Source organism: Oncorhynchus nerka, linkage group LG8 (assembly GCF_034236695.1).
Source record: "Oncorhynchus nerka isolate Pitt River linkage group LG8, Oner_Uvic_2.0, whole genome shotgun sequence".
NCBI lineage: Eukaryota > Metazoa > Chordata > Actinopteri > Salmoniformes > Salmonidae > Oncorhynchus > Oncorhynchus nerka.
In genome coordinates this window covers 49,872,015-49,976,293 of record NC_088403.1, presented here as the reverse complement: position 1 = coordinate 49,976,293, position 104,279 = coordinate 49,872,015, and the positions used below count along the sequence as shown (strand labels likewise).

The following is a 104,279-nucleotide window of genomic DNA, read 5'->3' as shown; positions in this document are numbered from 1 at the left end:
CTACCTAGCCATTTGATTAGCACTCGCCCTCAAAACACAATTTCAGCAGCAGAATTAAATCTGAGAAATACTTACTTCTGATTGCGTCTCGCTTAGAACCAACAAACAAAAATAAACCCACAAACAAAAATATCATCAGGAGTGACGATATGCGTTTGACGGACAATTTCGCCAGCCAATAGAGCCAATGAAAAGCTAGTTTGAACACATTTTATTGGTCCAGGGGTTGTGAAATGTTCATACAGATGTAAAGGGGAACCAATAGTATTGATTCATGTACTACATTTTTTTTGTTACAAGTGCTGTGTTTTAATATTCATACTTAAAAAAAAATCAAATCACAGGAAGTACATGTGGGAACACAAGTATATATAAATAATATACAAAGGACAATTGGGCTAGGGCGTACAATATCACATTACACAAGGACCTTAAGTGACAAACATACACTTATAACTATAACAGCTTTTTTGTTACTAGAGTATTTCATTGTCTTAAAATATAGTTCAATTTGTTTTTGTAAGGTAAGAAAATGTGGTGTTTGTTTGTAAATTTACATTTGTGAATATGACATTTGGCCAAAAGAATAATGAAATTAATTACATAAAATTGTTTCAGCTTTTTTCTATCGTAGGTAAATAATCCAAGCAGTACATCTCTCCACAATAGTGCAAAATCTTCATAAATGTGTTCAATTATAAATCTACTAATGTCTTGCCATAGTTTCCTTACATGAATACAATGCCAAAAAAGATGCAACACTGTTTCTGGGTGGTCATTACAAAAGGTACAATTTGAGTTTGTGTTTTCCTTAAACTTCTTCACAAAGTGGTTGTCAGGATAATATTTATGAAGAATTTTAAAGGAAAATTCCTTAATTTTGTTAATAAGTGTGGCAACATCCAAACTCTTTTCAAAAAGATATTATCAATCAAACCATTCCAATAAGGCATTACATAAGGTATAGATACAACCTCCTACTGAAACAAGGTTCGTATTGCTCTGTTGTTGAATGGACCAAAAGAGAAACAAATCTTCCCTACCGATGAGTCAACAGGGTTAATGGAAGGTATGCTCTGAGGGTCAGGTCTTGACACGTCCCTGAATAACAAAGCAACACCTGAGGGAATGGCATCTGAAACAATTGCAAAATCTTTAGGTGTTACAGGGACCTGTGGTGGCCCTTTTCTGCTTTACCAAATGAGAAGAGTTACAAACGTCACACACCAGTTAGAGTTACACTTAAACTACATCTTTTTAAAAATAGTTTTGAAATAGCCTTTTTCACTTTCAATGATGCGCCATTTCTAATGAACCATGGAAAAGTACAAAGATATTTTATAGCCAAGATACACCCCTCTCAACTTACATGATGAACCACAGATCTTAGGAACAGTTCACAAAGGTTAAGATTTGTATGAAAGATATCTATAAAACATAGCAGACAGTTACTGATGTGTCAATAGTTCTCATTGTAAAGAACAGTGTCTGGCCCCCTCCTACTCCAAACTGGAACCCGTCTCACCCTGGTACGGTATAGCACAAAAACATTACCTTTACTATCTGGAATGCTCTTTAGGCTTTATTACCCAAAGACATCCTAAATCTCCTCTGTCAGTGCTATCTCATAGAGGCCCATCCTCAGTCGAACACACACACAATACTCTATTCTGTCGAATGTAACAACTATTATAATGTAATACAAAGATTATAATATCTTACAAGCATTATAACATAATCTTGCAATTTTCCACGACAGACCTTATAAAGTGATAAGAATTCCTTCTAACCAAGTTTTAAAAAACTCTTAATTTACACGTTGGCTCACCAATAGGATAATATTTCGGAACCAATATTCTAAAAACAAATAAGTATTTTTATACAATATATCACGATTAGTCCATATATAATATCTGTGTGGAGAAAAATGATGCTTGTAAATTAAGGACCATGACAAGAAAACCTGCTGATGAAAAGCAGAAAGCTTCACTGGAACTTGTCAATATTTTAATTGCAAACCAACATGAAGTTAAGGCCACCAAAAGTACAGAAGACATGATGAGGAATAAAATTCCACATAAAAGTGGGTCTTCTTATGAATTGGTTTATCTAATTGATCTTAAAAGTATTATTTAAGGTAGTAATGTCCAGAAAATTCAGCCCACCATTCTCATAAGTGTTCATTACAACAGTTTTCCTCATGTAATGGGTACGAATTCTCCACAGAATCCAGAGTCCAGCATCACTACTTTGGACGGTTCTGACTTAGAATATGTGGACAACTACAAATACCTAGGTGTCTGGTTAGACTGTAAACTCTTCTTCCAGACTCACATTAAGCATCTCCAATCCAAAATTAAATCTAGAATCGGCTTCCTATTTTGTAACAAAGCATCCTTCACTCATGCTGGCCCTCGCTTCATATTTGTCGCCAAACCCACTGGCTCCAGGTCATCTATCAGTCGTTGCTATGTAAAGCCCCACTTTATCTCAGCTCACTGGTCACCAGAGCAGCACGCACCTGGAGCAAGCTCTCCAACAGGTATATTTCACTGATCACCCCCAAAGCCAATTGCTCATTCGGCTGCCTTTCCTTCCAGTTCTCTGCTGCCAATGACTGGAACGAACTGCAAAAATCACTGAAGCTGGAGACTCATATCTCCCTCACTATCTTTAAGCACCAACTGTCAGAGCAGCTCACAGATCACTGCACCTGTACATAGCCAATCTGTAAATAGCCCATCCAACTACCTCAGACTTTCTCTATTGTATTATTGACTGTATGTTTGTTTATTCCATGTGAAACTCTGTGTTGTTGTTTGTTGCACTGCTTTGCTTTATGTTGGCCTGGTCGCAGTTGTAGATGAGAACTTGTTCTCAACTAGCCTACCTGGTTAAATAAAGGTGGTGAAATAAAAAGAATAATTTTAAAAAATGAATGTTTTACATTTTTTACAGCTAAGTCCCCTCGTGTTCCCTGATTAAGAGGTGATGACTAATCCACTCCACTACCATTGTCAACTTTCTCCTGACATGAACTGAAGCCTCATCTCGTGTGCCTGCTCATCCACTGGCACATTGCAAGTTTCCCCTCCAAGCACTGTGAGTACTCCTATCAAATTTTTCTCATTACTGTATGTAGAGTCAATCACATACACAAACACAATCACATTATTACACATCAATGATTTTACTCCTTGCTTGGACTAACTCATTCTTAGCTCTTTTGTCAAACTGTGTAGTGTGTTGTGTTATAGTAATTTGTCTTCCCAGTCAAATCCTGTCCTGCAGTGGTCAAGTCTCTGAACACCTGAATTCACGTCTCATACTCTCATTCAATCACTGCTGTGATCCCTTTCCAACACTGTGCAAGTAGCCCTCTCATTCCTATTCCTCATAATATTATACTATAAATGTCTTTATTAAATGCTTTAGGTTAAAATAATTAGTCTTTGATGAGTTTTGAAATATACTTAGTCATTTCTGTGCGTTCCGCGCCTATACCGTCGGTCTGCCATCCTCCTCAATTTTTCAAGTCACCAGCCTTCACTGGTTCCAATTCATCCCAGAGGTGCTTGATGGGGTTGAGCTCAGGGCTCTGTGCAGGCCAGTCAAGTTCTTCAACACCGATCTTGGCAAACCATTTCTGTATGGACCTCTTTTCTGTATGCCAGAGTGGATTGCAGAGGTCTTAAAAAAGAAGGGTCAACACTGCAAATATTGATTCTTTGCATCAACTTCATGTAATTGTCAATAAAAGTCTTTGACATTTATGAAATGCTTGTAATTATACTTCAGCATTCCATAGTAACATCTGACAAAAATATCTATAGACAATGAAGCAGCAAACTTTGTGGAAATTAATATTTGTGTCATTCTTAAAACTTTTGGCCACGACTATATGTACAAAGGTATGTGGACACGCCTTCAAATTAACACTAATGGCTTTATTATTCTTATTATTGATGACAGCATGCCAAAGGCCAATTTCATGGTTGCTAATCTGCTTCTATCTCTTTTTTTATTTTCAGAATTATGAAAATGCTACGATGCTGTCCTGCAAGGCTTGGCGAAGACCAACAACGGAGAGGAGGGCTGGCATCGAACATGTTTGGTGACTCTTGTCACTACCCACGTCACCATTTGGAAGTTCATCAAGTTATTGCAATGACAGCAGCAAAGTGGTGCAAGGAGAATGGAGCAGCTACTTACTGGCGTTTCCCTGCGATGAAATGTAGATTACAACCCTTTCAATGACTCCAAAATCCTCATGAGACCAGAACATAAAGCACATTCTTGGAAGATTTGTTTCTTATTTTTTACCCCCTTTTCTCCCCAATTTCATGGTATCCAATCATTAGCAATTAACATCTTGTCTCATCGCTACAACTCGGGAGAGACGAAGGTCGAAAGTCATGCGTCCTCTGAAACACAACCCAACCAAGTCGCACTGCTTCTTTAACACAGCGCGCATCCAACCCGGAAGCCAGCAGCACCAATGTGTCGGAGGAAACACCATGCACCTGGCGACCTGGTTAGCACGCACTGCGCCCGGCCCGCCACAGGAGTCGCTGGTGCGCGATGAGACAAGGATATCCCTACCTATATCCCTATAGGTTGAAACGTGGCATTAAATAAACAGTGGAAGCCACCAACAGTGAGTGAGTATCTACTTCTCTTTCATGACAGCTGGAGCTAGAATTATTTTGGGGGAGAAAGACTGGTGTGAATGCTTAGTTAATTTCGTTCAACTACTATTCTTCAGACTGGCTTAACCTATGTATGGTGTTGTGGATCAAATAGGGCCTGTGTGTGTGTCTGATAGATGTTGTACTTTCCTCCTTGTATGTGTGTGTGGGGGGGGGGATAGAATAGCAGCGTTCTGTCTGACTGAGCCGGCCAGTGGTTCTGACGCCACTTCGATTAAGACAATAGCAGTACGCTTGCCCTACGGAGAGTAATTTACGTTCAATGGAGGCAAGATCTGAATCACACTAGTCTAGGTTGTTCATTATGCATTCCCATTCAGTGATCCCGGCCATCAATGGTTTACATTTCGCCTATCTTACTGTCCCTCATAACAATGGGGGCCAGGCTGAGATCTTCACAGTATTCATCTTTCACTAGTGTGAAAGATGAAAAGGCGGGAGAGATGAAGGACAAGATTACTGCCTTCGTGGTGGAAGGAGCTTTGGAGGAATGACACAGTAAATAGTTAGATGGGTGGGGCATACAGTTAGCGAGGGATGGGATAGATGGTTAAGAGATAAGGAGATGAACGTGTTATACTGACCTTTTCAAGTGGAAAATCTGGTTATTACATTTTCACAAATCCTCTGTTCTTTCTTCCAACCTTGCCCGCCATCCCTCAGCCCCCTCTACCCCTGTCCTCATCTTCTTCTCCTCCTTCTAACCCTTCCCAGTGGTCCCCCAGAGAAGATGATGGGCATCAAGGCGTCCAACATGGCGGAGGTGTTCTTTGATAGCTTGCTCGTGCCCGCCGACTGCGTTCTTGGCGAGGTGCGTGGCGGCTTCAAGGTGGCTATGAATCCTGAACAATGGACGCTTCGGGCATGTCCACTGCCCTCTTCAGCACCATGAAGGGAGTCATCACCAAGGCTGTAAGTTATCAGTAATAATGAGTATTTCCTTGAGTTCAACCACCCACCAACCCACCCCTGATTTTACACTTGTACTCACTAGGTTGACCACTAGTTTCAACACATTGGACTAGTGTAGAGCAAATAATATGAACATGTGACTCCCCCACCTTTCTTTTAGGTCTTATGGTTTAAGATTGGAACCCACCCATGTGGGTCTGGGCATTTACCTTATTTTACTATTTTAGTATTGATACAGGAACCGGTTTTGATTTTTACTTTACCTTCTATGACGGCATTGTTTGTTTTGTTAAATGTGATATGCAATTCTGGAGCGTGTAATGTCCAACGTTACGGTTTACTTGAGTTGTCTTTCTCCCTCTCCTCCTGCTGAATGCTGCTTCGCACACCAAGCCATGTCACTCAAGGAGAGAGCAGTTGCTCAACCACGGAGTTAAGAGTGCTTTCTTGCCATTCATTCTGCTCTCTCCATGGTCAAATGCAGAAAGATGTTTGTGAGAACGATGCTGCTTTCTACAAGCATTCTATAATTACACTTTTAGTTTGTGTAATGTACTGTCTGCAAACTACTGTCAGCTAGTTTTTATTTTCTTAGCAAGTTCTAGCTAAAATAAATTGTGTTAGCCGCAAATGCTAATCGCTAGATAACTGGCTAGCTAGCTTGCTAAATGTACTAAGTCAGAGCAAACTTAGCTAGCTAATAGAATACCACAGTATAAGTCATAATAACCATACAACTTCGCAATCAAACAAGGAAATGGTTCCAGTCATTTTTCCCCCATTCATTTTTCCCATAGATGTTATAAATACTTAAAATAAGGGCTGTTTTTCATGGAGGCTTATCCTGGCGTGACATTTCGGTAGAACAAGGTGACTTTTAATCAACATATTCGCCTGTATTTATCCACCCAAAATTAAATGCTATTTAGCTGCTAATGTCACTGTCATAAAGAACTACAAATGCCATGATGATCTTGACAAGACTGTCAAATCGAGGCAAAGGTACGAATCTCTGGATTAGCTATCTAATGTTAGCAACATTTGTAATTAACATTTGAACTGTCTTGTGCAGGTTTTAAATTGACACAATAATTGTTAGCAAAGGTGTCAGCTAGAGATGACGTGCAGGAGCACACAGGGATGTGTAGTCTTCATGATGTCTACTTTGATGCTAATTAGTATTTTCAAATCTGAGAGTAAATGGAGTTGAATATATTGATAAAAGTCACCTTTTACATGGTTATCAAAATGTCACACCAGGGTAAGTTTTCTCAAAACACAGCCCTTATTTGAATGAAAGGTGGAAAAACGATTAGAACCATTTCCCTGTTTCACTGCTAGGTTTTATGGGTACTATGACGTCTCCATTGTGGGGCTCTATACAGCCTGGTACCAGTGCTGGTGTAGGCCTACATAAGAATGTAATAGGTGAATCATGAATATGTTAGCTAGTTAGCTACAAGTGGTAAGAAAACATGTGATGTAACATCAGATTAGCGTCCCCTGGAAACACTGACCAACACTTTGCTTCCTACCCTGTCAAGAATTCCTCCCTGGTTTATTAATTTATTGTCATGTCAAACAATGTATTAAAGGGGCTGCCCACCATATTCCAACTATAGAATTAGATGAATCATTTTGTTTCCATGATTCCAACACTTCACCAATTATTTAGGCATAGATTTTTGGACCGTATTATGCAGCTCTGTGGGGCACAGTCTGGAAATTATAACAAAAATGCAGAAATGGATGAAAATGCTGAAAATTATTTTTGTTTGAAGTTGGATTGAACAATATAAAACATTCAGAATGGAGAATGACCGATTGAAATAACTTTTAATTTCTGTTTCCACTCTAGGGTCATTATCTACTCATAAAGCATATTATTGTATTAAAACATAAAATACCTGTCAAACTGTCAAAAATGTGAAAAATATTGTGACATGATATTTTGTCAATTGGTAGAATTTGACTTAGCATCCATTCAGCAGAAATGCTTTCTCTTTCATTTCCTCTCAGTCTCTCACTTTGTTGGTAAGCTAACACATATTTGAGTATCTTCTCTTCAGTCTGCTGCCTCCATCCAGTCTTTTGTCACTCTTGTTTCCTTTGTAGTGGGTGGGATGGAATTTCCCCACCATACATTGTACAGGTTGGCACTGGTTTCTACAGTGCCATATCCTGTGGAAGCTTTAGGGTGCAGCGTGATTACATTTATGTATTCATTATTTCATTATTTACAGATTATTTATTTGCAGGAGCTGTGAAAATGTGGCGAAAAACAGCAGATAATCATGTTACTAACGAACAGTACACAGTACAACTGCAAAAATGATATGCAATCAAGCAAACACCCTAGTTACCATAAACAAAGACGTTGTAGTGAAAGTGTATTCTGTGGTGGGTCTTTTTCAGTAATTTGGTTGTTTTGCTACTTCTAGCCCCCGTTCTAGATGGGAATCGTGGTTGTTTGTCTGTTTGAGAGGCAATCCTTCAGCTCACAGCCCATGGGTGGTGGTTGCAGCTCACCCCAACACAAAGCACTTGGTTAAGGTCTCGAGTCTGCCTTTGCTTCCTCTGTTGCTAAATGCACTGATGAAATGCCCCCAATAAAAAAAAAATATACAAATTGTGTGCAGTCAAAATGACTGCTTTAGCGGTTCTAGGGTTAACCACACATATAACATATGAGTGAGCTCAGAATTGGCAAGACATCGCACCTTCATGAAGCCCATGCCTCCCATGAACTGAATTCACTCATCAGTAACTGTCCACACTACTTACTGTTAAATAGAGAGAGAAAGTGTCAACATGCACACACACCACAGGATCATTCATTTCTAAAGAAGGCTTTCCAGTAAATTGTCCCCCTAAATGTTAACTCTGACACAGCCATTTCCGCTTCCCCTGTTGACAGCTAGACTTCCACATAATAAGGAAGATCACAGACAAACACAGAGAAACAAGATGGCAGACATTGTTGTCCAATGGATAGGGTTGAATATGTACAGGGGCAGAAGATCTTACGGATGGCAGTGTCAATCTGGACTGCATGGACCACAACAGTGTTAGTTGCTAGCCAATGAAAATGTAGAGGGTGTGTGTGTTGCGTGTGCGGTGAACTGTCCTCTGTGACAGTACATCATGGCCATGTGGGCCACCTTTTCCTGGATTGCTCTATAGATGTGGATCTTGTTGTCAAACTGCATCCTGTTGACAGCATGGTCCGCCTGAGGGAGACAGGTCCTATTGAGCGTGAGAGGGATCTGACTAAAGAAAAAAGTCTGCTAAAAGTCCTCACGGTATATTCATGTATTCTTAACCCACAGTAACAGAGTAGTTCTCCTTGCCACCATTGTGCTTTGACTTCTACCTATTGGGGTTTCCAAAAGAAATACCCCAAAATCTATAAAAGGTTGAATTGAGTGACACAAATACTATTGTTCATTGTCACAAATTGAAGAAGCTTATACTTAGTCTCACTTTGTCAGAGAAAGAGGACTGTGAACAATAAGAAACATCACATCTTGAGACACAGGCTTGAATACTGGGTTTTGGTTACATGTTTTGGGGATTGCCATTATTCACGTCATGTCACCCTCTGTCCTTTTCTTTCTCTAAAGAAGACTATACAGTATAACACACGGTTAGTGATAGAATCTTAATATCACACAGAAATGGAGTTAGAACTAGTTTTAGGAGGAAATGTCATTTAAAAAAATTGCTTTCCCCCAGTTTCCCCTCCACCTTGACAGTAGGGTCTGTTCTGCTCCTTCTGACAGTTGAAAGTGCTGTGTCCAGCTAATAATCACCCCGATAATTGCCCTGAAACTGACCCTAAACTATACCGAAACTAATTTCACACATAACAACAGAATAAATCAATTAAGTAAAGGATGATGGGGTGAGTTGATGAGCGATGCCTAATTTACTGTATGCAACAACCAACTGTGAATGAAGAACAGGGCTGGACATTCTATTGTATTGATTCACTAATTATAATCATCAAATGTTATGTACCCAATATCAGTCCACCGATTCAAAGCAGTCTTATCAGTCTACTCTGGTCTACTTGGAGTATGCTACACAGTGAGAGCGTGCGTAAATATACATGCTTAACGGCTTTCAATATCTGGACAAATATCCGCAGCAGCTGAGCGATTGTAGGAGAATGTAGTGATGATGTGTAGTCTTATGTTGGCAAGGGGAGAAATGTCACCGTAGACAATGTATTCACTTCACTGTCAATGGCAATGCTTGCAAAGAAAACAAGTCTGGCTTGCACCATGAACAAGTGAGATGGGAGCTTCCTCTCTCTGCGCAAAATAAGTCACCTGCACAGCAGTTGCAACCTTGCTGAAGAAAAACAAGGCGACTGGGTCACAATAATGAGAGAACCGGAGACTATTTACGCACTACCAAACAAAGATGTGTCAAGCAAGTGAAAGTTACAACACGTGTCAACTGTTAGAAGGGATAACAGCTAAATGAAACCCAACTGATGCCATTTCGTGAAGACGCAAACAAGCACCAGCTCACAATAATTGACTATTTTTGACTGCTGTCATATGGACACTTATATTAATTATAATGCCATTGTTGCTTTTGTGCTGAGTTTGACTATTTATCAAGGCCACTTGGCGCTTATAATGATGTTTAGGCTGCTGATGTTTTTCATAATTTGACAATGTGTTTTGACCATGGTAGGGGGTATTTTTGTTATAAAAATAAGCTGTTACGTGTTCCAACACATGCTTTCTTTTTCAGGCACTCCACAAATAAAATAAATTGAAGTTTAGATTTTTATTTTTATTATTTGTTTATTTTTAATATATATATATTTATTATTATTTTCGCATTATTATTATTTTGTAAATGTAGCCTACAGTAACATAAACGAGTGGCGCAGCGGTATAAGGCACTGCATCTCAGTGCTTGAGGCATCACTACAGACACTCTGGTTCGAATCCAAGCTGTATCACAACCCGCCATGATTGGGAGTCCCATAGGGCAGCATGCAATTGGCCCAGCATGGTCTGGATTTGGCCAGTGTAGGCCATCATTGTAAATAATAACTTGTTATTAATTTACTTGCCTAGTTAAATAAATTCAAACCGTATCCTAATGTTAACCAATGCCTTCATAAACGCAACCACATTATTTCTGTGGCAATCCAGATTGAATTTACGAGCAGAACCGAAATCGTAAAATGTTTATGTAGTCATTTGTTATGCTAACAAGCTAGCAAGAGGTAGCATAGAAATAGCATCAACTTCAGGTAGACAGGTGAAGCTCTAGTACACTCAACTGAAACGATACTGTTTGTTTACAGTATACTAAAATGAACTAATAGTATATAATATGTATACGAATTAAATATGTAGTATACAGTATGTTAGTATGGGTATTCAAACACAGCTCTAGGGTTGCTACCCAAGCCGGCTGGTCATTCGCTCTATTAGTTCGGTTGCCAGAGAGGAGACCCAGTTGTCCAGTCTTTTTGTTCTGTATCTATGGACGCAACCCAGTGGCTGGCAACGTTCTTATCCCTTGCTTGCTAGCTAGCCAACTATGGCTAACTTACAGTCACTTCAAACCGTGCAGACAGAATAACAACAGTAGCTTCATTTGTTTAAGCTGTTTTCAAGTGACATTTATTTGTATACATCCATAACAATGAGCTAATTAGGCACGATATCTCCTGGCATAGAAAATGTGCTCTCTCGTTATGAGGCTGTTGTTCAGAGGAGCTAGCCAACAATGTCAAAGATTTAGCCTGGTGATAACTTGTGGAATAGACACAGTCTGGAATGCATTTTTAACACATCAGCCTCCGGGATTAGACCCACCCAAATTAACAGCAGCGCACACCTCAGAAACCTTGTCATGTTGAAACAAGGCACTGCTGTTAGGCGTCATGGAAACATGGCTGAAAATGACATACAAGTTCCTAGGAAAAAGTTGTGAAAGATTGTTGAAGATGATACAGCAGCAAGAGACGAGCCTTGCCGTGCTAAAATGTAGGTCACAGACTGTTTGTAAAGGTATGTATTTAAAACCTCTTGGCCCCAGCTCATAGAATAAAAGGTACAACCCAAATTATACCAAGCAAGATGTTTGCCCCATCTTGATCAGGTCGTTATTGTAAGAGAGAATGTGTTCTCAATTGCTAACCTGGTTAAATAAAAATGTAATAAATAACAGATCATTAATCTGCTCACCATCCCTGGTCCAGGAAAGCCCCTGGGTGTGCAGGCTTTTGTTCCAGCCCAGCACTAATACACAATCTTCAACTAAGCCTAATCGATAAAGTGTATTATTGATGGACTGGAAACAAAAGCCTGCAAGCCAGGTAGCTCCCTTGTACCGGAGCTTGTGACAACTGCTGTAGGTCATCATCTCTTAGTTATTGTACTGCACTGTACTATTGACCACTAATCAGGAATACAGCAGCTCAGTTTAGTATTAGTAGAATATAAAACTGGGTGGTTCGACCCTGAATGCTGATTGGCTGACAGCCATGGTATATCAGACCATATGACTAAACATGTCTTTTTTTTCTGCTCTAATTATGCTGGTAAACAGTTTCTAATAACATCGTACATCTGGCCAGTGTGAACACGAAGCCAAAAGACACTACAGTATGTACCACTCAGTCTATTTTCAGAGCATCGATAGTTCCTCTTCTGCTTCCTCTCAGCTCACTGTGTCTTCTCAGAGTGATACTGTCAGCGACAAAAACATACTCACTGCAAGCGGAGGCTCTGTTGCATCATATTGTTGGTTCTACATCCAACTGGCCAAACCGTTCACTGTTCATGGGATAGTTCCGAAAATAAATAAAGATGTCTAGGTTGTTAAATTGAGCTTCATGCAGTAAGAATATTAGTAGTAGCTTAGCTTAGATTCAACCTCCTTCTCAACTTGAAATGTTGACATGTTTTGTTGTTTTGCGTGTGTGCATGTGTGTGTGTGTGTGTGTGTGTTTGCTTGACCACAGAATCTTCCGGATCTTCAAGGGAACTAGTGGCATCCTCGAGCAATTCATGGCTCTCAACAGTTTCCGGCTAACAGAGAGTCAAAGGTTACTAAGTAGAATACCAGGAAACAAAGATTTAATAAAACATATTTGTCCGAATGTAAAGTCCCCTACTGTACTGTGAGCTGTATGGACTGTATCATGTGCAATAACCTGCGTTGATATTATTTGCTGTTCTCTTCCTTTCTGACTTGAACTCTGTGTACATACCATTATAGCATTACTCTTAAGATGTGAATCTAGCTATACAAATTGAACACGAATTGTGTGTTTGTGTGTGTAAAGAATGGTGATAACCAGCTAAAACGCCGACAGAAGACTCTGGCTGGAGAACTCACCAAGCAGGCCAAGAGATTGGTCTTTCTCTCTCACTCACACACACACATATTACAAACATCATGCATTGTTCCTCCATCCTTCTCTCTAAGTGTCGGAAGGCAGATTGGGGCACAGGGCTGACACTACAGGGAACCCATAACAGAGAACTGGTGAGTATATTAGTGTGTTGGTGCCTGACTGTACGTGTTCCTCAGTTTGCTGTTGATATTTTTGTGTTCTGTGGACGATTCAAGCCAGTGAGCAGTTGGGAAGTGAACCTTGTTGAAGTGCCACTCCTCAAACACGGCAGGAGGATCCTAGTTGAGTGACTAAGAGCGCTGTCCACGTGACTGGATAGGTGCTGCTAGGACAGTGGCTTGGATGGTGATACTGTGGTATGTAAGCCACTGCAGTGGTGAACATGGTTGTTGTGTGATTGTGTCAATCAGAAGGGTGTTTGATTGTATGACTCTGTTTGTCGTTGGTACAGATGCGCAGTTTGTGCTGAAGAGACTTGCTGCCAGTGCCATTGACCTGTACGCCATGGTGGTCGTCCCGTCTCAGTATAAATTAGTACACTGCTACACACATACGCAATATCTGTCTCTGTACCTCACACGTTCGTCATCACACTGCGTGTTTGTTTGGTGGACTTCGGTTTAACCCAACCCCTCATATTCAGAGTTGCTGGGTTAAATGTGGAAGACACATTTTGATTGAATGCATTCAGTTGTGCAACTGACTAGGTTATCCCCTTTCCTTCTTTCCTCTCCCAGGGTGTCATCTTCCCTCTGCCCAGCATGAGAAGATGTTGTGTGAGAACTGGTATTTTGAGATGTGTAGGTGCAATATTCTGTCTGATTATAGATAAAGACAAGTACTCCTCTTGCCTTCTCTGTTTCTCATCGTGCTCATTTAACATTCTCCTCTTCTTCTTTCCACTCTCTCTCTCCTTTCTCTCCTCCCTTCGTCAGGCCCGTGAGAGGATTATGCAGAACATCAAGACTCTGCGCACCCGCAATGCCGAGCAGATCTTCAAGAACCTGGGGGCCATCTCTACAGTCGTGGAGGAAAACGGAGGAGCGGTCTCCCCTCTGGCTCTGGGCTTCTAAATGCCCCCTCTCATCCCTGTTCTTAGCTCTCCCTCCTCTCTTTATTGCCTCTCCCTCCCTACTCTTTCCATCTCCCCTTTCCACTCTTCCACTCTTTAACTACAGCCACACTCTGTTTCTCTTACATTCCGACCTCCACCTCTGACCTTCTTCTCAAACTTTCACATCTGCTCTATGCATTTTATATCTGTTATATCATCCTCCATATAGTGCCAAGGGACTGAATATCCATCCTGAGAAATGTATACTTGTTTTTATCATTTTGGCCAACGCATTGACAGTACTTTCAATGTGTCTCGAATCTGTAATCCAATTCTGGAACTTGAGGTTGGAGCTCCTAAATGCACCATGAATGTTAAAGCTCATATGTACGTGATGTCAACACGATCGTTCTATGATACATATATGATTGTTTAGCCTAGTGTAACACTGCAAGCAAGATGATCTGTTTATCTAATGCACTGTCCGCATCGCCAGTAAGCTGAATGTGTTAACTTACGTTTATAGAATTATTTAAGTCAATGAGACAGAGACTTTAAGCATTCCTCCCATAGCCGTTCTATGGATAATTTAAAATGAAGGCTATTTTGTTTAGATACATTGATGTATTGAAAGCTGGGCTTCTATGTGTATCTTCATGCCTTCTTGTGTGATTAGTTAGTCCTGCTTAGTTTCAGTCCATATTAATTCATACGGTGCATGCAACAACTTAACCCGTTAGGTTATAAAGTCTTTGCTTTGGAAACAAATCGCAAAATGCTGTGCAGTACCTCTTTGTGACTTGATTTCGAGAAAGAACTACACGTTAGCTAGAAATTCAAATGACTTTCATAGTTTCTTAAACAGGAAATGTTTTCTGTAGAGTTAATGTGCTGGTAATGTCATTCCTTCACATCTACCATTACTATGACGAAAGTGCAGCTGTTTCCTCAGCTAAAATTAATATTAGCTCAATAAACTGTAATAGGGTCTAATCTAATCAAATCAAAGTTTATTTGTCACATGCGCCGAATACAACAGGTATTACAGTGAAATGCTTACTTACAGGCTCTAACCAATGGTGCGAAAGAAAAAGTGTGCATGTGTGTGTGTGTGTGTGTGTGTGTGTGTGTGTGTGTGTGTGTGTGTGTGTGTGTGTGTGTGTGTGTGTGTGTGTGTGTGTGTGTGTGTGTGTGTGTGTGTGTGTGTGTGTGAGAGAGAGAGAGAGAGAGTAGCAGCAGCGTAAAACAAGGGTTGGGCGAGGGCACACAATGCAAAAAGTCTGGGTAACCATTTGGTTACCTGTTCAGGAGTCTTATGGCTTGGGGGTAAAAACTGTTGAGAAGCCTTTTTGTCCTAGACTTGGCACTCCAGTACCGCTTGCCATGCAGTAGTAGAGAGAACAGTCTAAGACTGGGGTGGCTGGGGTCTTTGACAATTTTTAGGGCCTTCCTCTGACACCGCCTGGTGTAGAGGTCCTGGATGGCAGGCAGCTTTGCCCCAGTGATGTACTGGGCCGTACGCACTACCCCCTGAAGTGCCTTGCGGTCGGAGGCCGAGCAATTGCTGTACCAGGCAGTGATGCAACCGGTCAGGATGCTCTCGACGTTGCAGCTGTAGAACCTTTTGAGGATCTCAGGACCCATGCCAAATCTTTTTAGTTTCCTGAGGGGGAATAGGCTTTGTCGTGCCTTCTTCACGACTGTCTTGGTGTGTTTGGACCAATCTAGTTTGTTGTTGATGTGGACACCAAGGAATTTGAAGCTCTCAACCTGCTCCACTACAGCCCCGTCGATGAGAATGGGGACGTGCTCGGTGCTCCTTTTCCTGTAGTCCACAATCATCTCCTTAGTCTTGGTTATGTTGAGGGATAGGTTGTTATTCTGGCACCACCCGGCCAGGTCTCTGACCTCCTCCCTATAGGCTGTCTCGTCGTTGTCCGTGATCAGGTCCCCTGCATTAAAGTCTCCGACCACTAGGAGCGCCGCCTCCGGATGAGTGGTTTCCTGTTTGCTTATTTCCTTATACAGCTGACTGAGTGCAGTCTTAGTGCCAGCATCTGTCTGTGGTGGTAAATAAACAGCCACGAAAAGTATAGCTGAGAACTCTCTAGACAAGTAGTGTGGCCTGCAGTTTATCACAATATACTCTACTTCAGGCGAGCAAAATCTAGAGACTTCCTTAGAATTGGTGCACCAGCTGTTGTTTACAAATATGGACAGACCACCCCCCCCTCGTCTTACCGGAGTGTGCTGTTCTATCCTGCCGGTGCAGCTTGTATCCCGCTAGCTGTGAATATCCATGTCGTCATTCAGCCACGATTCCGTGAAGCATAGGATATTACAGTTGTTGATGTCCCGTCGGTAGGATATTCGTGATCATACCTCGTCTAGTGTATTGTCCAATGATTGCACGTTGCCGAGTAATATTGACAGTAACAGCAGCTTTCCTAGTTGTCTTCTGCATCGAGATATTATGGACATTTTGCTACATAGTTTCTGATGCCCTCACAGGATTCTTACATGGCCCTTATTTGCCCCGTTCTACCCCCAGAATGTCTGCTAGCCTTACAGTGCCCATTTCAATTCTGTTTTTAAATATTTTGATTGCAAGGAACAACAATATTTAGTATTGTTATCAGGTGCGTACTGCATACATATTAAGTGAAGATAATAGTTTAAACTGACTCATTGGAGAATTGTCAGGTCTTTTTGAAACCACACATACACATTTGGCCAGTGCCTGTTCTCATAGCAGTCGCATAATGGTAGACGCCTCTGTAATGTTCAAGGTTTGGAAGGAAATCTCTGTCTCCTGTCTGTCTGCACCAGAATGTAGCATTGGAACATTTCTGCAAATTGAGCTGTCCTGCTTATTTTCTCTACACTTGGCCAGTGCACTGCACCAGGGGGCTTAGAGGAGATATTGTGATGTGTTGACAAAATAAATACAATGTCTAACTGAAGTATAGTCACTTGAACTGCCCCTTTAAAAGTTGTTTGTTTGATAAATGTTACCCTGTTATTTATTATACGTTTCCCCACATGTGAAACGGAAAAGAGGGCGGCCATGAAACACCTGGAGGCGAGAGCTAGAAGAAGACAACAAAAGATCCAGCGTGGGGTGGAACAAATTGGAGAAGGCTGCCCAGAACAGAGTGCAGAACAGAGTGAGATTCATCTATACCTTACGCCACCTGGTGGTACCCCAAGTATTCATAACAGTATACTTCTGTTAGTTTGAGAGAAAGGCCAAGAACACTAACACTTAAACTAAACAAAAAAACATGTTGAGACAAGTCTTCATTAAAAGCACTTTATAGTCCAGGATTAAAACCTTGTGTAATGTGGGTCTGAGCAGGTAAACCCCTCCAGTCCACTCATCTGAACCTTAATCTTAGTTTCACCTCATCAACATCCTCGTTTACCGAACCTAACCAGGCAATTACAGGAATGAGTTGTGGTGTGTGAAGACTGATAATGTGTCGATGTCAAACATTGTCCCCTGCTTCATCCTCTGTGAATGTGCACTACGAATCACCAATTTGTAAGTCGCTCTGGATAAGAGCGTCTGCTAAATGACTTAAATGTAAAATGTAAATGAATCATAGTTTGGTTGTGTTTTTGCATGTAGGCTATCTGCTGCGCCAGTAATGAGGAACTCTTGCGGTTTGCCGTTGAGAATTTCCCCTTGTACACGAGCTCAACCACAGAGCTGCTACTGTTCCAGATCACATGCTGTTCACAGTATTAACTCTTGTATTACTGAAAATCTGTCACGGGTCCATATGGTGGGGGTGGGCAATAATGTTCAATCTGGCTTTCTGCTTGAATTCATTGGAGTCTTTTCATTTCAAGTAGTACGTATTGTCTTGACTTTATCTCACAAAAAAAAGTCATTGCTGCTTCAATTATCATGAAAGGAATCAACTTTTGCATAGTAGGCTAAATTGCACAATGCTCATGCAGTCAATTCTGGGGGATTTGTACTAGCCGAGTAGGCGCAGGGGAGCCACACCCACCCAACGAGATTGAGCAAAAATGCTCTTTACTTGTCTGGTTTCCAAACGGGACATTATTTGTGTTTTTACCTAAACTTGCAAACACCATAAGATAAAATTCATAGCAAACACTGGTTTAGTCAGATTTGATGAAATATAAAAACAGATTCACTGGAATGACATTCACTCACGGGGTGGGTTGCCAAAAATAACTAACTGAAAGCCACACCCCCAATAAAGCCACGAATATGACTGCATTGAGGCATAATGTCACTGTGCTTCTATGGCTATATATACACCATGTCACGGTTTATTTCATTTGTTCATTTAGCACACCAGACAGCTCATAATCCAGTGCCTTTATCACAATCAACACACCTATTTTTTTCGTTGTTGCTTCAATTAGCTATAAAATTTCTCTAAGCCTCATGGCAAAATGTGTAGAATAGAATGAAATGAGCTATAAAACTATACATTTTCCTCTATTGTAGGAAAAATATATACACTACCGTTCACTTAGAAATGTCCTTAGAAATGTCCTTGTATTTGAAAGAAAAGCAAATTTTTTGTCCATTAAAATAACATCAAATTCATCAGAAATAAAGTGTAGACATTGTTAATGTTGTAAATGACTATTGTAGCTGGAAATGGCTGATTTGTTATGGAATATCTACATAGGCGTACAGAGGCCCATTATCAGCAACCATCACTCCTGTGTTCCAATGGCACGTTGTGTTAGCTAACTATGTTGTGTTAGCTAGCTACACAACACTGTGTACTACTTCCTTCACAGAACAGTGCAAACTGTCTCTAACAAGAATAGAAAGAGGAGTGGGAGGCCCCGGTGCACAACTGAGCAAGAGGACAAGCACATTAGAGTGTCTAGTTTGAGAAACAGATCCACAAGTCCTCAACTGGCAGCTTCATTAAACAGTAACCGCAAAACACCAGTCTCAACGTCAACAGTGAAGAGGCGACTCCGGGATGCTGGCCTTCTGGGCAGAGTTCAGTGTCTGTGTTCTTTTGCCGATCTTAATCTTTTCTTCTTATTGGCCAGTCTGAGATATGGCTTTTTCTTTGCAACTCTGCCTAGGCCAGCATCCCGGAGTCACCACTTAGCTGTTGACGTCGAGACTGGTGTTTTGCGGGTTATTTTAATGGACACATTTTTTTGCTTTTCTTTCAAAAGCAAGGACATTTCTAAGTGACCCCAAACTTTTGAACGGTAGTGTATATTTTTGGCCCACCCATACATCTGGCTGTGCCACTGTTTTGTACGGTATATTTTCAGTCCAATTAGTCAAAACCTCGTTGGACTCTTCTCTGACACTGTACATAATACAGGTCTGGGGCCGTTATGTTCATAGTGATACCCATTCATATAAAGTCACTACATCCTGGGTAGAACAGAAGCACTTTCACAGCTTTGTGCAGATGCTGGATATTCAAGTACTGTATGAATGAATCAGCAAAAGAGGGTGAATCCACACTGTATGGATATACAATATGCTTCCAAATGTGTTGTGATGTCTAGTTGCTACACCCTCCATTCCACCAGCGTCTCCATGGCATTTGGGTGGCAGTATCAGTCTGGTACAAAACGTATTTAGCCCAGCCTATGGAGCACTGGAGACATACTGATGGGTCTGTTACAGGGGTAGTTGAGTTAGTAGTGAGGGCTCCCTCTTCCCTTATACTGGTGTCTGTGGAGGCTCCAGTGAGATGAGTGTCTGGGATGTCAATGTTCTTTCTCTGTGGAAAATAAGCCAAACATGCATCTGAGTAAAACAAGATGTCTCCGAAGCCATGTGATGTTTGTCAGAGACATTATTGTTTCTTTTTTTTTCAACTACGGTAAGAATAGCTTTGTCTGTAGTCTCACATCCCACATTTTCCAAAACTGAAGTAAAAAAAGGGGAAGCAGGAAACACAGCAAATGATAGCTATCAACTTTCTTAACTTTGTCAGAGAATATACAGTATAAAATAATACGTTTTTTAAAATAATCAGTACTGTTTCTGGTTGGTCTACACAAGTGATTATTTAGTCATGCCTAATGTCTTTCAGTATTCATCCATTCATCATTCTCCAAGCCACTGGGCTCGACAAATGAGTGTGCATAAAGTGAGTAACACATTTAGGCATTTATCTTAACCACAAATATTGTAACACATACCGTGGCTGTGGATGCAGACGAGGCGTCGTGGCACGCACGGTCCACTCGAGAACGCTTTTCAGGTGGCGGGAACAACAAGGGAACCGGCGATGCACCTGCTCCAAGAGTTCCTCTTTACGCAAACCGTAGACGATTGGTGCTATGCACTGCGCCAAACTAAAGAAGGCAAAGCTCACCACCGCTGACAGTTCTTTGGTCCCCGACTGAAGGTGTTCTTGTTTCTGGATAACTATTAGCACAAAGTTGGGGAGGATGTACACGGCGAGTTGAGTAAAGTGCAGGGCGATGGTCTTGCATCCGACACTATTGCGTCGATTTATCACCCCCAACCTTCTCCCCTCAAACAGTATCCTTACATAACTGTACAGAATCAATATCGTACACACAGATATCAGCAAGATTTTTTTCAGTTCACCTTTCTTCAGCTGTTCCCGTCCACATTCCCCATTTGGACCAGTTGCGTCCAGCTCCGTCTTGGGGAGCAGAGTGAGGGGAATAACCAGCGCGAGCCCCCACGTCAGTAGTCCAACTAACCAGGGCCAATGCCAGACAGAACTGTACTTCATAGGGTGACAGACAGCAAAATAACGGTCCAGCGCCATAGCAGTGAGAGTCAGGAGTATATTGGACGCGCTGGTGATTAGGACAGTTACCATGGCCACACAGATGGATGCCACCAGCCTGGCGCCGAGGTAAATCTGGAGGTAGAAAACAGAGCACATCCCAAAGTACACCAGAGCTGACATCAACAGGTGAAAAACTAACACAAAGCGCGCATGGCCCCGAAGTCGCTCCTCGCGCACTATAGTCCAGTTAATGACGATGTTGAAGAACGCCAATATTATGAAGGAGACGGTCGACGCACAAACCCGTACATAGGTGTAGTCCTTTGCGCCCGTTTCTCCAGTCCCGTTTGGTATTGACATTATCCCTCTTCTGATACTGGATTTGGGGTATTGGATTTTTTCATCGTGGCCTCTTTCTTCTCATAGTTTCCAACACGTGTAAAAATTGAGTGATCATCTCATCAATCTGAGTACTTCCAAGACATTCAATGCAATGGTCTAGTCTGAGTGAGAGAATTATCTCTCTTACTCACCCCCACCCCCACCACCACCACCCTCCTCTTTCTCTGTCTGGCTGTTTGTCAATCACAAAGCGAGTGTGCACAGTGCCTAATGCCCACATTTCAATATAGTATTTTTCCCATCTTCAACTGGAAACTATGCTTTTGGGTATCTAAATAACCAAAACTCATGCTAAACAATAAAAATGTATCCACCAACATGTGCTGCTCTGATACAGGATATGACTTTTACTCTGAGGGGCATAGGCCCTTTATGTTACCACATACATAATTTACTTTATCAATAAACATAACAAATATTCCAATACAATAAATTCGATAGTCACTTTTAAATTCAATTCAAATTAGGACTAACAGCGGAAGAACATGTGTGACGTTAAGTGACGTGCAAGGCTCTTTTAAGCACGATCCTAAAACAGTTGAGACGTTGCCATCTAGTGCAGTTTTAGCAGAATTACGACCACATACTATACAGTGCATTGGGAAAGTATTCAGACCCCTTGACTTAATACACATTTTGTTACCTTATAGCTGTATTCTAAAATTGATATCCCATAATGACAAAGCAAAACAGTATTCATTAGAAATTGTTGCTAATTTATTGAAAATCAAAAAATGAAATATCAATATTTCATTTCATTACAGTACAACGGTTTGATTTGTTGATCGTAGCTACCTACATAGCTAGCTACATAGCCGTCTCTGTATCAAAGATAATTGTGTAGTCTAGAGCGATTTTCTAGGTTAGCTAGCCAGCTATTGTCGTTCTTTTAACGCAACGTAACGTAATCAACACTGCTAGCTAGCCAGCTAGCCCCCGAATCAACAACGCAGCCACTGCCAGCTAGCCTACAAAGTCAACAACGCAGCCACTGCCAGCTAGCCTACTTCAGCAGTACTGTATCATTTTAATCATTTTAGTCAATAAGATTCTTGCTACGTAAGCTCAACTTTCTGAACATTCGAGACGTGTAGTCCACTTGTCATTCCAATCTCCTTTGCATTAGCGTAGCCTCAACTGTAGCCTGTCAACTATGTGTCTGTCTATCCCTGTTCTCTCCTCTCTGCACAGACCATACAAACGCTCCACACCGCGTGGCCGCGGCCACCCTAATCTGGTGGTCCCAGCGCGCACGACCCACGTGGAGTTCCAGGTCTCCGGTAGCCTCTGGAACTGCCGATCTGCGGCCAACAAGGCAGAGTTCATCTCAGCCTATGCCTCCCTCCAGTCCCTCGACTTCTTGGCACTGACGGAAACATGGATCACCACAGATAACACTGCTACTCCTACTGCTCTCTCTTCGTCCGCCCACGTGTTCTCGCACACCCCGAGAGCTTCTGGTCAGCGGGGTGGTGGCACCGGGATCCTCATCTCTCCCAAGTGGTCATTCTCTCTTTCTCCCCTTACCCATCTGTCTATCGCCTCCTTTGAATTCCATGCTGTCACAGTTACCAGCCCTTTCAAGCTTAACATCCTTATCATTTATCGCCCTCCAGGTTCCCTCGGAGAGTTCATCAATGAGCTTGATGCCTTGATAAGCTCCTTTCCTGAGGACGGCTCACCTCTCACAGTTCTGGGCGACTTTAACCTCCCCACGTCTACCTTTGACTCATTCCTCTCTGCCTCCTTCTTTCCACTCCTCTCCTCTTTTGACCTCTCCCTCTCACCTTCCCCCCCCCTACTCACAAGGCAGGCAATACGCTCGACCTCATCTTTACTAGATGCTGTTCTTCCACTAACCTCATTAAAACTCCCCTCCAAGTCTCCGACCACTACCTTGTATCCTTTTCCCTCTCGCTCTCATCCAACACTTCCCACACTGCCCCTACTCGGATGGTATCGCGCCGTCCCAACCTTCGCTCTCTCTCCCCGCTACTCTCTCCTCTTCCATCCTATCATCTCTTCCCTCTGCTCAAACCTTCTCCAACCTATCTCCTGATTCTGCCTCCTCAACCCTCCTCTCCTCCCTTTCTGCATCCTTTGACTCTCTATGTCCCCTATCCTCCAGGCCGGCTCGGTCCTCCCTCCCGCTCCGTGGCTCGACGACTCATTGCGAGCTCACAGAACAGGGCTCCGGGCAGCCGAGCGGAAATGGAGGAAAACTCGCCTCCCTGCGGACCTGGCATCCTTTCACTCCCTCCTCTCTACATTTTCCTCTTCTGTCTCTGCTGCTAAAGCCACTTTCTACCACTCTAAATTCCAAGCATCTGCCTCTAACCCTAGGAAGCTCTTTGCCACCTTCTCCTCCCTCCTGAATCCTCCTCCCCCTCCCCACCCTCCTCCCTCTCTGCAGATGACTTTGTCAACCATTTTGAAAAGAAGGTCGACGACATCCGATCCTCGTTTGCTAAGTCAAACGACACCGCTGGTTCTGCTCACACTCCCTACCCTGTGCTCTGACCTCTTTCTCCCCTCTCTCTCCAGATGAAATCTCGCGTCTTGTGACGGCCGGCCGCCCAACAACCTGCCCGCTTGACCCTATCCCTCCTCTCTTCTCCAGACCATTTCCGGAGACCTTCTCCCTTACCTCACCTCGCTCATCAACTCATCCCTGACCGCTGGCTATGTCCCTTCCGTCTTCAAGAGAGCGAGAGTTGCACCCCTTCTGAAAAAACCTACACTCGATCCCTCCGATGTCAACAACTACAGACCAGTATCCCTTCTTTCTTTTCTCTCCAAAACTCTTGAACGTGCCGTCCTTGGCCAGCTCTCCCGCTATCTCTCTCAGAATGACCTTCTTGATCCAAATCAGTCAGGTTTCAAGACTAGTCATTCAACTGAGACTGCTCTTCTCTGTATCACGGAGGCGCTCCGCACTGCTAAAGCTAACTCTCTCTCCTCTGCTCTCATCCTTCTAGACCTATCGGCTGCCTTCGATACTGTGAACCATCAGATCCTCCTCTCCACCCTCTCCGAGTTGGGCATCTCCGGCGCGCCCACGCTTGGATTGCGTCCTACCTGACAGGTCGCTCCTACCAGGTGGCGTGGCGAGAATCCGTCTCCTCACCACGTGCTCTCACCACTGGTGTCCCCAGGGCTCTGTTCTAGGCCCTCTCCTATTCTCGCTATACACCAAGTCACTTGGCTCTGTCATAACCTCACATGGTCTCTCCTATCATTGCTATGCAGACGACACACAATTAATCTTCTCCTTTCCCCTTCTGATGACCAGGTGGCGAATCGCATCTCTGCATGTCTGGCAGACATATCAGTGTGGATGACGGATCACCACCTCAAGCTGAACCTCGGCAAGACGGAGCTGCTCTTCCTCCCGGGAAGGACTGCCCGTTCCATGATCTCGCCATCACGGTTGACAACTCCACTGTGTCCTCCTCCCAGAGCGCTAAGAACCTTGGCGTGATCCTGGACAACACCCTGTCGTTCTCAACTAACATCAAGGCGGTGGCCCGTTCCTGTAGGTTCATGCTCTACAACATCCGCAGAGTACGACCCTGCCTCACACAGGAAGCGGCGCAGGTCCTAATCCAGGCACTTGTCATCTCCCGTCTGGATTACTGCAACTCGCTGTTGGCTGGGCTCCTGCCTGTGCCATTAAACCCCTACAACTCATCCAGAACGCCGCAGCCCGTCTGGTGTTCAACCTTCCCAAGTTCTCTCACGTCACCCCGCTCCTCCGCTCTCTCCACTGGCTTCCAGTTGAAGCTCGCATCCGCTACAAGACCATGGTGCTTGCCTACGGAGCTGTGAGGGGAACGGCACCTCAGTACCTCCAGGCTCTGATCAGGCCCTACACCCAAACAAGGGCACTGCGTTCATCCACCTCTGGCCTGCTCGCCTCCCTACCACTGAGGAAGTACAGTTCCCGCTCAGCCCAGTCAAAACTGTTCGCTGCTCTGGCCCCCCAATGGTGGAACAAACTCCCTCACGACGCCAGGACAGCGGAGTCAATCACCACCTTAGGAATAGGAATACCTAGGATAGGATAAAGTAATCCTTCTCACCCCCCCCCCCCTTAAAAAATTTAGATGCACTATTGTAAAGTGGCTGTTCCACTGGATGTCATAAGGTGAATGCACCAATTTGTAAGTCGCTCTGGATAAGAGCGTCTGCTAAATGACTTAAATGTAAATGTAAATCACATTTACGTAAGTATTCAGACCCTTTACTCAGTACATTGTTGAAGCACCTTTGGCAGCGATTACAGCCTTAAGTCTTCTTGGCTATGGCACTACTAGCTTGGTACACCTGTATTTGGGAAGTTTCTCCCATTTTCCCCTGCAGATCCCGTCAAGCTCTGTCAGGATGGATGGAGAGCGTCAGCGGCACAGCTGTTTATGGTCTCTCCAGAGATGTTCAATCGAATTCAAGTCAGGGCTCTGGCTGGGCCACTCAAGGACATTCAGAGACTTGTCCCAAAGCCACCCCTGCATTATCTTGGCTGTTGTCCTGTTGGAAGTCCTGAGCGCTCTGGAACAGGTTTTCATCAAGGATCTCTCTGTGCTTTTCTCTGTTCATCTTTCCCTCTATTGTGATTAGTGTTTACAGTCCCTGCCGCTGAAAAACATCCCCACACGCATGATGCTGCCACCACCATGCTTCACCATAGGGATGGTTTCCTTCAGATCTGACGCTTGGCATTCAGGCGAAATAATTCAATCTTGGTGTCATCAGACCAGAGAATCTTGTTTCTCATGGTCTGAGAGTCCTTTAGGTGCCCTTTGGCAAACTCCAAGCAGAGTTTAGGTGTCTTATACTGAGGAAATGCTTCCGTGATACAAACGGAGGAAGATGTGTGCTTTAGGATCACGGACGCCTCTGAGCGGTTGGGTAGGCTGTTTGGAGTGTTTAACGCATAAAAAAATACTATGAAGCCCCCCCCACTTCTAAAACCGAAGTTGCCGCACAGGAAGTACACGTTTTTTTTTTTTTTTACCTCAAATTGGTGACGTTAGTATTGAAGTTTATAGTCTTCACAATCTCACAAAATCGAAGGCTTGAAACATATCAATATCTTTGGTGCTTGCAGTGTTTATGTCATATGCGCCGGTAGTGGGACTTCATGGATTTGATTATTAAGTTATGCCCCTTAACGATAAAAACGGAAAAAAACACAGAATTTGGTATTCAGACCATTTTCTATGAGACTCAGGTGCATCCTGTTTTCATTGATCACCCTTGAGAGGTTTCTACAACTTGATTGGAGTCCACCTGTGGTAAATTACATTGATTGGACATGATTTGGAAAGGTACAAACCTGCTACATAAGGTCCCACAGTTGACGCTGCATGTCAGAGCAAAAACCAAGCCATGAGGTCGAATGAATTGTCCATAGAGCTCCGAGACAGGATTGTGTCGAGGCACATATGTGGGGAAGGGTACCAAAAAATATGTCTGCAGCATTGAAGGTTCCCAAAAACACAATAGACTCCATAATTCTTAAATTGAATGCACTCTACATTGATAAATGGCTACGACAAGTTGTCATCTATCGACATATATGTAGTATATAATTGAGATTTGTCTGTTAGAAGAGCGCAAACGGCCCCAGTTCCATTGATTGATATACCATTTTGATGTGATTGATTAATTTGAGCACGCTATTGATTAATCAATTCCAGTCTTGAGTGACCATTTGGTAAATATTGGTGCGTGTGTATATTATAAGGTACTAATTTAGAAAAATACAAGTAATCTGAACACAAGTGTGACGTGTGTGTAGCGAGTAACTTTTATGTATTGGTCTTCAAAATATCATGACTTATTGCAGGATATTGATTATGAATTTGGATACCTGAAAGCGGTATTTTGACACTCAACCAACAATAAAAAAATAAAAACAGGAAGCAGCAACACTATCATTTTTAATGTATGTTTTATGACTATAAATTGTACTTTTACCATCAGTTTTCAACATGATTTTACTTTATCAGGTCAAATGAACCCAACAACTTGCTTTGATTTATTGATTTTGAAAATATTACTGAAATCGTGAAAATATTTTTGTCCTGACAATAAAGAGGAGGACCCTAACAATTATAATATGAGTATGTATTATATCAAAATAATATCGTCCTGATATACATCAAAATGTCACTGGACCCACAATAATTAAAGTACTCCTAAAGGTTTTTTGCTACAATATGGTGGATTTAGGCAGAGACAAAAGTGTAACCTATGCCAACTTTTATAATAGGAACCGATTTTACAGCTTTCCGCATTGACCTTATAGATGTGCTCATCGGTTCTTTGGAATAGCCTGCTCCACACAGTTGTTCACTCTGCTGCAACCAGTGTCCACCCTTTCTCTACTCAGGCTGCAGTTGAATACTAAGAAAGGTAAGACTACAAATTCCGTAAATGTATATTCATGTATTAAAGAGTACGTTCTTTCACATTGCATGACTTATTTAACGTCTTTTTGTTTAAATCGAATGAGATGAGTTTATATTTTTTCCCACTAGAAACCGGAACTATTGGATTAGAGATGGATATAAACTTTAATAGTTATTTAGAAAATACGTGTTCTTGGTTGGTTGCATTTTATTTACAAAACTTTCAAGATTCGACAAGATAAGCGATATAAATGAGTAGCACGTTTTGTTTTTCAATCGTTTTTATTTTTCGTATGAATGTATTATTCAATATGAATGTTCGACATTATTTGATACTTTTATTTTATTTATTTCACCTTTATTTAACCAGGTAGGCAAGTTGAGAACAAGTTCTCATTTACAATTGCGACCACATGATACAGGCACATGCTGTTTGCAGCAACAACAAAACATTTTTGGAAATGTTACAACATGTATTTTAAATAAATACATTACTATAAACATTATTTAACTTAGAAATGATTATTGTTCAAGATAGTAGTTTACCATTTAACATGCAAATGTATAATATCTAACTACATCCTTTCATGCATTTAAAAGCCCTTATCAGCCCAGTACATCTCTCTCCCCACTAAATGTAAGCTCTTCTCTTCCTCCCCTCCCTTCCTTCCTTCCTTCCTTTCTCCCTCCCTCCCGTCTTACTTCCCTCTCTCTCTCTCTCTCTCTCTCTCTCGCGCGTGCTCTCTCTCTCGCTCTCCTTTCCTCACTCCCTACCTCCTTGGGTGTGTTGTGGTGTAGCCATGGCTGTCCAGCAGCAAATCACCACTGTAACCACCACCCAGAGCTCAGGGCAATGGAGCACAGGACTGTTTGACTGCTGCTCTGACATGGGCACATGTAAGTCATATCGAGTCACTTCCATAATATGCTCATCTCCACACCCAGATCTAGGTGTATGTTTTATTTTGTAATGTATATTTCTATTATTATTTTTTCTTTGATTAATTCAGAGTAGGCATACATATTCATTATACAGTTCAATTGAAAAAAGAAAACTGCAGGCCTACCAGTGGAGGGGTCTGAGCTGTGTTTTCCTGTGCGAATCTAACATTTACTGGAAGGGAAATGGGGGTGGTTGGAGGGTCAAGGAGAACCCGATTGGAGAATTACAAACACAAAGCCAGAGCTAAGTGGGTGACGTCATCAGGAACCATGGAGACCAAGGGGGGCTGCGCTCCAGGAATGTCAATGAATGTTCAGTGTTACAGGGAGGGACAGAGTTTGTTTCATGTAGACATTTTACATGAACATCACCGCCCGCCCGCTCATTAAATGCGATACGGCAGCAGATTGACGAGGGCTGTCATGTTAACAAACATATCCTAAAAACAGGACAGGTAAAAGTGGAATGGACAATCACAACTGTTGTCCAGGAGTTTCACGCCATTGTCATGATAAGTGGTTTCAAGTTTGTACCATTTTTGACAAGCTGATCATAGCAAAACATAAAAATCTTCTGCATTGCAAATAGGCTCCTGCTAAAGTTGTGTAGCTGATATTCACAGCTTAAATGACCAAATTGATTAGTCACTGGAATCAGGACTAATAAAGCCAACGCAATGGCAGGTTTTACAAACTGTGGGCCTACGTGACCACAAGCTGATGTCTTAGGGACATGTTTTTTTTGTCCTGTCTGGATGTCGTTTTTGGGGTCTTACAAACGGTAGACTTACCACATAGATGGGAATTCATACAATTCAATTTCAGGCTACATCTCAGTAAGCACGGACTGACATCAACCAACGCCTTGTGGACGTCTTTTTCTTATGCAGTTCTGGACCGGCCTTGATTTCCACATCCATGGACATTGGTTTTTGGTCCGGTCTGGACCAAATCTGAACCAATCATAGACGTCTATGTTTTGTTCAGATTTTGTCCGGTCTGGACCAGCCTTGATTTGGCCTAAACATAGATGTCTATAAATTACTTATTTTCAACTTTCATACAGAACCCAATAATTAGCCTGATTTCTCAACATCCAGAAAATACATATTTTCAATGTCATGGAAAGTTTTTATTTTAACCATACGGAAAATACCATTTCACCTTTCATTCAGATCCTGAATTGGACCTAACTTCAAGGTCTGGAAAATACAGTTAAAGTCAGAAGTTTACATACACCTTAGCCAACTTTTAAACTCAGTTTTTCACAATTCCTGACATTTAATCCTAATAAAAATGCCCTGTCTTAGGTCAGTTAGGATCACCACTTTACTTTAAGAATGTGAAATGTCAGAATAATAGTAGAGAGAATGATTTATTTCAGCTTTAATTTTTTTCATCACATTCCCAGTGGTCAGAAGTTTACATACACTCAATTAGTATTTGGTAGCATTGCTTTTAAATTGTTTAACTTGGTTCAAACGTTTCGGGTAGCCTTCCACAAGCTTCCCACAATAAGTTGGGTGAATTTTGGCCCATTCCTCCTGACAGAGCTGTTGTAACTGAGTCAGATTTGTAGGCCTCCTTGCTCGTACACGCTTTTTCAGTTCTGCTCACAAATTTTCTAGAGGATTGAGGTCAGGGCTTTGCAGGGGTGGGACCAAGTCATTGTTTTACAAGTCACAAGTAAGTCTCAAGTCTTAGCACTCAAGTTCCAAGTCAAGACCGTCAAGTATCAAGTCAAGTCTCAAGTCTTTAACTTTGAGTTTCGAGTCCTAAACAAGTCATAATGGGCTCTTCACCAAATGTAATACCATTTCATTTTTTAAACAAGAGTAATAGTTAGTATATTACATTTACGCAAATCATGAATGCCTTTAAAAATATCCATATATTTATTATTTTCCAAATAAACTTTATATTTCCATGGAAATACATGGGTAGCCATGACAAAGAACCCCCCCAATAGTGATCGACTATCGAGGATCGCTATGGGGTGCAATCGAGCGATGTAGGCTTGTACACAATCGCCCAACCACAATCGCCCAACGTTGTTTTAGGAACATCAGGCAGGATTTAGGCTTCCAACTGCCTAGCCAGCTGTAGCTCAATCTTGGGTGCAATGATCACGTTCCCGCACTGACTGACTGTGTGGAGGCTCATTGATTTAACATTACGCTAGCTTACATGATACACGAGTAAAGTAATAAAATATATAGCTGTCGGCTATATTAGCCATGACTTACCGTTCTTTGTGCAGCTTCAAATGTCAAACAACGTTGGAAATTGTTGTGCCTCCGTCTGTAATTTTCTTCCCGCATGTTTTGCAAGTTGCAACCTGTTTTTTTGTTGATACAGAGTCGTCTTATAACCAAAAATAATAATTTTGGGTATCATCTTTCCAAGGGCTCCATCTCTAAATTCACCCGCCAACATTCCTCTGCACTGCCACACACAACTTTTTCTCAGCTGGCACAATTTGATTGGCTGATGTCCGATTCAAACTGTAATCAGTTAAATGAAGAGCTGCACACTTTTTTAAATAGCATTATTTTTAATATTTGGGCTTGGGGAGGGTATCAAGTCAGGTCAAATCATACGGCTCAAGTCCAAGTCAAGTCACGAGTCATTGGTGTTAAAGTCAAGTTGAGTTGCAAGTCATCATATTTGTGACTTGAGTCTGACTCGAGTCCAAGTCATGTGACTCGAGTCCACACCTCTGGGGCTTTGTGATGGCCACTCCTATACCTTGACTTTGTTGTCCTTATGCTATTTTGCCACAACATTGGAAGTAAGCTTGGGGTCATTGTCCATTTGGAAGACCCATTTGCAACCAAGCTTTAACTTCCTGACTGATGTCTTGAGATGTTGCTTCAATATATCCACATAATTTCCCCTCCTCATGAAGCCATCTATTTTGTGAAATGCTCAAGTCACTCCTGCAGCAAAGCACCCCCACAACATGATGCTGCCACCCCCGTGCTTCACGGTTGTGATGGTGTTCTTCGGGTTGCAAGCCTCCCCCTTTTTCCTCCAAACATAACGATGGTCATTATGGCCAAACATTTCTATTTTTGTTACATCAGACGGCTCCAAAAAGTACAATCTTTGTCCCCAAGTGCAGTTACAAACCGTAGTCTGGCTTTTTTATGGCGGTTTTGGAGCCGTGGTTTCTTCCTTGCTGAGCGGCCTTTCAGGTTATGTCGATTATAGGACTCATTTTACTGTGGATATAGATAGTTTTGTACCTGTTTCCTCAAGCATCTTCACAAGGTCCTTTGCTGTGGTTCTGGGATTGATTTGCACTTTTCACACCAGAGTACGTTAATCTCTAGGAGACAGAACGTGTCTCCTTCCTGAGCGGTATGATGGCTGTTTATACTTGCGTACTATTGGTTGTACAGATGAACGTGGTACCTTCAGGCGTTTGTAAATTGCTCCCAAGGATGAACCAGACTTCTGGAGGTCAACAATTTGTTTTCTGAAGTCTTGGCAAAAAAAAATATTTTCCCATGAGGCACTGAGTTTGAAGGTGGGCCTTGAAATCCATCCACAGGTACACCTCCAATTGACTCAAATGATGTCAATTAGCCTATCAGAAGCTTATAAAGCCATTACATAATTTTCTGGAATTTTCCAAGCTGTTTAAAGTTACAGTCAATTTAGTGTATGTAAACTTCTGATCCACTGGAATTGTGATACAGTGAATTATAAGTGAAATAATCTGTCTGTAATCAATTATTGGAAAAATGACTTGTGTCATGCACAAAGTAGATTGTCTTACCGACTTGCCAAAAACTATAGTTTGTTAACAAGAAATGTGTGGAGTGGTTGATGACTCCAACCTAAGCTAATGTAATCTTCCGACTTCAACTGTATGTATTTTTGACGTCTTTTCAACATAATTTTGCTTACTGGGTCTATTCTAGTTTTGCTTGGGGCGCATATATTGGTATCACCTATTGCGGCCCTGATGAACAGCGACAGTGAACAGGAGAGAACTGAAATCATTTGATGCCATCCCTGCCTTACAATTATTGTATATTCATTAGTCGGTTGCAACAGTGTAAAGTACTAAAGTAAAAATCTTTACTCCATACAATTTCCTTGACACCAAAAAGTACGTTTTGAATGCATAGGAGGACAGGAAAATTGCCCAATTTCACACACTTATCAAGAGAACATCCCTGGTCATCCCTACTGCCTCTGATCTGGTGGACTAACCTAACACACGTGCTTAGTTTGTAAATTATGTCTGAGTGTGGAGTGTGCCCTTGGCTATCCTGAAAGAAATATAAAATAAGAAAATGGTGCCGTCAGGTTTGCTTAATATAAGGAATTTGAAATAATTTCTACTTTTTCTTTTACATTTGATACTTAAGTATATTTGAGCAATTACATCTAAACTCAGCAAAAGAAGAAACGTCCTGTCACTGTCAACTGCGTTTATTTTCAGCAAACTTAACATGTGTAAATATTGGTATGAACATAACAAGATTCATCAACTGAGACATAAACTGAACAAGTTCCACAGACATGTGACTAACAAAAATTGAATAATGTGTCCCTGAACAAAGGGGGGGTCAAAATCAAAAGTAAGTCAGTATCTGGTGTGGCCACCAGCTGCATTAAGTACTGCAGTGCATCTCCTCCTCATGCACTGCACCAGACTTGCCAGTTCTTGCTGTGAGATGTTACCCCACTCTTCCACCAAGGCACCTGCATGTTCCCGGACATTTCTGGGGGGAATGGCCCTAGCCCTCACCCTCCACTCCAACAGGTCCCAGATGTGCTCAATGGGATTGAGATTCGAGCTCTTCGCTGGCCACGGCAGAACACTGACATGACAGGAAATCATGCACAGAATGAGCAGTATGTCTGGTGGCATTGTCATGCTGGAGGGTCATGTCAGGATGAGCCTGCAGGAAGGGTACCACATGAGGGAGGAGGATGTCTTCCCTGTAACGCACAGCATTGAGATTGCCTACAATGACAGCAAGCTTAGTCTGATGATGCTGTGACACACCTCTCCAGACCATGACCATGAAGATCCTCCTCCAAATCTATCCCGCTCCAGAGTACAGTCCTCGGTGTAACGCTCATTCCTTCAACGATAAACTTGAATCCGACCACCACCCCTGGTGAGACAAAACTGCGACTCGTCAGTGAAGAGCACTTTTTGCCAGTCCTGTCTGGTCCAGCGATGGTGGGTTTGTGCCCATAGGTGACATTGTTGCCAGTGATGTCTGGTGAGGACCTGCCTTACAACAGGCCTACAAGCCCTCAGTCCAGCCTCTCTCAGCCTATTGCGGACAGTCTGAGCACTGATGGAGGGATTGTGCATTCCTGGTGTAACTCAGGCAGTTGTCATTGCCATCCTGTACCTGTCCCGCAGGTGTGATGTTCGGATTTACAGATCCTGTGCAGGTGTTGTTATATGTGGTCTGCCACTATGAGGATGATCAGCTGTCCATCCTGTCTCCCTGTAGCGCTGTCTTAGGCGTCTCACAATACAGACATTGCAATGTATTGCCATGGCCACATCTGCAGTCCTCATGCCTCCTTGCAGCATGCCTAAGGCACATTCACGCAGATGAGCAGGGACCCTGGGCATCTTTCTTCTGGTGTTTTTCAGAGTCATTACAAAGGCCTCTTTAGTGTCCTAAATTTTCATAACTGTGACCTTAATTGCCTACCATTTGTAAGCTGTTAACGACCGTTCCACAGGTGCATGTTCATTAATTGCGTATGGTTCATTGAACAAGCATGAGAAACAGTGTTTAAACCCTTTACAATGAAGATCTGTGAAGTTATTTGTATTTTTACGAATTATCTTTGAAAGACAGGGTCCTGAAAAAGTGATGTTTCTTTTTTTGCTGAGTTTACTTTTGATAATTAAGTATATTTAAAACCAAATACTTTTAGACTTTTACTGAAGTAGTTTATTTTACTGGGTGACTCACTTTTACTTGAGTCATTTTCTATTAAGGAATCTTTACTTTACAAGTATGAAAATGTGGTACTTTTTCCACCACTGGTCGGTTGATGGTTGATGGTTTTCCGTTATTGATCTGTAGTTGTTGAGAGCTCTCTAGAGAGCTGGAGAGCGAAGAAGAGAGGGAGAGTTGAGATCTGACTCACTCTGTCTCAACCATACCCAGCACTTAGTGGTGGGACTGAGGGAAAGAGGGAGAGGCTGAGTGGGAGGAAGTGGGAGAAACGAGAGAAGAAATTATGATGAGGTAATATATACAGTTGAAGTCAGAAGTTTACATACACCTTAGCCAAATACATTTAAACTCAGTTTTTCACAATTCCTGACATTTAATCCTAGTAACAATTCCCTGTTTTAGGTTAAAAAGGATATCCACGTTATTTTAAGAATGTGAAATGTCAGAATAATAGTAGAGAGAATGATTTATTTCAGCTTTTATGTCTTTCATCACATTCCCAGTGGGTCAGAAGTTTACATATACTCAATTAGTATTTGGTAGCATTGCTTTTAAATTGCTTAATTTTGGTCAAACGTTTCGGGTAGCCTTCCACAAGCTTCCCACAATAAGTTGTGTGAATTTTGGCTCATTCCTCCTGACAGAGCTGTTGTAACTGAGTCAGGTTTGTAGGCCTCGTTGCTCGCACACACTTTTTCAGATCTGCCCTCAATATTTCTATAGGGTTGAGGTCAGGGCTTTGTGATGGCTACTCCAATAACTTGACTTTGTTGCCATTTTGCCACAACTTTGGAAGTACAGTGGGGCAAAAAAAGTATTTAGTCAGCCACCAATTGTGCAAGTTCTCACACTTAAAAAGATGAGAGAGGCCTGTAATTTTCATCATAGGTACACTTCAACTATGACAGACAAAATGAGAAAAAAAATCCAGAAAATCACATTGTAGGATTTTTAATAAATGTATTTGCAAATTATGGTGGAAAATAAGTATTGACTAAATACTTTTTTGCCCCACTGTATGCTTGGGGTCATTGTCCATTTGGAAGACCCATTTGTGACCAAGCTTTAACTTCCTGACTGATGTCTTGAGATGTTTTTTTATTAATTAAAAAAAAATTATTTTCACCTTTATTTAACCAGGTAGGCTAGTTGAGAACAAGTTCTCTTTTGCAACTGCGACCTGGCCAAGATAAAGCATAGCAGTGTGAACAGACAACACAGAGTTACACATGGAGTAAACAATTAACAAGTCAATAACACAGTAGAAAAAAAAATGGGCAGTCTATATACAATGTGTGCAAAAGGCATGAGGAGGTAGGCGAATAATACAATTTTGCAGATTAACACTGGGGTGATAAATGATCAGATGGTCATGTACAGGTAGAGATATTGGTGTGCAAAAGAGCAGAAAAGTAAATAAAAAAATAAAAAAAAACAGTATAAAAACAGTATGGGAATGAGGTAGGTGAAAATGGGTGGGCTATTTACCAATAGACTATGTACAGCTGCAGCGATCGGTTAGCTGCTCGGATAGCTGATGTTTGAAGTTGGTGAGGGAGATAAAAGTCTCCAACTTCAGCGATTTTTGCAGTTCGTTCCAGTCACAGGCAGCAGAGTACTGGAACGAAAGGCGGCCAAATGAGGTGTTGGCTTTAGGGATGATCAGTGAGATACACCTGCTGGAGCGTGTGCTACGGATGGGTGTTGCCATCGTGACCAGTGAACTGAGATAAGGCGGAGCTTTACCTAGCATGGACTTGTAGATGACCTGGAGCCAGTGGGTCTGGCGACGAATATGTAGCGAGGGCCAGCCGACTAGAGCATACAAGTCGCAGTGGTGGGTGGTATAAGGTGCTTTGGTGACAAAACAGATGGCACTATGATAGACTGCATCCAGTTTGCTGAGTAGAGTGTTGGAAGCCATTTTGTAGATGACATCGCCGAAATCGAGGATCGGTAGGATAGTCAGTTTTACTAGGGTAAGCTTGGCGGCGTGAGTGAAGGAGGCTTAGTTGCGGAATAGAAAGCCGACTCTTGATTTGATTTTCGATTGGAGATGTTTGATGTGAGTCTGGAAGGAGAGTTTGCAGTCTAGCCAGACACCTAGGTACTTATAGATGTCCACATATTCAAGGTCGGAACCATCCAGGGTGGTGATGCTAGTCGGGCATGCGGGTGCAGGCAGCGATCGGTTGAAAAGCATGCATTTGGTTTTACTCGCGTTTAAGAGCAGTTGGAGGCCACGGAAGGAGTGCTGTATGGCATTGAAGCTCGTTTGGAGGTTAGATAGCACAGTGTCCAATGACGGGCCGAAAGTATATAGAATGGTGTCGTCTGCGTAGAGGTGGATCAGGGAATCGCCCGCAGCAAGAGCAACATCATTGATATATACAGAGAAAAGAGTCGGCCTGAGAATTGAACCCTGTGGCACCCCCATAGAGACTGCCAGAGGACCGGACAGCATGCCCTCCGATTTGACACACTGAACTCTGTCTGCAAAGTAATTGGTGAACCAGGCAAGGCAGTCATCCGAGAAACCGAGGCTATTGAGTCTGCCGATCAGAATGTTGCTTCAATATATCCACAGAATTTTCCTGCCTCACGATGCCATCTATTTTGTGAAGTGCACCAATCCCTCTTGCAGCAAAGCACCTCCACAACATGATGCTGCCACCCCCGTGCTTCACGGTTGGGATGGAGTACTTCGGCTTGCAAGCCTCTCCCGTTTTCCTCCAAACATAACAATGGTCATTATGGCCAAACAGTTCTATTTTTGTTTCATCAGACCAGAGGACATTTCTCCAAAAAGTTCAATCTTTGTCCCCATGTTCAGTTGAAAACCGTAGTCTGGCTTTTTTATGGCGGTTTTGGAGCAGTGGCTTCTTCCTTGCTGAGCGGCCTTTCAGGTTATGCGAATACAGGACTCATTTTACTGTGGATATAGATAATTTTGTACCGGTTTCCTACAGCGTCTTCACAAGGTCCTTTGCTGTTGTTCTGAGATTGATTTGCACTTTTCGCACCAAAGTACATTAATCTCTAAGGGACAGAACGAGTCTCCATCCTGATCGGTATGACGGCTGCGTTGTCCCATGGTGTTTATACTTGTGTACTATTGTTTGTACAGATAAACGTGGTACCTTCAGGCGTTTGGAAATTGCTCCCATGGATGAACCAGACTTGTGGAGGTCAAAAAAAAAAATTCTGAGGTCTTGGCTGATTTCTTTTGAAGGTGGACCTTGAAATACATCCACAGGTACACCTCCAATTGACTCAAATGATGTCAATTAGCCAATCAGAAGCTTCTAAAGCCATGACATCATTTTCTGGAATTTTCCAAGCTGTTCAAAGGCACAGTCAACTTAGTGTATGTAAACTTCTGTCCCACTGGAATTGTGATACAGCGAGTTATAAGTGAAATAATCTGTCTGTAAACAATTGTTGGAAAAATTACTTGTGTCATGCACAAAGTAGATGTCCTAACCGACTTGCCAAAACTATAGTTTGTTAACAAGAAATTTCTGGAGTGGATGAAAACAAGTTTTATTGACTTCAACCTAAGTGTATGTAAACTTCCGACTCCAACTGTATGTGTTGAAAATGAGTTTATTTACATACATTTTTGTATTGTTTTACCTCTATTTTCACTCTGAAAAAAAGTTTGTTATGTCACATTGTAATCTACTGCATATGAATCATCAAGTATTACGTACTTATTACATAATATTACATATTACATGATGACCTTGAATTGTGCCCCCCCCCACCTCCAGGTTGCTGTGCCACTTGGTGCTTCCCCTGTTTTCAGTGTCAGACGGCCTCCCACTACGGCTGGTGTGCCTGTATGCCCCTGCTGGACCCATGTGCCTTTATGGCTGTCTCCTGCTGCATGCGCTCCTCCATGAGAGAACGCTATGGCATCCAGGTACAGCCCAAGCCCTGGGAGATGGCAGGGTGGGTGGGTGGGGAAAGTGGGTGGGATGGGTTGGGAAAAGAGGGTAGACGGAGGCGGGGAAGCGGGGAGGGGAGGTGAGTGTGGACAGAGGGTGCAGGGGCAGGTGGGGGTGGTACCCACATCACCTCTCATTTACCCTTCTGAGGGGAAATGGTGTTGGAAACTATCAGACGTTTGAGGTGTTAAGAAATATCATTGGTGTGCTTGGAAATGTTGTTGTTCTTAGTGTTGATTCCCCTTTAAGTATAACGCTAAATATGGAATTAACTACAACCGTATTTCTCTTCTTCTTCCTCTGAACCTTTCTATTCTTCTCTCCACCTCTATCCGTATCTTCCTTTAAACTCTGTCCTCTATCCGTATCTTCCTTTTAACTCTGTCCTCTATCCGTATCCTCCTTTTAACTCTGTCCTCTATCCGTATCCTCCTTTTAACTCTGTCCTTTATCCGTATCCTCCTTTAAACTCTGTCCTCTATCTGTATCCTCCTTTTAACTCTGTCCTCTATCCGTATCCTCCTTTAAACTCTGTCCTCTATCTGTATCCTCCTTTAAACTCTGTCCTTTATCCGTATCCTCCTTTTAACTCTGTCCTCTTGATGTATCCTCCTTTTAACTCTGTCCTCTATCCGTATCCTCCTTTTAACTCTGTCCTCTATCCGTATCCTCCTTTTAACTCTGTCCTCTTGACGTATCCTCCTTTTAACTCTGTCCTCTTGACGTGTCCTTGTCCTCTGCTTTCATTTTCTATCCATCTCTCCTTCTTTCTTCCCCCTCTCAGGGTTCGACCTGCGTGGACGTCGGGTTGGTGTGTTGCTGCTACGCTTGTGCCTGGTGCCAGATGGCTCGTGAGGTTAAGACACGGACCACATCGGGCATCCAGCAGGTTCACATGGTCACCCAACAGCTTCACGTGGCTTAGGACCCAGAAAAGAGAGTGGTAAACTAGATGGCCAAGCAAGAAGTGCAATTTCACCAGAAATGTTGAGCAAGTGCTTTAACTTTTTGTTCCTTATCTTGCGTGACGGTTAACATGGGGGCGTACTGTTTGCATTTTATAGTTTGAAAAAGAACACACTTCCATAATTTTGCTATCATGGCTGAATAGTGACGTCCATGAATGAGGGCTCGCATATAATACCACTACAATCTATAGCAACCATACTGTGTGTTGAATGTACTGTATACTTCAGATGTGTCTTTAGGAGAGAAATGCTATACCATCATTAATGTCTGAATAACCATTGAATGTTCATGTCAGGCTTAAAACATTATAAACAGCTTACCATGTACTTGCCCTTCTTGTGCACTTGTCTTTTCTTCCTAGTCCTGACTTTGCTGAACGCTGCTCCATCAAGGAAAGGTTTGCTTAAAATGACTGTGATATGTGCTTGTCTTACCTAGCTACCTTAAGATTAATGATATGTGCTTGTCTTACCTAGCTACCTTAAGATTAATGATATGTGCTTGTCTTACCTAGCTACTTTAAGATTAATGATATGTGCTTGTCTTACCTAGCTACCGTAAGATTAATGATATGTGCTTGTCTTACCTAGCTACCGTAAGATTAATGATATGTGCTTGTCTTACCTAGCTACCGTAAGATTAATGATATGTGGTTGTCTTACCTAGCTACCTTAAGATTAATGATATGTGCTTGTCTTACCTAGCTACCTTAAGATTAATGATATGTGGTTGTCTTACCTAGCTACCTTAATATTAATGATATGTGGTTGTCTTACCTAGCTACCTTAAGATTAATGATATGTGGTTGTCTTACCTAGCTACCGTAAGATTAATGATATGTGCTTGTTTTACCTAGCTACCGTAAGATTAATGATATGTGCTTGTCTTACCTAGCTACCGTAAGATTAATGATATGTGCTTGTCTTACCTAGCTACCGTAAGATTAATGATATGTGGTTGTCTTACCTAGCTACCTTAAGATTAATGATATGTGCTTGTCTTACCTAGCTACCTTAAGATTAATGATATGTGGTTGTCTTACCTAGCTACCTTAATATTAATGATATGTGGTTGTCTTACCTAGCTACCTTAAGATTAATGATATGTGGTTGTCTTACCTAGCTACCTTAATATTAATGCTCTGGATAAGTGTGCCTGCCAAATGACTAAATGTGTAACCCGTGATTCAAATGCCAACCACATTTCAGTTGAGTGTTCTTATGTTTCAATCCCTTTAAGAGTGTGCTCCTAATCTCAGCTTGTTACCTGTATAAAATACACCTGGGAGCCAGAAATCTTTCTGATTGAGAGGGGGTCAAATACTTGTTTCCCTCATTAAAATGCAAATCAATTTAAAACATTTTTGACATGCGTTTTTCTGGATTTCTTTGTCGTTATTCTGTCTCTTACTGTTCAAATAAACCTACCATTTAAAGTTATAGACAGATCATTTCTTTGTCACTGGGCAAACGTACAAAATCAGCAGGGGATCAAATACTTTTTTCCCCTCACTGTATCACAATCTCAAGGCATATGAATTAACAGGTTATAGAGCAAACAAACAATTATCACAAAGCTTCCCCAGTGAACATACCCACGCACCGCTACTGCATGTGACTCCAAAGAGGCCAAAGTGTGAACCATTCATTTAGCATACAACAGGCTATCGTAAATACTTACCTACTTCCCTTTACTGAAAAGGTCAAGGTGTAAGGAGGAAGTGAATGTGCAGTTAATTTGATCTCTGTGAGAATGTAAGAATGGAAAATATTTGCAGACAAACTTTCAACAGTTTCAATCAAGACAAAACTGTGTTTCTCATTTATTTTTGCTCTCTCCATCCATTATGTTGGAAGAGCAACACTGGGACAGTAGAGAGCTGGACACACACACACACACACACCTTACAAGCATTTCGCTCCACCCACAATAACACCTGTTAAATATGTGTATGTGACCAGTAACATTTTATTTGTGCATACAACAGTAGTACAGATAGGTAACACACTCACTCCTGATTGTTGGGTGACAGCTTGGCTCACTCCTACTTGTTGGGTGTCAGCTTGGCTCACTCCTCCTACCTGTTGGGTGTCAGCTTGGCTCACTCCTACCTGTTGGGTGTCAGCTTGGCTCACTCCTACCTGTTGGGTGTCAGCTTGGCTCACACCTACCTGTTGGGTGTCAGCTTGGCTCACTCCTGATTGTTGGGTGACAGCTTGGCTCACTCCTGATTGTTGGGTGACAGCTTGGCTCACTCCTGATTGTTGGGTGACAGCTTGGCTCACTCCTGATTGTTGGGTGACAGCTTGGCTCACTCCTGATTATTGGGTGACAGCTTGGCTCACTCCTGATTGTTGGGTGACAGCTTGGCTCACTCCTGATTGTTGGGTGTCAGCTTGGCTCACCCCTGATTGTTGGGTGTCAGCTTGGCTCACTCCTGATTGTTGGGTGTCAGCTTGGCTCCCTCCTGATTATTGGGTGACAGCTTGGCTCACTCCTGATTGTTGGGTGACAGCTTGGCTCACTCCTGATTGTTGGGTGTCAGCTTGGCTCACTCCTGATTGTTGGGTGTCAACTTGGCTCACTCCTGATTGTTGGGTGTCAGCTTGGCTGACTCCTGATTATTGGGTGACAGCTTGGCTCACTCCTGATTGTTGGGTGACAGCTTGGCTCACTCCTGATTGTTGGGTGTCAGCTTGGCTCACTCCTGATTGTTGGGTGTCAGCTTGGCTCACTCCTGATTGTTGGGTGTCAGCTTGGCTCACTCCTGATTGTTGGGTGTCAGCTTGGCTCACTCCTGATTGTTGGGTGTCAGCTTGGCTCACTCCTGATTGTTGGGTGTCAGCTTGGCTCACTCCTGATTGTTGGGTGTCAGCTTGGCTCACTCCTGATTGTTGGATGACAGCTTGGCTCACTCCTACCTGTTGGGTGTCAGCTTGGCTCACTCCTACCTGTTGGGTGTCAGCTTGGCTCACTACTGATTGTTGGGTGTCAGCTTGGCTCACTCCTGATTGTTGGATGTCAGCTTGGCTCACTCCTGATTGTTGGGTGTCAGCTTGGCTCACTCCTACCTGTTGGGTGTCAGCTTGGCTCACTCCTACCTGTTGGGTGTCAGCTTGGCTCACTCCTACCTGTTGGGTGTCAGCTTGGCTCGCTCCTAATTGTTGGGTGTCAGCTTGGCTCACTCCTACCTGTTGGGTGTCAGCTTGGCTCACTCCTGTTGGCTGTCAGCTTGGTTCACTGCTACTTGTTGAGTGTCAGCTTGGTATATCTTACCAACACACCTCGCTCCAGTCCCATTTTCCAATTGTTTTCACCAAACAAACGTTTTGTTTTCATCGTCATATTCAGCAATCACCATTTCATTTGGTTGCATAAAGGAGACACTAAAACAACACTCATAAGACTAATAACACTCTTTATTTTATTTTTTAGCAATAGGAAGGGAACTCCTCTGAAATGGAGATGATGATAACATTGGAAAGACTGAAATAACAACAGACTAAAAATGTCTGCTGTTTTCTCTCCTCTCTCTTCCTCAGAAGCCTCTCCCACAGGTGACCCCTTTCACCATGACTGTTCTCTTGCTTTCCTTCCCATGCAATTTGCTCTCATCTGTTGCCTCAACTTCTTTTTCTCCCCTCCCCCTTCCTTCAAGCCCATCTGTAAATCATTTCCAACTGGCCATATCTTCAATTGCTCCTTCACTCTCTTTATCAGTCAGTGACTTTATTCCTAGTTATGTTACCCCTTGTTTCCCTGCATGTTACCCCTTTGTATATAGTCAAGTTATCATTACTCATTATGTATCTATTTTTGCTTTTATTGCTACGTGTTTTACTTATTATGTATCTATTTTCTTTCACTCTGCGTTGTTGGGAAGGGCCCGTAAGTAAGCATTTCACTATTTGTCCACACCTCTTACTTACGAAGCATGTGATGAATAACAATTGATTTGATTTCATCTCAACTGAAATCCAGGTCATTTGGTTTTGCTATTTGATGAAGCACAGTGATAACACGTTAACTTGTTGTATAAATACAAAATATCTGACATGGTATTCCCAATTGAGCTTTCTTGTGCTTTTAATTGGTTGAAAGCGCAGTGATAACACATTTAGATGACAACTAAACCAAATATCAGACATTGTTTTTCCACTTTAATTTGGTTGTGCTTTCAGATAGTTGAAAGCACAACCAACATTTGAATTTCAGCAAACTTCAAGCTATCTTTTTGAGTGGGTGAATAATGGTGGAATTCTTATTGATCAACATTTCAACCAAATAAGACCCACGTTTCCATGTTGAATGGGTGTGGTGTACCCAGCGGGCAATTTGCTCTTGATCACTAAGGATGGTGTCTGGTTGCAGTCTTCATTTCATGAATCTTTTCTGAGAGAAACCTGGCAAGATGCCAGCACTAGGAACTGAAAGAGGAGTTAGTAGAGAACACACATCTCCAAATGATCATAAATCTGTCTGCATTTTGTTGAGGTTAAAAGTATCAACATTTTCTCTTTTTCTTCTCGTCAGTTGTTGTTCATTGTTTAACCAGACAGAGTTCAAATAGTATTTGTTGTCTTTCAAAAACATTAGCTGCACTCTAATGAGTTTGCCTGGCATATTATAACCAATGAAATAGTCCCGAAAAGTGCAAAACACTGTCACCTGACACTCCAGACAGGCTCTATCAAACAAAGCATTTGAAAAACATAATAGTACTTGAACCCAATGTCTGGTTTTGCAACCCAGTTCCTCTCTGTCACTCACCTCAAGTTCATACAGACAGTGTTTGATCTCAGAGGGAACCAGTCTCTTCGGTAAACTATGGAACTCCTGAAAGGACAAAAGCCAAAGAAAATACAAAACACTGTCAGAAACAAACAAGACATAAGTATATTATAACGCTGCTTCATCTTAAGCCAGAGGAACAACAAGGGTACTCAAAAGCCAACTAGAAACATTTTCCACTTCCTGTGTCGTGGCTTTGAGCACAACCTTTACGTTCCTTTGCAAATGTAAAAACACAATAGCTTCAAACCAGAAGTAGCGCATTCAAAACAACCCAAACCCTTTGGTTGATTCTATAATGACAAAAGTGGATTCTCTTTATAAGTGCTCTTTACAAGAGATTCATTGAATAACATCGAATGGAGGGAACTCGTGTTGTCCCCCCCAACCCCAAACATCAGTTCTTCAATGTCTGTGTTCTTCAATGTCTGTACCTGCAGGTATGGGGATGGGCTCTCAGTCGAGGTCCCCTTCACATCCTGCCTCTTCTTCTTCTTCTTCTTATTTGTATGTGCTTTGGGCATTACCACCACCAACCCTTCTTCCTCCTCCTCATAGATGGACTGTAGGGACTCCTAATCCTCGTCATCCTCAAGGTGTGTGGACTCACTGGTGCTGTCCCTCACGTCCTGCCAGTTCTCCTCATAATCTGTCCCTATGCTCTTTTTCCCATCACGGAACTTCCCATCCCCGCCAGCGGGAAGTGCTTTGTCCTCCAGGGAGAGCCGGCTGCTGTGGTAGCTCCTAGGGTTCAGGGTGGTGTCGCTGGGCTGGAACACAAGCCTGCACACACTTGGAGTTGTTCAGGACTGGAGTTGTCCACCTCGATTTAAGTTTCAAATGACACGCTATTACTTGTATAGTAGTAGACTAATTTTAAGACCAGAGGATCTGTACTGGTCCAAGAGTAGTGCATATGAGGAATAGGATTCAACTGGAGATGGTTTAAAGTTTAAGCCAAGGTGGACAACTTCAATCCTGAAGTGTTGCACTGTGCTACACAACATATGGGGAACTGGGAAATATTAGCAGAAACGTGACATGGATGTAGGCATACGCCGGGTTGATCCTATTTCACCAGGATTAAGTTTGTTGATATACGCACACATACAACTGACTGGAATAAGATAACACCAGTGGAGCCTGCTGAGGTGAGGACGGCTCATAATATTGGCTGGAACAGAGCAAATGGAATGGCATCAAACACGATTTATTTGATACCATTCCATCCTTTCCGCTCCAGGCATTACCACAAATCTACTGTTCGATTTTTTTTGTTAAACTTCTAGACGTGTTTAAATCTTGCCAAGCATCAAATGTTATGTATCCCCCCCCACCAACACCCTTCCACAATGCACTACCCTCCTCTGTGGCTCAGTTACATAGTAAACAAGTCTAGAACCAATAGGACCCTGAACAGCTTCTACCCCTAAGCCATAAGACTGACAAATAGTTGGTTAAATAGTTAACCCTTTTTGCACTAACTTTTTTGACTCATCACATACGCCGCTGCTACTGTTAATTATCTGTCACTTTATATTTACATATAACTAGGAATAAAGTTACTGTCTCGTTCGTTTAAAGATGGATTGGACCAAGGTGCAACGTGGTAGGCGTACATCTTTCTTTTATTGATGACACCGAAAAACAACAAATACAAACTGAAACGCACAGTTCTGTAGGGCTGGAAAGCAACAGTACAAAAACAAGATCCCACAAACTAAAGGTGGGAAAAAGGCTGCCTAAGTATGATCCACAATCAGAGACAACGATAGACAGCTGCCTCTGATTGGGAACCATACCCGGCCAACAAAGAAATAGAAAAACTAGAATGCCCACCCAAATCACACCCGACCTAACCAAATAGAGAAATAAAAAGGCTCTCTAAGTTCAGGGTGTGACAGTTACAGTATGTTACTAGCCGGCTGCTACTTGAAATTCTACCCTGCACCTTGGAGACTGCAGCCCTATGTACACTAAGTATGTGGACACCGCTTCAATTTTGTGGATTTGGCTATTTCAGCCACCCCTGTTGCCGAAAGGTGTATAAAATCGAGCAAACAGCCATGGACTCTCCATAGACAAACATTGGCAATAGAATGGTCTTGGTGAAGAGCTCAGTGACTGTCAACGTGGCACCGTCATAGGTTGCCACCATTACAACAAGTCAGTTTGTAAAGTTTCTGCCCTGCTAGAGCTGCCCCGGTCAACTGTAAGTGCTGTTATTGTGAAGTGGAAACGTCTAACTGCGAAGTGATAGGCCACATAGAAGGGTTCTGCTGAGTGCTGAAGCATGTAGAGTGTATAAATCGTCTGTCCTCGGTTGCAACACTCGCTACCGAGTTCCTAGCTGCCTCTGGAAGTAACGTCAGCACAATAACTATTCCTCAGGATTATGTGCTTCCAACTTTGTGGAAACAGTTTGGGGACGGCCCTTTCCGGTTTCAGCATGACAATGCTCCTGTGCACAAAGCGAGGTCCATACAGAAATGGTTTGTTGGTGTGGAATAACTTGAATGGCCTGCACAAAGCCCTGACATCAACCCCATCGAACACCTTTGGGATGAATTGGAACGCCGACTGTGAGCCAGGCCTAATCGGCCAACATCAGTGCCCGGCTTCACTAATGCTCTTGTGGCTGAATGGAAGCAATGTTCCAACATCTAGTGGAAAGCCTTCGCAGAAGAGTGGAGGCTGTTATAGGTGGGACCAACTCCATATTTTTATTTTTTTATTTTACCTTTATTTAACCAGGCAAGTCAGTTAAGAACACATTCTTATTTTCAATGACGGCCTGGGAACAGTGGGTTAACTGCCTGTTCAGGGGCCCCATAATACCCCATAATACCCCCACAATACCCCATAATGAAAAAGCAAAACAGGTTTTTATAAACATTACATTTACATAAGTTTTCAGTTTTCAGATATTGCTAAGTTATCATTCTAGTCCTTGTCAATGCCATTCCGACGTTGCTCGTCCTGATATTTATGTATTTCTTAATTCCCTTCTTCTACTTTAGATGTGTGTGTATTATTGTGAATTGTTAGATACTACTGCACTGTTGGAGCTAGGAACACAGGCATTTCACTACACCCGCAATAACATCTGCTAAATATGTGTTTGTGACCTCATAATGTATCTATTATTACTTTTATTATTACGTGTTGTACTTTTCTATTATTTCTCTATTTTATTTCTCTCTGCATTGTTGGGAAGGGCCCGTAAGCATTTCACTGTTAGCCTACACTTGTTGTTTACAAAGCATGTGACAAATACAATTTGATTTGATTTGAACTTTTCATGTGAGCAGAGATGGGAGATTTTATTTAACAGCCATCTCCTCTGTTTACGTCATTAGTGCTCTGTATACACCCTAACATCATTATGGGGACATTAGACCATTTGTAACACACACACACACACATGCACACACACAAGCACTTAGGCAGACACACACACATGCGCACACACACAAAGGCTCAAGGGGCTTTGAATTTGAGTGCACTTGTAGAAGTACTTAACCCCTTCCTCTCCCATTTCCTGTGTAGTTTGTGTAAAATGGGTGTGTTGTATCGTTGACTTTCCTTTCTCTTGAAATTAGTATGTGTTTAGAGAAAGTGGGGGAAGGGAAAGCCGGAAAGAGGGGGAGGGAGAGAGCAAGAGAGAGCGAAAGAGAGAGAGAGAAATGACTCTGAGGAGCTAGGAAGGGAGTGTCCCATAACGTTATGCAGGGTTAAGGTGAAAGGATTGGTGAGTGTAAGAAACTGGTCATCCATCCACAGAAAACAGTAAAGAAGACGATGAAAGCCACTCAATGACATTCACGTTAGAGAGAGAGACCCCAGGATGAGTAGTGGCTGCATTAGCAACAGCTAATGGGGACCCTAATAAAATACACCCCAGAAATAATAAGAGAGTGAGAGAGAGGCAGAGGAAGAGACAAGAGACAGAGAGAGAATATATAATAATATGGCTAGGTGCTTGGGCCATACCTGAGTGTAGCAATACCACCCCCTCCAGGCTGTCTATGGAAAGTGCACTGTGTGCGGACTGAGGCTGAGAATTGCTGAGATGGTCCGTGGAGGCAAAGGCGCGGCAGATTCTCCAATGGTGTGACAGTATTTGACCAATTCTGAAATACACACACAGCAAAACAGCCCTAAGAGAAAGGAGAGAGATTGAAAGAATCATTGAATGAATCATCTTAGCTATCAGTCATCATTTAGCTATCAGTCATCATTTAGCTATCAGTCATCATTTAGCTATCAGTCATCATTTAGCTATCAGTCATCATTTAGCTATCAGTCATCTTCCTATCAATAGGCTAGGTTACAAGTAGGCCTAATAAGGCCTGGATGCCAAGGTATGCACTTGATGGAGATGAAATATTATCACAGAGTATCAGAATATTATTGGACTTATAAAATATAAATTCGTAGCAAAGAGATGATAGTGATTTATGGTCTTGAAAGCACGTATCTTGAGCACCTGTCGAGGCTTCCCAGCTAGCAATGAGGAATCGGCCCAGAAGCGGCCCTCTTCCGGGGTGCCGGAACTGATTGAATCAGCCCAGAATCGAGTGTTGGACTCGGCCCGGAATCAAAATGAATGACTGCCCAGAATTCAGGCTTTGCAGGCATCTTACCAGAATCCCCCCAGAAGCGTCCCGATGCAAATTTAAATAAATGTATACAAAATTAACCGATTTAGTCATTTTAAATTGTACTATTATACATTTTATACATATAAATTAATAACTATCTACAACAAAAAAAAACATTTTGTGTTGGAGGAAATGCCATACACCTGGTGACCGTGTCAGCGTGCATGCGCCTGGCCCGCCACAGGAGTATCTACAGCACGATGGGATAAGGACATCCCAGCCAGCCAAACCCTCCCCTAACTCAGACAACGCTGGGCCAATTGTGCGTCGCCATGGGTCTCCCGGTCGCAGTCGACACGGGTCTCGAACCAGCATCTGTAGCAACACGATGCAGTGTCTTAGACCACTGCGCAACTCGGGAGGCTCCTATCACAAAGTTTTAATGCTTATCAATTGCCTTGCACAAGTATCAAAATACTAAAATACAACACAGGACAGGAATTTCATTTAAATGTGATTTTTTTAATATTTTTTTTATCACAGAAACAATGAGAAAATATGGAAAAAGAAATAACGAAATGTTAATTATATAAAGCAGCCCGTGTAATCATCTGCCTGAGAGTTGGGCCAAGTAATACATTTGGGCCAGATAACTCACACCGGAATCGGCCCAAGCTCAGTCCCCGCATCCTAGCCATAAGTAATACTGCTGAAGGTGGCCCAGGGCCACATGACGTCAGCCGAGTCTGACTCTCAGCCGGCCCAGGGGTGGAAACTCAGGATACTAGACAACAAGGACTCTGAGTCAGCTAATATGAATCGCTATAAGTCTGGAACAGTATTGGTACAGGGCAACCTCAAACAGTTTCAGCTAGACTTTCACCTAATCAAAGAATTAACTCAGCAGGAGAAGCTCTCCCTTGAGAAAGATATCCCCACCCCGAGTGGGTCAGACCAGACCTCTTCATTATATAACCACACAGATGAGAAACCCCAAGAGGAAAGTCAACCTCCCAGCACAGTGTACTACTCCCTTGTTGAAATGAAGGATATGTTTACCCAGCTGGAAATAAGGAAGTTGGAGCAGGAACAGCAGGTGATTACACTCCAGTCAGTACAGACCCAGACAACAGTCCAGCACAACAACACCCCCTTAACCAGACCCGGAGAGCTGGAGGTGGAGAGAGACATATCTGCACTCTGGACTATGGTGAGACAACATCTACAGGAGAAAGATTAGGAGCAGGAGAAGAACAGAGCACTAGAGGAGAGGATTAGACTGCTGGACTTCTGGATTAGAGGGGATGGCGTGTGACAGAGAACAACCCACTAGAGAGGTGGCCACCCCCACAAAGAAGCCAGCAGAACAGCGCGCCTCAGCTCCTGACAAAAGTCTCGACACCACAGCAGAACCGTCCACCCCAGACCCTGACTACGTCGACAGATAAATGAAGAACCCCAAGCCCAGGGGATCTTACCCCTCTGAGCACCCCCCCCCCCCTGTCATCCACCCTGATAGCCCTCCTGACAACCCCTCCCCCCCATACCCACTGAGGACATATGCAAGACACAGACCGTACTCCTTATGGACTCAAAAGGGGAGTCCACTTTTCCCAAACACAGTGTGTCTAAACTCAGAGTATTTCCCGTGACTGGTCACAACTCCTGCAGCTCTGTGACACTGTGGGTATATACATAGTCAATGGTAGGCTTCGAGGGGACTCCTACGGTAGGTACACCTATAGCTCATCTCTTGGCAGTGGTACTGTAGACTACTTTGTCACTGACCCCAACCCAGAGTCTCTCAGAGTGTTCACAGTCAGCCCACTGACACCCATATCAGACCACAGCAAATTCACAGTCTACTTGAACATAGCAATACTCAAGCATGAGGCATCAAAGCCAAATTAACTGAGTAATATTAAGAAATGCTATTGATGGAAGGAATGCAGTGTAGAAACCTACCAAAAAACAATTAGGCAAAAACAAATGCAATCCCTTTTAGACATCTTCCTGGACAAAATGTTCCACTGTAATAGTGAAGGTGTAAACTTGGCAGTAGAACATCTTAACAGTATATTTGACCTCTAAGCTTCGCTATCAAATCTAAAACTTTCAAACAGAAAACTGAAGTAAATTAACAACAATGACAAATGGTTTGATGTAGAATGTAAAAACCTAAGAAAGAAATTGAGAAACCTGTCCAAACAAAAACACAGAGACCCAGAAAACCTGAGTCTATACCTTCATTATGGTGAATCACTAAAACAATTCAGAAATACATTACGGAAAAAGAACAGCAGAAATCAACTCAATGTAATTGAAGAATCCATAGACTCTAACCACTTCTGGGAAAATTGGAAAATTGGAAAACACTAAGCAAACAACAACACAAAGAATGATCTATCCAAAATGGAGATGTATGGGTAAACCACTTCTCCAATCTTTTTGGCTCTATAACAAAGAACAAACAGCTAAAACATATACATGATCAAATGCAAATCTTAGAATCATCTATTAAAGACTACCAGAACACACTGGATTCTCCAATTACATTGAATGAACCACAGGAGAAAATAAAAACCCTCCAACCCAAAAATAATCCAATTTGTAAGTCGCTCTGGATAAGAGCGTCTGCTAAATGACTTAAATGTAAATGTAAATGTAAAAAGGCATGTGGTGTTGATGGTATCCTCAATGAAATGATAAAACATACAGACAACAAATTCCAATTGGCTATAATAAACACTTTAGCATCATCCTTAGCTCTGGAATCTACCCCAATGTTTGGAACCAAGGACTGATCACCCCAATCCACAAAAGTGGAGACAAATTTGACCCCATTAACTACCGTGGGATATGCGTCAAGAGCAACCTTGGGAAAATCCTCTGCATTATCATTAACAGCACACTCATACATTTCCTCAGTGAAAACAATGTACTGAGCAAATGTCAAATAGCTTTTTACCAAATTATCATACGACAAGCAAAGTATTTACCCTGCACACCATAATTGACAAACAAACAAACCAAAACAAAGGCAAAGTCTTCTCATGCTTTGTTGATTTCAAAAAAGCCTTTGACTCAATTTGGCATGAGGGTCTGCTATACAAATTGATGGAAAGTGGTGTTGGGGAAAAACATACGGCATTATAAAATCCATGTACACAAACAACAAGTGTGAGGTTACAATAGGCAAGAAACACACACATTTCTTCCCACGAGGCTATGGGGTGAGACAGGGATGCAGCTTAAGCCCCACCCTCTTCAACATTTATATCAACGAATTGGCGAGGGCACTAAAAAAGTCTGCAGCACCCGGCCTCACCCTACTAGAATCTGAAGTCAAATGTCTACTGTTTGCTGATGATCTGGTGCTTCTGTCACCAACCAAGGAGGGCCTACAGCAGCACCAAGATCTTCTGCACAGATTCTGCCAGACCTTGGCCCTGACAGTAAATCTCAGTAAGACCAAAATGATGGTGTTCCAAAAATGGTCCAGTCGCCAGGACCACAAATACAAATTCCATCTAGACACCATTGCCCTAGAGCACACAAAAACTATACATACCTTGGCCTAAACATTAGCGCCACAGGTAACTTCCACAAAGCTCTGAACGTTCTGAGAGACAAGGCAAGAAGGGTATTCTATGCCATCAAAAGGAACATAAAATTTGACATACCAATTAGGATCTGGCTAAAAATACTTGAATCAGTTATAGAACCCATTGCCCTTTATGGTTGTGAGGTCTGGGGACCGCTCACCAATCAATAATTCACAAAATAGGACAAACAACAAATTGAGACTGAATGCAGAATTCTGCAAAAATATCCTCAGTGTACAACTTAAAACACCAAATAATGCATGCAGAGCAGAATTAGGCCGATACCCGCTAATGATCAAAATCCAGAAAAGAGCTGTTAAATTCTACAACCACCTAAAAGAAGCGATTCCCAAACCTTCCATAACAAAGCCATCACCTACAGAGAGATGAACCTGGAGAATAATACTCTAAGCAAGCTGGTCCTGGGGCTCTGTTCACAAACACAAACAGACCCCACAGAGCTCCAGGACAGCAACACATTTAGACCCAACCAAATCATGAGAAAACAAAAAGATAATTACTTGACATATTAGAAAGAATTAACAAAAAAACAGAGCAAACTAGAATGCTATTTGGCCCGAAACAGAGAGTACACAGTGGCAGAATACCTGACCACTGTGACTGACCCAAACTTAAGGAAAGCTTTGACTATGTACAGACTCAGTGTGCATAACCTTGCTTTTGAGAAAGGCTGCCGAAGGCAGACCTGGCTCTCAAGAGAAGACAGGCTATGTGCACACTGCCCACAAAATGAGGTGGGAACTGAGCTGCACTTCCTAACCTCTTGCCAAATGTATGACCATATTAGAGACACATATTTCCCTCAGATTACACAGATCCACAAAGAATTCTTAAACAAAGGCGATTTTGATAAACTACCATATCTACTGGGTGAAAAACCACAATGAGCCATCACAGCAGCTAGATGTGTGACCTGTTGCCACAGGAAAAGGGCAACCGGTGAAGAACAAACACCACGCTAAATACAACCCATATTTATGTTGATTTACTTTCCCTTTTGTACTTGAACCATTTGCACATCGTTACAACACTGTATATATACATAATATGAAATTTGTATTGTCTTTATTCTTTTGGAACTTCTGTGAGTGTGATGTTTACTGTTCATTTTTATTGTTTATTTCTCTTTTGTATACTATCCATTTCACTTGCTTTGGCGATGTTAACGTATGTTTCCCATGCCAATAAAGCCCCTTTAATTGAACTGAATTATATAGATGGTAGTGCATTTTGAATGATCCGATATTCTCTTCCCCTTATCTCCCAGAAGATGCTCTGAGGACAGAGAATAAAAGGAAACCGGATCTAAAAATCTATAAAATAGACTTCTGAATGTATCTGTTCGCATGACCGTAACCAGCCATTCTAGAATTGTTATCACAAGACAGAGAACTTAACTTCACGATGCTATGTGATGTCATAATGTAACTTCGACGCAACGGTGAATAGAATCATAAAACAAGGCATGACGTAGCCCAGATCAACTTTATCAGATAAAAAAAAAACGTTCATCACAGGGTTGACCACAAGATGGCGCTGTTGCATAAGTAAAGAACCCCTTTACCGTCCCTATAATAAGCAATTGGTTCACAGTGACATTCATCTTTTATATCTAAACCATAGACTATCATTGTGTATAAACAAAAACATATTCTGCAAAAGCATGTCAGTAGTTTTACCATAATTTTACAATTACAGCGAGTTACTGCTGAAATGATTGTTTTTCCTGTCATCAGTATCACAAGTGTTTCTGGGTCACAGTCTTGCTGCTGCATGTGTGCGTGCCGCCCGTTTCCTGCCTGTGCTGTCCAAGGTGCTGCATTCGAGAGTATGGTTAAAATCAACATTATGGTTAAAGCCGAGACGTCAAACTAAGTTGTGCTCACTGCTCTCATCCTGTGTGAAGTTTAAGTAGTCTTTTTTTTTTTTTCCTTGGCAAATTAGGCCACTGGATATTGGACCAGGCAGTTCAATGTCGGACAATACTGCTTCACAAATGTTTCACTCCTGTCCTGATAGGCTATCACCCCCCCCTCTTTTTTTTGTTCCACTGAAACAGGAAGTTTAACGGCTGCTGCTTACGCGTGTTCTATTTATTTTGCCTCTGTAGATACACACTCCCAGTCGCCTCACCCAGACACCCACGGATATTGTTACAGTTATATCAGCGCAATGGAGTTATTCAAGGAGGCAGTGGACTACCTTGAGACACAGCATATCCCAGGCAAGTACATTACTGTGTGTCTTGCCATAAGTGTGGGTTTGTATGCATGTTTTCTTTCTGTGTAAATGATGTGTGTGTTTCTACTCTATCTCAGTGGAGGCTGTAGGTGGTACAGGGCCTGATCCACTGGAGGATGATGTGTTTCCAGAGGAGGATGTGTTCTCCCCCCTCCAGACAGACAGCATGGACCTGCCCGACACCCCCGTGAGTTATTGCCCTATGGCGCCATACATGGCGCCTTCCTCTCCTATTGGTCAGACCTGCACACACACACACACACACACACACACACACACACACACACACACACACACACACACACACACACACACACACACACACACACACACACACACACACGTACACACACACACATACGTACACACACACATTTACAGCAGAGTGTTTTCTCTGCCTTTAAGGTCCTGCGTACCCTGGAAGGGATGCTGGTTAGGAGGCTCATGGTCCTGAGAACGGTCCTGGACAGTGAGAAGATCTACCTCAATGAGCTAGAGACACTGTTAATGGTAACACACACACACATGAACACACTGCTCAGGGGCTTTGGTGTGTTTATTTGTTTCTAAGGGTCCTTAAGCACACGGTTATGTATGGTGGCATACAGCATCCTTTGCAATAACAATTACAACACACGTTTTCTATTGGCTCTGTTGTCGGGTGGCATACTGCTTCCTCCTGTAGCCACAACACTTCTGTAATTCTTTGTTGAGAGAATTACTTCTCTCTTTTGTCCAGAGCTTGATTTCATTATGAAAACCATGCTTCCTCCCCTTTCTACCTGTTGACTCCACCTCACAGTCCTGAAAGGGATAAGGTGTAATTATAAGCTGTAATATAAGGTGTAATATAAGCTTCTGGAAAGGATTGTTTTCTCCATATTGTTTACACCTAGTGAACTAGGGCTAGGGGAAGTGGGTGAGGTTTTGTATTGGAATTCAACCATTACAAGTAGGCAGCATTAGGACTGAGTGAGTGTGATAGGAAGTGGTTTTGCAATAACGAGTGACCAAGTCCTTTTTTTTATCTCTTAATTTCTCTTCTCCTTTATCTCCATCTCATGATAATAGTCATGCTTCTGCTTTTGTGTCAACAAGCAACACAAATAGAGAAATAACCCCCACTTGGTGTGGTATCGTAAGGTTGGTCAGACCCACCCATGTTGAAAAGTTTGGGCTGTTTATCCAGATGCATGTGTTTAGTGTGAGTACTGTATGACAGTGTGTAAGAGAGAATTTGTAGTGTGCGTTTGTGTGCGCTGCGAGAGTGGGTGTCAAAAAGGCTTTTGACAGATACATGTGTCCTGTGTGTCTATATTTACTAACGTGTGAACATTTAAGCTGTGCTCGTCATTCTCTTCTCACCCCCCCTCCCTCCCTCACTCCCCTCCCTCACCTCCCTTTCTCAACTTTTTTTTATCACACCCACTCTTTGTCTCTCTCCCCCCACCCCTGTCCCATCCCTCACCTCCTTCCTTCCCCAGCCTATGAAGGCCTTGAAGGCCACAGCAGGGACATCCCAGCCAGTTCTGTCCAGCCAGCAGGTCCGAACTGTGTTCTATCAGGTGCCTGAGCTCAGAGACCTGCACAGAGACTTCTACACTTGCCTGAGGGACCGCCTGGGGCTGCTGGGGCCACAAATACACCCAGAGACAGACCCGAGGCAGGGGCCGGGGAAAGAGCAGGGCCAAATGGGCTTCCACCTAACTGTTGGAGACCTCTTCCTTAAGATTGTGAGTTTCTCCTTCTGCTCCATCCATCCTTTTATTGACTCAATATCAGCTACAGGGGTCTTATTTCACACCTATTCTCACACACACAGGTGAGCCAGATAGGTGTGTATCGTGGTTTCATAGATAACTATGAGAGTGCTGTGGAGATCGTGAGGAGGTGTACTCAGACTGACAAGCGCTTCAGAATACTGGCTGAGGTAAGATTCAGAATACTGTTCAGGGTAAGCTTCAGAATACTGGTTGATGTAAGCTTCAGAATACTGACTGAGGTAAGATTCAGAATACTGTCCGGGGTAAGCTTCAGAATACTGGTTGATGTAAGCTTCAGAATACTGGCCCATGTAAACTTCAGAATACTAGCCGGGGTAAGCTTCAGAATACTGGCTGATGTAAGCTTCAGAATACTAGCCGGGGTAAGCTTCAGAATACTAGCCGATGTAAGCTTCAGGAAACTAGCCGGAGTAAGCTTCAGAATACTGGCTGGTGTAAGCTTCAGAATACTGGCTGATGTAAGCTTCAGAATACTAGCCGGGGTAAGCTTCAGAATACTGGCTGATGTAAGCTTCAGAATACTGGTTGATGTAAGCTTCAGAATACTAGCCGGGGTAAGCTTCAGAATACTAGCCGGGGTAAGCTTCAGAACACTAGCCGGGGTAAACTTCAGAATACTGGCCGATGTAAGCTTCAGAATACTAGCCGGGGTAAGCTTCAGAATACTGGCTGATGTAAGCTTCAGAATACTAGCCGGGGTAAGCTTCAGAATACTGGCTGAGGTAAACTTCAGAATACTGGCTGATGTAAGCTTTAGAATACTAGCCGGGGTAAGCTTCAGAATACTGGCTGATGTAAGCTTCAGAATACTGGCTGATGTAAGCTTCAGAATACTAGCCGGGGTAAGCTTCAGAATACTAGCCGGGGTAAGCTTCAGAATACTAGCCGGGGTAAACTTCAGAATACTGGCCGATGTAAGCTTCAGAATACTAGCCGGGGTAAGCTTCAGAATACTGGCTGATGTAAGCTTCAGAATACTAGCCGGGGTAAGCTTCAGAATACTGGCTGAGGTAAACTTCAGAATACTGGCTGATGTAAGCTTTAGAATACTAGCCGGGGTAAGCTTCAGAATACTGGCTGATGTAAGCTTCAGAAAACTAGCCGGGGTAAGCTTCAGAATACTGGCTGGTGTAAGCTTCAGAATACTGGCTGATGTAAGCTTCAGAATACTAGCCGGGGTAAGCTTCACAATACTAGCCGGGGTAAGCTTCAGAATACTAGCCTGGGTAAACTTCAGAATACTGGCCGATGTAAGCTTCAGAATACTAGCCGGGGTAAGCTTCAGAATACTGGCTGATGTAAGCTTCAGAATACTAGCCGGGGTAAGCTTCAGAATACTGGCTGATGTAAGCTTCAGAAAACTAGCCGGGGTAAGCTTCAGAATACTGGCTGGTGTAAGCTTCAGAATACTGGCTGATGTAAGCTTCAGAATACTAGCCGGGGTAAGCTTCACAATACTGGCTTATGTAAGCTTCAGAATACTGGCTGATGTAAGTTTCAGAATACTAACCAGGGTAAGCTTCAGAATACTAGCCGGGGTAAGCTTCAGAATACTAGCCGGGGTAAGCTTCAGAATACTGGCTGATGTAAGCTTCAGAATACTAGCCGGGGTAAGCTTCAGAATACTGGCTGAGGTAAACTTCAGAATACTGGCTGATGTAAGCTTTAGAATACTAGCCGGGGTAAGCTTCAGAATACTGGCTGATGTAAGCTTCAGAAAACTAGCCGGGGTAAGCTTCAGAATACTGGCTGGTGTAAGCTTCAGAATACTGGCTGATGTAAGCTTCAGAATACTAGCCGGGGTAAGCTTCAGAATACTAGCCGGGGTAAGCTTCAGAATACTAGCCTGGGTAAACTTCAGAATACTGGCCGATGTAAGCTTCAGAATACTAGCCGGGGTAAGCTTCAGAATACTGGCTGATGTAAGCTTCAGAATACTAGCCGGGGTAAGCTTCAGAATACTGGCTGATGTAAGCTTCAGAAAACTAGCCGGGGTAAGCTTCAGAATACTGGCTGGTGTAAGCTTCAGAATACTGGCTGATGTAAGCTTCAGAATACTAGCCGGGGTAAGCTTCACAATACTGGCTTATGTAAGCTTCAGAATACTGGCTGATGTAAGTTTCAGAATACTAACCAGGGAAAGCTTCAGAATACTAGCCGGGGTAAGCTTCAGAATACTGGCCGATGTAAGCTTCAGAATACTAGCTAGGGTAAGCTTCAGAATACTAGCCGGGGTAAGCTTCAGAATACTGGCTGATGTAAACTTCAGAATACTGGCTGATGTAAGCTTCAGAATACTGGCTGATGTAAGCTTCAGAATACAGGTTGATGTAAGCTTCAGAATACTGGCTTATGTAAGCTACAGAATACTGGTTGATGTAAGCTTCAGAATACTGGCTGATGTAAGCTTCAGAATACTAGCCGGGGTAAGCTTCAGAATACTGGCTGATGTAAGCTTCAGAATACTGGCTGATGTAAGCTTCAGAATACTAGCCGGGGTAAGCTTCAGAATACTAGCCGGGGTAAGCTTCAGAATACTAGCCGGGGTAAACTTCAGAATACTGGCCGATGTAAGCTTCAGAATACTAGCCGGGGTAAGCTTCAGAATACTGGCTGAGGTAAACTTCAGAATACTGGCTGATGTAAGCTTTAGAATACTAGCCGGGGTAAGCTTCAGAATACTGGCTGATGTAAGCTTCAGAAAACTAGCCGGGGTAAGCTTCAGAATACTGGCTGGTGTAAGCTTCAGAATACTGGCTGATGTAAGCTTCAGAATACTAGCCGGGGTAAGCTTCACAATACTGGCTTATGTAAGCTTCAGAATACTAGTTGAGGTAAACTTCAGAATACTGGCTGATGTAAGCTTCAGAAAACTAGCCGGGGTAAGCTTCAGAATACTGGCTGGTGTAAGCTTCAGAATACTGGCTGATGTAAGCTTCAGAATACTAGCTGGGGTAAGCTTCACAATACTGGCTTATGTAAGCTTCAGAATACTGGCTGATGTAAGCTTCAGAATACTGACCAGGGTAAGCTTCAGAATACTAGCCGGGGTAAGCTTCAGAATACTGGCCGATGTAAGCTTCAGAATACTAGCTAGGGTAAGCTTCAGAATACTAGCCGGGGTAAGCTTCAGAATACTGGCTGATGTAAACTTCAGAATACTGGCTGATGTAAACTTCAGAATACTGGCCGATGTAAGCTTCAGAATACTAGCTAGGGTAAGCTTCAGAATACTAGCCGGGGTAAGCTTCAGAATACTGGCTGATGTAAACTTCAGAATACTGGCTGATGTAAGCTTCAGAATACTGGTTGATGTAAGCTTCAGAATACTGGCTGATGTAAGCTTCAGAATACTGGCTGATGTAAGCTTCAGAATACTGGCTGATGTAAGCTTCAGAATACTGGTTGATGTAAGCTTCAGAATACTGGCTTATGTAAGCTTCAGAATACTGGTTGATGTAAGCTTCAGAATACTGGCTGATGTAAGCTTCAGAATACTGGCTGATGTAAGCTTCAGAATACTAGCCGGGGTAAACTTCAGAATATTGGCCGATGTAAGCTTCAGAATACTAGCCGGGGTAAACTTCAGAATACTGGCCCATGTAAGCTTCAGAATACTAGCCGGGGTAAGCTTCAGAATACTGGCTGATGTAAGCTTCAGAAAACTAGCCGGGGTAAACTTCAGAATACTGGCCGATGTAAGCTTCAGAATACAAGCCGGGGTAAGCTTCAGAATACTAGCCGGGGTAAGCTTCAGAATACTGGCCGATGTAAGCTTCAGAATACTAGCTAGGGTAAGCTTCAGAATACTAGCCGGGGTAAGCTTCAGAATACTGGCTGATGTAAACTTCAGAATACTGGCTGATGTAAACTTCAGAATACTGGCCGATGTAAGCTTCAGAATACTGGCTGATGTAAGCTTCAGAATACTGGTTGATGTAAGCTTCAGAATACTGGCTGATGTAAGCTTCAGAATACTGGCTGATGTAAGCTTCAGAATACTGGCTGATGTAAGCTTCAGAATACTGGCTGATGTAAGCTTCAGAATACTGGTTGATGTAAGCTTCAGAATACTGGCTGATGTAAGCTTCAGAATACTGGCTGATGTAAGCTTCAGAATACTGGCTGATGTAAGCTTCAGAATACTAGCCGGGGTAAACTTCAGAATATTGGCCGATGTAAGCTTCAGAATACTAGCCGGGGTAAACTTCAGAATACTGGCCCATGTAAGCTTCAGAATACTAGCCGGGGTAAGCTTCAGAATACTGGCTGATGTAAGCTTCAGAAAACTAGCCGGGGTAAACTTCAGAATACTGGCCGATGTAAGCTTCAGAATACAAGCCGGGGTAAGCTTCAGAATACTAGCCGGGGTAAACTTCAGAATACTGGCCGATGTAAGCTTCAGAATACTAGCCGGGGTAAGCTTCAGAATACTAGCTGGGGTAAACTTCAGAATACTGGCCGATGTAAGCTTCAGAATACTGGCTGATGTAAGCTTCAGAATACTAGCCGGGGTAAGCTTCAGAATACTGGCTGATGTAAGCTTCAGAATACTGGCTGATGTAAGCTTCAGAATACTAGCCGGGGTAAGCTTCAGAATACTAGCCGGGGTAAGCTTCAGAATACTAGCCGGGGTAAACTTCAGAATACTGGCCGATGTAAGCTTCAGAATACTAGCCGGGGTAAGCTTCAGAATACTAGCCGGGGTAAGCTTCAGAATACTAGCCGGGGTAAACTTCAGAATACTGGCCGATGTAAGCTTCAGAATACTAGCCGGGGTAAGCTTCAGAATACTGGCTGATGTAAGCTTCAGAATACTAGCCGGGGTAAGCTTCAGAATACTGGCTGAGGTAAACTTCAGAATACTGGCTGATGTAAGCTTTAGAATACTAGCCGGGGTAAGCTTCAGAATACTGGCTGATGTAAGCTTCAGAAAACTAGCCGGGGTAAGCTTCAGAATACTGGCTGGTGTAAGCTTCAGAATACTGGCTGATGTAAGCTTCAGAATACTAGCCGGGGTAAGCTTCACAATACTAGCCGGGGTAAGCTTCAGAATACTGGCTGAGGTAAACTTCAGAATACTGGCTGATGTAAGCTTTAGAATACTAGCCGGGGTAAGCTTCAGAATACTGGCTGATGTAAGCTTCAGAAAACTAGCCGGGGTAAGCTTCAGAATACTGGCTGGTGTAAGCTTCAGAATACTGGCTGATGTAAGCTTCAGAATACTAGCCGGGGTAAGCTTCACAATACTGGCTTATGTAAGCTTCAGAATACTAGTTGAGGTAAACTTCAGAATACTGGCTGATGTAAGCTTCAGAAAACTAGCCGGGGTAAGCTTCAGAATACTGGCTGGTGTAAGCTTCAGAATACTGGCTGATGTAAGCTTCAGAATACTAGCTGGGGTAAGCTTCACAATACTGGCTTATGTAAGCTTCAGAATACTGGCTGATGTAAGCTTCAGAATACTGACCAGGGTAAGCTTCAGAATACTAGCCGGGGTAAGCTTCAGAATACTGGCCGATGTAAGCTTCAGAATACTAGCTAGGGTAAGCTTCAGAATACTAGCCGGGGTAAGCTTCAGAATACTGGCTGATGTAAACTTCAGAATACTGGCTGATGTAAACTTCAGAATACTGGCCGATGTAAGCTTCAGAATACTAGCTAGGGTAAGCTTCAGAATACTAGCCGGGGTAAGCTTCAGAATACTGGCTGATGTAAACTTCAGAATACTGGCTGATGTAAGCTTCAGAATACTGGTTGATGTAAGCTTCAGAATACTGGCTGATGTAAGCTTCAGAATACTGGCTGATGTAAGCTTCAGAATACTGGCTGATGTAAGCTTCAGAATACTGGTTGATGTAAGCTTCAGAATACTGGCTTATGTAAGCTTCAGAATACTGGTTGATGTAAGCTTCAGAATACTGGCTGATGTAAGCTTCAGAATACTGGCTGATGTAAGCTTCAGAATACTAGCCGGGGTAAACTTCAGAATATTGGCCGATGTAAGCTTCAGAATACTAGCCGGGGTAAACTTCAGAATACTGGCCCATGTAAGCTTCAGAATACTAGCCGGGGTAAGCTTCAGAATACTGGCTGATGTAAGCTTCAGAAAACTAGCCGGGGTAAACTTCAGAATACTGGCCGATGTAAGCTTCAGAATACAAGCCGGGTAAGCTTCAGAATACTAGCCGGGGTAAGCTTCAGAATACTGGCCGATGTAAGCTTCAGAATACTAGCTAGGGTAAGCTTCAGAATACTAGCCGGGGTAAGCTTCAGAATACTGGCTGATGTAAACTTCAGAATACTGGCTGATGTAAACTTCAGAATACTGGCCGATGTAAGCTTCAGAATACTGGCTGATGTAAGCTTCAGAATACTGGTTGATGTAAGCTTCAGAATACTGGCTGATGTAAGCTTCAGAATACTGGCTGATGTAAGCTTCAGAATACTGGCTGATGTAAGCTTCAGAATACTGGCTGATGTAAGCTTCAGAATACTGGTTGATGTAAGCTTCAGAATACTGGCTGATGTAAGCTTCAGAATACTGGCTGATGTAAGCTTCAGAATACTGGCTGATGTAAGCTTCAGAATACTAGCCGGGGTAAACTTCAGAATATTGGCCGATGTAAGCTTCAGAATACTAGCCGGGGTAAACTTCAGAATACTGGCCCATGTAAGCTTCAGAATACTAGCCGGGGTAAGCTTCAGAATACTGGCTGATGTAAGCTTCAGAAAACTAGCCGGGGTAAACTTCAGAATACTGGCCGATGTAAGCTTCAGAATACAAGCCGGGGTAAGCTTCAGAATACTAGCCGGGGTAAACTTCAGAATACTGGCCGATGTAAGCTTCAGAATACTAGCCGGGGTAAGCTTCAGAATACTAGCTGGGGTAAACTTCAGAATACTGGCCGATGTAAGCTTCAGAATACTGGCTGATGTAAGCTTCAGAATACTAGCCGGGGTAAGCTTCAGAATACTGGCTGATGTAAGCTTCAGAATACTGGCTGATGTAAGCTTCAGAATACTAGCCGGGTAAGCTTCAGAATACTAGCCGGGTAAGCTTCAGAATACTAGCCGGGGTAAACTTCAGAATACTGGCCGATGTAAGCTTCAGAATACTAGCCGGGTAAGCTTCAGAATACTAGCCGAGGTAAGCTTCAGAATACTAGCCGGGGTAAACTTCAGAATACTGGCGATGTAAGCTTCAGAATACTAGCCGGGGTAAGCTTCAGAATACTGGCTGATGTAAGCTTCAGAATACTAGCCGGGGTAAGCTTCAGAATACTGGCTGAGGTAAACTTCAGAATACTGGCTGATGTAAGCTTTAGAATACTAGCCGGGGTAAGCTTCAGAATACTGGCTGATGTAAGCTTCAGAAAACTAGCCGGGTAAGCTTCAGAATACTGGCTGGTGTAAGCTTCAGAATACTGGCTGATGTAAGCTTCAGAATACTAGCCGGGGTAAGCTTCACAATACTAGCCGGGGTAAGCTTCAGAATACTAGCCTGGGTAAACTTCAGAATACTGGCCGATGTAAGCTTCAGAATACTAGCCGGGGTAAGCTTCAGAATACTGGCTGATGTAAGCTTCAGAATACTAGCCGGGGTAAGCTTCAGAATACTGGCTGATGTAAGCTTCAGAAAACTAGCCGGGGTAAGCTTCAGAATACTGGCTGGTGTAAGCTTCAGAATACTGGCTGATGTAAGCTTCAGAATACTAGCCGGGGTAAGCTTCACAATACTGGCTTATGTAAGCTTCAGAATACTGGCTGATGTAAGTTTCAGAATACTAACCAGGGAAAGCTTCAGAATACTAGCCGGGGTAAGCTTCAGAATACTGGCCGATGTAAGCTTCAGAATACTAGCTAGGGTAAGCTTCAGAATACTAGCCGGGGTAAGCTTCAGAATACTGGCTTATGTAAGCTTCAGAATACTGGCTGATGTAAGTTTCAGAATACTAACCAGGGTAAGCTTCAGAATACTAGCCGGGGTAAGCTTCAGAATACTAGCCGGGGTAAGCTTCAGAATACTGGCTGATGTAAGCTTCAGAATACTAGCCGGGGTAAGCTTCAGAATACTGGCTGAGGTAAACTTCAGAATACTGGCTGATGTAAGCTTTAGAATACTAGCCGGGGTAAGCTTCAGAATACTGGCTGATGTAAGCTTCAGAAAACTAGCCGGGGTAAGCTTCAGAATACTGGCTGGTGTAAGCTTCAGAATACTGGCTGATGTAAGCTTCAGAATACTAGCCGGGGTAAGCTTCAGAATACTAGCCGGGGTAAGCTTCAGAATACTAGCCTGGGTAAACTTCAGAATACTGGCCGATGTAAGCTTCAGAATACTAGCCGGGTAAGCTTCAGAATACTGGCTGATGTAAGCTTCAGAATACTAGCCGGGGTAAGCTTCAGAATACTGGCTGATGTAAGCTTCAGAAAACTAGCCGGGGTAAGCTTCAGAATACTGGCTGGTGTAAGCTTCAGAATACTGGCTGATGTAAGCTTCAGAATACTAGCCGGGTAAGCTTCACAATACTGGCTTATGTAAGCTTCAGAATACTGGCTGATGTAAGGTTCAGAATACTAACCAGGGAAAGCTTCAGAATACTAGCCGGGGTAAGCTTCAGAATACTGGCCGATGTAAGCTTCAGAATACTAGCTAGGGTAAGCTTCAGAATACTAGCCGGGGTAAGCTTCAGAATACTGGCTGATGTAAACTTCAGAATACTGGCTGATGTAAGCTTCAGAATACTGGCTGATGTAAGCTTCAGAATACAGGTTGATGTAAGCTTCAGAATACTGGCTTATGTAAGCTTCAGAATACTGGTTGATGTAAGCTTCAGAATACTGGCTAATGTAAGCTTCAGAATACTAGCCGGGGTAAGCTTCAGAATACTGGCTGATGTAAGCTTCAGAATACTGGCTGATGTAAGCTTCAGAATACTAGCCGGGGTAAGCTTCAGAATACTAGCCGGGGTAAGCTTCAGAATACTAGCCGGGGTAAACTTCAGAATACTGGCCGATGTAAGCTTCAGAATACTAGCCGGGGTAAGCTTCAGAATACTGGCTGAGGTAAACTTCAGAATACTGGCTGATGTAAGCTTCAGAAAACTAGCCGGGGTAAGCTTCAGAATACTGGCTGGTGTAAGCTTCAGAATACTGGCTGATGTAAGCTTCAGAATACTAGCTGGGGTAAGCTTCACAATACTGGCTTATGTAAGCTTCAGAATACTGGCTGATGTAAGCTTCAGAATACTGACCAGGGTAAGCTTCAGAATACTAGCCGGGGTAAGCTTCAGAATACTGGCCGATGTAAGCTTCAGAATACTAGCTAGGGTAAGCTTCAGAATACTAGCCGGGGTAAGCTTCAGAATACTGGCTGATGTAAACTTCAGAATACTGGCTGATGTAAACTTCAGAATACTGGCCGATGTAAGCTTCAGAATACTAGCTAGGGTAAGCTTCAGAATACTAGCCGGGTAAGCTTCAGAATACTGGCTGATGTAAACTTCAGAATACTGGCTGATGTAAGCTTCAGAATACTGGTTGATGTAAGCTTCAGAATACTGGCTGATGTAAGCTTCAGAATACTGGCTGATGTAAGCTTCAGAATACTGGCTGATGTAAGCTTCAGAATACTGGTTGATGTAAGCTTCAGAATACTGGCTTATGTAAGCTTCAGAATACTGGTTGATGTAAGCTTCAGAATACTGGCTGATGTAAGCTTCAGAATACTGGCTGATGTAAGCTTCAGAATACTAGCCGGGGTAAACTTCAGAATATTGGCCGATGTAAGCTTCAGAATACTAGCCGGGGTAAACTTCAGAATACTGGCCCATGTAAGCTTCAGAATACTAGCCGGGTAAGCTTCAGAATACTGGCTGATGTAAGCTTCAGAAAACTAGCCGGGGTAAACTTCAGAATACTGGCCGATGTAAGCTTCAGAATACAAGCCGGGGTAAGCTTCAGAATACTAGCCGGGGTAAGCTTCAGAATACTGGCCGATGTAAGCTTCAGAATACTAGCTAGGGTAAGCTTCAGAATACTAGCCGGGGTAAGCTTCAGAATACTGGCTGATGTAAACTTCAGAATACTGGCTGATGTAAACTTCAGAATACTGGCCGATGTAAGCTTCAGAATACTGGCTGATGTAAGCTTCAGAATACTGGTTGATGTAAGCTTCAGAATACTGGCTGATGTAAGCTTCAGAATACTGGTTGATGTAAGCTTCAGAATACTGGCTGATGTAAGCTTCAGAATACTGGCTGATGTAAGCTTCAGAATACTGGCTGATGTAAGCTTCAGAATACTGGTTGATGTAAGCTTCAGAATACTGGCTGATGTAAGCTTCAGAATACTGGCTGATGTAAGCTTCAGAATACTGGCTGATGTAAGCTTCAGAATACTAGCCGGGGTAAGCTTCAGAATACTGGCTGAGGTAAACTTCAGAATACTGGCTGATGTAAGCTTTAGAATACTAGCCGGGGTAAGCTTCAGAATACTGGCTGATGTAAGCTTCAGAAAACTAGCCGGGGTAAGCTTCAGAATACTGGCTGGTGTAAGCTTCAGAATACTGGCTGATGTAAGCTTCAGAATACTAGCCGGGGTAAGCTTCAGAATACTAGCCGGGGTAAGCTTCAGAATACTAGCCTGGGTAAACTTCAGAATACTGGCCGATGTAAGCTTCAGAATACTAGCCGGGGTAAGCTTCAGAATACTGGCTGATGTAAGCTTCAGAATACTAGCCGGGGTAAGCTTCAGAATACTGGCTGATGTAAGCTTCAGAAAACTAGCCGGGGTAAGCTTCAGAATACTGGCTGGTGTAAGCTTCAGAATACTGGCTGATGTAAGCTTCAGAATACTAGCCGGGGTAAGCTTCACAATACTGGCTTATGTAAGCTTCAGAATACTGGCTGATGTAAGTTTCAGAATACTAACCAGGGAAAGCTTCAGAATACTAGCCGGGGTAAGCTTCAGAATACTGGCCGATGTAAGCTTCAGAATACTAGCTAGGGTAAGCTTCAGAATACTAGCCGGGGTAAGCTTCAGAATACTGGCTTATGTAAGCTTCAGAATACTGGCTGATGTAAGTTTCAGAATACTAACCAGGGTAAGCTTCAGAATACTAGCCGGGGTAAGCTTCAGAATACTAGCCGGGGTAAGCTTCAGAATACTGGCTGATGTAAGCTTCAGAATACTAGCCGGGGTAAGCTTCAGAATACTGGCTGAGGTAAACTTCAGAATACTGGCTGATGTAAGCTTTAGAATACTAGCCGGGGTAAGCTTCAGAATACTGGCTGATGTAAGCTTCAGAAAACTAGCCGGGGTAAGCTTCAGAATACTGGCTGGTGTAAGCTTCAGAATACTGGCTGATGTAAGCTTCAGAATACTAGCCGGGGTAAGCTTCAGAATACTAGCCGGGGTAAGCTTCAGAATACTAGCCTGGGTAAACTTCAGAATACTGGCCGATGTAAGCTTCAGAATACTAGCCGGGGTAAGCTTCAGAATACTGGCTGATGTAAGCTTCAGAATACTAGCCGGGGTAAGCTTCAGAATACTGGCTGATGTAAGCTTCAGAAAACTAGCCGGGTAAGCTTCAGAATACTGGCTGGTGTAAGCTTCAGAATACTGGCTGATGTAAGCTTCAGAATACTAGCCGGGGTAAGCTTCACAATACTGGCTTATGTAAGCTTCAGAATACTGGCTGATGTAAGTTTCAGAATACTAACCAGGGAAAGCTTCAGAATACTAGCCGGGGTAAGCTTCAGAATACTGGCCGATGTAAGCTTCAGAATACTAGCTAGGGTAAGCTTCAGAATACTAGCCGGGGTAAGCTTCAGAATACTGGCTGATGTAAACTTCAGAATACTGGCTGATGTAAGCTTCAGAATACTGGCTGATGTAAGCTTCAGAATACAGGTTGATGTAAGCTTCAGAATACTGGCTTATGTAAGCTTCAGAATACTGGTTGATGTAAGCTTCAGAATACTGGCTGATGTAAGCTTCAGAATACTAGCCGGGGTAAGCTTCAGAATACTGGCTGATGTAAGCTTCAGAATACTGGCTGATGTAAGCTTCAGAATACTAGCCGGGGTAAGCTTCAGAATACTAGCCGGGGTAAGCTTCAGAATACTAGCCGGGGTAAACTTCAGAATACTGGCCGATGTAAGCTTCAGAATACTAGCCGGGGTAAGCTTCAGAATACTGGTTGAGGTAAACTTCAGAATACTGGCTGATGTAAGCTTTAGAATACTAGCCGGGGTAAGCTTCAGAATACTGGCTGATGTAAGCTTCAGAAAACTAGCCGGGGTAAGCTTCAGAATACTGGCTGGTGTAAGCTTCAGAATACTGGCTGATGTAAGCTTCAGAATACTAGCTGGGGTAAGCTTCACAATACTGGCTTATGTAAGCTTCAGAATACTGGCTGATGTAAGCTTCAGAATACTGACCAGGGTAAGCTTCAGAATACTAGCCGGGTAAGCTTCAGAATACTGGCCGATGTAAGCTTCAGAATACTAGCTAGGGTAAGCTTCAGAATACTAGCCGGGGTAAGCTTCAGAATACTGGCTGATGTAAACTTCAGAATACTGGCTGATGTAAACTTCAGAATACTGGCCGATGTAAGCTTCAGAATACTAGCTAGGTAAGCTTCAGAATACTAGCCGGGGTAAGCTTCAGAATACTGGCTGATGTAAACTTCAGAATACTGGCTGATGTAAGCTTCAGAATACTGGTTGATGTAAGCTTCAGAATACTGGCTGATGTAAGCTTCAGAATACTGGCTGATGTAAGCTTCAGAATACTGGCTGATGTAAGCTTCAGAATACTGGTTGATGTAAGCTTCAGAATACTGGCTTATGTAAGCTTCAGAATACTGGTTGATGTAAGCTTCAGAATACTGGCTGATGTAAGCTTCAGAATACTGGCTGATGTAAGCTTCAGAATACTAGCCGGGGTAAACTTCAGAATATTGGCCGATGTAAGCTTCAGAATACTAGCCGGGTAAACTTCAGAATACTGGCCCATGTAAGCTTCAGAATACTAGCCGGGTAAGCTTCAGAATACTGGCTGATGTAAGCTTCAGAAAACTAGCCGGGTAAACTTCAGAATACTGGCCGATGTAAGCTTCAGAATACAAGCCGGGGTAAGCTTCAGAATACTAGCCGGGGTAAGCTTCAGAATACTGGCCGATGTAAGCTTCAGAATACTAGCTAGGGTAAGCTTCAGAATACTAGCCGGGGTAAGCTTCAGAATACTGGCTGATGTAAACTTCAGAATACTGGCTGATGTAAACTTCAGAATACTGGCCGATGTAAGCTTCAGAATACTGGCTGATGTAAGCTTCAGAATACTGGTTGATGTAAGCTTCAGAATACTGGCTGATGTAAGCTTCAGAATACTGGTTGATGTAAGCTTCAGAATACTGGCTGATGTAAGCTTCAGAATACTGGCTGATGTAAGCTTCAGAATACTGGCTGATGTAAGCTTCAGAATACTGGTTGATGTAAGCTTCAGAATACTGGCTGATGTAAGCTTCAGAATACTGGCTGATGTAAGCTTCAGAATACTGGCTGATGTAAGCTTCAGAATACTAGCCGGGGTAAACTTCAGAATATTGGCCGATGTAAGCTTCAGAATACTAGCCGGGGTAAACTTCAGAATACTGGCCCATGTAAGCTTCAGAATACTAGCCGGGGTAAGCTTCAGAATACTGGCTGATGTAAGCTTCAGAAAACTAGCCGGGGTAAACTTCAGAATACTGGCCGATGTAAGCTTCAGAATACAAGCCGGGGTAAGCTTCAGAATACTAGCCGGGGTAAACTTCAGAATACTGGCCGATGTAAGCTTCAGAATAGTAGCCGGGGTAAGCATCAGAATACTAGCTGGGGTAAACTTCAGAATACTGGCCGATGTAAGCTTCAGAATACTGGCTGATGTAAGCTTCAGAATACTAGCCGGGGTAAGCTTCAGAATACTGGCTGATGTAAGCTTCAGAATACTGGCTGATGTAAGCTTCAGAATACTAGCCGGGGTAAGCTTCAGAATACTAGCCGGGGTAAGCTTCAGAATACTAGCCTGGGTAAACTTCAGAATACTGGCCGATGTAAGCTTCAGAATACTAGCCGGGGTAAGCTTCACAATACTGGCTTATGTAAGCTTCAGAATACTGGCTGATGTAAGTTTCAGAATACTAACCAGGGAAAGCTTCAGAATACTAGCCGGGGTAAGCTTCAGAATACTGGCCGATGTAAGCTTCAGAATACTAGCTAGGGTAAGCTTCAGAATACTAGCCGGGGTAAGCTTCAGAATACTGGCTGATGTAAACTTCAGAATACTGGCTGATGTAAGCTTCAGAATACTGGCTGATGTAAGCTTCAGAATACAGGTTGATGTAAGCTTCAGAATACTGGCTTATGTAAGCTTCAGAATACTGGTTGATGTAAGCTTCAGAATACTGGCTGATGTAAGCTTCAGAATACTAGCCGGGGTAAGCTTCAGAATACTGGCTGATGTAAGCTTCAGAATACTGGCTGATGTAAGCTTCAGAATACTAGCCGGGGTAAGCTTCAGAATACTAGCCGGGTAAGCTTCAGAATACTAGCCGGGTAAACTTCAGAATACTGGCCGATGTAAGCTTCAGAATACTAGCCGGGGTAAGCTTCAGAATACTGGCTGAGGTAAACTTCAGAATACTGGCTGATGTAAGCTTTAGAATACTAGCCGGGGTAAGCTTCAGAATACTGGCTGATGTAAGCTTCAGAAAACTAGCCGGGGTAAGCTTCAGAATACTGGCTGGTGTAAGCTTCAGAATACTGGCTGATGTAAGCTTCAGAATACTAGCTGGGGTAAGCTTCACAATACTGGCTTATGTAAGCTTCAGAATACTGGCTGATGTAAGCTTCAGAATACTGACCAGGGTAAGCTTCAGAATACTAGCCGGGGTAAGCTTCAGAATACTGGCCGATGTAAGCTTCAGAATACTAGCTAGGGTAAGCTTCAGAATACTAGCCGGGGTAAGCTTCAGAATACTGGCTGATGTAAACTTCAGAATACTGGCTGATGTAAACTTCAGAATACTGGCCGATGTAAGCTTCAGAATACTAGCTAGGGTAAGCTTCAGAATACTAGCCGGGGTAAGCTTCAGAATACTGGCTGATGTAAACTTCAGAATACTGGCTGATGTAAGCTTCAGAATACTGGTTGATGTAAGCTTCAGAATACTGGCTGATGTAAGCTTCAGAATACTGGCTGATGTAAGCTTCAGAATACTGGCTGATGTAAGCTTCAGAATACTGGTTGATGTAAGCTTCAGAATACTGGCTTATGTAAGCTTCAGAATACTGGTTGATGTAAGCTTCAGAATACTGGCTGATGTAAGCTTCAGAATACTGGCTGATGTAAGCTTCAGAATACTAGCCGGGGTAAACTTCAGAATATTGGCCGATGTAAGCTTCAGAATACTAGCCGGGGTAAACTTCAGAATACTGGCCCATGTAAGCTTCAGAATACTAGCTGGGGTAAGCTTCAGAATACTGGCTGATGTAAGCTTCAGAAAACTAGCCGGGGTAAACTTCAGAATACTGGCCGATGTAAGCTTCAGAATACAAGCCGGGGTAAGCTTCAGAATACTAGCCGGGGTAAGCTTCAGAATACTGGCCGATGTAAGCTTCAGAATACTAGCTAGGGTAAGCTTCAGAATACTAGCCGGGGTAAGCTTCAGAATACTGGCTGATGTAAACTTCAGAATACTGGCTGATGTAAACTTCAGAATACTGGCCGATGTAAGCTTCAGAATACTGGCTGATGTAAGCTTCAGAATACTGGTTGATGTAAGCTTCAGAATACTGGCTGATGTAAGCTTCAGAATACTGGTTGATGTAAGCTTCAGAATACTGGCTGATGTAAGCTTCAGAATACTGGCTGATGTAAGCTTCAGAATACTGGCTGATGTAAGCTTCAGAATACTGGTTGATGTAAGCTTCAGAATACTGGCTGATGTAAGCTTCAGAATACTGGCTGATGTAAGCTTCAGAATACTGGCTGATGTAAGCTTCAGAATACTAGCCGGGGTAAACTTCAGAATATTGGCCGATGTAAGCTTCAGAATACTAGCCGGGGTAAACTTCAGAATACTGGCCCATGTAAGCTTCAGAATACTAGCCGGGGTAAGCTTCAGAATACTGGCTGATGTAAGCTTCAGAAAACTAGCCGGGGTAAACTTCAGAATACTGGCCGATGTAAGCTTCAGAATACAAGCCGGGGTAAGCTTCAGAATACTAGCCGGGGTAAACTTCAGAATACTGGCCGATGTAAGCTTCAGAATAGTAGCCGGGGTAAGCATCAGAATACTAGCTGGGGTAAACTTCAGAATACTGGCCGATGTAAGCTTCAGAATACTGGCTGATGTAAGCTTCAGAATACTAGCCGGGGTAAGCTTCAGAATACTGGCTGATGTAAGCTTCAGAATACTGGCTGATGTAAGCTTCAGAATACTAGCCGGGGTAAGCTTCAGAATACTAGCCGGGGTAAGCTTCAGAATACTAGCCTGGGTAAACTTCAGAATACTGGCCGATGTAAGCTTCAGAATACTAGCCGGGGTAAGCTTCAGAATACTGGCTGATGTAAGCTTCAGAATACTAGCCGGGGTAAGCTTCAGAATACTAGCCGGGGTAAGCTTCAGAATACCAGCCTGGGTAAACTTCAGAATACTGGCCGATGTAAGCTTCAGAATACTAGCCGGGGTAAGCTTCAGAATACTGGCTGATGTAAGCTTCAGAATACTAGCTAGGGTAAGCTTCAGAATACTAGCCGGGGTAAGCTTCAGAATACTGGCTGATGTAAGCTTCAGAATACTGGCTGATGTAACCTTCAGAATACAGGTTGATGTAAGCTTTAGAATACTAGCCGGGGTAAGCTTCAGAATACTGGCTGATGTAAGCTTCAGAATATTAGCCGGGGTAAGCTTCAGAATACTGGCTGAGGTAAACTTCAGAATACTGGCTGATGTAAGCTTCAGAATACAGGTTGATGTAAGCTTTAGAATACTAGCCGGGGTAAGCTTCAGAATACTGGCTGATGTAAGCTTCAGAATATTAGCCGGGGTAAGCTTCAGAATACTGGCTGAGGTAAACTTCAGAATACTGGCTGATGTAAGCTTCAGAAAACTAGCCGGGGTAAGCTTCAGAATACTGGCTGGTGTAAGCTTCAGAATACTGGCTGATGTAAGCTTCAGAATACTAGCTGGGGTAAGCTTCACAATACTGGCTTATGTAAGCTTCAGAATACTGGCTGAGGTAAGCTTCAGAATACTGACCAGGGTAAGCTTCAGAATACTAGCCGGGGTAAGCTTCAGAATACTACCCGGGGTAAACTTCAGAATACTGGCCGATGTAAGCTTCAGAATACTAGCTAGGGTAAGCTTCAGAATACTAGCCGGGGTAAGCTTCAGAATACTGGCTGATGTAAACTTCAGAATACTGGCTGATGTAAACTTCAGAATACTGGCCGATGTAAGCTTCAGAATACTAGCTAGGGTAAGCTTCAGAATACTAGCCGGGGTAAGCTTCAGAATACTGGCTGATGTAAACTTCAGAATTCTGGCTGATGTAAGCTTCAGAATACTGGTTGATGTAAGCTTCAGAATACTGGCTGATGTAAGCTTCAGAATACTGGTTGATGTAAGCTTCAGAATACTGGCTGATGTAAGCTTCAGAATACTGGCTGATGTAAGCTTCAGAATACTGGCTGATGTAAGCTTCAGAATACTGGTTGATGTAAGCTTCAGAATACTGGCTTATGTAAGCTTCAGAATACTGGTTGATGTAAGCTTCAGAATACTGGCTGATGTAAGCTTCAGAATACTGGCTGATGTAAGCTTCAGAATACTGGCTGATGTAAGCTTCAGAATACTGGTTGATGTAAGCTTCAGAATACTGGCTTATGTAAGCTTCAGAATACTGGTTGATGTAAGCTTCAGAATACTGGCTGATGTAAGCTTCAGAATACTGGCTGATGTAAGCTTCAGAATACTAGCCGGGGTAAACTTCAGAATATTGGCCGATGTAAGCTTCAGAATACTAGCCGGGGTAAACTTCAGAATTCTGGCCCATGTAAGCTTCAGAATACTAGCCGGGGTAAGCTTCAGAATACTGGCTGATGTAAGCTTCAGAAATCTAGCCGGGGTAAACTTCAGAATACTGGCCGATGTAAGCTTCAAAATACAAGCCGGGGTAAGCTTCAGAATACTAGCCGGGGTAAACTTCAGAATACTGGCCGATGTAAGCTTCAGAATACTAGCCGGGGTAAGCTTCAGAATACTAGCTGGGGTAAACTTCAGAATACTGGCCGATGTAAGCTTCAGAATACTAGCCGGGGTAAGCTTCAGAATACTGGCTGATGTAAGCTTCAGAATACTAGCCGGGGTAAGCTTCAGAATACTGGCTGAGGTAAACTTCAGAATACTGGCTGATGTAAGCTTTAGAATACTAGCCGGGGTAAGCTTCAGAATACTGGCTGATGTAAGCTTCAGAATACTGGCTGATGTAAGCTTCAGAATACTAGCCGGGGTAAGCTTCAGAATACTAGCCGGGGTAAGCTTCAGAATACTAGCCTGGGTAAACTTCAGAATACTGGCCGATGTAAGCTTCAGAATACTAGCCGGGGTAAGCTTCAGAATACTGGCTGATGTAAGCTTCAGAATACTAGCCGGGGTAAGCTTCAGAATACTGGCTGATGTAAGCTTCAGAAAACTAGCCGGGGTAAGCTTCAGAATACTGGCTGGTGTAAGCTTCAGAATACTGGCTGATGTAAGCTTCAGAATACTAGCCGGGGTAAGCTTCACAATACTGGCTTATGTAAGCTTCAGAATACTGGCTGATGTAAGTTTCAGAATACTAACCAGGGTAAGCTTCAGAATACTAGCCGGGGTAAGCTTCAGAATACTGGTTGATGTAAGCTTCAGAATACTGGCTTATATAAGCTTCAGAATACTGGTTGATGTAAGCTTCAGAATACTGGCTGATGTAAGCTTCAGAATACTGGCTGATGTAAGCTTCAGAATACTAGCCGGGGTAAACTTCAGAATATTGGCCGATGTAAGCTTCAGAATACTAGCCGGGGTAAACTTCAGAATTCTGGCCCATGTAAGCTTCAGAATACTAGCCGGGGTAAGCTTCAGAATACTGGCTGATGTAAGCTTCAGAAATCTAGCCGGGGTAAACTTCAGAATACTGGCCGATGTAAGCTTCAAAATACAAGCCGGGGTAAGCTTCAGAATACTAGCCGGGGTAAACTTCAGAATACTGGCCGATGTAAGCTTCAGAATACTAGCCGGGGTAAGCTTCAGAATACTAGCTGGGGTAAACTTCAGAATACTGGCCGATGTAAGCTTCAGAATACTAGCCGGGGTAAGCTTCAGAATACTGGCTGATGTAAGCTTCAGAATACTAGCCGGGGTAAGCTTCAGAATACTGGCTGAGGTAAACTTCAGAATACTGGCTGATGTAAGCTTTAGAATACTAGCCGGGGTAAGCTTCAGAATACTGGCTGATGTAAGCTTCAGAATACTGGCTGATGTAAGCTTCAGAATACTAGCCGGGGTAAGCTTCAGAATACTGGCTGATGTAAGCTTCAGAATACTAGCCTGGGTAAACTTCAGAATACTGGCTGATGTAAGCTTCAGAATACTAGCCGGGGTAAGCTTCAGAATACTGGCTGATGTAAGCTTCAGAATACTAGCCGGGGTAAGCTTCAGAATACTGGCTGATGTAAGCTTCAGAAAACTAGCTGATGTAAGCTTCAGAATACTGGCTGGTGTAGCTTCAGAATACTGGCTGATGTAAGCTTCAGAATACTAGCCGGGGTAAGCTTCACAATACTGGCTTATGTAAGCTTCAGAATACTGGCTGATGTAAGTTTCAGAATACTAACCAGGGTAAGCTTCAGAATACTAGCCGGGGTAAGCTTCAGAATACTGGCCGATGTAAGCTTCAGAATACTAGCTAGGGTAAGCTTCAGAATACTAGCCGGGGTAAGCTTCAGAATACTGGCTGATGTAAGCTTCAGAATACTAGCCGGGGTAAACTTCAGAATACTGGCCCATGTAAGCTTCAGAATACTAGCCGGGGTAAGCTTCAGAATACTGGCTGATGTAAGCTTCAGAAAACTAGCCGGGGTAAACTTCAGAATACTGGCCGATGTAAGCTTCAGAATACAAGCCGGGGTAAGCTTCAGAATACTAGCCGGGGTAAACTTCAGAATACTGGCCGATGTAAGCTTCAGAATACTAGCCGGGGTAAGCTTCAGAATACTAGCTGGGGTAAACTTCAGAATACTGGCCGATGTAAGCTTCAGAATACTGGCTGATGTAAGCTTCAGAATACTAGCCGGGGTAAGCTTCAGAATACTGGCTGAAGTAAGCTTCAGAATACTGGCTGATGTAAGCTTCAGAATACTAGCCGGGGTAAGCTTCAGAATACTAGCCGGGGTAAGCTTCAGAATACTAGCCTGGGTAAACTTCAGAATACTGGCCGATGTAAGCTTCAGAATACTAGCCGGGGTAAGCTTCAGAATACTGGCTGATGTAAGCTTCAGAATACTAGCCGGGGTAAGCTTCAGAATACTAGCCGGGGTAAGCTTCAGAATACTAGCCTGGGTAAACTTCAGAATACTGGCGATGTAAGCTTCAGAATACTAGCCGGGGTAAGCTTCAGAATACTGGCTGATGTAAGCTTCAGAATACTAGCTAGGGTAAGCTTCAGAATACTAGCCGGGGTAAGCTTCAGAATACTGGCTGATGTAAACTTCAGAATACTGGCTGATGTAAGCTTCAGAATACTGGCTGATGTAAGCTTCAGAATACAGGTTGATGTAAGCTTCAGAATATTAGCCGGGGTATGCTTCAGAATACTGGCTGAGGTAAACTTCAGAATACTGGCTGATGTAAGCTTCAGAAAACTTGCCGGGGTAAGCTTCAGAATACTGGCTGGTGTAAGCTTCAGAATACTGGCTGATGTAAGCTTCAGAATACTAGCTGGGGTAAGCTTCACAATACTGGCTTATGTAAGCTTCAGAATACTGGCTGATGTAAGCTTCAGAATACTGACCAGGGTAAGCTTCAGAATACTAGCCGGGGTAAGCTTCAGAATACTGGCCGATGTAAGCTTCAGAATACTAGCTAGGGTAAGCTTCAGAATACTAGCCGGGGTAAGCTTCAGAATACTGGCTGATGTAAACTTCAGAATACTGGCTGATGTAAACTTCAGAATACTGGCCGATGTAAGCTTCAGAATACTAGCTAGGGTAAGCTTCAGAATACTAGCCGGGGTAAGCTTCAGAATACTGGCTGATGTAAACTTCAGAATACTGGCTGATGTAAGCTTCAGAATACTGGTTGATGTAAGCTTCATAATACTGGCTGATGTAAGCTTCAGAATACTGGTTGATGTAAGCTTCAGAATACTGGCTGATGTAAGCTTCAGAATACTGGCTGATGTAAGCTTCAGAATACTGGCTGATGTAAGCTTCAGAATACTGGTTGATGTAAGCTTCAGAATACTGGCTTATGTAAGCTTCAGAATACTGGTTGATGTAAGCTTCAGAATACTGGCTGATGTAAGCTTCAGAATACTGGCTGATGTAAGCTTCAGAATACTAGCCGGGTAAACTTCAGAATATTGGCGATGTAAGCTTCAGAATACTAGCCGGGGTAAACTTCAGAATACTGGCCCATGTAAGCTTCAGAATACTAGCCGGGGTAAGCTTCAGAATACTGGCTGATGTAAGCTTCAGAAAACTAGCGGGGGTAAACTTCAGAATACTGGCCGATGTAAGCTTCAGAATACAAGCCGGGGTAAGCTTCAGAATACTAGCCGGGGTAAACTTCAGAATACTGGCCGATGTAAGCTTCAGAATACTAGCCGGGGTAAGCTTCAGAATACTAGCTGGGGTAAGCTTCAGAATACTGGCCGATGTAAGCTTCAGAATACTAGCCGGGGTAAGCTTCAGAATACTGGCTGATGTAAGCTTCAGAATACTAGCCGGGGTAAGCTTCAGAATACTAGCTGGGGTAAACTTCAGAATACTGGCCGATGTAAGCTTCAGAATACTAGCCGGGGTAAGCTTCAGAATACTGGGTGATGTAAGCTTCAGAATACTAGCCGGGGTAAGCTTCAGAATACTGGCTGAGGTAAACTTCAGAATACTGGCTGATGTAAGCTTTAGAATACTAGCCGGGGTAAGCTTCAGAATACTGGCTGATGTAAGCTTCAGAATACTGGCTGATGTAAGCTTCAGAATACTAGCTGGGGTAAGCTTCAGAATACTAGCCGGGGTAAGCTTCAGAATACTAGCCTGGGTAAACTTCAGAATACTGGCCGATGTAAGCTTCAGAATACTAGCCGGGGTAAGCTTCAGAATACTGGCTGATGTAAGCTTCAGAATACTAGCCGGGGTAAGCTTCAGAATACTAGCCGGGGTAAGCTTCAGAATACTAGCCTGGGTAAACTTCAGAATACTGGCCGATGTAAGCTTCAGAATACTAGCCGGGGTAAGCTTCAGAATACTGGCTGATGTAAGCTTCAGAATACTAGCTAGGGTAAGCTTCAGAATACTAGCCTGGGTAAGCTTCAGAATACTGGCTGATGTAAACTTCAGAATACTGGCTGATGTAAGCTTCAGAATACTGGCTGATGTAAGCTTCAGAATACAGGTTGATGTAAGCTTTAGAATACTAGCCGGGGTAAGCTTCAGAATACTGGCTGATGTAAGCTTCAGAATATTAGCCGGGGTAAGCTTCAGAATACTGGCTGAGGTAAACTTCAGAATACTGGCTGATGTAAGCTTCAGAAAACTAGCCGGGGTAAGCTTCAGAATACTGGCTGGTGTAAGCTTCAGAATACTGGCTGATGTAAGCTTCAGAATACTAGCTGGGGTAAGCTTCACAATACTGGCTTATGTAAGCTTCAGAATACTGGCTGATGTAAGCTTCAGAATACTGACCAGGGTAAGCTTCAGAATACTAGCCGGGGTAAGCTTCAGAATACTGGCCGATGTAAGCTTCAGAATACTAGCTAGGGTAAGCTTCAGAATACTAGCCGGGGTAAGCTTCAGAATACTGGCTGATGTAAACTTCAGAATACTGGCTGATGTAAGCTTCAGAATACTAGCTAGGGTAAGCTTCAGAATACTAGCCGGGGTAAGCTTCAGAATACTGGCTGATGTAAACTTCAGAATACTGGCTGATGTAAGCTTCAGAATACTGGTTGATGTAAGCTTCAGAATACTGGCTGATGTAAGCTTCAGAATACTGGTTGATGTAAGCTTCAGAATACTGGCTGATGTAAGCTTCAGAATACTGGCTGATGTAAGCTTCAGAATACTGGCTGATGTAAGCTTCAGAATACTGGTTGATGTAAGCTTCAGAATACTGGCTGATGTAAGCTTCAGAATACTGGCTGATGTAAGCTTCAGAATACTAGCCGGGGTAAACTTCAGAATATTGGCCGATGTAAGCTTCAGAATACTAGCCGGGGTAAACTTCAGAATTCTGGCCGATGTAAGCTTCAGAATACTAGCCGGGGTAAGCTTCAGAATACTGGCTGATGTAAGCTTCAGAAAACTAGCCGGGGTAAACTTCAGAATACTGGCCGATGTAAGCTTCAGAATACAAGCCGGGGTAAGCTTCAGAATACTAGCCGGGGTAAACTTCAGAATACTGGCCGATGTAAGCTTCAGAATACTAGCCGGGGTAAGCTTCAGAATACTAGCTGGGGTAAACTTCAGAATACTGGCCGATGTAAGCTTCAGAATACTAGCCGGGGTAAGCTTCAGAATACTGGCTGATGTAAGCTTCAGAATACTAGCCGGGGTAAGCTTCAGAATACTGGCTGAGGTAAACTTCAGAATACTGGCTGATGTAAGCTTTAGAATTCTAGCCGGGGTAAGCTTCAGAATACTGGCTGATGTAAGCTTCAGAATACTGGCTGATGTAAGCTTCAGAATACTAGCCGGGGTAAGCTTCAGAATACTAGCCGGGGTAAGCTTCAGAATACTAGCCTGGGTAAACTTCAGAATACTGGCCGATGTAAGCTTCAGAATACTAGCCGGGGTAAGCTTCAGAATACTGGCTGATGTAAGCTTCAGAATACTAGCCGGGGTAAGCTTCAGAATACTGGCTGATGTAAGCTTCAGAAAACTAGCCGGGGTAAGCTTCAGAATACTGGCTGGTGTAAGCTTCAGAATACTGGCTGATGTAAGCTTCAGAATACTAGCCGATGTAAGCTTCACAATACTGGCTTATGTAAGCTTCAGAATACTGGCTGATGTAAGTTTCAGAATACTAACCAGGGTAAGCTTCAGAATACTAGCCGGGGTAAGCTTCAGAATACTGGTCGATGTAAGCTTCAGAATACTAGCTAGGGCAAGCTTCAGAATACTAGCCGGGGTAAGCTTCAGAATACTGGCTGATGTAAACTTCAGAATACTGGCTGATGTAAGCTTCAGAATACTGGCTTATGTAAGCTTCAGAATACTGGTTGATGTAAGCTTCAGAATACTGGCTGATGTAAGCTTCAGAATACTAGCCGGAGTAAACTTCAGAATATTGGCCGATGTAAGCTTCAGAATACTAGCCGGGGTAAACTTCAGAATACTGGCCCATGTAAGCTTCAGAATACTAGCCGGGGTAAGCTTCAGAATACTGGCTGATGTAAGCTTCAGAAAACTAGCCGGGGTAAACTTCAGAATACTGGCCGATGTAAGCTTCAGAATACTAGCCGTGGTAAGCTTCAGAATACTAGCCGGGGTAAACTTCAGAATACTGGCCGATGTAAGCTTCAGAATACTAGCCGGGGTAAGCTTCAGAATACTAGCCGGGGTAAGCTTCAGAATACTAGCCGGGGTAAGCTTCAGAATACTGACCGGTGTAAGCTTCAGAATACTGACTGATGTAGGATTCCGAATACTGGCTGATGTGAACTTCAGAATACTGACTGATGTAAGCTTCAGAATACTGGCCGATGTAAGCTTCAGAATACTAGCCGGGGTAAGCTTCAGAATACTACCCGGGGTAAACTTCAGAATACTGGCCGATGTAAGCTTCAGAATACTAGCCGGGGTAAGCTTCAGAATACTAGCCGGGGTAAGCTTCAGAATACTAGCCGGGGTAAGCTTCAGAATACTGACTGATGTAGGATTCAGAATACTGGCTGATGTGAACTTCAGAATACTGACTGATGTAAGCTTCAGAATACTGACTGATGTAAGCTTCAGAATACTGGCTGATGTAAGCTTCAGAATACTGGCTGATGTAAGCTTCAGAATACTGGATGATGTAAGCTTCAGAATACTGGCTGATGTAAGCTTCAGAATACTGGCTGATGTAAGCTTCAGAATACTGGCTGATGTGAACTTCAGAATACTGGCCGATGTAAGCTTCAGAATACAAGCCGGGGTAAGCTTCAGAATACTAGCCGGGGTAAACTTCAGAATACTGGCCGATGTAAGCTTCAGAATACTAGCCGGGGTAAGCTTCAGAATACTAGCTGGGGTAAACTTCAGAATACTGGCCGATGTAAGCTTCAGAATACTGGCTGATGTAAGCTTCAGAATACTAGCCGGGGTAAGCTTCAGAATACTGGCTGAAGTAAGCTTCAGAATACTGGCTGATGTAAGCTTCAGAATACTAGCCGGGGTAAGCTTCAGAATACTAGCCGGGGTAAGCTTCAGAATACTAGCCTGGGTAAACTTCAGAATACTGGCCGATGTAAGCTTCAGAATACTAGCCGGGGTAAGCTTCAGAATACTGGCTGATGTAAGCTTCAGAATACTAGCCGGGGTAAGCTTCAGAATACTAGCCGGGGTAAGCTTCAGAATACTAGCCTGGGTAAACTTCAGAATACTGGCCGATGTAAGCTTCAGAATACTAGCCGGGGTAAGCTTCAGAATACTGGCTGATGTAAGCTTCAGAATACTAGCTAGGGTAAGCTTCAGAATACTAGCCGGGGTAAGCTTCAGAATACTGGCTGATGTAAACTTCAGAATACTGGCTGATGTAAGCTTCAGAATACTGGCTGATGTAAGCTTCAGAATACAGGTTGATGTAAGCTTCAGAATATTAGCCGGGGTAAGCTTCAGAATACTGGCTGAGGTAAACTTCAGAATACTGGCTGATGTAAGCTTCAGAAAACTTGCCGGGGTAAGCTTCAGAATACTGGCTGGTGTAAGCTTCAGAATACTGGCTGATGTAAGCTTCAGAATACTAGCTGGGGTAAGCTTCACAATACTGGCTTATGTAAGCTTCAGAATACTGGCTGATGTAAGCTTCAGAATACTGACCAGGGTAAGCTTCAGAATACTAGCCGGGGTAAGCTTCAGAATACTGGCCGATGTAAGCTTCAGAATACTAGCTAGGGTAAGCTTCAGAATACTAGCCGGGGTAAGCTTCAGAATACTGGCTGATGTAAACTTCAGAATACTGGCTGATGTAAACTTCAGAATACTGGCCGATGTAAGCTTCAGAATACTAGCTAGGTAAGCTTCAGAATACTAGCCGGGGTAAGCTTCAGAATACTGGCTGATGTAAACTTCAGAATACTGGCTGATGTAAGCTTCAGAATACTGGTTGATGTAAGCTTCATAATACTGGCTGATGTAAGCTTCAGAATACTGGTTGATGTAAGCTTCAGAATACTGGCTGATGTAAGCTTCAGAATACTGGCTGATGTAAGCTTCAGAATACTGGCTGATGTAAGCTTCAGAATACTGGTTGATGTAAGCTTCAGAATACTGGCTTATGTAAGCTTCAGAATACTGGTTGATGTAAGCTTCAGAATACTGGCTGATGTAAGCTTCAGAATACTGGCTGATGTAAGCTTCAGAATACTAGCCGGGGTAAACTTCAGAATATTGGCCGATGTAAGCTTCAGAATACTAGCCGGGGTAAACTTCAGAATACTGGCCGATGTAAGCTTCAGAATACAAGCCGGGGTAAGCTTCAGAATACTAGCCGGGGTAAACTTCAGAATACTGGCCGATGTAAGCTTCAGAATACTAGCCGGGGTAAGCTTCAGAATACTAGCTGGGGTAAGCTTCAGAATACTGGCCGATGTAAGCTTCAGAATACTAGCCGGGGTAAGCTTCAGAATACTGGCTGATGTAAGCTTCAGAATACTAGCCGGGGTAAGCTTCAGAATACTAGCTGGGGTAAACTTCAGAATACTGGCCGATGTAAGCTTCAGAATACTAGCCGGGGTAAGCTTCAGAATACTGGGTGATGTAAGCTTCAGAATACTAGCCGGGGTAAGCTTCAGAATACTGGCTGAGGTAAACTTCAGAATACTGGCTGATGTAAGCTTTAGAATACTAGCCGGGGTAAGCTTCAGAATACTGGCTGATGTAAGCTTCAGAATACTAGCCGGGGTAAGCTTCAGAATACTAGCCGGGGTAAGCTTCAGAATACTAGCCTGGGTAAACTTCAGAATACTGGCCGATGTAAGCTTCAGAATACTAGCCGGGGTAAGCTTCAGAATACTGGCTGATGTAAGCTTCAGAATACTAGCCGGGGTAAGCTTCAGAATACTAGCCGGGGTAAGCTTCAGAATACTAGCCTGGGTAAACTTCAGAATACTGGCCGATGTAAGCTTCAGAATACTAGCCGGGGTAAGCTTCAGAATACTGGCTGATGTAAGCTTCAGAATACTAGCTAGGGTAAGCTTCAGAATACTAGCCGGGGTAAGCTTCAGAATACTGGCTGATGTAAACTTCAGAATACTGGCTGATGTAAGCTTCAGAATACTGGCTGATGTAAGCTTCAGAATACAGGTTGATGTAAGCTTTAGAATACTAGCCGGGGTAAGCTTCAGAATACTGGCTGATGTAAGCTTCAGAATATTAGCCGGGTAAGCTTCAGAATACTGGCTGAGGTAAACTTCAGAATACTGGCTGATGTAAGCTTCAGAAAACTAGCCGGGGTAAGCTTCAGAATACTGGCTGGTGTAAGCTTCAGAATACTGGCTGATGTAAGCTTCAGAATACTAGCTGGGGTAAGCTTCACAATACTGGCTTATGTAAGCTTCAGAATACTGGCTGATGTAAGCTTCAGAATACTGACCAGGGTAAGCTTCAGAATACTAGCCGGGGTAAGCTTCAGAATACTGGCCGATGTAAGCTTCAGAATACTAGCTAGGGTAAGCTTCAGAATACTAGCCGGGGTAAGCTTCAGAATACTGGCTGATGTAAACTTCAGAATACTGGCTGATGTAAACTTCAGAATACTGGCCGATGTAAGCTTCAGAATACTAGCTAGGGTAAGCTTCAGAATACTAGCCGGGGTAAGCTTCAGAATACTGGCTGATGTAAGCTTCAGAATACTGGTTGATGTAAGCTTCAGAATACTGGCTGATGTAAGCTTCAGAATACTGGCTGATGTAAGCTTCAGAATACTGGCTGATGTAAGCTTCAGAATACTGGTTGATGTAAGCTTCAGAATACTGGCTTATGTAAGCTTCAGAATACTGGTTGATGTAAGCTTCAGAATACTGGCTGATGTAAGCTTCAGAATACTGGCTGATGTAAGCTTCAGAATACTAGCCGGGGTAAACTTCAGAATATTGGCCGATGTAAGCTTCAGAATACTAGCCGGGGTAAACTTCAGAATTCTGGCCGATGTAAGCTTCAGAATACTAGCCGGGGTAAGCTTCAGAATACTGGCTGATGTAAGCTTCAGAATACTAGCCGGGGTAAACTTCAGAATACTGGCCGATGTAAGCTTCAGAATACTAGCCGGGGTAAGCTTCAGAATACTAGCTGGGGTAAGCTTCAGAATACTGGCCGATGTAAGCTTCAGAATACTAGCCGGGGTAAGCTTCAGAATACTGGCTGATGTAAGCTTCAGAATACTAGCCGGGGTAAGCTTCAGAATACTAGCTGGGGTAAACTTCAGAATACTGGCCGATGTAAGCTTCAGAATACTAGCCGGGGTAAGCTTCAGAATACTGGGTGATGTAAGCTTCAGAATACTAGCCGGGGTAAGCTTCAGAATACTGGCTGAGGTAAACTTCAGAATACTGGCTGATGTAAGCTTTAGAATACTAGCCGGGGTAAGCTTCAGAATACTGGCTGATGTAAGCTTCAGAATACTAGCCGGGGTAAGCTTCAGAATACTAGCCGGGGTAAGCTTCAGAATACTAGCCTGGGTAAACTTCAGAATACTGGCCGATGTAAGCTTCAGAATACTAGCCGGGTAAGCTTCAGAATACTGGCTGATGTAAGCTTCAGAATACTAGCCGGGGTAAGCTTCAGAATACTAGCCGGGGTAAGCTTCAGAATACTAGCCTGGGTAAACTTCAGAATACTGGCCGATGTAAGCTTCAGAATACTAGCCGGGGTAAGCTTCAGAATACTGGCTGATGTAAGCTTCAGAATACTAGCTAGGGTAAGCTTCAGAATACTAGCCGGGGTAAGCTTCAGAATACTGGCTGATGTAAACTTCAGAATACTGGCTGATGTAAGCTTCAGAATACTGGCTGATGTAAGCTTCAGAATACAGGTTGATGTAAGCTTTAGAATACTAGCCGGGGTAAGCTTCAGAATACTGGCTGATGTAAGCTTCAGAATATTAGCCGGGGTAAGCTTCAGAATACTGGCTGAGGTAAACTTCAGAATACTGGCTGATGTAAGCTTCAGAAAACTAGCCGGGGTAAGCTTCAGAATACTGGCTGGTGTAAGCTTCAGAATACTGGCTGATGTAAGCTTCAGAATACTAGCTGGGGTAAGCTTCACAATACTGGCTTATGTAAGCTTCAGAATACTGGCTGATGTAAGCTTCAGAATACTGACCAGGGTAAGCTTCAGAATACTAGCCGGGGTAAGCTTCAGAATACTGGCCGATGTAAGCTTCAGAATACTAGCTAGGGTAAGCTTCAGAATACTAGCCGGGGTAAGCTTCAGAATACTGGCTGATGTAAACTTCAGAATACTGGCTGATGTAAACTTCAGAATACTGGCCGATGTAAGCTTCAGAATACTAGCTAGGGTAAGCTTCAGAATACTAGCCGGGGTAAGCTTCAGAATACTGGCTGATGTAAGCTTCAGAATACTGGTTGATGTAAGCTTCAGAATACTGGCTGATGTAAGCTTCAGAATACTGGCTGATGTAAGCTTCAGAATACTGGCTGATGTAAGCTTCAGAATACTGGTTGATGTAAGCTTCAGAATACTGGCTTATGTAAGCTTCAGAATACTGGTTGATGTAAGCTTCAGAATACTGGCTGATGTAAGCTTCAGAATACTGGCTGATGTAAGCTTCAGAATACTAGCCGGGGTAAACTTCAGAATATTGGCCGATGTAAGCTTCAGAATACTAGCCGGGGTAAACTTCAGAATTCTGGCCGATGTAAGCTTCAGAATACTAGCCGGGGTAAGCTTCAGAATACTGGCTGATGTAAGCTTCAGAAAACTAGCCGGGGTAAACTTCAGAATACTGGCCGATGTAAGCTTCAGAATACAAGCCGGGGTAAGCTTCAGAATACTAGCCGGGGTAAACTTCAGAATACTGGCCGATGTAAGCTTCAGAATACTAGCCGGGGTAAGCTTCAGAATACTAGCTGGGGTAAACTTCAGAATACTGGCCGATGTAAGCTTCAGAATACTAGCCGGGGTAAGCTTCAGAATACTGGCTGATGTAAGCTTCAGAATACTAGCCGGGGTAAGCTTCAGAATACTGGCTGAGGTAAACTTCAGAATACTGGCTGATGTAAGCTTTAGAATACTAGCCGGGGTAAGCTTCAGAATACTGGCTGATGTAAGCTTCAGAATACTGGCTGATGTAAGCTTCAGAATACTAGCCGGGGTAAGCTTCAGAATACTAGCCGGGGTAAGCTTCAGAATACTAGCCTGGGTAAACTTCAGAATACTGGCCGATGTAAGCTTCAGAATACTAGCCGGGGTAAGCTTCAGAATACTGGCTGATGTAAGCTTCAGAATACTAGCCGGGGTAAGCTTCAGAATACTGGCTGATGTAAGCTTCAGAAAACTAGCCGGGGTAAGCTTCAGAATACTGGCTGGTGTAAGCTTCAGAATACTGGCTGATGTAAGCTTCAGAATACTAGCCGGGGTAAGCTTCACAATACTGGCTTATGTAAGCTTCAGAATACTGGCTGATGTAAGTTTCAGAATACTAACCAGGGTAAGCTTCAGAATACTAGCCGGGGTAAGCTTCAGAATACTGGTCGATGTAAGCTTCAGAATACTAGCTAGGGTAAGCTTCAGAATACTAGCCGGGGTAAGCTTCAGAATACTGGCTGATGTAAACTTCAGAATACTGGCTGATGTAAGCTTCAGAATACTGGCTTATGTAAGCTTCAGAATACTGGTTGATGTAAGCTTCAGAATACTGGCTGATGTAAGCTTCAGAATACTAGCCGGGGTAAACTTCAGAATATTGGACGATGTAAGCTTCAGAATACTAGCCGGGGTAAACTTCAGAATACTGGCCCATGTAAGCTTCAGAATACTAGCCGGGGTAAGCTTCAGAATACTGGCTGATGTAAGCTTCAGAAAACTAGCCGGGGTAAACTTCAGAATACTGGCCGATGTAAGCTTCAGAATACTAGCCGTGGTAAGCTTCAGAATACTAGCCGGGGTAAACTTCAGAATACTGGCCGATGTAAGCTTCAGAATACTAGCCGGGGTAAGCTTCAGAATACTAGCCGGGGTAAGCTTCAGAATACTAGCCGGGGTAAGCTTCAGAATACTGGCCGGTGTAAGCTTCAGAATACTGACTGATGTAAACTTCAGAATACTGGCTGATGTAAGCTTCAGAATACTGGTTGATGTAAGCTTCAGAATACTGGCTGATGTAAGCTTCAGAATACTGGTTGATGTAAGCTTCAGAATACTGGCTGATGTAAGCTTCAGAATACTGGCTGATGTAAGCTTCAGAATACTGGCTGATGTAAGCTTCAGAATACTGGTTGATGTAAGCTTCAGAATACTGGCTTATGTAAGCTTCAGAATACTGGTTGATGTAAGCTTCAGAATACTGGCTGATGTAAGCTTCAGAATACTGGCTGATGTAAGCTTCAGAATACTAGCCGGGGTAAACTTCAGAATATTGGCCGATGTAAGCTTCAGAATACTAGCCGGGGTAAACTTCAGAATTCTGGCCGATGTAAGCTTCAGAATACTAGCCGGGGTAAGCTTCAGAATACTGGCTGATGTAAGCTTCAGAAAACTAGCCGGGGTAAACTTCAGAATACTGGCCGATGTAAGCTTCAGAATACAAGCCGGGGTAAGCTTCAGAATACTAGCCGGGGTAAACTTCAGAATACTGGCCGATGTAAGCTTCAGAATACTAGCCGGGGTAAGCTTCAGAATACTAGCTGGGGTAAACTTCAGAATACTGGCCGATGTAAGCTTCAGAATACTAGCCGGGGTAAGCTTCAGAATACTGGCTGATGTAAGCTTCAGAATACTAGCCGGGGTAAGCTTCAGAATACTGGCTGAGGTAAACTTCAGAATACTGGCTGATGTAAGCTTTAGAATACTAGCCGGGGTAAGCTTCAGAATACTGGCTGATGTAAGCTTCAGAATACTAGCCGGGGTAAGCTTCAGAATACTAGCCGGGGTAAGCTTCAGAATACTAGCCTGGGTAAACTTCAGAATACTGGCCGATGTAAGCTTCAGAATACTAGCCGGGGTAAGCTTCAGAATACTGGCTAATGTAAGCTTCAGAATACTAGCCGGGGTAAGCTTCAGAATACTGGCTGATGTAAGCTTCAGAAAACTAGCCGGGGTAAGCTTCAGAATACTGGCTGGTGTAAGCTTCAGAATACTGGCTGATGTAAGCTTCAGAATACTAGCCGGGGTAAGCTTCACAATACTGGCTTATGTAAGCTTCAGAATACTGGCTGATGTAAGTTTCAGAATACTAACCAGGGTAAGCTTCAGAATACTAGCCGGGGTAAGCTTCAGAATACTGGTCGATGTAAGCTTCAGAATACTAGCTAGGGTAAGCTTCAGAATACTAGCCGGGGTAAGCTTCAGAATACTGGCTGATGTAAACTTCAGAATACTGGCTGATGTAAGCTTCAGAATACTGGCTTATGTAAGCTTCAGAATACTGGTTGATGTAAGCTTCAGAATACTGGCTGATGTAAGCTTCAGAATACTAGCCGGGGTAAACTTCAGAATATTGGCCGATGTAAGCTTCAGAATACTAGCCGGGGTAAACTTCAGAATACTGGCCCATGTAAGCTTCAGAATACTAGCCGGGGTAAGCTTCAGAATACTGGCTGATGTAAGCTTCAGAAAACTAGCCGGGGTAAACTTCAGAATACTGGCCGATGTAAGCTTCAGAATACTAGCCGTGGTAAGCTTCAGAATACTAGCCGGGGTAAACTTCAGAATACTGGCCGATGTAAGCTTCAGAATACTAGCCGGGGTAAGCTTCAGAATACTAGCCGGGGTAAGCTTCAGAATACTAGCCGGGGTAAGCTTCAGAATACTGGCCGGTGTAAGCTTCAGAATACTGACTGATGTAGGATTCCGAATACTGGCTGATGTGAACTTCAGAATACTGACTGATGTAAGCTTCAGAATACTGGCCGATGTAAGCTTCAGAATACTAGCCGGGGTAAGCTTCAGAATACTACCCGGGGTAAACTTCAGAATACTGGCCGATGTAAGCTTCAGAATACTAGCCGGGGTAAGCTTCAGAATACTAGCCGGGGTAAGCTTCAGAATACTAGCCGGGGTAAGCTTCAGAATACTGACTGATGTAGGATTCAGAATACTGGCTGATGTGAACTTCAGAATACTGACTGATGTAAGCTTCAGAATACTGACTGATGTAAGCTTCAGAATACTGGCTGATGTAAGCTTCAGAATACTGGCTGATGTAAGCTTCAGAATACTGGATGATGTAAGCTTCAGAATACTGGCTGATGTAAGCTTCAGAATACTGGCTGATGTAAGCTTCAGAATACTGGCTGATGTGAACTTCAGAATACTGACTGATGTAAACTTCAGAATACTGACTGATGTAAGTTTCAGAATACTAGCCGGGGTAAGCTTCAGAATACTGGCTGATGTAAGCTACAGAATACTAGCCGGGGTAAACTTCAGAATACTGGCCGATGTAAGCTTCAGAATACTAGCCGGGGTAAACTTCAGAATACTGGCCGATGTAAGCTTCAGAATACTAGCCGGGGTAAGCTTCAGAATACTAGCCGGGGTAAACTTCAGAATACTGGCCGATGTAAGCTTCAGAATACTAGCCGGGGTAAGCTTCAGAATACTAGCCAGGGTAAGCTTCAGAATACTGGCCGATGTAAGCTTCAGAATACTGGCTGATGTAAGCTTCAGAATACTAGCCGTGGTAAGCTTCAGAATACTGGCTGATGTAAGCTTCAGAATACTTGCTGAAGTAAGCTTCAGAATACTGGCTTATGTAAACTTCAGAATACTGGCTGATGTAAGCTTCAGAATACTGGCTGATGTAAGCTTCAGAATACTGACTGATGTAAGCTTCAGAATACTGGCTGATGTGAACTTCAGAATACTGGCTGATGTAAACTTCAGAATACTGACTGATGTAAGCTTCAGAATACTGGCTGATGTAAGCTTCAGAATACTGGCTGATGTAAGCTTCAGAATACTGACTGATGTAAGCTTCAGAATACTGACTGATGTAAGCTTCAGAAGACTGACTGATGTAAGCTTCAGAATACTGGCTGATGTAAGCTTCAGAATACTGGCTGATGTAAGAGAGACCGACATTACTGATTTGGAAATGTGTGCATTGCAACATCTCTCTCTCTCTGTCTCTATGCACTTGTTACCTCGAATGAAACCCATGAATTATTAGCAAATTCAGAGTTGAAGTTACGCAATATTACAACCTTCTCACACTCCCTCTCTCCTGTTTTCAGAGTATGATGTTTTATAATGGATCAGACAAATCTAAGACGGAATACACCTTTGAGGGTAAGATGAAGGTTTTGCCTCTTTTTAACCTCTTGCGACGAGCAATCCCGTATCCGGGATCCTATTTATAGCCTCAAGCTCATTACCATAACGCAACGTTAACTATTCATGAAAATCGCAAATGAAATGAAATAAATATATTTGCTCTCAAGCTTAGCCTTTTGTTAAAGAGTCACTGCATGTCCCTCCACCCTTCACTGTATGAATCACATGTTGTTTGAATCCCTGCAGCTCTGCTGTACAAGCCTCTGGACAGAGTCACCAAGACAACCTTAGTGCTGCATGTAAGAGTGTCCCCCCCATTCCGTCCATCTGTTCATTTATCTGTTCACTTAACCACCGACACTCATCTCTACACTTACCACTCTATCTCCTGTCTTCCTCCCCTTCCCACTTTCTTTCATCCTTCCTCTTTTCTCCCTCCTCCCTCTCGTCTACTGTATAGGACCTACTGAAGCACACTCCCCAGTCGCATGGTGACCACCCCGTGCTGCTGGAGGCTCTGAGACTGTCCCAGAGCTTTCTGTCTGGGGTCAACGAGGGGTCACAGTGCAAACAAGAGGTCACCCTCAGCAGGGGCATGGTGAGATGGACAGAGAGGACACACACACACACAGACAGACAGACGTAGATCCACACACTTGCACACACACTTACGATGCGCAGAGCACACACCCTTATGATGCACACACATGGACACACGCACCTACTTTAACTACACACCCGTATAAAGTTTCACACACCGTATCATAACCATCGCTGTATGTGTGTGTGTGTTGCAGCGGCGTCAGCTGATGCGTGATGGCTTCGTGGTGGATGTGTGTGAGGGGGGGCGTAACCTTTGCCATCTCTTCCTGTACACTGACCTGCTGCTATGCACCAAACTCAAGGGCGGGGCCCAAGGGTGAGTGACAGGTCCAGAATGTGTGTGTTGAAGTTTATTAAGAGACTTTCTTTTTTTTAAATCACACAGAATGTGTGTGCATGCATTTGTCCATTTGTTTGTTAATTTGTGTGTGTGTGTGTGTGTGTGTGTGTGTGTGTGTGTGTGTGTGTGTGTGTGTGTGTGTGTGTGTGTGTGTGTGTGTGTGTGTGTGTGCCTGTGCGCCTGTGCGCCTGTGCGCCTGTGCGCCTGTGTGCCTGTGTGCCTGTGTGCGTGTGTGTCCTATCTCCCAGTAAGCAGGCCCAGTACAGGTTATGTTGGTACCTGCCTCTAGCTGGACTGAAACTCCGCTGGGGACCAGAGATGGAGCGCACCACAGACACACACCAGCGCATACACACCATGAGAGCTAAGATGTACGTGCTCAGACACGAACTGCGACAGATCATGGTTAGTCTTTATGTGTGTGTGTGTGTGTGTGTGTGTGTGTGTGTGTGTGTGTGTGTGTGTGTGTGTGTGTGTGTGTGTGTGTGTGTGTGTGTGTGTGTGTGTATTATCCAATACAACCATTACGCTGTAAAGTATTCAGATTTAAAATGTTAACTGTGTGTGTGTGTGTGTGTGTCCTACAGAAGCCTGTCCCACTGAAGTCCTTGGCCGCTCGAACTTCAGAGCGAGGCAGGAAGAAGATGGAGCACCTTGAACTGATGTTTCTCACACAGTCTCCCTTCCTCCCCCTGGAACTACACAGCCCCAGCGGCAAGGTACACACACACACACACACACACACACACACACACACACACACACACACACACACACACACACACACACACACACACACACACACACACACACACACACACACACACACACACACACACACACACACACACACATTTTACGATCCTTGTGGAGACCAAACAATTGATTCCCATTCAAAATACTATTTTCTTCTAACCCCTAACCCTAAACCTAACCCTTGCTTTAACCCTAACCCTAACCTTAGCCCTTAACCCCTAACCCTAATTCTAACCCTAACCCTTATTCTAACCCTAACCCTAACCCTAATCCTAAACCTAACCCTTAAGCCTAAAATAGCCTTTTTGGTTGTGAAATGTCTCCACTTGTCTGAACTTTCCTTTTTTTACTCTCCGTGTGAGGACTTCTGGTCCCACACACACCTAAACCCTCATACACATACATCCCCCTCTGTGTGCGTTATTTTTCAGAGCCACACTCTGGTGATGTCATCTCTGTATGAACTAGAGGAGTGGAGAGAGGCCATCCACAGACTCACCGGAGATAGTGAGTGAGAGGGTAGTGTGTGTAGGTGTGTGAGTGAGTGAGTGAGTGAGTGAGTGAGTGAGTGAGTGAGTGAGTGAGTGAGTGAGTGAGTGAGTGAGTGAGTGAGTGAGTGAGTGAGTGAGTGAGTGAGAAATTGTGTAAGTATGTGAGTGTGCGTGTGAGTGAATGAGTGATTGAGTGTGAGAGAGTGAGTGATTGAGTGAATGAATGTGTGAGTGAGTTTGTGAGTGTGAGTGAGTGAGTGAGTGAGTGAGTGAGTGAGTGAGTGAGTGAGTGAGTGAGTGAGTGAGTGAGTGAGTGAGTGAGTGAGTGAGTGAGTGAATGAGTGAGCAGGTGTGTACGTGAGTGAGAGAGTGAGAGAGTGAGTGAGTGAGTGAGTGGTGTATGAGTGATTAAGTGTGTACTGTATGTGAGTAAGTAAGTTAATGAGGGAATGAGTAAGTGAGTGAGTGAGACAGTACATCAATGGTTGTAGTTTGTTGCACAGTATGCCATTCAGGTGGTCTATGATGTGTGTGTGTGTTATTTCTCAGACATAGAAACGGTTCCTCCAGATCTGCTCACCTTGACCAGCTCCTGTGTCAAACTGAGAATGACCCAACAGCCTCCCCTACACGGCATACTGCCTCGTGAGACATCGTTTCAGACACACCTTTCTCATGATCACTTCCATTCACTTTCTCTTCTCTTTATCTACCATACTCTACATTTCACCCTCTCACTCGCTCTCTGTCGCTCTCTCTTTATCTACCATACTCTACATTTCACCCTCTCACTCGCTCTCTGTCGCTCTCTCTCATGAAGTGCAATTGGTTTGATGACACATTCAATTCGTTTTAGCCCAATTTTTATAAGTATTTCAATTTGAATTTGTTTTTTAATGGCGTAGAATGCCCTGCGTGCTTTCTCTTTCAGTTAATTCACTGCCTCATTTAGGTGTCCAGTTGAGCTTATTTTTAAACCTAATTAATTGTACTGTAAGCAGTACTCTATATATTTTGTACCAATTGAGAACTTTGGTCTAATTCCCTGAGATCTGTATCTTCCCTGGAAAATCATTATTTTTGTATTTTTGGGGTTTACTGCTTACGGCCCAGGTCTGGCCGTACTGCTCTAGCAGGTCCAGGCTCTGCTGTAAGCCATGTGCTGTGGGTGACAGCAGGCACAGGTCATCTGCGAAGAGCTGGCATTTAACCTATGAATAGTGGAAACTAAAACCAGGGGCTGAGGATTTTTCTAGAATAGTGGCCAATTCGTTGATGTAAATATTGAAGAGTGCAGGGCTCAGATTGCAACCCTGGCGAAGGCCCTGCCCATGGTTAAAGAATTATGTTATTTTCTTGCCAATTTTGATGCTGCACATATTGCCATATTGATTTAATTAGGTCATATGTTTTACCCCCTACACCACTTTCTGTGTAGAACAGTCCTGTATGCCAAATAGAATCAAATGCTTCAAACGCTTTTTGGAAGTTGACACAAGCAATCAAATATTTTGGTATTATTTTGGGGGACATGTTTATCTATCAGGGTGTGTAGGGTGTAAATATGATCAGTCGTGCAATGTTTTGGTATGAATCCAATTAGGCTTTTACTCAAGACATTGTGCTTATTAAGGAAGTTTAGAACTTTTACATTTATAATACTACAGAAAACCTTCTCCAGGTTACTGTAAAAAAATGCCTCTATAATTGTTAGGGTCAATTTTGTCTCTGTTCTTAAAGATTAGGAGGCCATCAGGTCCCCATGCTTTTTTAAATTTGAGGGCCTGAAGTTTCTTATAGAGCTCCTGGTCAGTAATCGGGGAGTCCAATGGATTTTGATTGTCCTTTATAGCTTTTTCTAATCCATTCATCTTCTCATGAATTTGGCGTTGTTCTGCGTTTGCAACAATTTGAACGGTGTTGTAGAGTGTTTTAAAATGGGTTAACCATATGTCACCATTTTGTATCGCTAATTCTTCTAGTTTTGATTTATTTCGGTTTTTCCAATTTTGCCAGAAGTTGTTTGTGTTTATGGATTCCTCAATTAGTGTCAGCTGCTTGCTGTTGTACTGTGCTTTTTTGGTTCTGCGTGTACGTTTATAGAGTTTTAAAGTCTCACAGTAATGAAGGCGTTATTGACCATTATTTGGGTCTCTGGTACTTTTGGTTTGATTGTGTTAAAAAAAATCTTATAATTTTACAATCTGCATCAAACCAGTTTTTTGGGGTTTGTTTTTTATCCATTTGAGTTGTGCTTATTTTGCCGTTTGCCTGAATATATTGTTGATGTTTTGTTGTGCTAGATTGATGCCTCCTTCACTGTGAGTGGATGTGGTATCCAGAAAGTTAGTCAAGTGTTTAGATTTTTTGGTTACTTGTTGCTTTCTGCTATTCTTCTGTGATCGTTTGAGCCCATCTGCACAAACTTCTGATTTCGTATAGCTTACTGGGCTGTGAATGTGTGGCTGGTTGATCTGGTCATGTAGAAAGAAGCTCTGTGTTTAAAAAAAAAAGCTGCCTCAGTGGCCATGTTGCTATGGTTACCACCAGTAAACAGTTGGAGCTAGCCAGTAAAATTTGAATTGAGCTATTCTGCACGATTCAGATTGCTTTTTCAACTCACACTATGTCAATATTTTCCTCCTGTGTTGATCTTCAGTTGTACAATTTGATTACCAAGATACATTTAGCTAATTTAATTTTGTTAATCTCACTCTTGACAACCAGAAAGTTATAGCCAGTTGTTCTTCTGCATGACTGCCTCTCTCTCTGTCTCTCTCTCTCCCTCTCAGAAAGTGAGGAGGAGTCTCTATGTGGGACTCTCAGTGTAGCCATTCACTCTGCCTCTGGATTACAACAGGCAGCCAGTGAGTATCCACACACTATATCTACCATATATCTAACACTATCCAAATGCATACCACAGTGTCTATATCTTACCCAGACACAGTACATACATACAGTATTCTCTACCCTCATACTCCACTGTAACACAAACCAGTAAGCTCTTTAAACAGACTGTCTCACTACTCCCCCTAGGTGTGTATGCGTGTGTGGAGGTGGATGGCTTTGAGTTCTATGAGAGCCAAGCCCAGACCCATTCCTCTGTCAGCAGTCTCAGCCCTCACTGGGACCAGGTAAGATGCTGTACCCAGGCTAGATGTCTTCACGGATCCACCTGTACCTGAATACCCGAGACCCGATCCGGGACCCAGAATTTGAAAATAATGTCACGGGTCTAGGTCGGATCTGATGTGGGAGGCCGCTACTTTATATTGTTGTTTGTAACAGTGTAGGACATGAAGCAGCCTCTATCTCAAGGCCATCAGACTGTTAAACAGCCATCACTAACATAGAGAGGCTGCTGCCAACATGCAGACTCAAATCTCTGGCCACTTAAATAAACGGGCTTAATTAAGGTATCACTAGTCACTTTAAATAACGCCACTTTAATAATGTTTACATAGGCTACATTACTCATCTCATTTGTATATACTGTATTCTACACCATCTACTGCATCTTGCCCATGCCGCACGCCATCGCTCATCCATATATTTATATGTACATATTCTTATTCATCCCTTTACATTTGTGTGTATTTCCGTGAATAAGGTCGTTTTTGTGAATTTGTTAGATTACTTGTTCGATTTTACTGCAGTCGGATCTAGAAGCACAAGCATTTCGCTACACTCGCATTAACATCCGCTAACCATGTGTATGTGAACAATAACCCTTGATTTGATTTGAAAGTGCATATGTCAATTAGCCTAGCCAGCTTAACTAGCTTCTCCCGGTTTGATGCTGTCAAGACAGGTACTACGTAATCATATTGGATTATAAATATCCTAGCTATGGCAGCCATTACTCTACTATAGCGTGAGTTGGCTTGGTTGGTTGCTGTCTCTCTCTCTCATCTAACGCTCCTCCCTGTTAACCATGTAACTTGCTACACATAGCAGGCCCCTCACCAGCAGCAACAGGAAATGTGAATTATTACGTTGATTATAATTCATGGACATTTTTGTAGGGGATGATACAATGTTCATACGGGAAAATGTTCAACCTCAAATACACTACAATTTTTAAATGTCCTGCTTTGCGTCAAAGTTCTCCTGCAACAGAGTGATTAAAATTAAGACCCTACATCTATAAATAATGATGATGCATTTCAGTGAGGATGCATTTATTTAAATTTTTTCTTATAAATTACCAGTCACCCGTACGTCATCAACACTCTTATTTGACAGTGGCTTGTGTTTGTCCTCAGGAGTTCTCATTCCAGGTGGATGGGGCTCAGAACCTCAGGGTGCTGGTTGTGTTACAGCCAGAGGTAGAAAAGATCTGTGAGAGCCAAGTCCTTGGCAAGACCTCCATACAGGTGTGTGTCTGCATCTGTGCCTAGATGTGTGTATTATTATCTGTTCTCCCATGTTTAGAAGGTGTGTGTGTGTGTGTGTGTGTGTGTGTGTGTGTGTGTGTGTGTGTGTGTGTGTGTGTGTGTGTGTGTGTGTGTGTGTGTGTGTGTGTGTGTGTGTGTGTGTGTGTGTACTGTGTGTCACAGGCAGCTGGTGGCACCTTCATTGGGGAGGACAGGCTCATAGTGACTGGATTGGAATGGTATTGAACACATTGAACACATGGTTTCCTTGTGTTTGATGCCATTCCATTCACTTCATTCCACTTCATCATTATGAGCCGTCCTCCCCTCATCAGCGTCCTGTGCTATGTGTGCTGTGTGTGCTGTGTGTGCTGTGTGTGCGTGTGCCTGTGTTCACCTGTTCATATGTATGTGTTCTAGCTGGACCCATCCCTCCTACAGAAGCGATGGAGGAGACAGACCGTATCTCTAGGCCAGGTGGTTGTGAGTCTGTCTCTAAAGTACTACCCTCACCCTCTAGACCGGCCCAGTCTGGCCCCCGCCCAGCAACAGCGCATCTTCTGCATGCCCATTGGAGCTGTGGCACAGTGAGTCCTGTCAATCATTACAAATAGTCCAATGAGCTTTAAGGACCTGAGAGTTTGGCACACTGGGTGCATCTCAATACTCTAAAGCAGTGGCAGGCAGCCTAGCGGTTAAGAGCGCTAGGCCAGTAACCGAAAGGTGGCTGGTTCAAATCCCTGCGCAGATGAGGTGAAAAATGCCCTTGAGCAAGGCACTTAACCCTAATTACTCCTGTAAGTTGTTAAAATGTGGCAAACAAATTTTCCATGGTCTTCAATGAGGTCCAGGGGGCCAAACTGAAAATTGGTCATATTTCCCCCTGTTAAAATTTGCTAAAGATAGTCATCTATCCATCATTTTTTTATTTTTCAATTACTCCCTGACTGTCTAACTTTCATTTTGGGGATTATTAGCAAGCTGTACAGAGTCAAGAAACTTTTTGAATGGAGGTCCATTATCATTTCTACACAGTTTCCATTTGCCTTTAGTCATTTTAAAGTATATTGAGTTTGTTCCTCCCCCCTCAAAAACAAAATGTATCTTTTTATTTTATCTTACCACCCATGGGACGGATTGGACCCCCTGCTCTAAAGTGACTTCCTCTCCTTTTCTCATCTCTTAACTCATTTATTCGTAAGATAATCTTCAATGACACTTTGGGGTCTACTTTACTCTCCCTCTCCTGGTCTGTTTAATAGTGTTAGGAAGTGAAATGAAACCACTCTGACGGACTGTAACTTCTTGTAATATGAGAATAGCAGATGTGGCAAGACAAAAATGGCATGAAAAGAGAAACCACACGGTGTGCTTTCCCTTTCTCTGAATTGAAATGAGTCATTGCCCTTCGTGTGCATTGCATGTTTAATTTCTCTAGGATAAATTTAAATCATTCAAAACACCATATGAACATCCAATACAAGTTTTTCTACAATGCCGATTGCATATAATGTGTGTATGTGCTGTATGTAGAAACACAACCGGGAGTGTGTGTCTTGTGTGTGTGTCCTCTTCCAGACAGGAGGGAGTCCTGGTGCCACATGTGGTGCGTTGCTGTGTAGAGGAGGTGGAGAGGAGAGGAATGGAGGAGGTGGGCATCTACAGGCTATCAGCAGCTACCAGTGACATCAACAACCTCAAGACTGCCTTCAACACCAGTGAGTCTGTGTGTGTTTTTGGTGGGGCTGGAGGTCTGTAGTTCAAGTATGTTGTGGTCTAATGTCAATTTATACTCCCTCTATCACTCTCTCTCTCTTTCTCGCTTACTCCCACCATCTCACCCTTCCCGCTCCCTTTCTCTCCCCCCTATCTCCCCCTCCCTTATATCTCTCCCTCCTTTCTCTCTCTCGCTCTCTCTCTCTCTCTATCCCCTTCTAGACCTGCGTGAGGCAGTGTCCAGGTTGAGGTGTGTAGATGTGAATGCTGTCTCAGGTATACTGAAGCTCTACTTCAGGGAGCTGCCGGAACCCCTTATACCTACAGAGCTGTTTCAGAGCTTCACCAAGGCGTTGGGTATGTCACACACACACATGCACGAACACACACACGCAAACACACGCGCACACACACACACACACACGCACACGCGCACACGCACACACGCACACGCACACACGCACACGCACACACGCACACGCACACGCACACACACGCACACGCGCACGCACGCACGCACACACACACACACACACACACACACACACACACACACAAACACACGCACACACGCACACACACGCACACACACACAATTCTCCACTAATACCTGTGTTGTTTCTCTCTGTTAGACATCCCAGACCTGAGCTCCAGGAGTGTGTCCATGTTGTCTCTGCTCCAGTCCTGTCCCTCCGTCAACCAAAACACCTTCCTGTTCCTCCTCCACCACCTCAAACGGTCTCTCTCCCCTCTTGTCAATACTTTTTTGCACTAAGTATGTTACTAAAAACATGATACTATTAACATATTACATGCTACTATTTACATTCGGTCATTTAGCAGACACATTTATCACAATATTAACAAACATCATATCCATGTAATGCTGACCTTATATTGCGTACCATTGTATTTTCCACGTGTATTTTTGCCAAAGACATCATATCCTCACGTGTATCTTTGTAAATGACATCATACTCTCACACGTTCTCCAGAGTGTCAGATAGACAGGATGTGAACAAGATGCCTCTAATGAACCTGGCCACTGTGTTTGGTCCCAGTCTACTGCGCCCCCCGGTGGCTGTTCTGGGGCAGAGCAGCCCGCCAGTGGACATTTCTCAGGAGGTGGTGGTGCAGGTTGGTCATAGCATTTCAACTGGGCCTCTGTGGAGAAATAATAATGATTACCTTTATAATACAATATAGTGACGATACAGCCTTTGTTCTAATACACTGAAAGAACACCTGCTCTTTCCATGACATACACTGTCCAGGTGAATACAGGGGAAAGCTATGATCCCTTATTAATGTCACTTGTTAAATCCACTTCAAATCAGTGTAGATGAAGGAGAGGAGACAGACTAAAGAAGGATTTTTAAGCCCTGAGACAATGGAGACATGGATTGTGTATGTGTGCCATTCAGAGGGTGAATGGGCAAGACAAAATATTTAAGTGCCTTTGAATGGGGTGCGGTAGTAGGTCCCAGGCTCACCAGTTTGTGTCAAGAACTGCAACTCTACTGGGTTTTTCACGCTCAACAGTTTCCCGTGTTTATCAAGAATAGTCCACCACCCAATGGATATCCAGTCAACTTGACACAACTGTGTGAAGCATTGGAGTCAACATGGGCCAGTATCCTTGTGGAACGCTTTCGACACCTTGTAGAGTCCACGCCCACCGCCGAATTGAGGCTGTTCTGAGGGCAAAAAGGGGGTACAACTCAATATTAGGAAGATGTCCTTAATGTCTTGTACACTCATTGTACTTTGACAATGCATCCTACCTCCCTTCTTTTCTCCTATGGCTTTAACTAACCGAGTAATGTCAAATCAGTGATTACCTGATATTAAGGAAAGGAGGATGCATCATTTTATTTTGTTGAAAGAGTACATTGATTTCAAAAACAGTCGTCGAAAGATGATGTTTCTCTGACCCTCTGTGTGTACAGGTCCAGGTTGTGTATTCCTACCTGCAGTGTGACAACCTGCCTGCAGCCCAGACCTGCTTACCACATGACACAGCGACCTGCGACAGCGACTGAGGAGGATTAGACAACCAGCAAGTGAACCAACTCCTGGAAACATCACGGTTGGCCAACAGAAACTAAGGGGAGAAAAAAAAGAAGACTACAGACACTGTAAAGATTAAATGTATTTATTTGGGTTGACAGACCTGTCCTTTACTTTATATGAGGTACTAGGTCCTAGGAGGTAGAGAAATGGACAGCAGATGCACATGGGATTGTGTAAGGAGACAGTGGATTTGGGGGTGGGTTGTTGGGATTGGGGTGTGTCTGTGTGTCACACAGTGCAGATGTTGTATAAAGGTTGGGGGTCACCTCACTGGCTTGAAATCCCATCAGTTATGGTTAAAATCCAACTAGACGGAGTTCACACACACACACACACACACACACACACACACACCCAAGCCACTAGACTGCTGAACAATTCATAAAAATCGCCACAGGACAATTTTTATTGACCCCCCCTCTTGTACACTGCTGCTACTCGCTGTTTGTTTGTTACCTATGCATAGTCACTTCGCCCCCACCTACATGTACACAACTAGCCTGTACCACTGCACACGGACTCAGTACCGGTGCCCCCTGTATATAACCTCGTTATTATTATTCTTATTGTGTTTCTTTTTATTATAACTTTTTATTTTAGCCTATTTGGTAAATATTTTCTTCTTCTTGAACTGCACTGTTGGTTAAGGGCTTGTAAGTAAGCATTTCACGGTAAAGTCTACAGGTGTTGTATTCGACGCATGTGGCAAATCAGGTTTGATTTGATTTGACACCATCACTGCTGCACCCACCCCAATTGGGGGTCCTTTTGAGGCCCCACTCCCACACCACCTGGACAGGGTAGGCTAATGTTACCTCTCCCCCTCAGCCTTTTGATCCCTAATCCCACCTATCCTTAACCCTGCCCCCCCCCCCCCCCGACCCTTTCTCCTCCTTCTCCCTCTCTCTCCCACCACACATTCCCACAGACTCTGAGCGTTTCAGGAAGCCCATTGCATGGTGTCAGATGTGTGCGTGTGTGTGTGCCTGCCTGCCATAACAACGTCCAGACCGCGCCTGGAAACAAAGAAACGCGGAACCCTCGCTATGGCCCCTGGTGTCATAAATCACCTGTCCCCACTAACCCTGCGACTGCCAAAATAAGGTTCCCATTGCAAACTACAAACACATCATAGCACAATGGAGCTGGAGCCTGGAGAAGCTGTGTCTGAATAGTAGAGGGGAACAGACATCCATGACCAAAGGCTTCAGAGGACAGACAGGACTATATAATATCTTTAGGGTGGAAGGATAGGTAGAGGTGGTTAGACAGAGCAAAGGCGAAAGTATGTCATGCATTAACCCAGAATGAATGGACAACACCTGTGTGTGTCACTTTGTTATAGTCAAAGGATATAACTGGGTTGTACAGTAACAGTATAAAAATATATGCCACTGAAAGTGAGCTGTGCTGTATTTGTAACCCCCTGTAGCTAGCTGTAGAGAGAGAGGGGGCCTGGTTGACAGAGGGTTGGGTTGGGGGTCAGAGAGAGGAGGCCTGGTGGACAGAGTGGTAGGTTGGGGGCCAGAGAGAGGGGGCCTGGTGGACAGAGGGTTGGGTTGAGGGGGCAGAGAGGGGGCCTGGTGGACAGAGGGTTGGGTTGGGGGCAGAGAGAGGGGCCTGGTTGACAGAGGGTTGGGTTGGGGGCAGAGAGAGGAGGCCTGGTGGACAGAGTGGTAGGTTGGGGGGCAGAGAGAGGGAGGCCTGGTGGACAGAAGGGTGGGTTGGGGGCAGAGAGGAGGGGTGGGAGAGAGAGGTGGGGGGTGCGAGGGGCAGGAGTTGGCCAAAGTCGAGGCACGCTTGATTAGTCCTAATCTGGGGGGACTCGGGTTGCCGTGGCCGCAGCGTGTCCGTATGGAAAGCATGCGGGCAGCGGATCAGAAGGATTGACCTCTCCCTTTCAGGTTAACAGAAGCTGTGTGTGTGTGTGTGTGTGTGTGTGTGTGTGTGTGTGTGTGTGTGTGTGTGTGTGTGTGTGTGTGTGTGTGTGTGTGTGTGTGTGTGTGTGTGTGTGTGTGTGTGTGTGTGTGTGTGTGTGTGTGCGTGCGCGTGCGTGCGTGCGTGAATGAGGTGAAGCCACACAGCTCGTTGAACTTCGTCTTGGGTGTTTGATTCTGAGAATGTGTGTGTCTGTGTGAGAAAGAGAGAGAGACTGAGGGAAGAAAGAGGGAGAGAAAGGACAGGTGAAGAGAGAAAGAAATAGAGGAGAGAGGGGGAGAGAGAGAGAGGAAATAATAAGGGAAGATAGGGGAGAGTTTGCAGGAGGTCTAATTAAACTTTGGCTCTGGCTGCGGTGCAGACCTCATGCCTCGTAAAAGCCTCTCTCACAGGCAGTAAACATGGCACCTCTCGACAACACACAGAGGCAGTTACAAACACCATGTAGCAGCTAATCCCTCACGCGCGCGTTTAAACAAATCAAAATATGTTTTATATTTCAGTTTCTTCAAAGTAGCCACCCTTTGCCTTGATGAC

General features: G+C 43.3%; 3 protein-coding genes and 1 long non-coding RNA gene across 6 annotated transcripts; 3 read left to right on the top strand and 1 right to left on the bottom strand.

The window, feature by feature from the left end:
* The first annotated feature begins 11,066 nt into the window (after positions 1 to 11,066).
* LOC115133532 (uncharacterized) lies at positions 11,067 to 14,839 on the top strand. Of its 3 annotated transcripts, none has more exons than XR_003864213.2 (4): positions 11,067 to 13,148; positions 13,233 to 13,373; positions 13,469 to 13,817; positions 13,953 to 14,839. It is a non-coding gene; the product is annotated as an uncharacterized LOC115133532 (long non-coding RNA). The 3 variants fall into 3 exon arrangements; XR_010464575.1 differs by having other exon boundaries at positions 11,077 to 13,373; positions 13,469 to 13,514; positions 13,755 to 13,817; XR_010464574.1 differs by having other exon boundaries at positions 11,067 to 13,373.
* A 2,531-nt stretch (positions 14,840 to 17,370) lies between these two features.
* On the bottom strand, positions 17,371 to 21,354 carry zgc:194312 (uncharacterized protein LOC794943 homolog). The gene is made up of 2 exons (XM_029667256.2): positions 20,246 to 21,354; positions 17,371 to 19,821 (listed from the first exon to the last, which is right to left on the bottom strand). The coding sequence occupies exons 1-2, from the start codon at positions 21,169 to 21,171 to the stop codon at positions 19,761 to 19,763; spliced, it is 987 nt and encodes a 328-aa protein (XP_029523116.1). The 5' UTR covers positions 21,172 to 21,354; the 3' UTR covers positions 17,371 to 19,760.
* Positions 21,355 to 27,425: 6,071 nt separating this feature from the next.
* Positions 27,426 to 40,800, top strand: LOC115133531 (cornifelin homolog A-like). The gene is made up of 4 exons (XM_029666817.2): positions 27,426 to 27,630; positions 28,425 to 28,523; positions 38,293 to 38,444; positions 39,254 to 40,800. The coding sequence occupies exons 2-4, from the start codon at positions 28,427 to 28,429 to the stop codon at positions 39,392 to 39,394; spliced, it is 390 nt and encodes a 129-aa protein (XP_029522677.1). The 5' UTR covers positions 27,426 to 27,630; positions 28,425 to 28,426; the 3' UTR covers positions 39,395 to 40,800.
* A 13,748-nt stretch (positions 40,801 to 54,548) lies between these two features.
* On the top strand, positions 54,549 to 102,501 carry si:dkey-33c9.6 (active breakpoint cluster region-related protein). The gene is made up of 22 exons (XM_029666816.2): positions 54,549 to 54,683; positions 54,778 to 54,887; positions 55,106 to 55,210; positions 56,185 to 56,433; positions 56,523 to 56,630; positions 91,407 to 91,461; positions 91,693 to 91,745; positions 91,907 to 92,044; positions 92,244 to 92,365; positions 92,638 to 92,794; positions 92,977 to 93,108; positions 93,577 to 93,652; positions 94,186 to 94,281; positions 96,429 to 96,503; positions 96,676 to 96,773; positions 97,905 to 98,015; positions 98,436 to 98,602; positions 99,594 to 99,733; positions 99,954 to 100,088; positions 100,364 to 100,469; positions 100,727 to 100,868; positions 101,681 to 102,501. The coding sequence occupies exons 1-22, from the start codon at positions 54,632 to 54,634 to the stop codon at positions 101,771 to 101,773; spliced, it is 2,520 nt and encodes an 839-aa protein (XP_029522676.1). The 5' UTR covers positions 54,549 to 54,631; the 3' UTR covers positions 101,774 to 102,501.
* Positions 102,502 to 104,279: the final 1,778 nt, after the last annotated feature.

Excerpts from the sequence above, each read along its gene's own strand:
- zgc:194312 (XM_029667256.2), bottom strand. The coding sequence starts at position 21,171 with ATGTCAATACCAAACGGGACTGGAGAAACGGGCGCAAAGGACTACACC. Across the intron at positions 19,822-20,245 it reads CGTCTGCATCCACAGCCACG|AGAAAGAACATTGACATCCC; the intron begins GTATGTGTTACA and ends TATTTTCCACAG.
- LOC115133531 (XM_029666817.2), top strand. The coding sequence starts at position 28,427 with ATGGCTGTCCAGCAGCAAATCACCACTGTAACCACCACCCAGAGCTCA. Across the intron at positions 28,524-38,292 it reads CTGCTCTGACATGGGCACAT|GTTGCTGTGCCACTTGGTGC; the intron begins GTAAGTCATATC and ends CCCCACCTCCAG. Across the intron at positions 38,445-39,253 it reads GAGAACGCTATGGCATCCAG|GGTTCGACCTGCGTGGACGT; the intron begins GTACAGCCCAAG and ends TCCCCCTCTCAG.
- si:dkey-33c9.6 (XM_029666816.2), top strand. The coding sequence starts at position 54,632 with ATGGAGTTATTCAAGGAGGCAGTGGACTACCTTGAGACACAGCATATC. Across the intron at positions 91,746-91,906 it reads AGACAACCTTAGTGCTGCAT|GACCTACTGAAGCACACTCC; the intron begins GTAAGAGTGTCC and ends TCTACTGTATAG. Across the intron at positions 100,869-101,680 it reads CTCAGGAGGTGGTGGTGCAG|GTCCAGGTTGTGTATTCCTA; the intron begins GTTGGTCATAGC and ends CTGTGTGTACAG.